Here is a 144,179-nt window from a genome sequence, read left to right as displayed (position 1 = left end):
TCTGCAAAGACCCTACTAACATTTTAGCTGCATTTCTGCTGCATCTTCATGTGATAGATGATAGGAAATTCCTTGCTACTGGAACTTCACGATGTTTCCTTTTACACATCAGATAGAAAGTATAGATAGTAAATCTCAGATTAGTTGCCATCTCGGTCTTGGTAGAGCTGCCACCAACAGCCTCTGTCAGTTACAACAGAGTGTGTCTCCCCAGCAACCAGGCTTAGACTGCAGACCGAGCCAGCCTCACCCAGGATTCAGTGCAACGTCCTCCAAAGCTGTAGCCGCTGCTCTCGGAGGAGACTTGAGGAGCCCTCCCTTTGATGCCTGTGCATGGCTGTTCTCAGATCACAGCAGCTGCAGCTGCAGCAGCATCTCGGAGGATGCCGGCAGGGGTGTCCTGGGTATTGACACCACAGCAGGGGCCTGCAGTGTCTGAATGAAATGGGCCGTGACACTGAGCAGCCTAGAGGAGTCCACAGCCACGTTTCAAAGGTGCAGCGGCCCGAGGTGAACCCCAGAGTACTGAGGAGCCTGGAGTTGACGTGGCACGACTCCATTGAGAGAGCTGGCTGAATTCTGTACCTGTGGCGGCAAAAGATGGCTGTTTGGGCTTGGCCCCTTCCCAGGCCAGGGCTAGGGAGGTTGTCTGCACAGCTAGTGGGAGCTTGACTCTGTTCACACTCGGGGCTGAGTCCCTCACCTTTCTGTGACCCCAGGGAAGATAGACATGCCGAGCTCTCCTGGAAGAGGCCCCTGAAGAGTCGAAGCTGAGCTTCAGGATGGTCAACCTTGTGGTGTGCGGGACAGGTTCAGAGTCGGTGCGTGCTACATAGGGGCCCGGCTGCTGTTGTCACTAATTGGGCTCAGTAGACACTGCCAGTGGTCGTGGCTCCTGTGGTACTTGGTGGTTTTCTCCTCACAGGAGGTACTTGGTGGGTTTCCCGGCGGTGAAGGTGTCGGTCCTGTGACAGGCAGCCTGGCAGGAGGAAGGCGCTGGTAGAGTTGTGCCCCGAGGCCCCCTTCCTCTTGAGGAACAGGAAGGGGATTTGGGATTCTGCTTCCAGCTGCGCTCCCTTGCTATGTTCTTGGCCTCTGGGGCCAGGAGAAGCTGAGTGCCGGCCTGAGGCCTGGACCCGTTCCACAGCCTCCGCAGCGCTTGTGGTGGTATGTGGGATGTGGCCCTTGGAACTCCAAGCCCTACCCTGCCATGCCCGCCTGTTGGGGTGTCTCAGGCACCTGTGTGCCAGGCTCCGTGGAGGTGTGGGCGGTAGCAAGGACTGTGGTGTAGAGGGGACACGGTACGCGGATGAAGATGAGAAGCATCAGGGAGGCACTTGAGGCAGTGACAGCAGAGCTGAGACCTGCAAGGAGGGGACTGGCTGTGGGTGTTGGGGCTCAGGGATCTGCCTCTACCAGAGCCACAGTGGCCAGTGACGGCAGAGTAGAGGACCGAGGCCCGGGGAAACCGTGCGCACGGTTCGCATCAGGTGTGCAGATCTGCCGGGCTGTATTGCCCTTCTCAGTCCTGGCTGGGCCTGGGGTCCCAGAGGGCACTGAGGGTCCTCGCGTCTCCCTCTTCTTGCTTACCTGTTTCTTCCTGGTCAAGGGATGCTTGTTTATTGCAACTCTGGCAGTTATTCTGAATGTTAAGAGGAGTTTCACAAAATTGTAGGGGAGAGGGACCAGGGATTCTTTTTTCTTTTTTTTCTCCCCCCTGATTTTACACGGAGGTTTCTGCTGTCCCTTAGTGTGGAGGCAGAGTGCAGATGCTCTGCAGTTCTGTCCAGGAAGAGAAGAGCTTCTGGAAAGTCACAGATCTGATCATTGCAATAGCACTGACATTTTTAAATGGGAGAATGCTGATGTCTATAATAATCAGAGTAAAACTTTGGTAACTTCAATATAAAGATGCCGAGATGATCTTAGAGCCACTTCGTCCATAAAACCTTCTACAGTGTGGAGTGTGACATCTCTACCAGCCTCTGGTCAGTGGCCGCCTGTGGGTGACAGAATGCTTGAAGTGTAAATGAGAAACTGAACTTCTAATTTTATTCAATTTTAGTCCAATTTAAATAGCTATATGGGCCGGGCACCGTGGCTCATGCCTGTATTCCCAGCAGTTTGGGAGGTTGAGATGGGTGGATCACGTGAGGTCAGGTGTTCGAGACCAGCCTGGCCAACAGGGTGAAATCCCATCTCTACTAAAAATACACAAAATTAGCCGGGCGTGGTGACAGGTGCCTGTATTCCCAGCTACTCAGGAGGCCGAGGCAGGAGAATCACTTGAACTTGAGAGGCAGAGGTTGCAGCGAGCTGAGATTGTGCCACTGCACTCCAGACTGGGGGACAGAGGGAGATTCTGTCTTAAGAAAAAAAAAAAAGATTTAAAAGCCCCTACATGCCCCTAGTTGCTTCTGTGGGAGACGGCATGGTTCCAGAAGGTAGACTTAGTGTTGAGGACTCTGCAGTGTCAGGCTGGAGACAGTCTCCCTTTCTAGTAGCGTGTGCCCCTGGGCTGCCCCTCTACCAGAAGGGATGGTGACATCTCTGGGAGGTATCTGTGGACTCAGATCGGTGTGGATTAGTGACTTGTGTTACTCACAGATACTAAATTTTATGGGTAAATGAATACCTGGACTTGCTGCAACTTCAGGGTGAGATTCGGGAGTAGAGAGTGAAAAGTGACAAGGGGACCCAGGGCTTGTTCTGCCGCCCCCAGGACCTGCTTGAGGCGCCTTCCCGTCTGAAGCCACAGCACCTGCTTGGGACACCCCCCCTCTCTGAAGCCCCAGCACCTAGTCGGGGCTCCCCTCCCTTCTGAAGCCCCCAGCACCTGGTCGGGGCATCCCTCCCCTCTGAAGCCCCCAGCACCTGGTCGGGTCGCCCCTCTCCTCGGAAGCCCCGACACCCTCCTGGCCTGTGGTGCTGCTTCTCCAAATGTTGCCCTTGGCTGTCTCCCAGGAGTCACCAGCACCCGATCAGGCTGCGTGTGTCACTTCTTCACGGATCTGCGGTGTTGGTGAAGTCGGTGAAGCTCATTTGTCTCATCTTCCTCCTCATGTGCCGTATCTCACCTGTTGTCTGTCCGAGTTCGTGTGTGTGCGTGTTGTGCGTTCTCAGGCTGTACTCGGTGCTTAGGTGAGAAGAATGTCAGAGCAACGGACTGTCTGCTCCAAAGGACGCTGTGTGTGAATCGAGACACGGTTTACTTGTGGGGTTTAAATTTCCTTGGTGTTGGAGGCAATTAGGGGGAAACAAGTTCTAAAAAAGCCCCTGTGGCGGAGGAAGACAATAAAGAAAAACATAACTTTATACACACTTAGCAGTTGATTTAATTTGAAGGTAAATTTTGCATTTTGGGGACTCCTAAAGCTACTATTTGTTGGGATTCCTTGATGAGCTTTTCTTGTTTTCTGTCAAGTAGAAAGTAAAGTACATCAGTTTTGCCTTTAGTTTTGTCTGACTAGAATCTAATTCCCTTTTTCCCCCATTCACATTAGGGTGGGGGTTGGACTACAAGAGCTGTAGGATCTCTTTATTTCTGATCTTAAATAAATTTTTTTTTCCTTTTTTTTTTTTTTTTTTTTTTTTTTTGGTGAGTTGCTATTTTTTCCTTCAATGCACTGTTCTTTGGTTTGGGAAATGTGCTATATTTGTACCATGTTTTAAATGTACACAGTGGTTCTAAATTGCTACTTTAAAGTTAGATATAACATCATAATTAAAATGTCATCTATAAATCAGGCACACAGTCTGAGGTCTGGAGACCCCTCTTGTCACTTCCAACCGTTTCTCCTTCCCTGGCCACGTTGCCTCTGGCCACGTCTCCTCCCCCAACCATGCCGTGTCATCCCCCACCACGTCACCTCTGGCCACATCACCTCCCTCCCGGCCACATCACCTCTGGCCTCACTGCCTGACTCCCTCCCTCCCGGTGACCTCCGTGGCTCCTGCTGACTGCCCTCCCGAGTGTCTGGTTGAGGCTCCTTCCCCGTTTTCTGCTCCTGAGTGGGTCTCGGGGCCTGGATGTTTCACAGGATGCAAGTTTCTTCCCTTCCAGCCGTGGGTCTCTGGGTGACAACTCCAGAGAGGGCACTAAGCTCTCCTGACCCACCTGGGGGCCCTGAGCCCTGACCGCCAGGGCTTCACTGCAGGGTGTGGGGCAGACTCATGCATGAATTGGACTACAAAGGTGCTTCCAGGAATCCTTGTTTTAAGTGCATTGGAGCAGAGATGGGGAGAGGGGACCACCTGGTTTGCTCAGAATTTGGTCGTGATCACAGCCAATGAGAAAACATAAGCACCTCCGAAATGAAGCATTCCACAGACTGATTTTACACTTGACAGTTGTGATGGCTGGAAAAGGCTTCACACAATGAGTGAGTTTGTGCTGCATTTGAAGGACGAACAGGTCCCTGCTGGTGGAAATGAAAGATAAGGGTGACCCAAGCCATCAGCAGCAGCGGAGGTGGGGTTGTGCTGACTTCCCATGGATGGTTGGCATGGCTGAAATGCCATGGCAGGAGAAGGTAGGGGCACTAAGGAACAGCAGGGCGGCATTACAATCCCCCTGCAGGAAGGGGACGTGACTGAGGTATTATCACATGTATACAACTGAGAGATGATTTGAGGAGGATTTCTGGGAGCCTGTGGGAAGAGCACATGGTCATCATCAGTTCTCTGGATCTCTTTTCATGAAATGAAAACAGTCATGCCTCTGCCTCTCTTGTGAGCTGTTAAGATCAAATCGGATAATCTACAGCGAGCCTTGTAAATGCTAAAGCTTAAGACAGACTGTTCCAGTCCCCTTGTCTTCACCCTCCTCTCCTCCCCGGTATCGTGAACCCTGCTGTGTACCACACTATCTGCCTGGCTTCCTCCTCCATAACGTGAGCCCTGAGTACTTGCTGGGTACCTCGCTGTCCACCTTTCCTTCTCAGTAATGGGACCCCTGAAGTATTTGCTGGGTACCTCGCTGCCTGCCGTACAGCTGGCTGTAGCCTCGTCAAACGTACTTGGCTGGGGCATAAGCAGAAGTGCTCGCCGGGCCTTGGGAGGGCTTTCTGACATGTGGGTGCCTACTTTTCCCTGTTAGGCTGGAGCTGCAGGAGCCCTCCTAGATCAGACAGAGGACCAAGGCTGTGACCTCGGGGTGGGGGCTGGGGGAGCTCCCTGTGTTTATTGTGTGGGTGAGAGAAAACTTCAGTCCCGCTGCGGCACTGGGATTCAGGGTTCCTTCTGGAATGTTCTGAGTGAGAAAGTGTGCACAGGTGCGTGTTCTGCGGATTTTATGGTTATGTAGGGAGAGCACTGGTGCCTCTGAACTATGAACCTGCAGAACCACTTCTTCCACTAACGGCCGCCTTTATATAAAGAATGACTTACAAACGATGCTACTTCAGACGGAGGCATTTGCAGGTGTGGCCTGAAAAATGAACAAAATGACTCTTTCACGAAAGTACCTTACATTATTCCCAGTGATTAGACATTTGAGATTTCCAGTGAATATTAAACTATAAAAATCTTGTGTCCACCACTTTCTCATGTGATCAGTGGTGATATTGATGTGGTTTTTTTGGACAAAGAATGAAATGTGGAAGCTGCTCATAACTCTGAACCAGTGTTTTCTAACCAATGTGTGATTACAAAATCCTGTGCCTGGTAAAAGCCATTCAAGTACAGGATGGACCAGTGGACTGAGAAGGAATTGGGGCAGAAAGGCCCGTCGACCAGAGCGCAGACTCCGCGTTGCAGACAGCCTGTACGGAAGTGCCGCTTGTTACATTTGGCAGCGGAGAATACCTAAAATTATCTGAAAACACAATGAAAATACTACTTCCTAATTGTATATCAGCATGAGGTCGGACTTTCTTCATAAACTTAAACCACGGCTCTGCAGCCTACTGAACGCAGATGCAGGCATGAGAACCCTGCTGTCTGAGGTGCAGAGATGTTAGGCGTTTTCACAGCAGCACAAACTGGTCACGCTGCTGCTTATTTTGGAAAATGGTTTCTTCTTTAAGACTGTGTTAAGATATAATGACTTTATCATTGTAAAATGAACCAAATTGTTACTTTTATGTATTTATTTTTTTGAAACGGAGTCTTCCTCTGCCACCCAGGCTTGAGTGCAGTGGTGTGACTTCATCTCACTTCAACCTCTGCCTCCTGAGTTCAAGTGATTCTCCTGCCTCAGCCTCCCTAGTAGCTGGGACTACAGGTGTCCACCACCATGCCCGGCTAATTTTTGTCTTTTAGTAGAGACCGGGTTTCACCATGTTGGCCAGGCCAGTCTCGAACTGCTGACCACAAGTGATCCACCTGCTTCTGCCTCCCAAAGTGCTGGGATTACAGGCATGAGCCACCATTCCCAGCCTTATGAGAAAGCATTTTTGTGATCTTTAATAAAGTGCAAAGGGTTCCTGAGACCCAAATTTTGAAAACCACTGGCTTAAACCGACAAAATTGTCCATGATACTTCAGTGTATCCTCTAAACTGTTGATGGAGAAAGGACATAAGGGTTGCTTTACTTTTGTCCTTTCACAACTCAATGGTGCTGGGACAACTGGGTTATCCACATGGAAAAGGATGGACTGGACCCTTCCTCACCCTACACACAAAGCTCAAAATGGATCCAGTGTAAGGAGTCGACTGTGAGACCCATTCTGTCAGTCTTCTGGGTACCGTAAAGGACACCACAGACTGTGCGGCTTAAACAACATCTTATTTCCTTTGTTCTGGAGGCTGGAAGCCTGGGGTCAAGGTGCGGGCAGGGTTGGATTCTCTGGGGCCTCACCCCATGCTGTGTAGACGACGTCTTCTCTGTGTCCTTACAGGTTTCTCTTATGTGTGTGCAGCACTGAGGATTGTGTGTCTAAATTGTCTTATAAGAACACCCGTCATACTGGATCAGGGCCTACTCTTAAGAGCTTATGGGACCTAAATTGTCAAGTTAAAGGCACTGTATCTAAATACAGTGACATTTTGAGTTTCTGGGGTTGTGACTTTAACATGGGAAACTTGATGAGGGGGACAGTTCAGCCCATGACACCTCTAGGGGAGAATCCTGGTGAAACTATTACATTGGATTAGGCAATGTTTCCTTAGATGAGACGCCTAAAGCATAACAAGCAACTGATGCGAAAAAGACGGTATCAAAATGAAAAATGTTCATTTCAGAGGATGCTATTACAGTAAAAAAAACCCCACAGAACAGGATACATTATCCTGATAAGGGCCTGATATGAAGAATATATTTTAAAACTCTTAATAAAAATCCAATTTAAAAATGGACAAAGGATTTGAATAGACATTCTCCAAAGAAAGACATATAAATGCCTTAAAATGCACATGAGATGTTTAACAGAATTCATCATCTTAGAAATGCAAATCAAAACCAGCGTGAGGTACCACTTCACAACCACCGGGATGGGTAAAACCCCAGTATTGGACAGTGACATGTTGGTGAATTTGGGAAAACTGAAATCTTGATATATTGCTAGTGGGAGGGGAAGTAAAATGGTACAGTTGCTTTGGAAAAGTCTGGCAGTTAGTTCCTCAGAAAATTTAGGCATAAAATCACCGTACCACCCAGCAATTTCACTGCTAGGCATATGCCCAAGAAAATTGAAAATATTTTTACCAAAAAATCTTATGTAAGAATCTTCATAGCGGCATTATTCCTAATAGTAGAAACAGCCCAGGTGTCTGTCAACAGATGAATGGATAAAGACAATATGTACACAATGGAATATCACTCAGCCATAAAAAGGAACAAAAGAACGTGTGCTCCAACCCAAACGAGCCTTGGACGTGAAAGACGCCTGCACCAAAGGCCACGCCAAAGGTCACGCACTGTGAGATTCCACTCACCTTGGATGTGAAAGATGCCAGCACCGAAGGTCACGCACTGTACGATTCTCTTCACAATGTCCAGAACGGGCAAATCCAGAGAAACGGAAGTCGGCTGGTGATTGCCTGGGGCTGGCGGAAGGAAGGAGCAGGTGCTGACTGTTGAATGGGTTCGAGGTTTCTTTGGCCGATGGTGAAAAATTTCTGGAATTACCTACTAGTTGTTGGTTGATGTGCAGCTTTGAGAATATGCTCTAAAGACTGAATTGTATCCTTTAATATTGGGGCTTTTATGGTTCGTAAATTGCTTTTCAATTTAACAAGGAACTCAAGAATTTATTTGGTGTTGATACTTAGAATGTGAAAGAGACAGTATCCAAAACATGTTACTATGTAACTCATATTGTAACTCTAATTCAAGCCTACGTTTTCACACTCCTGGTCAGCCTCTACTTACACAACAACACCTAATGACTCACCAATTCCATGCTTATCACATAGTCAAACCTAGCCCCTGGCCACTAACAGGAGCTCTATCAGCCCTCCTAATAACATCCGGCTTGACCATATGATTTCACTTCTACTCGACTACCCTATTAATACTAGGCCTACTAACCACCACACTAACCCTATACCAATGATGACGTGATGTTGTACGAGAAAGCACCTATCAGGGTCACCACACAGTATCCGTCCAAAAAAGCCTTCGATATGGAATAGTGCTATTCATCATCTCAGAAGTCGTCTTCTTCTCCGGCTTCTTCTGAGCATTTTACCATTCAAGCCTCGCCCCAACCCCCTACTTAGGAGGTCACTGACCACCAACAGGCATTACTCCTCTAAACCCCCTAGAAGTACCCCTTCTAAACACCTCTGTATTACTAGCATCAGGAGTCACAATTACCTGAGCTCACCATAGCCTCATAAATAACAACGGAAAACAAACAATCCAAGCTCTACTCATTACAAAGGAAAGTGGCCATTTCCTTCCTCCTGGCAGGCGGAGTGGGCGGCAGGCTTGACCAAGAGAGATAAAGGCCCACTTCTGGGAGGCCCATCCCCTGGGTCCCAGGCGAGGCCCTGAGCTGTGAGCAGCGTCCCTCTGGGCCTGACACCTGGCACTTCCCTGTCTGGCTGGGACTTGGGAGGCCACAGGGACCGCTTCTGAGCACCAGGCTTGAGATAAATTCAGAGTAACGTAGGTGCGTTTGTAAGACGTCAAAGGGACCATCTCTCTGCTGGCGACACATGTTTTCTGGTATTGATTTTCTGAAAAAGGATGACTGGCATTCGGTAGAATCATTGCAAAATTCACCTGAAAGGCATCCACATGGTACCTTGTTTCCTCCTGACATTCTGGGCACCACGGGGAATTATTCTTGTCTTCACCACTAGGGGGGGACTTTTCCTGAACACCTGCTGCTCTTTGGCGTTGTGGGTGTGAAGGGGTCAGAGTGACCTTGTCTTCATGGAGCTTTCAGACATCACGGGGACAGTGTGGCACGAGTGTCAGGCTCGGGTGCGATAGACGCTTTCCCCAGAAAACAGCTGCCAATTCCAGGATGGCTCTCGACCCCTCCTGCCTCTGTTCCTCTGCGTCATGTCTGAATTAAGGCTGTTCTATTGTAGCGGGGGTGTCATGTTAAATGCAAGTGTGCTTTTGTTCTGGGCAGTAAGTAAATTAATGGTACATTTGCCAAGGACAGCGAGGTTTGATTTGATGAATCTAATGGGGGAAAAGGAGAAGGGGCTTGGCCAGGTAGGGACGTGTGTGATGGGAGCAGAAAGGAGTAGCCATGCAGGCTGGTGGGATGGAGGGACCACACCCGCCGTTCCATGGGGTCCGTTGATGTTTGTGCCACTAGACCTGAACCTCTGTCTCTACTTCTAAAACCTGCATAGTGAGGAAACTCCTGATGGGCCTGAGTTGTTACTTCTGGTGGCCATTGCTGGGAAGTGCCCCGGACGCCTCTCCTGGCTGGTGACGGCCCCAGGCCTGGACACTGGGTTAGTCCTGAGCTCTGCGAGGGGCTTGGGCTCCATGCGCAGCAGGCACCTGCGCATCTCTTTGGATGTGAGATGTTGGCACTCGGTTTGGAGGCCACAGCGATCTGGGTGTGGTCAGGACTGGCTCATTCTTTGGGGAGAGAGCACCTGCCCGGGGGCCCTCTGAGGTGCGTAGCCCTGCAGTGCCCTCACAGGATGGCCTGTCCTCCGGGGACTTCCTGACATTCCCCTGGACTCTCAGGTGTGGGAGTCAAGTGTGGTGTGTGTGTCATGGGTGGGGGTGCTGAGGACACCACGTACCCGCTCATTCGAAGACACGAGGTGCTGCGTGGGCTCGTTTCCAGGGGGCCGTTGGCATCTGGGGGCCTGTGGGTGTCTTTCCACTGGCAGAAAATAATGGGTGGCCCGTGTTACCTTTTTTGTGTGTGTGTGTTTTGTTTTTTTTGTTTTTTTTTTTTTTTTTGCCAAAAAGCCATAATGCCAACGGTGCTGTCCCACTGTGATAACTGCCTGTCTCAGGCTCACTGGCCCTCCTGTTTCTGGGTTGTTGTAGTGTTGTTGGGATAACCGTGTTAACTTCATCTGAATTTTCTTCCTGTTCCTTTGGAATAAGTGTTGATAGCTTGTGCTGCTTGTTCACCCCAGAAGCGAGGGTGTCCTTTAGGTCTGGCAGAGCACAGCGGTGCAGGAAGGTGCTGGGCTTCCTCCTCTTGTGCCCTCCACAGCCCTCACAATACATCTGCTCTTCTCTCCTCGTGCACACGGCCGGGGTCACAGGCTGCTCGCTCTGCTGTTTGAGATCCTCGGAAAAGGTGGTGTTTACACTGAAGGGAGAGATTGGGGGTGTGCGGCTGATTTTAAATAGGAGGAAACGACCGTAACAGAATGAGCAATGCCTAGCACTTAGTCTTAGGCTTGAGAAATCGTGTTTTAGAAGCAAGGTATGCCCAACTCCGGTTTTTCTTAATTAAATCTTTTAAAGAGTCCACAAATATAAATAGTTGAAGCCTAAAACTATGTAACAGAGGGCCTAGAGCCCAAGCCACTGCCACCTCTGACTCCAAGACACCTCAGAAACTTGGTGGTCCTCCTCAGAGAACCGGCCTTCTTCTCCTCCCTCCACGCTCCTCTTCCTCCTCCTCCTTTTCCCTGGACAGCCTACCCCTTCCACCCCTTTCCCCCCTTTCCCCCATTCCTCCCTTCCCCCCTTTTCCCCCCCTTCTCCCCCTCCCCCCTTCTCCCCCCTTCTCCCCTCCCCCCTTCTCCCCCCTTCTCCCCTCCCCCCTTCTCCCCCCTTCTCCCCTCCCCCCTTCTCCCCCCTTCTCCCCTCCCCCCTTCTCCCCCCTTCTCCCCTCCCCCATTCTCCCCCCTTCTCCCCTCCCCCCTTCTCCCCCGTTCTCCCCCCTTCTCCCCTCCCCCCTTCTCCCCCCTTCTCCCCTCCCCCCTTCTCCCCCCTTCTCCCCTCCCCCCTTCTCCCCCCTCTCCCCTCCCCCCTTCTCCCCCCCTCTCCCCTCCCCCCTTCTCCCCCCCTCTCCCCTCCCCCCTTCTCCCCCCCTCTCCTGTCCCCCCTACTCCCCCCCTCCCCTCCCCCCTTCTCCCCTCCCCCCCCCTCCCCCCTTCTCCCCTCCCCCTTCTCTCCTCCCCCTTCTCCCCTCCCCCTTCTCCCCCCTTCTCCCCTCCCCCTTCTCCCCCCTTCTCCCCTCCCCCTTCTCCCCCCTTCTCCCCTCCCCCTTCTCCCCCCTTCTCCCCCCTTCTCCCCTCCCCCTTCTCCCCCCCTTCTCCCCTCCCCCTTCTCCCCCCTTCTCCCCCCTTCTCCCCTCCCCCTTCTCCCCCCTTCTCCCCTCCCCCTTCTCCCCCCTTCTCCCCTCCCCCTTCTCCCCCCTTCTCCCCTCCCCCTTCTCCCCCCTTCTCCCCTCCCCTTTTCTCCCCCCTTCTCCCCCCTTCTCCCCTCCCCCCTTCTCCCCCCTTCTCCCCTCCCCCCTTCTCCCCCTTCTCCCCTCCCCCTTCTCCCCCTTCTCCCCTCCCCCTTCTCCCCCTTCTCCCCTCCCCCTTCTCCCCTCCCCCTTTCTCCCCCTTCTCCCCCCTTCTCCCCTCCCCCCTTCTCCCCCTTCTCCCCCCTTCTCCCCTCCCCCCTTCTCCCCCCTTCTCCCCTCCCCCCTTCTCCCCCCTTCTCCCCCTCCCCCCTTTCCCCCCCTTCTCCCTTCCCCCCTTTCCCCCCTTCTCCCCTCCCCCCTTTCCCCCCTTCTCCCCTCCCCCCTTTCCCCCCATCTCCCCCCTCCCCCCCTTTCCCCCCTTCTCCCCTTTCTCCCCGTCCTTCCCTTCCCCCTTTCCCCATTTCTCCCTTCCCCATTTCTCCCTTCCCCATTTCTCCCTTCCCCGCTTTCCCCCATTTCTCCCTTCCCCCCCTTTCCCCCATTTCTCCCTTCCCCCCTTTCCCCCATTTCTCCCTTCCCCCATTCTTCCCTTCCCTCTTCCCCCTTCCCCCATTCTTCCCTTCCCTCTTCCCCCATTCTTCCCTTCCCTCTTCCCCCATTCTTCCCTTCCCTCTTCCCCCATTCTTCCCTTCCCTCTTCCCCCATTCTTCCCTTCCCTCTTCCCCCATTCTTCCCTTCCCTCCTTTCCCCCATTCCTACCTTTCCCCCTAATTTCTCCCATTCCTCCCGTTCCCCCTAATTTCTCCCATTCCTCCCGTTCCCCCTTTCCCCCTTTTCCCCCATTCCTCCTTTCCCCCCTTCTCTCCATTCCTCCCCTTCTCTCCATTCCTCCTTTCCCCCTTCCCCCCCCTTCTCCCCATTCCTCCCTTCCCCCCCTTCTCCCCATTCCTCCCTTCCCCCCCCTTCTCCCCATTCCTCCCTTCCCCCCCCTTCTCCCCATTCCTCCCTTCCCCCCTTCTCCCCATTCCTCCCTTCCCCCCCTTCCCCCCTTCTCCCCATTCCTCCCTTCCCCCCCTTCCCCCCCTTCTCCCCATTCCTCCCTTCCCCCCCTTCCCCCCCTTCTCCCCATTCCTCCCTTCCCCACCTTCTCCCCATTCCTCCCTTCCCCCCCTTCTCCCCATTCCTCCCTTCCCCCCCTTCTCCCCATTCCTCCCTTCCCCCCTTCTCCCCATTCCTCCCTTCCCCCCTTCTCCCCATTCCTCCCTTCCCCCCCTTCTCCCCATTCCTCCCTTCCCCCCCTTCTCCCCATTCCTCCCTTCCCCCCCTTCTCCCCATTGCTCCCTTCCCCCCCTTCTCCCCATTGCTCCCTTCCCCCCCTTCTCCCCATTGCTCCCTTCCCCCCCTTCTCCCCATTGCTCCCTTCCCCCCCTTCTCCCCATTGCTCCCTTCCCCCCCTTCTCCCCATTGCTCCCTTCCCCCCCTTCTCCCCATTGCTCCCTTCCCACCTTCTCCCCATTGCTCCCTTCCCACCTTCTCCCCATTGCTCCCTTCCCACCTTCTCCCCATTGCTCCCTTCCCACCTTCTCCCCATTGCTCCCTTCCCACCTTCTCCCCATTGCTCCCTTCCCACCTTCTCCCCATTGCTCCCTTCCCACCTTCTCCCCATTGCTCCCTTCCCACCTTCTCCCCATTGCTCCCTTCCCACCTTCTCCCCATTGCTCCCTTCCCACCTTCTCCCCATTGCTCCCTTCCCACCTTCTCCCCATTGCTCCCTTCCCACCTTCTCCCCATTGCTCCCTTCCCACCTTCTCCCCATTCCTCCCTTCCCACCTTCTCCCCATTCCTCCCTTCCCACCTTCTCCCCATTCCTCCCTTCCCACCTTCTCCCCATTCCTCCCTTCCCCTCTCTCCCCCTTTCCCCCCCATTCCCCCCATTCCTCCCCCATTCCTCCCACCCTCATCCCTCCTCCTTCCTCCCTTCCTCCCACCTTTCCCCCCACCTTTCGCCCCACTTTTCGTCCCCTTCCTCGACAGCTTTCTTCTTCTTCTTCCTCCTCCCTGTCCTTGGGCAACCTCCTTGAAACTCTGGTTGAAAGTCACTGGTCTGTGGGGCCGTCCATTTGACAGACGAGCACGCTGAGGCCCAGGCACAAGTGACTGACTCAGACCTGCATGGAGGCTGACCCAAGGCGGATGCCATCTCCTGCCTCCCGTACCACCGAGTTGTCCCTAATGGAAGAGAATCAATGATGCTGCTTCCCTGATCTCCAGGGAAACCAGGTTGATAACAGGTTATAAACATGGGAACGTTTTGGAAAATCCGTCGTTCACCTTGTCAGCTCCATCTCTCCTGCCCAGAAGATGTAGAGAGAACCTGCCTTCAGCCCATCCTCATCCCGTAACAGGACAGAGGACAAAGGGGCAGAGACCCAAGTCCTGTCAGTGCCCTCAGGAAACCCCCGTTTCCTCCTCAGGATGGAAGTGGAAACCGTGCTGCTGGATGATCTTCCCGGGAATCCCCTCCACCCTGAAAGCAAGGAATCTGGTTTTGAGCGCACTCACATTCTTGGTATCATCACTTTCTGCAGCTGAACCCTGCGTACCTGGCCCATTAATATTGCTAGTCCGGTGTTACTGGGTCGTGGGAGTTTCTGTGGGCTCATGGCAACTGTTTACTATTGTGTTTAGAGAGGAGAATAGAACTTTATTGTGTCAAAATCAGATGATAACCATTGTCATGTGATTCTTTGGGTTGGTTGGGGCCGGGGATGCTCAAAGCTTTTCCTGAGCGTTAAGTTGTTGTTTGAGACAGTCTCGCTTTGTCGCCCAGGCTGGAGTGCAGTGATGCGATCTTGGCTCACTGCAACCTCTGTTGGAATCTGACATTCTGATATTGAGACTCCTAGGCATCAAGCCCCATGGAAAGGGTGGTGATTACATGAGTGTTGGCGTTGATGTGGGCACTCTCCAAGCTGGACGCAGGGAGCTAGCAAGGGCAGAAAGAACAGGCCCCTCAGGTGCCATGAGAAGACAAAGTGTTGGCAGCAGTGGTGATGAGGGCTGGTGCCAGGGACCAGGAAGACGTGGCAAAGGGAGCATGTGCCTCAAGGCAGCCATGGAACTCGCGGTCCCTGCAGTGAAGTCTGGTTTGCAGAGGACGTGGACGGCCACGCGGCAAGGCCTACAGACAGCTTGGACTTGGTTGTCTCAGAACTCTGGTGGGCGTTGCAAACGGCCCCACAGGGTTGCAGTGCACATTCCACGGACAGAAAGAAGACGCTTGGAACTGTTTCCGGCACGAAACCAGCGCCCTGTGAACACTGGCCGCTGCTGTCGTGACTGAGTGCTGTCCAACTCGTGGCATTTGCTCTGCTCAGTTCACTTAATTGGGCCAGGAATGGGGTTGCCCTGCCTTCAACAAGTTTGACGCATTGAACGAGGACTCAGTGGATAATGTACTCTGTAAACACGCTCTCCAGCCAAGAGTGAGCGAAGCCCAGGGAGAGTGGTTCTTCAGTATTAGACAGGTGTTTGTGGCGGGGCCAGTTGTGCGGCTGCCAGAGCGAGTGTGACCAGGAAGCCTCTATCCCCCCGAGGTGGCCAGCGTTCCTGTTACAAGCGCCGTAAGCAGAAGGTGGGCACTACTGGGGAACTTGCTTATGTTCCTGTTTTCTGATTGGAAATTCAAGGTTTCTGAGCATCCTACGTCAAATTTGTACATTGCTGAGACTGTACACATTTCAACACTTGTTTTTCTCTGCTTTTCGGGTCTATACAGTCTGGCATTTGGCCGTGGCTTCCAGGAGAGACTGGATGCAGAGCGAAGTCCTCTCCTCACTGTCAATGTTTGCCGATGTCTTTTTGTATAAAGTTTGTATTTCTTGAGACTTTCAATTAGGTTTTTACATAACTAGACTTTTAAAATTGCCATGGACGTAATTCTACCAGTTACAATGGTGAGCTGACATGGGTTTTTGGTTTTACTTTGATGAATGTTTCACATTTGCATGCTGGATGTGGGGGCGGAGGTCATTTATCTGCTTTTCATTTCCTTCTTGGTTATACTTAGTGACTTTCAGGTAAGGTGTGGAAGGCGTGGTACAGGGTGAATTGCAGGCCGCACTGTGGTTGGTGGATGAGAGGCGCGGGTTGCAGCGGTGTGCACAGTGGATGACAGAAAAGAGGAGACTTCCATCCTCGAGGGAAACACACAACAATTTAAAAAACTGATCATATAGCTTACATGAAGTCCAACAAATTCAGTTTGCAAAGTTTAACTTCCAAGTTAATTTATTAATTTTTTCCCTAAGTCATTAATTTAGTACTTTATGTTTAAATATATTTCTTTTGTCTAGAGCAAGTCATAAATTCTAAAATGAATGACTAAACATGGAATAATTTAGGCATACAGCACCTGAAGGGAAAGCTGCCAGTATGCTAAAATATTGGTTACAGATGCTTAAAAAATCGAATGTAGCATTCTTACAATGCATGTGCTTTTAGCATGTAACTTGGTGAGTAGTTTTAAGCTCTATTTGTAGGAATGTGTATCTTGAATACTTCAGGGCACCACTGCAGATGTGTGCGTGAGATGTAGAAATACTGAATGTTCTTCTCCCTTCCCTTAAATGAAAAACATTAGCTCCCTTTTTTTTTAATTTTAATTTTAATTTTTTTTGAAGTGGACTCTTGCTCTTGTTGCCCAAGCTGGAGTGCAGTGGCACATTCTCAGCCCACTGCAACTTCTGCTTCCCGGATTGAAGTGATTCTCTTGTCTCAGCCTCCTGAGTAGCTAGGATTACAGGCGCCCGCCACCATGCCCGGCTAATTTTTGTATTTTTATTAGAGATTGGGTTTTGTCATATTGGCCAGGTTGGTCTCAAACTCCTGAGCTCAGGTGATGTGCCCACCCCGACCTCCCAAAGTGCTGGGATTACAGGTGTGTGCCACCATGCCCAGCTAACTCCCTTCTGTACTGATTTATACAGTTGTTTTTGCTTTTTGTTTTTTTGAGGCAGAGTCTCACTCTGTCACCCAAGCTGGAGTGTAGTGACTCAAATCTTGGCTGACTGTAGCCTTCACTTCCTGGGCTAAGGTATCCTCCCATCTCAGCTTCCTAAGTAGCTGGGAATAGACACGCGTCACCAAGCCCAGCTAATTTTTTTTTTTTTTTTTTTTTTGTATTTTTAGTAGAGACAGCGTTTTGCTATGTTTTCCAGGGTGGTCTTGAGCTCCTGGACTGAAGCGATCTGCCCGCCTCAGCCTCCCAAACTGCTGGGATTACAGGTGTGAGCAACACATCTGGCCCATTTTTTTTTCTTTCCAGGATTAGAAGGCGACTTTCAGAAAACTCTTCAACTTTACAAACTTAATTTTCCATAATATGCCTCTAGGATAAAAACAAGACAGAAACAAAGAAGTGTGTGTGGACTGCAGTTAAAAATGTTCAACACAACATAGCTTAGGAGAGTTGACATTGACAAAGAGCAGGAGGCCGGTTCAGTGCCTTCTAGGCATTGGAAATGGCGGTCTGTGGGCGACCCTAACGTGTGTGGCGTCCTGAGACGTGATTGTGGTGCTCACGCTTTTACCGAGGGCTCCCGGGAGTACCCGAGGCTCTTCTGCAGTCGGCCAGCCAGGCAGCAGCTGCTGGAGGAGGAGAAAACAGTAAAAGACAGATGTACACGGTGTTATTGTGGCAGAGAGGTTAAAATCAGGCTCACTCTGTTCTTACTGTTTTAAAAAGCTATTAATGAAGTCCTTAAATATGTATTGCATTTCAGGATTTTAAAACAGTTGTGGGTGTGTCTGTGTCTCTCTCTAGCTCCCGTTCGGGTGCTCCCTGCGAAGAGATCTCAGAGATGCCACCTTTTCTTGTTGAGGTGACAGGGCCTAGAGAGGTGTGAACCCCGTGGTCGGGGGTGACTGACCTGTGGGGAGGCTGGGTCAGCGTGGGGATCCACCCCCACTCCACGTTCCTGTAGGGAATCCACAGTTCTAAGTCTTTATGATACGGGTAAGATGAACCTGGAAGAGGTGTTATTTTTAAAGAATTAAGTGCCATGTTCTTTTTTCCTCATATTTCTCCGTGTTTAAGCAGCATTGGAGGATAAGGCACCAGTAGCATGTTGGTTTGGAAATAACCTTGTTGGTTATTTTACGTTGAATCTGATATTAAGGTTGTCTGGTAACAGAAGTTTTCCTTTAACAACATGGAACTCTGTAGAATCTGTTGCCCCATTGGCTGAGCCGTCTGAAGTCCGTGCGGTGGCAGCTGAAGAGGCGGCTTCCCCATGGAGGAAGCCGCTGGATTGGCAGGAGGCACCGCCCTTGATTGAGGGAGTGAGGCGCCTTTGCAGGGACCACTACACCGCACCTGCGGCTCTCTCCTGCCCCTGCTGGCTGGCCAAGCAGCCTCGCGACAGTGTGCTCAGCGTGAATGTTCACGGCGCAGGCCAAGGCTTTTGTTCCAGAAACACTGACTTCAGAAACGGCCGGTCGTGTGTGTTGAGCATGGCAAGAAAGACTTACGTGTGTTTAAAGCTCTTGAACAGAGCAAGCTGATGTTTCAAAGGGTATTGACTTTGCTATGATCAATATTCAGGAGAAAATAGGGTTTGACGAAATAGAAAGACTGGAGTGGCAAGTGACGTGCTTGTGCCCCGTATGACTAAGCGATGACCTGGCCCTTCCACACCATGGCCTCTGAGCAGCCAGCGTTGCAGATACTGGATCAATTTAGATGGGACTCCTGGAGCTGTCAGCCCCCCAGGGGAAGCACGAGGAGTTCTGTGTGCCCATGATCATGATTCCCGCTAGTGTGTCCAACAATGTGCCGGGTTCCGATTTCAGCATTGGGGCAGACACAGCCCTGAACACTATCACCGACGTAAGTCCGTGTGTGCCTCACCAGGCGGGTGCCGGCCCTTTTTTATCTACCAGTGCGCTAGAAACAGCCTTTTACAAATACCCTGAATGAGAGCTTCTCGTTATTTCCCCACCCCCTAGAAAATTATGTTTTTAGACTCTGAACATTTTTGATCTCCTTCCCAAAAATGTTTTACTGCCTCTTCCTCTGTGTGGTCACCGGCGGGGGATGTAGCTTGGCCAATACCCCGGGAGTGCCCGTGAGTACCTGCAGTGCTGAGGAGGGCTGGGCCGCAGTCTCCTGTGATTGCACCAGCATTAAAATTCGCCTTTTTTTTTTTTTTTTTTTTTGGACATGCTGAGCCTAAATTTTCTTTAAGCCTCCAATACCCGTTATGATGAACCCCTGCCTTGATGCTGAGGGTAGAAATTGAACTGAATATTTTATAAGTGTAGTCATTGTCCTGAGCACACCATTGCATTTGTTATCTCTTTGGTCTTGTCTGTTGACCTCATTTTCCTCTTTGTAAACCGGGGCTGTTAAATTACATCTAAGGCAATATTGGGGCTAGTTTAGGTTTTTGCCAAGAGACAATAATAAAACATAGAAATATATTCTTCTGTTTTTTTGTTTTGTTTTGTTTTCTTTGTGGGACAAGGTCTTACTCTGTCACCCAGGCTTGAGTGCAGTGTTGTGATCTCGGCTCACTGCAGCCTCGACCTCCTGGGCTGAGATGATCCTCCCACCTCAGCCTCCTGAGTACCTGGGACCACAGGCACGTGCCGCCATTCCCGGCTATTCACGTGGGAGCCTGAAATCCATACCTAATGCAGGAAGCATTTCATTTTTTAAAAATTTTGGTGTCTAAAATTTTTCACTAATTCTCAAGTTTTAATTTTTCTTGTGTGACTTAGTTCTCATGAATATTTTTCAGTTTTTCTTTTCCTTTTTTTTTTTTTTTTTTTTGCAAATCCTTGGCATGAAACTTATTTCTAGCACTGGTAAATAAAAAAAAGCATTTACCATACAGCACATATAGTAAGTAACGCTTAGCACTTGATTCTTGCTTTTCTGAGCATCTTAAACTTTCTTCACTTTCTTTGCGAAGGAAACCTGCCCAGGTTTTCCCGTGTTCACTGGCTTTGGGGGCAACTTTCACCTTTTTTTTGGCAGTCACTAATCTCTGACCTAGACGTTGCTTCTCTTCTCCCGGTGATGGGTGTCACGGCTTTGCTGCTGCGGGGCTGGCCCAGCTCTGGGCTGACCTTCACGCTGGGAACATGAACATGAGTGTCAGTTTCACAGAGGGGATGCCAGCATGGCTTTCGCTGCTCTTTCGCTGGCTTTAGCTGGATTTTTGGGTCCGTGAAAGTTGGGTGTGCAATGGGAGGGATTGAAACTTCTTTTTTCCCAAATTGTTACCTAATAGGAACTTGCCCAGAGGGAATGGGTGGAGAATTTGAGAGCAGTCACTGCAGTTAGCTGAGCATCTGAAGATGTGGGACAAAGCTGCTGTTGATCTCCCTGTGACTTTTTTTATTTTCAACTTTCCACACAAAGCAGAGGTCCTTGTGGTATGTGATGTACACTTTCAGGCATAAAAAAATCTCTCTTTAATTCCAGGGTCCTCCGCTATAAATAACTTTTTTGTTGTTGTTTTTCAGATTGTAAATATGTAATAAATGTGTAGGGTCAAAATTTGAAAACCAAAATACGTGAGGCAAACACCCCCCAAATGATCAGTTCTACCCACTTTGACTTCCCTTGGAGGGACTGTGTAATTTATTATGCGATTGTTTTAAATTCAGTTTTTCATTCATTCAAGTTTCTCAAAGCTAGGTTAAACAATTTCGTTTTCTTTCTTTTTTCTTTTGTTTTCTTTTCTTTTTTTTTGAGACAGGTCCTTACTCTGTTTCTCAGGCTGGAATGGAGTGGTGCAATCACGATTCACTGCAGCCTCCACCTCCCAGGCTTAGGAGATCCTCCCACCTCAGCCTCCTGAATAGCTGGGACTACACGTGCATGCCACCGTGAGCAGCTAATTTTTTGTATTTCTATAGAAATGAGGTCTCCCTGTGTTGCCCAGGCTGGTCTCAAACTTCTGGGCTCAAGCAGTCCCCCTGTCTTGGCCTCTCAAAGTGCAGGGGTTACAGGGATGAGCCACCACGCTGGGCCTTAAGTTAACTGATTACAATAGAGAAAGAACTAGAAAGTGTAGTTAGTTGAGGCTCCCGTTGGCCAGGCACAGCCACCTTGGTAAGGGTATGTGTGTGTCCTCATTGCCCTTCTGATCCTGAGCTCCGAGGAATGAGGCTGTCTTGGGAGTGCTGTGCTTCTAGTCTCGTGATGGATGAGTGACACCGGCCGATCAAGGTCACCCCGGCGAATGCAGCAGCTGCTTGGGAGCCAGGACAGGGATGAGAAAGCTGCTGAGGGGTCCCTCTGTGGACGCCTGAAGGGAGAGGGACGGAGATGTGAACATGGCAGCTGTTTTCTCCAGAGTCCTGTTTACTGACGGCAAAACAGGATGAAGCCTGAGAAGGTTTGGATTTGGGTCTGAACTGGGCTTGTCTGGCCGTAGAACAGGAGCTGGTGACGAACTCAGGACATGAGGGTGTGAGGCGACTTGATGTGGATGGCTCCGGGTCGCTCCAGCCACTGTCCTGAAGCCATCGGAGGTTGAGGATGTGTGGGAGTGAGCGTCTCTTCCCTGTCCGGCCACACCCTCTGTGCCCCATGACTCATGGCCTGGTCCTGGGCAGCATTTATGTTTGGGGTCTGTGGATGGCTCCAGTTGTTCAGTATATTTGGTGATTCTCATTGGGATGATTGTGCCCCAGGGGATGTTTGCACCGTCCAGGGAGGTTTCTGGTTAGAACTGAGAGAAGGGATGCTCCCAGCTTCTGGGGCTGGAGACAAGGGACACTGCGGAAAGTCCCTCCAAGCACAGGGCGGGCTCCATAGTAGGAGTCTGGCTCAGGACGTGGCCGTGTTGTGCTTCAGAAGCCTTGGGCGGATCTGATACGGTGAAGTCATCATCTTCTTTGGACACGTGTGTCCTCATCCTCACTCGTGATTTCCTTCTCGCCAGCATTGATGCTTAGCTGATGCCACAGCCCCTCAGAATCTATGCGGTGCTGGTGAGTGGGTCTTCCAGGCAGAACAGAGTGAATGAAATACCTCAGAGCAGGTGTTACACATTCTCAGGATGTGGCTGCAGGGAGTTTCGGTTGGACTCCTTTCATTCCCTAGCGCTGGCTGATGCATTACTCTGTCCTGTAAGCTTGATCAGGTCACATCAGAAACACAGTAGGTGGGTGCCACGCTGCCGTCAGGTGTCGCGAAGGTGGCGGTGACCACAGCATTGAGAGTAATTCCTTGTCATAGTGCCCCCCCCCCCACGTACCCAGGGGCCCGGCTGTGTTCGGTCTTGAGAGTTTTATGCTTTTCTGGGCAGGGTCTCCCCCGTCTTGAAGCTTCCCTCCCCTTTTTTGGAGACTGAAGGAAGGAGAAGAGGAGCGATAGGGAAGGAGGGGAGAGAGGATTTGCAGCAATGGGTCCATTCCCACAGATTTCAATGTGGAGTTAAGGAGCCGAGACCTCCCCCACCTGCCCTCTTGTGTGCCTCAGGCACCAGGTTACACACACCCTCTGGCTTCCAGTGAGGGCTTCTTGGAGAAGCAACCAGCTCCCCGCAGCCAGTCTTGGTCATTCCTGAGCTAGGGCATTCCACAGTAAAGGAGTGACATCACCTGTCTGAAAAGCATAAGGAGCCCCCCACGTGATGGTGCTGACGGGGCCACATCCTGGGCACCAGGCCAGCGAGTATCTCCAGATGAGTGTTTCTGGCTGGCAAGCAGGCTGGCATTTGGATTGAAGTCCTGCACAAACTGCCATGGCCAGAGCCTGCAAGGCAGAGCCTGTACAGAGCAGCCCAAGAGCTGGGCATGTGCTGGGCCTGGGTGGACGTGGAGGCCATGCCATGGGGCGTGGGGGACCCTGCTCACAGCTCACCTCGTGGTCGCCCAGCACTGACCCATCCACCTTACCCTCCTACCCACCACGCTGTGAACTCACCTGCCACAGATCTCCACCCACTGTCGGAAGCCCTTGGCCCACACGGACTCCTGGCCTTGGGATGCTTTGGGTTGCACCAGGGCTGCAGAGCCTGGGTCGCTCACTGTCCAACTCTCCTGGGGCGATGTGGGCCCCGCCCTGCGTCCCAGCAGTAGCATTTCTGCAGCAGATGTGGAGATATTCACAGGAAGAGGGACAAGTCCAAGTCCATAAACAGTTGGTTTTGCCGCCAAGTGGATGACAAAAATACCTTGCTGTGTGGGGCCGCTTGGAGGTGGGAACAGTGAGCGTGTAGACCTGTCCTGCTGTTACCTTGGTTAACACCTTGAGGTGGAGTCTGGGAAACCCCGGTGCACATGGGCTCCAGAACCGCTCCCCTTTCTGACACCAGAGCCCATTTCCCAGTGGAACCCCAGAGCAGCAACTCGGGCTCTTGCTCGCCTGTGTGGCTTTGTGTGCGGCTTCCTGCCGGTGAGCAGAGATGTGGCGTGGGGCTGAGTGTGGCCCACCGGTAATCCAGCTGCCTGCCTCCTTCCCTGCCGGAGCGTGGAGGCTGCCTCTGCACGATGAAGGCTGTCACTTGGTGTGGTCCTTACAGCTGTGTGCCCATCCCACTGATCGTGGCCTGCCTGCAGGAAGCTACAGGAATGGCTTTGCCTTTAAACCTGCTGACCGCCCCGGCCTCCCTTACCCACGATGAGATGCCGAGAGCTGAGCTGTCCCGCTTGTGACTAACTCGCCACTGCCTGCAACCTGCTCTGCTGCCTGCCTCACCCCCACCCTGCTGTGCTGCCTGCAGGCCTCCCCTTTCACGAGGACCTGGGCTGTGCCCAGGCAGTCCCCTGTGTCGCTGAGGCCTGTCCTGCTACCGCACGGCCTCCAGAGCTCCCCTCGGCCCCTTGACCCGCATGAACCGGCTTCCGCTGGTGATTCAGGCCCCTTCTGTCCCTTCCTGGACCTCAGCGCAGGCCCTGGGGCTGGCAGGTGAGCACCCAGCACCCCCCGCTAACTGCTTGGCCCTGCTGCTTCAGGCTTACGAGAGCGCGTGCGACATGGCCGAGGCGTGAGGCCGCCGCCAGGAGCTTTGCATCCACCTGTGTGTGGTGCCGGCCACGATTAGCAACAATGTCCCGGGCACAGAAATAAGCCTGGGCGCTGACACTGGCCTGAATGCTGTTGTCCAGGTAAGAGAACCCCGTTTCCTCCCATTGCTTTCTTTCATTTATTTTAGCAATTTGTTTTTTCTGTGCTAAGAATGAGCCAGATTTATTATTACTCTTCTCCACCCACCCCCACTCTTTATTAGCTTGACTTTATGTCGATCACACTGGCCAGAACAGGGTAAATTTTTTAGCTTCTCTGCCTTAGGGAGAATCTGTCTTTACTGACTAAAAGTGAGATGATATATTCAGTCCTAGGGGTCATGTTTCTATCCCACCTAGACTAGGGGAGCGGTGAGCACCATTTCTCTGGAGCCTGCCTCTCCTGCCTGCATTGACTAGTGAGGCTGCAGGGCCAGCTGTGGGAGCCTGCAGGAAGGGGTTTGAGTGCGTGGTACGTAAGAGCTCTGGGACACAGCCGTGTCCACTGGGGGCTGCTGCCTGGAACCACAGCCTTCCTGGTGAGATGAGAGGTTCTTGAGAGAGCTGAAATCAAGTCCTCCTGGGCAGGCAGCTTCACCAACATGTGCTATAGGAGGAGTGGATCCTGCCGATCATGGGCGTGGTGCTGACAGCCACATGGTGGCCCCTCAGGTCCCTGATAAGCTGACCCACCTCTATGGTCATGAGCTGGACATGAGGACCTGTGGGAGTTTCACAGGCCTTTGCTGCGGAGAGGGTCCTCACTCAGCTGCAGACGGGACGGTGGCCACCTTGGCAAGTAGGGTCACATCAGTGGCTTGTCCGCCTGGTGCCTTCTGAAGAGCAGCCGCTGTCCTTTACCTTAGATCTTCACGTCCAAACCACCTCCGGAGTTTGTGGTGAAAACTCCCAGCCCTGTTGGATACTCCTTAGTTCAGCTTGGCACAGAACCTCGGAAAACAGCAGTTCTGTTCCGGGTTCAGCCTCCTGTGCCTCCCACTCGAGCTGAGGGCCATCTCTCTCCTGGGCTTCTCCTTGTCGTGTTCCCTGGTGCTGTGCTGGCCTTGCAGAGGCTGGCCCAGGCTCGTTCCCTGGACTTTCTTGGGCCCCGTGCTTGTCCCCTGTTCATTGAATGCCGTTAGGTTCGGGCCATCGCTGGCTTAGCTCTCCTTTAGCACCTTGTAGATGTCCACACATGCTTCCACCCTCGCACCCCACACGTGGCGCAGCACAACCCCGGCCAGCGGCTCTGCTTTGCTGCGGGTCCCTTGCTGTAGCAGGGACGGGACCCCCACCCCCTGCCCTGTCTGGCCACCGACTTCAGTAGAGGCTCGGCTGCCGTGAGGGATAGCAGTCATGGGAAAACTGGCCTCCCTGCAGATTCACAGAGCAAAGTGGTTCTCACAGAGAAGTCAGTGGCTTTTTTCTACCTTAACGCTGTAGCAAACGCCACCTTATCTTTCACCACCAATTTATAGTTCTTTACACCCACGGAGCAACGTGCCGGTGATGTTTGAACTGTAGCCTGGGCTCTCGCTCCCATGGGACTCCTTAGGGAATTTCCTAGCAGGATCGTGTGTGTGCCCTTGCAGGGGGTTGTGTCTGCCAGGCACATCCCATTGTGTGGCAAGAATGGCTGAGGTCACAGGCTCTGCCTGACGAGTGCGGCTCACAGCTGCTGTCCACACAGGGCCACGCTTGGGATCGGCTTTTTTCTTGTCAGTGCTACTTTGACTAATTGCCTGAGGCACGGCTGGAGTGACTTGCTATTTTTAGAGGCTAATTCAGGCTTCAGATGCCATCTAGGTAATGAGGAGAGAGTTCAGGAAAGCTGTATCTAAGCTCCAGCAAAGGCGGGTTCTTCCATCCCAGCTTTCACTGCGTTTACAATGAGAGGAGCACACGGTCGGGGGCGTGGCTCAGGTGTCAGGGCTGCGCTGTTCCACGCACCCACAGCAGCGCCTGGCGGGAGCAGAACTCAGACACTCTCGGGCACAAATCAGCCTCTTGGGAGAGCTGTTTTGCCTGCGGAATTCTTTTGCCATTAAGTGGTTGATGTCATTCTTTGAATGAGTGACAGTAATTCCCCACCTCAGGGTGGGCTGCGGGGGAGATTCAGTAGGAAAAATAACCCATGAGGCTTTGTGCCTCTGGGGGTCCTGACGCCCCACCCACATTTTCCTTCCCATGCCCAGGATTCTCTAACACCAAGGGCAAGTCTTAAAGCCTTATGGCATCTTAAGTCTTAGATCGCAATTAGAGAGAGAGCCGGTACAGGTGGAACAGTGACACCCTCAGAATTCTGCACTGGCCCTTCAAGAAGGCAGTTGTGGGCTCTTTGGACCCTTGACGGGCTTCTGTCCTCTGTCCTTCCTAAGCACAAAGACAGGAATTCTTCCCATTGCCTGTTTCTCTCCCCACCTCGGCTTCTACACAATGCAAAGTGGCCCGCTAACTAGAGCCCGTGTTCAGTTTTGAATACATCAACCAATTATTTTGGGAGAAAAAGAATCTGTCAAACGAAGTATAGGTTGGAATGGTTTAATCAAGCCTGTGTTTATTCAACAAAGTGCGCTTTTAAATTTCATCCGAGGCACTCAAGTGAACATTTCCCAGTGGGTGTTAAACTTTCGTGCACAGACTCTCATATGGCTCCCAGTCTCAAGTCCACACCCCCACTTCATGCTTTTACTCTTGGCTGAGTCCCATGGAGGCCGGTTAGGGAATCCTGCAGGATCAGCCCTTGACCTGGACAGACGGATGGACAGACGACTGGCTGGGGAATACTGTGCTTATGTCATTCAGTGACAAGTATTTCTTGAGCGCCTGCTGTTTGGGCTCGGCCGGGTCCTGCTGATGGTGCAGTGGTGTGAGCCCAGCCCACCGTTCCTGCCCTCATGGAATTTGCAGCCTAGTGAGGACTGCAAGTCAAATAACCACGAGGTAACTGCAGGGAGAGACACCGGGGTGATTTCTATGAAGAGAGAACATGAGGTGCCCCGAGAGCCCATGACAGAGGGAACTTTGCGGTCCTAGAAACCAGGTGGTGTTTTCCTGAGGAAATGGCATTTCCCTCTGGGTCAGAGCTGAGGAAGGTGCCTGTGTGTGTCCCGTGGCCGCTGTGACCCTGACCATACACCTGGGGCTGGAAAATAATACTCCCTCTCCCACAGCTCTGGAGGGCAGGAGCCATGGACTGAGACCGGAGTGTTTGCTCCAGGAGAGTCCCTCGTGGCCCATTCAGGTGCCCAGAGCTGCGGGCCTTGCACGCCTTGTTCCCTGGCGCCGCCTCCTCCCATGTGGGTGTGCAGCATCCTGCTCCAGGGCCTTCAGCCTCTGCACCCCTCATCTGCCGATGCAGGTCGTGGCACTTAGGGCCCACCTGGGTAGTCATCAGAATTCACCTTTATCACCACATGAGGGAACAGTCCCAGGTTGCAGGGATTGGAACCGGGATTCCTTTGGGGGTCGCTCTCCCGCCCACCACTGTGCCTGAATGTGACGCACACGGCGGCCAGCATATCCAGAGGCCCCAGGAGGACCTGGGGTGGCTGGAGCTACAGTGGGACCTGGTGTCAGAACCAGGCGAAGCAGGGATTCTCGAGAAAGGCTTGACGTGTACTTGAAGTGAGCAAAGGGTTTTGAATGACTGGATCAGATTTATGTTTTTTATAGATGGGTCTCCAGTCTGTGTGAACAGATTGGAGAGTGCCGGGGTGGGAGCTGAGGCACAGGTAGAGGCCCCGCGAGGTGGGGTCCAATAGCCATCCCCTCTCCCCTCCTTGGCTATTGGGAGCCATGGTGGACTCATAGCCTGTTTAAGATATTGTGAGTAATATTGTCTCCCCCTCTGGAAATAATGAACTCTTTCACAGACGGGTGTACACCTTCAGTGTATTGCTCAGGGAACAGTGATATAATTAATTATTAAACGTCAAGAATCGATTGTAATAATTATCAGTAATACTATCAATTAAAATTTTACCATTAATATGGATAATTATTTTAAATAGATGATGTCAAATTACCGTTTAATAATTATATCATTTATTAATGTTACTAATTTTTAATATTATCGTTTTTTGCCAGCATCACTCAGTATTGATTTAAGATTAATTGTTGATATCTTTATTTTATTAATAGTGTTAATATTAATACTCATCGTTAATATTTTTAATCAGTATTAATATTTAGTATCTTTATTGTCATTATTAATCTCGATGATTAACATTAATTTGTATTATATTTATTAATATTAATAATAGACTTGTTCCTCATATGCGGTGGGTAGAAGATGATATTCCTCCCAATATCGCAGAAAGTGTACATTCCTCTATGATGTTTTTCCTAATAACCAGGGGATAGAAGATGATATTATTGAAACTACCGCAGTGTGTGTACATCCTTTCGATCATCTTGTTCCTTCTATCCAGGGTACGAGAGGATGATATTACTCCCAATATCGCAAGGGACCTGGACCTCCACTGTGATATTTTCCCTCACATCCAACCGGGGAGAGGAAGATATTACCCCTAATATCACAGGGGTGTACATCACCTTGTGATGTTCTGTATATCCTGGGATGGAGAAGATAATACTAATGGCAATATCGCAGGGGTTTTACACACCCACTATGCTATTGTTCCGAACAACATGGTATGACTCCCAGTATCACAGGAGGGGTACATCCTCCTGTGATATTGTTTCTTATATTCAAGGGGAGAGAATGATATTACTCCCAATATCGCAGGGGTTGCACACACCTCCTGCGATATTGTTCCTAATATCCCGAAGAGGAGAGCATAATATTACTCTCAATATCTCAGCGGGTGTACACCTCGTTTGTAATATTTTTCATAATATCCAAGATGGGAGAGGATGATAAGACTCCCAATAGGCCAAGAAGTGTACATCCGCCTGTGATATAGTTCCTAACATCCAGGTGGGGATAGGATGATATTACTGCCCATATCGCACGAGTTATAAAACCCTTTCGATATTTAGCCTACGATCCTGTGGGGAGGGGATGATATTACTCCCAATATCAAAGGAGGTGTACACCCCCTTGAGACACTGCACCCAATATCCACGTTGGGTGACGATGACAATATGCCCAATATCGCAAGGGATGTACACAAACCCTGGGATATTGTTCCTTATATCTAGAGTGGGAGAAGACACTATTACTTCCAATAACACAGGGACTGTGGCTGTACACCCTTCCTGTGATATTATTCTTAATATCCTAGGCAAGAGAGGATGATACTACACCCAATATCGCAGGGGGAGTAAACCCACCCCGTGATGTTGTTCTTAATGTACTCAACCTCCCACCTCCAGGGATATCGTTTCTAATATCCAGGGGAAGAGAGGATAACATTATGCCCAATATTGCAGGGGAGTGTGCACACCCTCTCTGATGTTGTTCCTAGTATCCAAAGGTAGAGACAATGATGTTACTGGCCATATCGCAGGGGGTGTACACCCTTCTGTGATATCATTTTTGACATTCAGTGGGGGAGAGGATAACATGAATCCCAATATCGCTGAAGGTGTACAGACCCCTGTGCTGTAGTTTCTAATGTACAGGGATGAGACAAGAATATTGCTCTCAATATCACCGGGGGGTGTAACCACCCTGCCCCCTGTATGTTGTTCCTGATATGCAGTGGGGTGGAGGCTGATAGTACTCCCAATATCCCAGAAGGTGCACACACACCTGTGATATAGTTCCTAATATTCAGCGAGAAAGAGGCTGATTTTACTTTCTTTTTTTTTTTTTTTTTTTTTTTAAACCTTTTAGCCATTAATGTTTATTAACACATCTAGAATTGCATTCATTCCATTAACATTCTTTGTGTTAGGAACCAGAAAAAGAGTAAAAACAACATATAAAAGCTAACATTGTTGCGGAACTTAGTGCCTCGATTTGGCTTCTATTCTTTCTATTCAGTTTTCTTTTTTTTTTTTTTTTTTTTTTTTTTTAAATTTATTTATTATTATTAAACTTCAAGTTGTAGGGTACATGTGCACAACATGCAGGTTTGCTACATATGTATACTTGTGCCATGTTGGTGTGCTGCACCCATCAACTCGTCATTTACATCAGGTATAACTCCCAATGCAATCCCTCCCCCCTCCCCCCTCCCCATGATAGGCCCCGGTGTGTGATGTTCCCCTTCCCGAGTCCAAGTGATCTCATTGTTCAGTTCCCACCTACGAGTGAGAACATGCGGTGTTTGGTTTTCTGTTCTTGTGATAGTTTGCTAAGAATGATGGTTTCCAGCTGCATCCATGTCCCTACAAAGGACACAAACTCATCCTTTTTTATGGCTGCATAGTATTCCATGGTGTATATGTGCCACATTTTCTTAATCCAATCTGTCACTGATGGACATTTGGGTTGATTCCAAGTCTTTGCTATTGTGAATAGTGCTGCAATAAACATACGTGTGCATGTGTCCTTATAGCAGCATAATTTATAATCCTTTGGGTATATACCCAGTAATGGGATGGCTGGGTCATATGGTACATCTAGTTCTAGATCCTTGAGGAATCGCCATACTGTTTTCCATAATGGTTGAACTAGTTTACAATCCCACCAACAGTGTAAAAGTGTTCCTATTTCTCCACATCCTCTCCAGCACCTGTTGTTTCCTGACTTTTGAATGATCGCCATTCTAACTGGTGTGAGATGGTATCTCATTGTGGTTTTGATTTGCATTTCTCTGATGGCCAGTGATGATGAGCATTTTTTCATGTGTCTGTTGGCTGTATGAATGTCTTCTTTTGAGAAATGTCTGTTCATATCCTTTGCCCACTTTTGGATGGGGTTGTTTGTTTTTTTCTTGTAAATTTGTTTGAGTTCTTTGTAGGTTCTGGATATTAGCCCTTTGTCAGATGAGTAGATTGCAAAAATTTTCTCCCATTCTGTAGGTTGCCTGCTCACTCTGATGGTAGTTTCTTTTGCTGTGCAGAAGCTCTTTAGTTTGATGAGATCCCATTTGTCAATTTTGGCTTTTGCTGCCGTTGCTTTTGGTGTTTTAGACATGAAGTCTTTGCCCATGCCTATGTCCTGAATGGTACTACCTAGGTTTTCCTCTAGGATTTTTATGGTATTAGGTCTAACATTTAAGTCTCTAATCCATCTTGAATTAATTTTCGTATAAGGAGTAAGGAAAGGATCCAGTTTCAGCTTTCTACTTATGGCTAGCCAGTTTTCCCAGCACCATTTATTAAATAGGGAATCCTTTCCCCATTTCTTGTTTCTCTCAGGTTTGTCAAAGATCAGATGGCTGTAGATGTGTGGTATTATTTCTGAGGACTCTGTTCTGTTCCATTGGTCTATATCTCTGTTTTGGTACCAGTACCATGCTGTTTTGGTTACTGTAGCCTTGTAGTATAGTTTGAAGTCAGGTAGCGTGATGCCTCCAGCTTTGTTCTTTTGACTTAGGATTGTCTTGGAGATGCGGGCTCTTTTTTGGTTCCATATGAACTTCAAAGCAGTTTTTTCCAATTCTGTGAAGAAGCTCATTGGTAGCTTGATGGGGATGGCATTGAATCTATAAATTACCTTGGGCAGTATGGCCATTTTCACGATATTGATTCTTCCTATCCATGAGCATGGTATGTTCTTCCATTTGTTTGTGTCCTCTTTGATTTCACTGAGCAGTGGTTTGTAGTTCTCCTTGAAGAGGTCCTTTACATCCCTTGTAAGTTGGATTCCTAGGTATTTTATTCTCTTTGAAGCAATTGTGAATGGAAGTTCATTCCTGATTTGGCTCTCTGTTTGACTGTCACTGGTGTATAAGAATGCTTGCGATTTTTGCACATTAATTTTGTATCCTGAGACTTTGCTGAAGTTGCTGATCAGCTTAAGGAGATTTTGGGCTGAGACAATGGGGTTTTCTAAATATACAATCATGTCGTCTGCAAACAGGGACAATTTGACTTCTTCTTTTCCTAACTGAATCCCCTTGATTTCTTTCTCTTGCCTGATTGCCCTAGCCAGAACTTCCAACACTATGTTGAATAGGAGTGGTGAGAGAGGGCATCCCTGTCTTGTGCCAGTTTTCAAAGGGAATTTTTCCAGTTTTTGCCCATTCAGTATGATATTGGCTGTGGGTTTGTCATAAATAGCTCTTATGATTTTGAGGTACGTTCCATCAATACCGAATTTATTGAGCGTTTTTAGCATGAAGGGCTGTTGAATTTTGTCAAAAGCCTTTTCTGCATCTATTGAGATAATCATGTGGTTCTTGTCTTTGGTTCTGTTTATATGCTGGATTATGTTTATTGATTTGCGAATGTTGAACCAGCCTTGCATCCCAGGGATGAAGCCCACTTGATCATGGTGGATAAGCTTTTTGATGTGCTGCTGAATCCGGTTTGCCAGTATTTTATTGAGGATTTTTGCATCGATGTTCATCAGGGATATTGGTCTAAAATTCTCTTTTTTTGTTGTGTCTCTGCCAGGCTTTGGTATCAGGATGATGTTGGCCTCATAAAATGAGTTAGGGAGGATTCCCTCTTTTTCTATTGATTGGAATAGTTTCAGAAGGAATGGTACCAGCTCCTCCTTGTACCTCTGGTAGAATTCAGCTGTGAATCCATCTGGTCCTGGACTTTTTTTGGTTGGTAGGCTATTAATTATTACCTCAATTTCAGAGCCTACTATTGGTCTATTCAGGGATTCAACTTCTTCCTGGTTTAGTCTTGGAAGAGTGTAAGTGTCCAGGAAATTATCCATTTCTTCTAGATTTTCCAGTTTATTTGCGTAGAGGTGTTTATAGTATTCTCTGATGGTAGTTTGTATTTCTGTGGGGTCGGTGGTGATATCCCCTTTATCATTTTTAATTGCGTCGATTTGATTCTTCTCTCTTTTCTTCTTTATTAGTCTTGCTAGTGGTCTGTCAATTTTGTTGATCTTTTCAAAAAACCAACTCCTGGATTCATTGATTTTTTGGAGGGTTTTTTGTGTCTCTATCTCCTTCAGTTCTGCTCTGATCTTAGTTATTTCTTGCCTTCTGCTAGCTTTCGAATGTGTTTGCTCTTGCTTCTCTAGTTCTTTTAATTGCGATGTTAGAGTGTCAATTTTAGATCTTTCCTGCTTTCTCTTGTGGGCATTTAGTGCTATAAATTTCCCTCTACACACTGCTTTAAATGTGTCCCAGAGATTCTGGTATGTTGTATCTTTGTTCTCATTGGTTTCAAAGAACATCTTTATTTCTGCCTTCATTTCGTTATGTACCCAGTAGTCATTCAGGAGCAGGTTGTTCAGTTTCCATGTAGTTGAGCGGTTTTGATTGAGTTTCTTAGTCCTGAGTTCTAATTTGATTGCACTGTGGTCTGAGAGACAGTTTGTTATAATTTCTGTTCTTGTACATTTGCTGAGGAGTGCTTTACTTCCAATTACGTGGTCAATTTTGGAGTAAGTACGATGTGGTGCTGAGAAGAATGTATATTCTGTTGATTTGGGGTGGAGAGTTCTATAGATGTCTATTAGGTCTGCTTGCTGCAGAGATGAGTTCAATTCCTGGATATCCTTGTTAACTTTCTGTCTCGTTGATCTGTCTAATGTTGACAGTGGAGTGTTGAAGTCTCCCATTATTATTGTATGGGAGTCTAAGTCTCTTTGTAAGTCTCTAAGGACTTGCTTTATGAATCTGGGTGCTCCTGTATTGGGTGCATATATATTTAGGATAGTTAGCTCTTCCTGTTGAATTGATCCCTTTACCATTATGTAATGGCCTTCTTTGTCTCTTTTGATCTTTGATGGTTTAAAGTCTGTTTTATCAGAGACTAGTATTGCAACCCCCGCTTTTTTGTGTTCTCCATTTGCTTGGTAAATCTTCCTCCATCCCTTTATTTTGAGCCTATGTATGTCTCTGCGTGTGAGATGGGTCTCCTGAATACAGCAGACTGATGGGTCTTGACTCTTTATCCAGTTTGCCAGTCTGTGTCTTTTAATTGGAGCATTTAGTCCATTTACATTTAAGGTTAAGATTGTTATGTGTGAACTTGATCCTGCCATTATGATATTAACTGGTTATTTTGCTCGTTAGTTGATGCAGTTTCTTCCTAGCCTTGATGGTCTTTACATTTTGGCATGTTTGTGCAATGGCTGGTACCAGTTGTTCCTTTCCATGTTTAGTGCTTCCTTCAGGGTCTCTTGTAAGGCAGGCCTAGTGGTGACAAAATCTCTAAGCATTTGCTTATCTGTAAAGGATTTTATTTCTCCTTCACTTATGAAACTTAGTTTGGCTGGATATAAAATTCTGGGTTTAAAATTCTTTTCTTTAAGAATGTTGAATATTGGCCCCCACTCTCTTCTGGCTTGAAGAGTTTCTGCCGAGAGATCTGCTGTTAGTCTGATGGGCTTCCCTTTGTGGGTAACCCGACCTTTCTCTCTGGCTGCCCTTAAGATTTTTTCCTTCATTTCAACTTTGGTGAATCTGGCAATTATGTGTCTTGGAGTTGCTCTTCTCGAGGAGTATCTTTGTGGCGTTCTCTGTATTTCCTGGATTTGAATGTTGGCCTGCCCTACTAGGTTGGGGAAGTTCTCCTGGATGATATCCTGAAGAGTGTTTTCCAACTTGGTTCCATTTTCCCCCTCACTTTCAGGCACCCCAATCAGACGTAGATTTGGTCTTTTTACATAATCCCATACTTCTTGCAGGCTTTGTTCATTTCTTTTTCTTCTTTTTTCTTTTGGTTTCTCTTCTCGCTTCATTTCATTCATTTGATCCTCCATCGCTGACATTCTTTCTTCCAGTTGATCGAGACGGTTACTGAAGCTTGTGCATTTGTCACGTATTTCTCGTGCCATGGTTTTCGTCTCTTTCATTTCGTTTGTGAGCTTCTCTGCATTAATTACTCTAGCCATCAATTCTTCCACTTTTTTTTCAAGATTTTTAGTTTCTTTGCGCTGGGTACGTAATTCCTCCTTTAGCTCTGAGAAATTTGATGGACTGAAGCCTTCTTCTCTCATCTCGTCATTCTCCGTCCAGCTTTGATCCGTTGCTGGCGATGAGCTGCGCTCCTTTGCCGGGGGAGATGCGCTCTTATTTTTTGAATTTCCAGCTTTTCTGCCCTGCTTTTTCCCCATCTTTGTGGTTTTATCTGCCTCTGGTCTTTGATGATGGTGATATACTGATGGGGTTTTGGTGTAGGTGTCCTTCCTGTTTGATAGCTTTCCTTCTAACAGTCAGGATCCTCAGCTGTAGGTTGTAGCTGTAGGAGATTGCTTGAGGTCCACTCCAGACCCTGTTTGCCTGGGTATCAGCAGCAGAGGCTGCAGAAGATAGAATATTTCTGAACAGCGAGTGTACCTGTCTGATTCTTGCTTTGGAATCTTCCTCTCAGGGGTGTACTCCACCCTGTGAGGTGTGGGGTGTCAGACTGCCCCTAGTGGGGGATGTCTCCCAGTTAGGCTACTCAGGGGTCAGGGACCCACTTGAGCAGGGAGTCTGTCCCTTCTCAGATCTCAACCTCCGTGTTGGGAGATCCACTGCTCTCTTCAAAGCTGTCAGACAGAGTCGTTTGCGTCTGCAGAGCTGCTGCGTTCGTTATTATTTACTGTGCCCTGTCCCCAGAGGTGGAGTCTACAGAGACAGGCAGGTTTCCTTGAGCTGCTGTGAGCTCCACCCAGTTCGAGCTTCCCAGCAGCTTTGTTTACCTACTTAAGCCTCAGCAATGGCGGGCGCCCCTCCCCCAGCCTCGCTGCTGCCTTGCCGGTAGATCACAGACTGCTGTGCTAGCAATGAGGGAGGCTCCGTGGGTGTGGGACACTCCCGGCCAGGTGTGGGATATGATCTCCTGGTGTGCCTGTCTGCTTAAAGCGCAGTATTGGGGTGGGAGTTACCCGATTTTCCAGGTGTTGTGTGTCTCAGTTCCCCTGGCTAGGAAAAGGGATTCCCTTCCCCCTTGCGCTTTCCAGGTGAGGCAATGCCTCGCCCTGCTTCAGCTCTCGCTGGTCGGGCTGCAGCAGCTGACCAGCACCGATCGTCTGGCACTCCCCAGTGAGATGAACCCAGTACCTCAGTTGAAAATGCAGAAATCACCGGTCTTCTGTGTCGCTCGCGCTGGGAGTTGGAGACTGGAGCTGTTCCTATTCCGCCATCTTGCTCCGCCCCCCGATTTTACTTTCGATATCGCAGTGGGTTTACACCGCCCCCAACCCCGGGGTATCTTTCCTAATATCCAGGAGGGAAGAGGATGACATGGCTGACAATATCGAAGAGGGTGGACACCTCTACTGTGATATGGTTCCTGATATCCGGGGGGTGAATGGATGATATGACTCCCAATAACGTAAGAACCGTACAGCCACCCTGGGATTTTGTTCTTAATAACCACAGCGGAGAGATGATATTACTACCAACATTGCAAGGGGTGTACCCCCCTCCTGTGATACTGTTTCTTATATCCAGGAAAGAAGATGGTATTACTACCAATATTGAAGAGCTATACAACCCCTATGGGATATTGTTCTAAAGATACAGGTTGAAAGAGGATGAGACTCCATCCAATATAACAAGGGGTGTACACACCTCCTGTGATGTGAATCGTAAAACCTAGGAGAGAATGGCATTGCTTCCAAAAACACACGGGGTGTACACCCACCCTGTGACTTCGTTCCTGTCATCTAAAGGAAGAGATGATGATACTAGTCCCACTACCGGAGAAGGTACACACCCCTCTGGGATATTGTTCCTCATAACTTGTGGGGGAGAGCATGATATTATTTCCAGTACGACAGTGGCTTGACACCCAGTCTGTGATATTGGTTCTGCACACCAAATCTGTGCCCCTCATTTCCCATGCATTCTCTCCACACTTTTGGAACCTCAGGGGAGGCTTTGTCTTTGGTTACAGATGAAGAGACGAAGGGTCTGAGAGGTTAAGCAAGTTTGTTACTGGAAAGCAGTTCCGATCCAGACCCCAAGAGAGGTTTCTTGGATCTCACGTAAGAAAGAATTCCGGGCGAGTCCATAAAGTGAAAGCAAGTTTATTAGGAAAGAAAAGGAATAGAAGAATGGCTACTCTGGCCAGGCGCAGTGGCTCACTCCTGTAATCCTATAACTTTGGGATGCCGAGGCAGATGGATCACCTGAGGTGAGAAGTTCGAGACCAGCCTGTTCCAACATGGCAAAACCCTGTCGCCACTAAAATACAAAACATTAACTGGGCGTGGTGGCAGGTGCCTGTAATCCCAGCTACTAGGAAGGCTGAGGCAGGAGAATCACTTGAACCCAGGAGGTGGAGGTTGTAGTGAGCCAAGATCACGCCACTGCATTCCAGTTCAGCCAATAGAGCGGGACTCCATCTCAAAAAAAAAAAAAAAAAAAAAGAAAGAAAGAAAGAAAGAAAGAAAAAAAGAATGACTGCTCCATAGGCAGAGTGGCCCCAAAGGCTGCTGGTTGCCCTTTTTCATGGTTATTTCTTGATCATACGCTAAACAAGGGTTGGACTATTCATGAGTGTTCCAGGAAAGGGGTGGGCAATTCGCAGAACTGAGAATTTCTGCCCTCCCTTCTGAGACCACGTAGGGTAACCTCCAGATGCTGCCATGGCATCTGTAAACTGTCGCAGCGCTGGTGGGAGTGTCTTGTAGCAGCTAATGCATTATAATTAGCATATAATGAGCCGTGAGGAGAACCAGAGGTCACTCTCGTGGCCATCTTGGGTTTGGTGAGCTTTGGCGGACTTTACTGCAACGTGCTTTATCAGCAAGGTCTTTATGACCTGTATCTTGTGCCGACCTCCTATCTCATCCTGTGACTAAGAATACCTAGCCTCCTGGGAATGCGACCCAGCAGGTCTCAGCCTCCCTTTACCCAGCCCCCATTCAAGATGGAGTCGCTCTGGTTCACGTGCCTCTGACAAGTTGGCCTGGGTTGAGTGTTCCCTAGTGTGTGGTGGTTGGAGCTGTTCCTAGGAGTAAGAGGTATTGCCAGTAGGAAACAGGTCTCTGTTAGCCCGGGGGCTGGCACTCTGCACCAGTATGTCGGCCTCATTTTAGTGGTGACAAAACTGGGGCTCAGAGACATCAACTCCCTCATCCCGACCCCCAGACTGTCAGTGGTGGGCTGGGGTTTGAATGTGGGGCTTGAAGACCCATCATCTCCTCTGGTCCCCCAGTCTCTTCTGCCCAAGAGGAACAGGATCCCAGGATCCAGGCCCCTCATGGCACCAGCCAGGGTGGGTGGAGATGGGGAGGCAGAGTTCCAAAGCCCCCCGGACTCTGAGGCAGGTCAGGGACCAAGAGCAACCCGGACCTACGGGCCCCACCCCGAGAAGAATGGCTGCAGGCCCGGCCCAGCGGGCAGGAGGTCTGTGTCCTCACTCAACGTGACGGCGCTTCCGGCTGCTCCAGCCAGGCCGTGCTGTCTTCAAGTTTCCAATCATGCGGCCTCCTCTCCAATTCCCAAACCCAACCCACAGAGACAGCGATCTGGGGTCTTCGTGAGGTTTGTCAGCAGCTCTGACCCGCTGCTGGTTCTGGAAAGCTCTCTGCTGCCCCCTGCTGGGGAGGCTCAGGGTAGGGCTCTGGCTGCAAGCATGGGGTCCCAGAACCTCCTGGCTCTGTCACCTCTGCTGGGTGGAAAACCAACCCAGGATTGAACCAGCAGATGGGTGCCTGATTCCTTATTATCAGAGCTCCGCCTAATGGCAAGTCTCTCTCCGGGCCTCAGTTTCCCCTTCCATTAAACGAGGGGCTTGGGGGATACCAAGGAGGGGTAACTGCTTAGTGAGGATGGGAGGTTTCTTCTGGGGAGATGAATACATTTTGAAACTAGATGGCGTGAGTTGTTGCACAGGACTGTGAATGCACAAATGCCACCACATTATTCGCGTTGAAATAGTTGCATGCGATGTGAAAGTCACCTCATTTAAAGTGTTTAAAAGAGGGGCCTGGGAGAGTGCAGTGTACGTGAGAATCAAGTGAGACACCCATAGTCTCTGAACCTCTGTTTTCTTGTGTAAACTGGCAAAGAGACCGTGTGAACTGTGTTCCCTGGGGCCAAGAGATTCCAAGAAGGAAAACCTGGGATTCCTGGCTCTGGGATGAGGGCTGGGGGCCAGAAGGGGAGGGGCATGTGAGGATGGCTGGGGTCAGCCCAGATAAGGCTTTCAATACTGGGTAGCAGCGTCTACACAGGCGGAAATCCCTGCATCTCACTTCACGCAGGGCTGACCAGTGGCCAGAGGTAGGACTGGCCAGGCTCGGCCCAACCAAGTCTGGGAGCAGAGGACACTAAGTGAGGGATCCCCGTCGCCACCCTCACTGGCCTGTGGCTCTCCTGACACCACAAGAGAGCTCCAGGAGCTGACCTTGGGTCCTAATGGGGGACACCTTCCTGGCTGCAGGCTGGCAGGGTGGTGTGGTGGTCAGTGTACTGGGCTCTTCGTTTCCGCCCCTACCTGCTGTGTGACGGTGGGCCAGACACCTAACCTCTCTGTGCCTCTATTTCTTCAATGGAGCCCCCACATTTGGGCACAGTGGCCTGAAGGTTAAAGGCAAGAGCAGCACGAGACCTGCAGTAAAAGCTCTGAGCAGGGAGAACAGGGACCTGCCCAGGGAGTTCCACCACCATCTCCCCTCTGGCCGCCGAGGAAACCGAGGTTCATGGTGACCTGGCCCAGGTCTGTTGGACTCAGGGTCCTTCTCATCCCCAAGATCAGAGGGCTGCCACCAGGGAAGGAGCTGGCCCCTAGACCCAGCCCAGGAAGCACACAGGGAAGGATGCCCTGGGGACTTCGGTATGTTATTGCAAAAAAAAAATTTATTGCTATATGAACCCTGCTTTCATTCCTCCATTTCCCAGAAAATGAGCCACGGGAGACACCAGGAGAGGCAGGAGACCATCCTCCTTGCACAATACCCACTCCCTTGGATGCTGTCCTCAGCGAGGTTGGCTGGGGTCAACCAAGGGGCCCACCCGCAGGGTGGCAGAGGAGGTAGGTTGACCCTGTGGACGTTGAGCTCGGTGGAAAAGGTCCTGGCCCTCTGGTAGAAGAAGAGCGACTTCTCGCTGTCCAGGAGGAAGTTGTGGGAGATGGTGGCCAGCCGCGTGTAGATCTTCAGCTGTGCCTTCTTGTTGCCCAGGTCCACGGCGGCTGCCAGTGCCAGCTGGTAGTACCTGGCTGCATCAAACGGGTTCTGAAGGAGACAGGCCATGCTCAGCAAAAGGGGGACTCGGAGCCCATCTTCCCAGAGGCCATTCCTGTCTCCAGGTCATTCCACATGTCCAGCCAATGCTGGCTCACCCCATGAACCCCGAAGCCTGTGACACTGCTGTGGTCTCAGCTGCAGGAGGTGGGGACGACCCTGATACCCCTGGAAGACTTCCTGACTGTCCCTACGCCCCACTCACCCCAAGCCTCCTGCCCCAGTGCCACCCTCTCTGCAGGCAGTGGCTGCTTTCCCCATGGGCTGAGGTCAGGGCAGATCCTGCCTGCTCTGAGAGTTCCATGCAGGACCCGTGGCTCCAAGCCACAGCAGGGGCACAGTGTTGAGTGACCCAGGCTCCCCTCTGGCCCCTGTCCATGCTGACCATTTCCAGGCCCTCCACGGGCCAGGCCAGGTAGAAAACCATCTCTAAGGTGTCCTCTTTGGCAATGTTCCCTGAAATATTGACAGAATGTGACTCCCCAGATATCCATTCCCATTGTCAATGCATCTTTGGCTCAAACTCACCATCGCTGGGATGGGATGCCATCTCCCAGACCTCCTCCTTGACCCTCCCATCCCCCACCCGGCTTCTCCCCAGGCTCCTCCTCCACATGGGGGTCACCTAAGGGACCTCTCTAAGACCCATGCCTGGCCTGTCCCTCTTTACCATCTCAAGATGGCTCCCAACGACAAAGTCCAAGATGCAGCAGTCCATTCCCTCACTGTCCCACCCCACACACGGAGCAGGGGCGTGAGAAGGCCCCAAGTCACCGTCACTGCTCATCCAATGCACCCGGCCCAGCCGAACACTGGACTCTGTGCTGGGTGCGTGGCTGAGCCTAATGTCCTTGCTCCCAGTCTGAGGGCCTCAGGAGTGAACACTGACCACACAGGGTGGCCCGGGCTGTGGCAGAGGGAAGCCCAGGAGGTCCCAGACTCAGCCAGGGGTGAAAGGCAAAGGCTTCCTGAAGGGGTGGGGACTTCCCAACTAAACAGGAAGGAGCCAGCCAAAGCATATGTCTCTACATGTGCCTGTGCGTACGTGTCCCTGTGTGTGTGCGCACACCTGTGTGTGCCTGTGCGCATTTTCATCTGCCTGTAGTGTGTACAGCAGCTACTGAGTGGCAGGCTGAGCCAGGACACACCTAATCCACCCTATTCCAGGGCTCACTCTCATGTGTAGACTAAAGGGGACACCATTTTAGAGGCAGTTGGCAAAGATGCCCATTTACCCCTGCTTCTCTGCCAACCTTCCAGGTCCCATCCAGCCCGGCTTTTTCTCCCACTCCTCTGGGCCCTGGGTCCAGAGCCTCCTATACAAGGAGGAGGGTGTAGCCTTGGAAAGACAGCCGCCCTTGGGGAATTCCAAGGGGGCCTCCCTGTGGGAAGCTGGCCTGCGCTGACAGCATAGTCACGATGAGGCCCAGAGGGCTGTGCATGGGAAGGAGGTGAAGGAGGCCACTGTCCCCCGACCCCAACCATGGACTTTGGCCTCTCAGGTACTACTTGGCGCTTTCCTTTCTCCTGGACAGGCGGAATGGGCGGCAGGCTTGACCAAGAGAGAGAAAGGCCTCTTCTGGGAGGCCCGTCCCCCTGGGTCCCAGGCAAGCCCCTGAGCAGTGAGCAGCGTCCCCCTAGGCCTGACACCTGGCACCTCCATGTCTGGCTGGGACTTGGGAGGCCACAGGGACCACATCTGACCACCAGGTGTCGCCGGCACTGGGCTGAGGCATATCGGGCCGCTGTAGGCCTGCAGTGGGGGATACAGGGCAGGGTCTTAGGGCTGCCCCGCTCCTCAAGTTGTTCTAAGGCCTCCAAGATCTCGGCCCCTGGACTGGAGTGCCCGGGCCCCTCAGCCCATAACGAGTACTGACGCGGTGCCGGTGTGATGCTAAGGAAGGGCGGTGCCTGCTGGGCAGAGAGGTAGAGACACCCCAGGTCTGAGTCTGCCAGTCCCAGCTCTCCAGCCCTGCAAGGCTGGGGCAGACAGAGCACAGCACGTCCCCTCCAGACACACCCGACCCAGCAAGGCCTCAGCCTCGCTGGCTGGGGCCCCGCCCCACTGCACCTGCCCTGAGCTGGGGTTTCCCTGTTTGTGAACCCAATGGTAAGATACTGGTCCCACCCCACCCTTCCTGGGTGATGTGAAGATTCAAGGTGTCTCGGGACTCCAGGAAGGAGTTGCTCCGTGCAGGCTGGCACCCTGCGCAGGCTTCCTAGAGGAGGTGCCAGGATTTGGGTTGGATCTTGCAACGTGGATTCAATGTGAGGATGATGCTGTCCTCCGAAATGTCCTTCTCCCGACCCTATTTTCTTTGTTAAATGCACCTTGACACTTGACTGTCAAGACTCAGCTTTGATGTCACCTCCTCCAGGAGGGCCTCCCTGACTACAATCCTCCTTCTTAACCCAGAGGCCACCATTGCCCACTCATGTGTCAGCCTCCCTGGCTGAGACTGAGTTCCTGAGGGTGGGGCCTGGCCATCTTGGGAGCTGAATTGTATCTGCTAACCTTACTGGCTCCTCCAGCCGGGCATAGAGCTCCAGGGCGGCCACTGGGCCATTTCTAAGGAAGGCTGGAACCCAGGCCTCGGGTCTGGGTGGAGATCCCACTCCAAGGGGACTGGGAACACCCCGAGCCCTGCCCCTCCCTCCCACCTTCAGGTCATAGAAGATGATGTCACGGAGCATCAGGTACACCTTCACGTAGTAGAGGGTCTCCTCGTCGAACCCCAGTGGCAAGTTGCAGAGCTACAGGGTCTTGAGGTAGAAGTGCTCCGCCAGCTTGCCGTGGCCCAGCCGGTGGTGCAGGGTGGGCAGCCGGTGGTAGGCCACGCGCTCATTCAGCCGGTCCCCTGGGGTGCAGGCCAAAGGGGCAGGTGTGAGGACGTGGCTCCCTGGGGCAGGCAGGGCACAGGCCCCTCAGGAGCAGGTATACAGACCCCAGGCAGCACTCGTGGCTTGCCTCCAGGCACCTGTGGTCACCTGGGCAGCTCTGGCCATTCCCTTCTGGGTTCCCAGACTCACTTTCCCGTCTGGAAAGCAGAATTAATAAGGCCTGCCCCTGTCTACTGTGAGGCTTTGGCAAAGTCGGACCTGGATGGCCCAGCTCTGTGTCTACACATAGCCACCTGCCTTTGCTCACTGGTTTTAACCAGGGGAGCCCATGCAGTTCAGGTGCTCCTGGGTACCCCAGCTCCAGGCAACCCACAGATGTGACATCTGACTCCTCCTGGGTGTGTCACGATCAGATCCCCCTACCTTGGGAAGTCAGCTGCACACCTACTGTGTACTGGTCCACAGGACACAAGGCACTGGCACATGTGGCCTGCCTAGGGTTCCCTGTCTCTGGAGGGGGACAGACGACCCTGGCACAGCACCAGGGGATGCCCGGCCTTAAGGGGCAGACTGCTGGAAGGGGAACTGGGATTTTATCAGCCAGAGAGCCGTGTGGTTGATGACGGTGGGAAAGGCACAAGACAAAGGGAATGTGCCACTCAGCCTGGCACATACAGGGACCAACGAGATGCCTGGCATGTCTGGAAGGCAGAGGGCACACTGGGCGGCCCTTGTGGTCAGCAGCGGGAACAGGCAGAGGAAGCAGAAATCAGGCAGGCAGGGAGCTCTGCACTGCGTGAGAGACCTCGGGCTGTGCCCCACAGCCGGACGGGGAAGCCAGTTGGGCAGATCTGCCTGCCTGGACAGGAGACCAGGAAAATGCAGCAGCTGTTTCAGCTCCTGGCCTGCAGACCCAGAGGCTGGGCTCTGGCAAAGTGTGGGTCCTGGCAGGGTGGGGGCTCAGGGGACGTACCCAGAGTGATGCTGAGTGCTAGGACCATGTGGGCAACCTCCAAGCCCTCCTGTGGCTTCTCCATTGTGACCAGGAGTGCCACCAGCTTGCTGCACAGCTGTAGTTGCGGCTCTACCCTGCGGTTGTCCGTAGTCACTGCCAGGGGCAGGGCCTGGTCCTACCACACAGGCAGGTGGGGTCAGGTTTCCCACAGCACCCACCTTGCGCAGCGTCCTCGTCAGAGCTCAAACATGTGCTTGGAGCTTCCCACACCCCAGCTACTCCTGCACCTCGACACAGCTCTGTGCTGTGGGATAACACATAGTTCAGACACCCAAGTTGGGGGCTGAAGAGTCACCTGAGGCCCATCCAGCTACTCCCGACAGCCTCAAACCAGCCTCTCCCACCTGAGCACTGGGGGTCTGACTGGGGGGAGCCAACACTCCTCTCTGCTCTAGAAACACCACACTGATCTGTGCCCAGGGCTGAGCCACACTGTGAGCTCAGAGGAAAGGAGAAGTCGTCCCACTTCGGGGTACATGCAGACCTGGGCCTCCCACTGATATGCTGTGTGTCCTTTGACATGTCCCTGTGCCTCTCTGAGCCTCAGTTTCCTCATCTGGAAGATGGGGACAGGACTTCCCACTCATGGTTGCTTGAGGTCATCAGGTACAAGGGTAGAGCAATTGTCACGTCCAGGCTCCGAGCGTTTTTCCCGGGCAGCGGCATGGTCATATGCCTCAGACCACCAGGTGCCCCACTGAGGCCCACCCACATCAGCCCACAGGCCAGCTCACTCGGTAGAAGGGCATGCCTTCCTCCTGCTCCCAGGGCCCATTGAAGAAGATGTCTCCAACTGCCTCCAACAGCTCCAGCCCCAGGTTGGGGTCGCCTGTGTGCACGTCCACATTCTGTGCCACCTGAAAGGAGACAGAAGTTCGCTCCAGACCCACACCTAGCAACGTGGCTACGCGCACCTTTGCCAGCCTCTTTTCTCCCACACACTACAGGTACACCTGAGCATTTTTCAGACCCTGTGCATGGAGGCTGCCCCCACCACTGGCATGAGGACAATGAACTGATGCACCTGAGTGCCAGGAGGTGACTGAGCAGCTGCAGCCCAGGAGCCCGACACCTGTGAATCCTACCACCAGGGGTAGCCCTAGCCCACTCCCCCTGCACTCAAACCAGTCTCCGTGGCCCCTAGATTGCTGGGAGCCCAGCCCCTGTCTCCTTTCTGCGTTGTCACATCCCTGCCACATCAGCAGTGTTTCAGTGTTTGTCGGTGGGCCTGGTCCCCTCTTGGCCATGAGCTCTTGATCCCTCTCCTCAGCTCAAGGAGGTATACAGCAGGTGCTCAATAATGAAAGCTTCACCAGGCTCCTGGGCTTCACAATTTGTACCAGATCACACAGTGTTTCGGAAAGCCTCTGAAAACAGCCACTATGATAGATTCATTTTGTAAGGAGATGTGCCACGTGTCGCTTGGAGCAAGTTCTTCTGTGTGTTAACTGAGTGGTCACATTATTTGAGGATGTGCTGTATACCAGCAAGTGCTGTGCACTGTGAGGGGCCGCGCCTCTGCCCTCAGGGAGAAGATGCTGGCCACCGGAGGAGGATGTGAGGGAACCAGTTGGAGGGAGGGAAAAGGCACACAACAGGTGCTCAGCAGTGGCTTAGGAATGAGTGGATGGATGGATGAATGGATGAGGAGATGAAGACACATGGATGGATGGAAGGGTGTGTGGATAGATGAATGCTTGGATGGATGGATGGATGAATGGATGGATGGGTGGGTGGGTGGAATGATGTGTGTATGTATGGGTGGGTAGATAATGTATGGATGGGTGGAGGGTAGATGATGTATGTACATGTGGATGGATAGATGGTGGACAGACGAATGTATGGATAAACAAATGGACAGATAGATGAATGGAGGGATGCATTAATAGGTAGATTGGTGGGTGGGTGGATGGACGAACGGTGAATGGATGGATGGGTGAGAGGATGGATGAATGGAAAGATCAATTGGTAGGTGGATGGATGATGGATGGATGATGGATGGATGAACAGGTGAATGGATGGATGATGGAAGGATGAACGGACGAACAGATGGACGGATGGTGGCTGAATCAATGGATGATAAAGGGATGGATGGATGAACAGGTGAATGGATGGATGGATGGAAGGATGAGCAAGCGAGTGGATGCATGATGGATGGATGGATGATGGATGGATAGAAGAATGAACAGGTAAATAGGTGATGGAAGGATGAACGGATGGGTGGATGGACAGGTGAATGGATGGATAGACGGGTGAATAGATGGATGATAAAAGGATGGATGAATGATGGATGGATGAAAGGACAGACGGATGGATGATGGATGGATGGATGGAAGGATGAACAGGTAAATAGATGATGGAAGGGTGAATGGATGGGTGGATGGACAGAGAGTGAACAGCACAGGAGTCCTCCTGCATCCCTTGCCACTCACCTGGATGTACAGGTCCACCAGCTCGCTCTGCCGCAGGAGGTAATAGATCTTCCCTGCTTGCAGCCAGGCATGTGCCTCCTCTTTCCTCTGGAGGTCAATGAAAATCCCCAGACTTCGTTTGGTGTAGTCCAGAGAGGATTTGTAGGCCCTGGAATCACTGGAATCAGACACAGGTGTCAGAACAAGGGCTCTCATCCTCCTGGAACCAGTCTGCCTCCTCCCGTGGGTCTGATGACAGATGAATCTGGCATGTGGGGACTGGGAACGGCCCTCTTGTGTGTGCAGTGTTCTGCCCTTCCCAGGCTGCTGAGATGGCCAGAGTGAACACACACGGCATGGAAAAGATGAAGGACATCCTTCTGAGGGAATCGAGCATCATGCTGCCCTGTGGCAGGAGGAGTGTGCTAGTCCATCTCCCCTGCCTCCCAGTCATGGCCTGTGTCTTCTCCAGACGCACCAGGAGCCGTTAGTGTTCAGAGGCTATCTAGGTCGATGGTTCTCAAGGTGTGCAGGCATCACAGTCACCCGGAGGCCTGTCCTTATAGCTTGCTGGCCCTGCCCCCAGAGCTTCCGGCTCCACAGGCCTGGGGCAGGCCCTAGAACTCCCACTTGCCACAAACTCCTAGGTGACATGGATGCTGCTCTACTGGTCCAGGGACTACACTTTGAGAAGCATGGCTCTAGCACACTGTCCCATTTTCCTTCTGTGAACTTGAGGCCAAGACTACAGTCAGTCTCCCAGGTCCCTATGGAATCTGGCTCCTTCTCTGCTCTCTCAGTAAGTCCAACACTCAAGGGGCTGGGACTGCAGCAATGTCACTGGGCCCTATGGGTGGGGTGGCCAGGGCCATGGTTACCCCACCAGGTCAGGATGCTTGGGGGAAGCTGACTAGGCCAAATATGGGATGTGAGACCTTGAAACCCTGCCCCAGGGAAGCAGGTGACACAACTGGCTCTGTCTTCTGTGGGAGAGAAGCCACAGGTGGCTGCTGTGGTCACATTTAAGGGGACAGACGAAGCCCAGGAGTGAAGATTCGGGGCAGGCACAGGTAAGATGACAAAAGCCACCATAGTAGGAAGAACAGCCCAGAGTGCACCTACTGCCTCTGCTGGGGTTGAGGTGACCTTTGCCCCAACAAGGGAGGCTCAAGCTGGGACTCATGGGCCAGCAGCAGCCCTGGGATGACCCCAGGCCGGCCAGCTCAAAGCATCTGATGCCAAAGCACCAAATGATCAAAAGGAGAGGGGCTGCTGGGCCCTGGGCCAGCTTCCCTGTGCCCTTCTCCCTGCCCGCCCCCACCTCCACCACTGCAAAGCCAGCCCTTACCGCTCCGTGCCCAGGGACAGGTAGAGCTGACTGATGGTCTCCAGGAGCTGCCCCTCCAGCACCTTGTCGGCCACCTTGTGGGCCAGGGAGAGCTGGAGATCGTGGTAGATGACATACTGGGCCTCGCTGGGCATGACGGCGCTGTAGAAGTAGCACAGCCACTGGACGGCCCGCAGCTGGTCTGGGCAGAAGACAAAATGGAAGACGTTAGTCTCCCAGCATCGAAGCGAGGCTGGCTGGGCTCAGAGGCCCCTGCTTGCCTCCTTCACACCTCTGTGAGCCTGGGCCCCATAGGCGGGGCGCCTGAGCGCAGACAGGCCATGCACCTGTGCCAGGGCAGACGCCAAGCACACTGTGACATGGGCACATCTTGGTGCAGATGCTCATGGTACAGGCCGGCCTTCTTTACAACTCCCAGGGCCGAGGTTGTGGATGGACACAGAGTGAACAGCAGGGGCTTGGCACCTGCACCAGGCCATCTATTTCTGCTTCACAAAGATCCTCTGGCCAGGATCAGGGCTGCCTTCAGCCTGAGCTGATGAGGCCAGGGGCACAAGTGGCCCCTGTCACAGATGGAACCCTGAGAGAGCAAAGCCAAGCATCACGTCTGCCACACATGGCATCATGTTGGGGGAATGGGATTCAAAGCTGGCCCCTGGCGTTCCCACACATGCTTCTCTCATGCAACCAGGCTCCCTAGCCACAGGCTCACTGGCCTCTCCCAAAGCCTGATTTTCTAGTGTCAGAAACATTCCGGAGATTAACATAGGAAACCAGGTACGCCGAATGGACATCTGTCACACACGCCACCCAACAACAGCCGAATACACAGTCCTCTCGAGCACCCATGGGACATTCCCCATGACAGACCATGTGCCAGGCCACAAAACGAGCCTCAGTGAATGGAGAAGGACTGAGACCAAAGCAGAGGTGTTCTTCAGCTGTACTGGCACAAAACTGGAAATCGACAGTGAAGGAAATGTGGGAAATTCAAAAAATATGTGAAAACTACACACTCCTAAACAACCAGTGAGTCAAAGAGACCAGCAGGGAAACCAAAAACTAATTTGAGAAGAATGCAAACAAACGCACAGCCCCGGCCAGTGCGGTGGCTCACGCCTCTCATCCCAGCACTGTGGGAGGCCGAGGCAGCAGCATCGCTTGAGTCCCGGAGTTTGAGATCAGCCTGGGAAACATGGTGAAATCCCGTCTCTATATTTAAAAAAAATACAAAAATTAGCCGGGTGGAGTGGTGCACATCTGTAATTCCAGCTACTCGGGAGGCTGAGGCATAAGAATGGCTCTAACCTGAGTAGAAGTTGCAGTGAGCCAAGATTGCACCACTGCACCCCAGCCTGGGCAATAGAGCAAAACTCTGTCTTTAAAAATAAAAATAGCACAACGTATCAAAAATTCCAAGATGCAGCTAAGGCAGTGCTGAAAGGGAAATTTATAACTGTAAATGTCTACATTCAAAGAAAGAAGAAAAATCTCAAATCAAAAACCTAACCTTCCACCTTGAGAAACTAGAAAAAGAACTAAACCCAAAGTGAATAAAAGGAAGAAAATAATAAACGTGAGAGTGGAAATGGAAAGTAAAAATACAGAGAATGGAAAAACAAAAGAGATAACAGAACCGAAGGTGGGTTTTTTGAAAATAACACAATTGACAAATTGTTCACTAGACTGACCGAGGAAAGAAAGACGGGACACAAATGACTAAAATCAGAGACTGAGCACCATGGCTGACGCCTGTCATCCCAGCACTTTGTGAGGCTGAGGTGGAAGGATCGTGAGGCCAGCATTCAAGACCAGCCCGGGGGAACATGATGAGACCCCATCTCTAATAAAAATGAAGAAATAAAAAATTACAAACCCAAGTTTCTAAAATCAGAAATGAAAAGGAAACATTATTGCCGACCTGACAGAAATAAAAGGATTCCACGAAAACACTACGAACAATTGTACACCAACAAACCAGACCATCTAGACACAACAGCCAAATTCTTAGAAGGACACAAACTACCGAAAGTGACTCAAAAATGACCCCAAGGAAGCATGTGGGGTATCAGCCCCGCCCTTGGTCTCCTCGATCGTTCAGCGCAGGGTAGGGAGACAGGGAAGCATGATCCCCGTTCCCTGGCCTGCATTTCCAAGTCTGAATCCCCCAGCACCCCGGGGAGGGCCTCGTAGGAGGAGGTACCACAGGCTATTGTGCCAAGAGCCACTGGAGGCTGCAGTGGGGGCTGGGGCACTGGGTTCCTGGAGGGTCTCCTTCCAGTAAGAGAATGTCCCTGGGGAAGAAGCCTGGGTCTGAACCCCCCAACCCTCCTTGGGCAGATGTGTGGGACCGGGGCCCCTTCACACGGTCCTTTCCAAAATCTTATCCCTACTAGGGCCAGGAGTGGGTGCCAGGCCTGTGCTGGAAATGGGCAGGTTTGGTCACAGCCCCTGGGGCTCTGGTCCAGGTCACAGGAGGCACCTCTGAGTGGTCTCACTATGCCATGACAAAGCGCTGCAAGACAGAGGGGACCCACAACAGTATCCCTTGTCTCAGCCATTTCCCTGGACTCAACTTCCTCATCTATTCTCTGTGGCCTAGATTTCGGACAGCCCTGCCCACCTACTGTCCGTTCACTGCTCCGTCTGCAGTGACTGTTCGATAGCACTCCATGGCTCCCCAGTGCTCTTGGGGAAAAGGCCAAGCCACAGCCTGAGGCCCCAGGCCCTGCTTAGCGCTCCAGAAGAGCTTCTCACCATCCAGCACCCAACCCACCCCCTCCCAACTCTGCACCTCCCTGCATAAGCCCTGTTCACTCATCCCCGCTCCCACCCCACTCATCCCCGCTCACACTCCCACTCATCCCCGCTCCCACTCCCACTCAACCCCGCTACCACTCCCGCTCACTCACCCCCACTCACACCCCACTCATCCCCGCTACCCCTCCCACTCACTCACCCCCACTCACACCGCTCACACTCCCGCTCACTCACCCCATCACACCCCACTCATCCCCCCTCACTCTCCCGCTCACTCACCCCATCACACCCCACTCATCCCCGCTACCACTCCCGCTCACTCACCCCTATTCACTCATCCCCGCTCACACCCCACTCATCCCCGCTCACACCCCACTCAACCCCGCTACCACTCCCGCTCACTCACCCCATCACACCCCACTCATCCCCGCTCCCACTCCCGCTCACTCACCCCCACTCACACCCCACTCACACTCCCGCTCACTCACCCCATCACACCCCACTCATCCCCGCTCACTCTCCCGCTCACTCACCCCATCACACCCCACTCATCCCCGCTACCACTCCCGCTCACTCACCCCATCACACCCCACTCATCCCCGCTCCCACTCCCGCTCACTCACCCCCACTCACACCCCACTCACACTCCCGCTCACTCACCCCATCACACCCCACTCATCCCCGCTCACTCTCCCGCTCACTCACCCCATCACACCCCACTCATCCCCGCTACCACTCCCGCTCACTCACCCCTATTCACTCATCCCCGCTCACACCCCACTCATCCCCGCTCACACCCCACTCAACCCCGCTACCACTCCCGCTCACTCACCCCATCACACCCCACTCATCCCCGCTACCACTCCCGCTCACTCACCCCCGCTCACACCCCACTCATCCCCGCTACCACTCCCGCTCACTCACCCCCAGTCACACCCCACTCACCCCGCTCACACTCCCGCTCACTCACCCCCACTCACACCCCACTCACCCCGCTCACTCTCCCGCTCACTCACCCCATCACACCCCACTCATTCCCGCTCACTCACCCCCACTCTCTCACCCCTAGGCCTTCACACAGGCTACACCACCAGCCTCTCCTCCACCAACTATTACTTGACTAAATGCTCTCAACCCTCTGGTTCTAGACTAAAGAGGCTTCCCTAACCCAGGGCCAAGTGCTGCCCCGCCATCACACCACTCACCCTTTTGTGGCTTCTGTGGCCTGAAGCTCACATTCCCACGCTCAGTCTCTGCCACCCGAGGACCCCACAAGCCCCATTTGTGGGTGGGACCTGGCACACTGCACAACGAGCTGCTTTTGCATGAACTGCTCTGCGGCTTTGGGCAATCACCCGCCCCCGTGTCCTCTGTGAAGTGGGATGACAGGTGCGCAGGCTGCCAACATACCAAGCAGATAACACGGACATAAGAACTGGTGTTCAGGGCCTGGCTCATGGTGGGGCCCGAAGTCCCAGCACAGCCGAGCCTGCCTTGATCCCAGGGTTATGTCTAGGAATTCCCAGCATGCAGGACTTTCAGTGCTCAAGGCAGGATAGTCCCTGGGCAAACCAGGAAGAGCTGGCTGCCTCAGTAGGCCACAGAGGGCCTGGCCCTGCATGGGAACCGCCTGTCTCCAGGGCGCTTGCCAACATCTGCTGCTGGACATGGCTCAGCACTTTCGATGGTAGAAAAACCACCACTTGTTTCTGAATCATAAACCCCAGGTGAGCCCTGACCCGAGTGGCCCCAGAAGGCTCACAGGAGGAACTAGGGCACTCACTCTCCACATGGCCTATTTCTACGGTGACCAGAAGGGCCCACTCATAGTAGCCCTTGCCCTGCTGGGCTGGGCCCTGGCGGGTGCAGAGGTGGCCCAGCTGCAGGAGTACGTGGGTGAAGTCTCGGCCACACTCCCTGCAGGGCAGCCTCGAGAACAGCCGCATGGCCCCCAGGAGGTAGTGCTGGGCCAGCCTGCTGGCACTTGCATGCAGGCACAGGGTCCCGAAATTGGCCAGCACCACTGCCTGGTTCCTCCAATGGCCCAGGTCCCAAGCCGCTCATAAGGCGCAGTAGTAACCCTCAGCTGCCTGCCTCGTCCGGCCTGTCCTCTTCACAGCCACGGCCAGCATGTTGGCCATTACACCCTCTGGTCCTCTCTGGCCACCACTGCATCCTGGACAGACTGCAGGATGTTCAGGGTCACCAGGCTCTGTCCATGAAGCACGTGAAGCCAGGCCAGGGCCACCAGGCAGTCCACGATGGCACAGACTCTGGTCATGAAGAGGCCAGCTTTCTTGGCCGCCCCTCGGGCATGTGCCAGGCACTCAGTCAGCTCCTCCTCGTCGCTAAAGCTGCAGAACATGCCGCTCAGCCATGGCAGTGCCACGTCGTACAGGCCACAGAAGCTGGCCTTGTACCCGGGGGCGTTCAGGAACAGCAGCAGTGAGCTCAGGGCCTCTGGGTCCTCCCAGTCGTCCTCAGCTTCCAAGAAGAAGGAGGGGTCCTCGGGGTCCTGCAAGCTCACGTTGCTGGATGCCGCACAGAGACCCCAGGACGCTGGCTCCAGGGGGCAGCCTGGGCAGGTCTTGCATTGTTCCAGAACATTCTTCACCTTCGACAGGGTCTCCTGTGGATCCAGGCCCAGACAAGATGGAGGTATTTCTGCAAGTCACAAAAACACCTAGACATATTAGAGTCCGGCAGTGAGTCCTTGGTCCACTGGGGGCAGGGTCCCCCCATCCCTGCCCTCTGTGTCCCCGGCGCAGCTTGCCATGAGCCCTTAAGAATTATGTGCAACGCAAACTCGGGGCCTGGAGCACGTACGAACTCCGGCACTACGGGGACAGAGAGAACACGCAGGCCCGTGGCCCGACTCTCCTACAAAATCACCCTCCTGTCCTGTTTTGTCGCCCACCTGACAGCAAGGTTTTAGGAGACTGTGTCAGAACAGTGACCCCTCAGAGATGCCTTTCCCTTTAGAAAGAATCAAAGCCTTCTAACTGGACCCATGAATATGCAGCACCACAACTACAAATGTAACTTCTGTCAGCATATTGGGCCCCCCGGTGGGGTACAGGAATCCATGAAATCCTCAACAGCCAATCAGAGCTATGGATCAGCTCAAAAGCTGCTATGCAAAATTGGTAAAGCCACCGACGGCACAGGACAGGGGTGTTGTACCCATGTGCCCAGCTCCGTGCAGGGAAACGGACCATCCCTGCAGGAAGGATGGGAAAGCTTCCAGGCCCCTGTGGCCACCTTCACCGTGGATGGTCTGAAAACCTGAAGCCCACGGTTCCTAAAGGGTTAACAAAGGCCAGACTGCTCCAGCAGCCCACTGGTGTCTGCTGGCTTTGGTGGATTCCTAGCCAAAGCCCCCTCCCAGAGGTGAGCAAACAAGCGCATTTCCTGTTGGAAAACCTGGGATGAAAGGAGGCATTACTGGGAAGGGAAAAACCTAGCTTTAAACCGACCCTCTGTTTCAAGCTCACATGCAAAAAATATGTTCAATACAAACTGCCTCCTTATTCATCTGTAAAGCCTTAGAATTAAAAAAATAAATAAATATGATTTAGAGGCAAATGTCTGACTTGACTACACTAGATTAGCTAAGAAATCGCCCCCACCCAGCAGAGGCACACAGCCCCTCCCAGCCACTACCCTGGCCTCCGGGGCAGCTGGAGAGCCACGTGCCTTTGCTCCAGTGACTTTGGCAGAGGGTGGAACCACCCCCTCCCTGAGGCAAACCTACAACAGCCTTCCCTTCCCCCCTGGCTCCCCTCAGGAAGGAGAAGACCCTTCAGGGACCTCAGTTGAGGCCCCTGCAACCTAAGGCTCTGAATTCTGCTACCCGCTGAGGGCAGTGTGGCCTCCCATCTCTGAGGCAGAGCACAGGGTGAACTGCAGCTTCTCCAGGTCATGAAAAAGGAACCCACAGCTACATGTGGGTCCCAGCAGTGGAAAGGATGCCCCATCTCGGTTGGGGACCAGGCGGGGGTCAGCATGTTCATTGGAAGAAATGTGGGACCTCACGGCCTCCAGTGTCAGAGTAGACGGGAGGTTCAGGCCCACCTCAGGCGATGTCCCTCAAGTCCCCGGCCCACACCACAGAGGGGTGACAGCCGCATCCAATGCCCACCGTACTCACCTCTGTCCCCTCCCCTGCCATTACTCCAAAGCCCAGCTCATAACCAGAGAAGCCTGAGCCACGGGCAAAACCTACCTTGTTCCTGCGGCTGCTCGGTCTCAGCTTCCTCTACTGAGTCTGGCAAGGGAGAACAGAGAAGCAATGAACACCCCCAGCCAGCACCTCTGGTCCCATGTCAGGTTGAGCTGGTGTCGGTGTTGCAGGATGAGAGCATTGCAGGGTGCAAGGGTTGAAAGTCATATCGTCCTCTTCCCTCCTGGATCATGGGAACAACATCACTGTGTGGTGTACACTTTCTGCGATATTGGGAGTAACATTGTCTTCTGTGCCTTGGAATATTAAGGACAATATCACGGGGGGACGTGTACATCTTCTGCAATATTGGGAATAATATTATCCTCTCTCTCCCTGCATACTAAGAAAGATATCACAGAGTACGTGTTCACCTCCTGCGATATGGGGATTAATACCATCTTCTCCCCTTCCAGATATCAGGAAGAGTATCACACGGGGGTGTACGGTGTCTGAGATACTAGGAGTAATATCAACCTCTCAGCCTTGGAATATTAAGAAGAATATCACAGGGTGGATGTACACCCCCTGCCATATTGGGAGTAACATCAGCCTCTCCTCTCCATGGATATTAGGAACAATATCCCAGGCTGGGTGTATGCCTCCTGCTCTATGGGGAATCATATCTTCCTCTCCCAGGATATTAATAACAATATCACAGGGTGGGTGAACACAGCCTGCGATACTGGAATTATTATCATCCTCTCCCCCTCCAGATACTAGGAACCATATCACAGAAGAGCTGTACCCTCCCTGGGATATTGGGAGTAATATCATACGCTTCTTCCATGAATATCAGGAGCAATATCACCGGGTGGCTGTCCATTCATTGCTATGTTGGGAGTCATGTCATATTCTACCCCTCTCAATATTAGGATCAGTGTCACAGGGTGAGTGTATACCTACTGTGGTATTAAAACTAAAATCATGCTCTCTGTCCCTAGATATTAGGAACAACATCACAGGTAGGTGTGAACCCCCTGCAGTATTAGAAGCAATAATATGATTAATTAGCAAACATCAATCATCGATTTTACTAATTATCAGGCTAGTCTCGAACTCTTGACCTCAGGTGATCTGCCCGCCTCAGCCTCCCAAAGTGCTGGAATTACAGGCGTGAGCCACGGCGCCCAGCCAACACTACTTGACATCCCTTTTTGGACCTCAAATTTAGCATGCGGAAAACACACTTTTGATTCCCCCTACTATAACCCACTCCTCCCATAGTCTTCCCGATCCCAATAACAGCATCTCTAGTCTTCCAGTTACTCAGGTCAAAATCCTTGACATCATCCTTAATACTTCTTTTTCTCTCTCTTGTCATCCAACCCATTTAAACTCTCCTTTCAAAATATGTGCCAGACCTAACCACTTCTCACCTTCCTCATCATTTCCAACCAGGTCCAGCCCTCATCATAGCGCTCTGGGTTACGGCAAAAGCCTCCCAATCGCCAGGCACAGTGGCTCACGCCTGTAATCCCAGCACTTTGGTAGGCCAAGGCAGGTGAATCATCAGAGGTCAGGAGTTCAAGACCAGCCTGGCCAACATGGTGAAACCCCTCTACTAAAAATATAAAAAATTAGCCGAGCATGGTGGTGGGCGCCTGTAATCCCAGCTATCCGGGAGACTGAAGCAGGAGAATCACTTGAACTCAGAAGGCAGAGGTTAGAGTGAGCCGAGATTGTGCCATTGCACTCCAGCCTGGGTGACAAGAGCGAAACTCCATCTTAGAAGGTTTAAAAAAAAAAAAAAAAAAAAAGCCTCCCAACCCACCTCTCTCCTTCCACCTTTCACCCTGCCCTGCATTCTACCTTCCTCTCTCAAACATTTCAGAAAAAAAAAAATTATATCCACAGAGAGGGAAAGTACAAATGGGGTGAAATGTTTGGGGAATCTGAGGGAAGAGTATATGGGAATTGTCTGTACTATTTTTGCAACTTTTCCATAAGTCTGAATTATTTCGAATTCAAGAGTTAAACAAAGAAAAAAAAAAAAATTATCTCCCTTTGTGAATCCATCCTGTCTTTCCCCTGGCAACTTAAGGACACTCTCAACTAACACATCTATTTTTTCATGAACACTAAAAGAACCCTTGCCGAGTTTTGACTTTCTGTGCTTGGCAGTAGAAGTGTGTGTGTGTATGTGTGTGGTGTGTATGTATATATAGAGAGGGAGAAATATATATATAAGTATATATATAAATATATACTATATTTACAATGGTAATGTATATATATATAAATATATGTGTGTGTGTAGATATATATAATACGTACCCCATAGCCTGTCCTTAACCAGTTCTAAACTTAGTCCGAAAAACACACATCTAAGCACAGAATTTCAAAATAATACGATGAATATTTTGATAGAGGGATGTGTTGCTATGGAACACGCTGCTAAGACACAAAACCTCCTAGATGGGACAATGAATGAACGAAGTTTGCACCTATAGGCACCCCCTCTGATATCCCCTCAAACGTTTATAGTTATATGCATTTGCTTCCGCCAGGACCCCTATTTCATAAGGGTTAGTTCTAGAGTCTAGCAAGTTCCTACTACAGCTGGCACACATATGCCATTCAAAAATCAGTGGCGGAGTGAATGACGAGTTAAGAACCGTTTGTCAGCCAGTGCTCAGTAATACAACATGCACTGGTATGCAAATGATATTTTTGTTGAAAGCAACAGCAGGATCACAAATTATCTTTCCAGAGAAAGCAAACCTCAAAAGCTTCTTTACCCTACTAAAGCACATTATAAGAAGCTCCCCTTATATAAAAGAAAACCTCCTCATTCGTTATCAATGGCATGTAAACCTAATAAGCCTCCGTCTCTGATGACATCTCTTCCATCCCCAGGGCTAGATAAAGGAAGTTCCGGAAACCCTGGTAGTTGTGAAGGTGGCTCCCAGCTCTGACAGTCTTGAACCCTGCATGCGTGGAGGTCACACAGCAGAAGAACAACAGAGGGAAGCATCATCAGACTTCGAATATGTTTGAACCAGAGATAGCAAATAGGCTGCAGCCAACTGAAAACACCAGAGATTCATGGTGGCCACCTGAGGGGTTGTGCTCTTAAAAAACAAAAATAAAAAATAAAAATTAAAAAATTAAGAAAGGAAGGGGTCAAGAATCCATCAGGTCTGACTGAGACGTGTATCAGTGACTAACACCCCGTATGGCAAAAGTACTCCGGTGCGCTTTGGGTACTTACAGCTTCAGCAGTATTCAAAGGCGTGTGCTCCCCTAAGACTAAGCCATGGGAATACCCCCAGCAACACTGCCAGGAGAAACATCTCCCATGGATTTGGCTAGAAATACAGTTGTCTTTAACAAATTCACACTGAATAAATCCTGACTTATTAGAGCCTGTGAGAATGGCATTCTCAATGATAACAGTTATCACTACAATCTCCAAACATCTGCGATCCTGCAGGGAGGAGCTGTGACAGTGCAGGCCACAGGCCACATGTCCAGAATGTTTCCCAGATTGCCTGTTACAGAATAAAAGAAATGAATCCCCCCCCAAGAATGTCTTCACTCACATTTAGCCAGTTGTTCCTTTGTGTGCATCTCTGTGCTAAAATGGCCATTCTTCCCCACAGCCTGAAGTCATATGCTAAAATAAGAGACTCACATGAAGTCAGAACCATGCAGATGCAAGGAAACCACCACAAAGGAAATGGGCTGGAGAGTGTGGCCAGGAGGATGGTACTTCCCAGGAAGCAATTACTTCATCTCTGCCCATGAAGCAGGCAGCTGTTATTGTCCCCCAGGCCCACGCCAGCCACTCAAAGTAGGTTCTAACCAAACTACCTCCAACAAGCAATATAAATACACCACACAATTGGCTTCTGAAAGGACACCTTGCAACCAACAAGAAACTGTTAGCACAACTTTGACAAACTGTACAACTAAAAACCTTGGAAAGGGATAAACACTGCCACATTTTGACTCAAATACTGCTACGTGGTAGCACCGCAATAATTCACTGAAACAAAAGAATGAATGAGGAATACGTTTATATAGGAATCAGAGGAAGCATGACTAATCATTTAAAGAAATAGGTCAAGAAACTGCTAGGTTCAAATGCTACCGTGAGACACTGTCAGGGCCTTAGGCAAATTCACTTCTCTTGGTCCTGTTTCTAGGTTCATCAAAAACCAGCTTTGGATTAGGGAATCTATTGCTTCCCCAAGTCTTCCTTCTGTGATTCCAGCCCAGATTTTAGGACTGCTCTCCCACTTGGTATATGAAAGCACTTTCTATGTATAAAAGCAAGAGTGCATTTCTGTGTTGAATGCGGTTTGGGACCTACTCTATGAGGCAGAATATCATCATGTAACTTTAAACGTGACGACAAGGCGCACTCTAGATAAGGATAACACATAAGATGTGGCCATACACCTGTGCATGCCTGACAGGGAGATGGGGAAGTCTCATTTAATGAAGCCAGGGTGCCTGTTGCACCTGAACATCCTCAGTCCACGTCAAGTTCACAACGTCCTTCTGACATCAAACCACAGGTATCACATACTTTTCCATACTTTCCACCCAAGATTAAAATATGCAGAGCACCGTGATAAAGACACCTCCATTCCCAGCATGTTGGCTTTCATTCCATAGAATTACATACTTTCGGTGCAAAATGGTGACCAGGTTCCAGCGGCAAGCAAGACTGGGCTCAGTGGGGACAGCAGGCCCTGCAGGAGCCACCACTCCTGTCGCCACAGTCTGATGCAGCTGCAGAGAAGCTGTGGCTGAGGCCATTCACTTTGTGAGAGAACCGCACAGGAGGGAAAAGGTAGGGAAGAGGGCAATGTCATGCTTCTGAGCCCAAGCCAAGGAATCGCATCCCCTGTGACTTGCACTTATATGCCCAGATGACCTGAAGTAACTGAAGAATCATAAAAGAAGTGCAAATGCCCTGTCCCACCTTAACTGATGACATTCTACCACAAAAGAAGTGAAAATGACCGGTCCTTGCCTTAAGCGATTATATTATCTTGTGAAATTCCTTTTCCTGGCTCAAAAAGCTCCCACACTGAGCACCTTGTGACCCCCACTCCTGCCCACCAGAGAACAACCCCCCTTTGACTGTAATTTTCCTTTACCTACCCAAATCCTATAAAACGCCCCCACCCTTATCTCCCTTCGCTGACTCTCTTTTTCAGACTCAGCCCGCCTGCACCCAGGTGATTAAAAAGTTTTATTGCTCAAACAAAGCCTGTTTGGTGGTCTCTTCACAGGGACGCGCATGACAGGCAGGTGCAGAGCCAGGGAAGGACCAGTGATGAGAACAGAAAGGAATGCGTCTCCCTGTACACACACTCGGATTTTATGACAATGTGCGCAGGGGGCTGAACTGGATGCCTGAGAACATTCCTCCAAGTTCTTTTGCTGATTTTCTAAATATTGGTGTAAAATCTGAACTCAGACAAAATTTTTTTAAATCGCTTCAATCAACATCTTTGTCTAGTGCTCAGCATCATATCTACGTGATCATCTAGAAAACCAACTTCTGTTCTAAGGCTCACATCTTCCTATTAAGTCCCAGGGATTTTACAAGGGAATGCACCTCTCATTCGCATCAAGAACACACACAACTACTGTTAAAGAAATGATTAAATTGCTTACATAATTTTTTAAACACCCAGATTTGAAATACAACAGAGACAACTTTTTGATAGCTCTGCTTTCCAACTGCGAACTGCGAGTGGAGAAAATAACCTACCATGATTTCTAACCAGTCAACAACCTGTCTTCCCTGGCTGCAGTAGGAGCAATCTTTCTGAGCTCAGGATGAAAAAGAACCCAGCTGGTTAGGGGACAGACAATCATCAGTTCTCAGTGGACTTCCCGGGTCCCAAATCCCCATGTGACACGTGGAAGTAAACAGCTATCATTGACCAAGCATCTGAATGCTTATCTCACCTCGCCATCTGATTCTCCTGCCATGCAAATTTAAAATTAATAAGCCTGCTATTAGAGAACAGAGTTGGTGCTACATCTGTCTTCCTAAAATTATGGATAATTACCAGCCCACAATGGCTTCTAATCAGATTTGAGTAGTCCCTTAGACAGGAAGCTAAAGTGCCTCAGCCCTAAACTGAGAAGAAAACAGAAACTGGAATGTTCTAGGTTTGATTTTTTCCCCCTTGTTCTAAAGTTGCTGTTCACGAATCTCCTTCTACTGTCTTGTTTATAAAATGTATGAGAAACAGGGAAATTCAAAGACATGATAGAAATGGCCACGTTTTCTAGGTACAAACTTTGTGAACATTATTTTTAGGTGCTGGGCTTTTTCTCCACAAATTGTGAGCCTGGAGTACATTTTCTCCCTCGTGGTTACACATTCAGAGTCAGGGAAAGTGGCTTTAGGAGTAAAGAGGGGAGTGCAGTGAGAAGTGACCGGACACTGAGAAGGACAGACAGGGACTCTACCTTGGTGGCCTACAGCATTCCTGGGCCTCCGACTTTACTTTTCTATCTGTACAAGGGATCTAAAGGCCCGTGATTCTAGGCCATGACAGCTCTTCATACACACATACGCAAACATCACACGCCTGTGTGAAAAGCTGTGACACTTGGCTGATTTCCTGAAGAAGTTATCTTGTATCATTTCTACTCAAGTACTCCACCTCCTTCCAGACAAGTATCTGAGGATGATGGGCTATCCCACAGCCATGTGTGTAACCTCTGCTGCTTATGATCCCTGTTCATATAGCATTTTCCAAAAGCATTTGGTGTGAACTGACAGAAGAAAGAAGAATAAGGTTCTTTCAGCCCATTCATTCATTCATTCATTCATTCATTCAACAAATATTGACTATCTATGTGCCAGGCACTGGTGATATAACAGCGAACATATATTTTTGTAGGTAGCGACAGACAACCAAAAAGTATGTTAAAGAGTGATCAATACTGTAGAGGAAAATACACCAGGAAACAGGAAAGAAGAATACCCCTAGCCACCCTACACTGGGGTGACGCTAGTGTTACAAAATGAAAACAGCGGCCGGGGGCGGTGGCTCACATCTGTACTCTCAGTTCTTTGGGAGACTGAGGCAGGCAGATCACCTGAGTTCAGGAGTTCAAGATCAGCCTGACCAACATGACGAAACCTTGTCTCCACTAAAAACATAAAAATTAGCTGGACGTGGTGGCACACACCTGTAATCTCAGTTACTCAGGAAGCTGAGGCACAAGAATCACTTGAACCTGGGAGGCAGAGGTTGGAGTGAACCGAGATCGTGCCACTGCACTCCAGCCTGGGTGACAGAGCAAGACTCTGTCTCAAAAAATGTAATAAAAAAAAAAAAATGTAAACAGAGAATAAGATACCGAAAGAAAGAACATGAACGATTAATTGTAACAAAAGCCTTTGTAAGCTGATTCTTTCCTTCCTGGATCCTTGTCCCTTACAAATGGAAAAAGAGGGCGAAGAGGGGGTAGCATCCAAATGATGTTGTAAGATGGCTTCGGGTTTCAGATGTCTGACAACCATACTCATGTACTTCAAGGAAAAAGCTCTAGCTCTATAAGCAATCTGGGCAATGGTTTAATGATCCTGTAAGATCAGTACCATATTCTCTCATTTTTCATAGATGAGGAAACTGAGGCATAGAAAGGCTAAGTAAATTGTCCATGGTCACGGGTGATTTAGAAACTTTTCTTCAAACTTTCAAAAGTTAACTACTGCCACTATTACACATGGGTTTTTGTTTGTTTGTTTTTGTCTGTTTTGAGACAAGGTCTTGCTCTGACCAGGCTGGAGTGCAGTGGCGTGATGATGGTTCACTGCAGCCTCGACTTCCCGGGCTCAAGTGATTCTCGCACCTCAGCCTCTCCAGTAGCTGGGATTACAGGCATAAGCCAATACACCTGGCTAATTTTTTAATTTTTATTTTTTGTAGGGATGGGCTTTCACCATGTTGCCCAGACTGATTCCAAACTCTGGGCTCAAGAGATCCTCCCAGGTTGGCCTCCCAAAGTGCTGGGATTCCAGGTGTAAGCCACTGTGCACAGCCCTACACATGTGACTTATACAAAGTCAGAGCAGTGAGCAGGAAGAGAACAGAGACTTCAGCGAGTCTCCTGGCTGTGGCAACGCCGTATCCCTCCTCCATACCGTAATGTGTCTACACCCACCAAGCTCCTAGACGTTGAAGGCAGGCCAGCTCAGAGACGAAACAGCAGTCAAGAAAGAGAAGATGCAGACACGCGTCTTGATTTCAGCTCGAGCGTGCCTCTCTGCCCTGCAGCTGCACAGGCAGAAACCAGGGACCGTGAGTCTGAGGCAGTGTGTTCGGTTCATGGCAGGTAATCTTTTGGGAGACCATTCCATACAATTAGTGTTACACTTCTCAAAAAGGAAGTGTGAGTTTTATAGAAAAATCGATTCCATTTGGGAGAAAGGCCTAATAAAACCACAAAAGGATAACACATTCATACAACAACAAATTCAATTCATCTGTCACAAACTGAAATCCCAAAGCCATCTGGGCACACAGCTGTTTTTTCTGAGCTGAAATTCAACTCCAGTTGAGAAACAGGTCAACTTTTCTAAAAAGATTTCTTTTTCACATGCCTTCAATAAAAATTCCTTTCCCTCACTTGTCATTTTCCAGATTTAATGACTCTGTTGGCCTTTCTCTCATTTAGGCCGTGAACACTGACTGCATGTCTACTATGGCCAGGACTCCAAGGGAGGCACCCTAGGGAACACAGATGACCGCAGCACAGCGACAACCTCAAGGAGCACACACGGGGAAGGCAAGATGATACAATCGAAGACTTCACACAGAAAAGAACTTGGCATCCATACCCCGTCCCATTTCTAGAAAACAACGATGCTCACTTAGGAACATTTACCGAACAGCCTGCAGTGTGGAGGCAGCACGAGGGGGCTCCATGCGGGGAAGAGCACCTTCAGAAGGGGGCGTGCAAGCAACGTGGAGGCAGGAGATGCCCCCACGCACAAGGACCAGCCTGAGGGCCTGCAGAAATGCCCATGCATCTGGGAAGAGGGAGAGAGGACAAGATACTTAAATGCTCCAAAATGAATAAAAGCCTCCCAAGAACCTCCCCCGAAATGGGGCAGGGATTTACAAAAGACCAAACCGAACGTGTGCCGTTACCTGAGCATAGCGCCACCAGAGCGAGCTATCAAGGAAGAAACGGGGTCACTAGAAGCCTGAGCCTCTACTCCCAGCTCTGCGACTCATTCACCCTATGACCTTGGTGAAGGCTCTTAGCTTCTGTGAACCACAAGAGAATGATGGGAAAACAGAAGATATGAAAACTGCTCTGCCTTTTTCACAGAACTGCTGAGGGAATGAAATCAGATAATGGATTTTAAAATTCTCTGTGAATTACAAAGCAAAATGCAAACATACGAAATCATTCCTACCATTAATAACAGCACTATCAAATTAAGAGCAGAGTTAAGACCACTGCATTTTCCACCCCCCGACTCCCAAGAGAAACAGTGAGACCAGCCGATGTATTTGGGCAACCCCAGTATCTAGGCTTTGAGAGCCTCACACCGCTCATGAACTCTGACAGTATCACTCCAGCCCAGTGCTCATTAAGTTCTCCAAGACAGCCAACTGACCTAAAATACTACAGCTTTTTCAGCTGGGCTTGAAGCCCTCCAAGTTCACAGCACAGCTAAACAATGAAGAAGAGGTTTTCTGCCACTAGACTCAAAACCTGGCTTTTATAGATTCCCACAGAAAGAACATTCAAGGCCAGGCGTGGCAGCTCATGCCTGTAATCCCAGCAATTTGGGAAGCCGAGGCAGGAGGATCACCTGAGGTCAGAAGTTCAAGAACAGCCTGGCCAATATGGCAAAGCCCCATGTGTACTAAAACTACAAAAATTAGCCGGGCATGCTGGCGGGCACCTGTAATCCCAGCTACTCGGGAGGCTGAGGCAGGAAACTCGCTTGAACTCAGGAGGCCGAGGTAGCAGTGAGCTGAGGTCACGCCACTGCACTCTAGACTGGATGACAAGAGGGAAACCCCATCTCAAAAAAAAAAAAAAAGAAAAAAAGAGCATTCTTTTTTGCTGATGTTAAATTTCCTGTGCTTAACACAGAGAAATCATACAACACTGAAATCCTGAAAAACATATCATAAAAAGCATTTAGTGACTGAAAAGACATTCAATATAACCTGCAACAGTGAGTTCCCCTCCTCTTTCCAGTCAGCTCCACTAACGCTGTGACCCTTAACAATGCTTCCACTACCACAGAGGAAAATTAATAGAACCGCTTACCCCTCTCAGCTGACAGCTAAACCACTGTTTCTCCCTGGGCTCACTAAAGATGACCTTTACCCAAAACCAGGCTGCAACGACCCTGTAGATGTTGACTAACAATTTCAAAATTCCCATATTCTTTGTCCACTCCTAAGGAAGATGAACTGAAGCCAGGTGTCTCCAAGTCAGAACTAACAGAGGCCTTAAACATCAGATGGCCCATTCCCTTCTTTGACAACCGGGGGATCTAAAGCTGAGCTTATGGAAGAAAACAGCCTGTTTAGTAACAAAGTGAAAACTAAACCCTAGTCACCCAACCTCTGGTCCGGAACTCCTGCGACAATCCACCACCCATACAGGATGAGTCTCCCTAACCAGAAACTCCAAAATCCACAACTTTTGAGTGCCGACGTGACACTCAACGAAATGTTCATTGGAACAGCTCAGACTCTGGATTTTTGAATGCAGGAGGCTCAACCAGCAAGTATAGTACAAATATTCAAAAATCCAAAAATATAAAAAAATCTGAGACACTTCTGGTTCCAAGCAGTTTGGATGAGGGATATTCAACCTGCATTTTTTTTTTCTCTCTAATGAAGGAAATTAAAAACGAGGCCCGAGCAAAGTCATTCAATCCATACTAAAGTCATTCAATAGTTTAATTAGTACCCATTTAAAGTTAAGTGCTACCCGCAGATATTTAAAAGGATGAATACTTACATGCCTATAATCTCAGAACTTTGGAAGGCCGAGGCGGGAGGATCACCTGATGTCAGGAGTCCAAGACCAACCCGGCCAGCATGGTGAAACTCCATCTCTACTATAAATGCAAAAATTAGCCGGGCATGGTGGCGCACACCTGTTATGCCAGCTACTCGGGAGGCTGAGGCACGAGAATCGCTTGAACCTGGGGGGAGCACGTTGCAGTGAGCCGAGATCACACCACTGTACTCCAACCTGGACCACAGAGCAAGACTCTATCTCAAAAAAAAAAAAGAAAGAAAGAAAGAAAATTTAAATTGTGTTTTCACATGGAGCCCATGTTCCCAGAACACAAGCCCTGCTCTATGCTCCAAGGGCACACAGGGTGCCCCTTTATCTTAATGCTCACCATATTCCATGGCAGCCATTGGCATGTGTCTGTCCATCACACTAGACTTCCTGTGCATGAGGCAGGGATCACATATTATTACCTTTCTGTCCCCAATGTCTGGCCTAGAAGACACTCAGTAAATGATTCCTGAACTAAGTCAGTTACTAAGATATGTTAAACTTGTATTAACAAAATTGATTTAATAAGTTTGCCAATGCAGCGCTCATACCACTCAGCTTAAATCTCAACCTGCGGATTTATCTTGTGTTCTGCTAGATTATCACCTATTAACATTCAGGAGGCACCTAGTATATGCTAGGCATTACTAATTGCTGGGGACCTAGTAGTGACAAAACAACATTCCTTGTTCAAAGGCAAGTTCTAGTATAAAGAGGAATAGAAGGAACAGGCTAGATTGATGAGAGAGCTAAGAAAAGGACAGGCTGCCATGGGAAGCACCTGGTCTTGTCTGGATGGTACACAGTTAACAAAGTCTGAGTGCTTCATATAGCATAAGATCATCTCCTCCAAAGAAGCGAATGAAGCTTTGATTCCCCAGTACCAGAAGTCACCATAAAGGTGTGCACAGCCCCAAGCTTAGAGTAGGAAGTGAAACCAAAAAACAAACAAAGCTCCAAGTTCCAGAGGAAACGGTCCAATTATGAAATCCTCTGGCTACGTTCAATTGAAATTCAAGGTATTCAAGAGGCCAATATTTAAGTGATAAATTCACCCAACCGCTTAAAACTAAAGTAGTCTTTGATTCAAGGGGTAAAGGTATAGTACCTTTTACAAATTTATTAGCTCTTAATATTTACATTTAAATATGATGATGATGGTGTAATAATAACTTTACTGAGTAGTTACTATGTGTTAGGCACCAAACTAGGCACTTTACACACACATTTGCACGATCATGTGAGATGATAATTACCCCTTGTCATTCCATTTCATAGATGAAAGTCAGGTTTATATATGCTTAAAAACTTGTCCCAAATGACACAGCTAGTTAGCAAATCCCAGGCAGCCTGACTCCATAGGCCTTGTTTAAAGAAGTAATATTTATAATCTGTCCAGCACAGCGGTGGTACAAACAAGAGTTCAATAAATGCCTAAAAGGTACTTCATACCCAAAATCGTTTCCTGCCAATCAAACTGGACTTACAATGGTTCTGCATAACCAACTGTCAAATCATTGTTCCATGAAGAAAAGGTGGAATGGGTAGAGATCAGAATAGAGTGAATAACTGGTCAATGTACTTCATGACAGGTAGTAACAGGATGTGGCATTTAGGCTATTTCCACACTTGTTTGCATAACACTTTTTCACAGTTCTAAAGCACAAGAACCATTCTAAGCTGGTGAAAGCGTAAGGCATGTCTATGATCCAGGACTCCAATTCACTGTGGATCAGTGGATCTCAACCTTTACTCAACCTTTAGGGTATATCAGAACCACCTGGGGTTTTTTAACAGCATTATAGCTGCCCAGGCTCCATTCCTGCAGATTCTATTTCAACTGGTCTGGAGTAAGCACGCATGTGTTTTTCACAGCGCCCCAGATGCAGCTAGGTTTGCAAACCACTGTCCAAGATGCTCTCACACTTCCACTCCGTTCAACACACACTCACTGAGATTCTAAGTACTATGAATCGGATTAAGTTAACAAGTCAGGCTCCACTCCCTAATAATATTGGCAAAGAAACCAATATCAGAGATTTATTCCAGTCCAAACCAAATAAATTACCGGGTGAAAAAAATGCCCTGGCATAGTTTTTCCTACAAAACAACTTCCTGCGTCTTCCTGGTCCGTAGCCTAGAGACTGACTCTGAGCCATGAGAATTCAGAATCAGGGGAAAATGCCAGTTTGAGGCATCTGCCTGCCAGTTTGAGGCATCTGCCACACTCCTAGCACACCCCCAAAAGCGTCCAGCTACATTTCACATCCACTGTCCTAACAGGGGTCGAAATAGGGAAGAGCAGTGCAATACAGAAAACAGAGCCTGCTCTGCTGGGCATTAAAAGGCTGGAGAATTCCAGTCCTAGCCCTGCTACCAATCGATCTGGTCACTTCTCTCTGGTCCTGGTGTGGCCAACAGTTACGCGAGAGGGTGAGGCATAAAAACACAGATGTCAGGCAAGCTCCAGCATCCAAAATACATAGAAATTAAAAAGCATTAAGGTGATATCAAGGAAAGTATGCCATCAACCAGAAAAGTAACTGAAGTATTCCTTTTCCCATTCTTAAGAAATCAAAAGTGGAAGCAAAAAATTGAACAATCAGCCTACCAAGTAGACTGGGGCAACAGAATACACTCACGGATTCTGTTCACAACAGCGGGGGTGACAGACCAAAAGGAGAACTGCAGAGCGTCCCTCTCCCCTCTGTCCACTCATGCAACCAGCACGTGAGTGCGTCCACATGCAGCGCCCAGTCTCCTGTTCCACTGACGCCAGCGTCCACTCACCGCAAGCCTACTAAGCGCCACATGTGCTATGATGCTCCCTCATCTCATCACCATAGACGTCCCTGCTGGAGGTGAGTATGTGACAGACGAAAATCACGGAGACCTAGGGAGGTTGAGACCCGCATTCCCACTGCGGTGAGGGTGTGCTTGAGAGGGACCCCACGGCTGGGCCCTCCATGCCGCTCTCCTCAGTCATCACTCCCAGACCAGAGCAACGAGGGTGGATTTTCTTCCTCTCACTATTTTCAGCCCCTTGGCTGACCCACCGTTCCCCAGAAAGCTATCGAGTTCTGGCAGCTCTGAGTCCACAAAGCCATAAACGCACGGGACACACAGCCCATCTGTCTCTAACGGGTCTTTTACTTGTCATGCTGGTCATTTCAAAGAGCAGATGAGTTAAGAAAGACTTGGCAAGTTACCACGAAATGACCCCTCCACTCCTTCCTGGGGAAAGGGTGACTAGTTAGCAGTCAGGCCGGCTTTCTTCCCCCACTCCCTGCATTCCTGTCCCCAAGGAGCCACAGACAATCCCACCAAATAGAGGCAGGAGACAGCCGCCTCCTTCCTACAGCTGGAGGGGGGAAGGGTCCTCTCGGGCCTTTCTAACTGCATGAAAACCAAACTGTGAGCTGTACTGACCCGGGCCTCACCCATGTTGCAGTCACGTACAACACAGGTGCCCAGTGGTATCATCAGGCAGAACTACGAATGTGCTTTCCATCGTTTTCATACAATGATTCCAGAACCGTTATCCACACAGTTCCACTTCTCACACATAAGACGTACTTCACGGATTACACAGCATGTTCACCATGCCCCTCATCTGCTCCTCCCAGCAGCCTTGTGTGATCCCTTGAGTATGCTTCCTCATACTGAGGTTTGAAACCAAAACTTTCTCAAGAACATCCAGCTAGTGTTAGAACCAGGATATGAGGGCTTCTGATTCTAGAACCAGTATTTGTGCCACTGTTCCACATGGGCCCCTCCAGGGATTTCTGCCTGATCTTAAAATGCAGACAGCAAATCTGTCTCTCTACAGTCCTCGGGATCCCTATAGGCAAGAAGTCAAACTTCTAACAGAAAGCTTATACTTATTTGGAAGGCTACCTGGGATATTTCTTTTAAGTTAGTTTGTTCATGTTTTGGAAAGATTGTTCCAATGACAATGCGGGACATGAAGTGTAGAAAGGATTCCATGATGAGGCAGATAAACAATTCGGGGGCTCTTACAACGGTTCAAATGAGGCATGAGGTGCAACCAGAAAGGACAGAGGGAAAATGCATTGGAAAGAAATACAAAATGAAGTCCACCAGGATGGAAAAAAGGGGAGTAAGCACGATGGTGGTTTCTAGTTTGAAAGACTGATGAACAAGGATGTCATTAACTACTGCAGAGTGGTATCTGGGGCCTGGGTGCACCAGTTTGTTTAACCATTCACCTGCTGAGCAGTCTCCAGGCTGTTTCCAGTTTCTAGCCTTTATAAATAATGCTGCTATGAACAGATACATATAGGCTTTTGTGTGAACATAAGTCTTCATTTCTCTGGGATAACTGCCCATGAATGTGAGTGCTGCATCCTATGGCAATTGCACATTGAGTTTTTTAAGAAACTGTCAAGCTGTTTTCCAGATTGGCTGTACCATCTTCCATTCCCAGCAGCCAAGTGTGAGTGATCCCGTTTGCCTGCATCCTCACCAGCATTGGTCTTGTTACTACTTTTTATTTTAGGCATTCTGATAGGTGTATAGTGATGTAGCTTTAGTGTGCATTTTTCTGATGGCTCATGATGGTGAACATCTTTTCATGTGCTTATATGTTATCTGAAATGTCTCTTAAGGTCTCTTATTCATTTTCAAAGTAGATGATTTGGTTTCACTGCTGAATTTGGATAGTTCTTTATATATTATAGATATGAGTCCTTTATCAGACATGTAGTTTGCAAATAGTTTCTCCCAGTCTCTAGCTCCTCTTTTCATCTTTATTTTGCATTTTACGTTCTAGTCCATGATCCATTTTGAGTTAATTTTTGTACGAGGTATGAGGTTTAGGTCAGAGTTCAGGTTTTTTCCCTATGAATAATCAGGTAGCCAGTAACTTTTCTTAAGAGACAACGTATCACTCTGTCACCCACGCTGGAATGCAATGACAAGATCAGAGCTCAATGCAGCCTCGACTCCTGGGCTCAAGTTATCCTCCTGCTTCAGCCTCCTGGAGTAGCTGGGACCACAGGCAGGTGCCACCATGACCAGTTAATTTTTTTAGTTTTTGTAGAGACAGGATCTTGTGCCATGTTACCCAGGCTGGTGTGGAACCCCTAGGCTCAAGTCATCATCCCACTTATATGGGGCCAGGCAGTGGCACAGGACGGTAATCACAGCACTTTGGGAGGATGAAGCAGGAGAATCACTTGAACCCAGGAATTCCAGACCAGCCTGAGCAACAGAGGAAGGCCCTGTCTCTGCAAAAAAATTTTAAACATTAGCTGGGCATGGTGTTGTACACCTGTGGTCCCAGCTACTTGGGAGGCTGAGGTGGGAGGATCTCTCGAGCCTATGAGGCTGAAGCTGCAGTGAGCCATGATCGCACCACTACACTCCAGCCTGGGAGAAAGTGAGACCCTGTCTCCAAAAAAAAAAAATGCTAGAGCATCACCCATATTAAAGACAGGTATTGTCTTTTTGAAAATTTAATTACAGTTATAAAATGGACATGCAAAATGTCCACTTTGAAAGCTTGAAAAATATATAACTCTAAGTATTCTTACCTTAAAATTCTGATTCCTACCTAAGATATCGTATACTGTTTACATAAGTATCACAATGCCTGTACAACAGCTGAAAATGTGTACAAGGGAGAAAAATGAGCATGTATGCCTATTAATTAAGGTATATTTCCCCCTTATTACATAAAAAAGTCATCACGGCCAACCCCTGTGACTGTATCTAAAGTAAACTTACAGTTTTACTTCTCTGTATTATAAAATGCAAGGCTAAAATTCAAATACTAAACATTTCCTAAAGCCAACGGTAGTTTACTTAACATAAATGCCTAGGGTCTATACCAAAAATATGAAAAAGCTAGCTACTTCATAGCCATTCCAATCTAAGTTCAGCTTTTTCTTTTTTAATTGACACATAATTGTGTACTGTACATATGTATGGAGCACACAGAGTGATGTTATAATACATGTAATGTATGTGATCAGTGTAATTAGCATATCCACCATCTCAAACATTTATCATTTCTTTGTGTTGGTAACGTTCAATACCCTTCCTCCAATTATCTGAAACTACATTTTTTTTTTTTTTTTTGAGACAAAGTCTTGCTCTGTTGCCCAGGCTAGAGTGCAGTGGTGTGATCTCAGCTCACTGCAACATCTGCTTCCCAGGTTCAAGCTACTCTCCTGCCTCGGCCTCCCTGGTAACTGGGGTTACAGGCACCCACCACTATGCCCGGTTAATTTTTGTATTTTTAGTACAGATGGGGTTTCACCACGTTGGCCAGGCTGGTCTCAAACTCCTGACCTCAGGTGTTTCACCCACCTCAGCCTCCCAAAGTGCTAGAATTACAGGCATGAGCCACCGCGCACAGCCTGAAACTATATATTCTTGTTAACTATAGTCATCCTATGTTATAGAACACTAGAACTTATTCCTATCCAGCTATAATTTTGTATCCTTTAACAAATTTCTCCCTATCTCCCTCTCCCCCCACCCTTCTCACCCTCTAGGATCCTCTGTCTACTTTCAACTTCCATGAGATCCACTCTTTTTTACCTTCCACATAAGAGAACATGTGCTGTGTGACTTTCTGTTCCTGGCTTACTTCGTAATATCTTCCAGTTCCATTCACGTTGCGGAGAATAACAGGACTTCATCCTGTGTTATGGCTGAATAGTACTCCACTGTGTATAAAGACCACATTTTCTCTATCCATCATCTGCTGTTGGACACCGAGGCTGATTCCATATCTTGGCTATGGTGAACAGTGCTGTAGGAAACAGAGGTGTGGATGCCCCTCCGACACTGATTTCCTTTTCTTTGGGTATCTACACTGTAGTGGGACTGCTGGATCACACTGTAATTTCATCTGCAGTTTTCTGAGGAACCTCCATACTGTTTGCCATAGTGGGTGCCCTAGCTTACTCTTACTCTTTCTCTTTTTTCTCTTCGCGACAGAGTCTCACTGTTGCCCAGGGTGGAATACAATGGTGCAATCTCGGCTTGCTCACTGTAGCATCCGCCTCCCGTGTTCCAGTGGTTCTCATGCCTCAGCCTTCTGAGTAGGTGGGATTACGGGCGCCCGCCACTGCACCTGGCAAATTTTTGTATTTTTTAGTAGAGATGGGGTGTCGCCACGTTGGCCAGGCTGGTCTTGAACTCGTGGGCTCAAGTGACCCGCCCACCTCAGCCGCCCAACAGCACCGGGATTACAGGTGTGATCCACCGCTCCCAGCTAATTTTTGTGTTTTTAGTAGAGGCGGGGTTTCACCATGTTGGCCAGACTGGTTTCAAACTCCTGACCTCAGGTGATCTGCCGGCCTCGGCTTCCCAAAGTGCTGGGATGTCAGCGTGCGCCCTGCGCCCAGCCAGCTGCTCTAGTTTACACACCCCTACAGTGTGTAAGAGCTCCCTTGTCTCCATATCCTCGCCAGCACTTGTTATTTTTTGTCTTTTTGATAATACCCATCCTAACCGGTGAGATGATACCTCACTGTGGTTTTGATTTGCATTTCTCTGATTATAAGTGATACTGAGCATTTTTTTCACATATTTTTTCGCCATTTGTAAATCTTCTTTAAAGAAATCTCTGTTCGCTTGGATGTGGTGACACAAACCTGTAAGCCCAGCACTCAGAACGCTAAGGCAGGAGAACAGCTTGAGCCTAGACCAGCCTAGGCAACATAGTGAAAACCTAGCTCAAAAGAAAAAAATGAAGAAGAAGAAGAAGAAGAAGAAGAAGAAGAAGAAGAAGAAGAAGAAGAAGAAAGAAGAAAGAAGAAAGAAGAAAGAAGAAAGAAGAAAGAAGAAAGAAGAAAGAAGAAAGAAGAAAGAAGAAAGAAGAAAGAAGAAAGAAGAAAGAAGAAAGAAGAAAGAAGAAAGAAGAAAGAAGAAAGAAGAAAGAAGAAGGAAGAAGAAGAAGGAGGAGGAGGAGGAGGAGGAGGAGGAGGAGGAGGAGGAGGAAGAAGAAGAAGAAGAAGAAGAAGAAGAAGAAGAAGAAGAAGAAGAAGAAGAAGAAGAAGAAGAAGAAAGAAGAAGAAGAAAGAAGAAGGAGAAGGAGAAGAAAGAAGAAGGAGAAGAAAGAAGGAGAAGAAAGAAGAAGAAAGAAGAAGAAAGAAGAAGTAAGAAGAAGAAAGGAGAAAGGAGAAAGGAGGAGAAGGAGGAGGAGTAGAAGGAGGAGAAGAAGGAGGAGGAGGGGGAGGAGGGGGAGGAGAGGGAGGAGATGGAGGAGAGGAAAAAGAAGAAGAAGAAGAAGAAGAGGAGGAGGAGGAGAAAGAAAATGAAAGAAAGAAAGAAAGACAGACAGAAAGACAGAGAGAAAGAGAGAAAGAGAGAAAGAAAGAAAGAGAGAAAGAAAGAAAGAAAGATAGATCTGTGTCTGTTCAGCTTTTTGACCTCCAAAAAGTAAGAGCCCATTTTGGAATCTGAGGACCTGCCTGATTCAGAGACAATCTGTGTTTGGTTCTACTCTGCTACTTCCTATGTGACTTTGGGAAGTTCCCTTAGCCACTTTGAGCTCAAATTCCTCAACATTAACCAGGAATAAGTATCACCTGCCTCTGCTGGTTAACGCTGAGGACTGAAAGGAGAACCTCCACAATGCCACTTGATAATGCCGCCTGGTGGAAGCCCCTCAATGCTGGGCTGGTAGGATCATCTGAAGCTAAGTACAACTTTCCTTCCCATTGTCCCAGGCTCACTCTGCATAAAATTAGCAAGGAATAGTGAATAAACGAAACCAAAATAATTGCTTAATTTTTTATAAGAAATTTTTAAAAAGTGGGGGTGGTGGAAAAATAGGAGGGAGAGGAGGGGAAGGAAAAGCAGCCGGTGACAAGTTCTAGTCCAGGGCTCATCCCCGGCCTCCTCCCTCAGGCAATCACCAATCCCCACCTCCTGGGGAGGGATACTTTCTCGGCTGGCTTCACCCACATGGAAGGCACTGCCACAGGTGTTCAGAAACCAGGAGCATCTTGAAATGGGCAATGTGCTTTGGGTAGGAGACCTACAATTTCCCCAAAGAAACCACAGCACAAAAGTGACCCACATAGGAGGCACCGATGGCTGTAAATACTTGGTGACAAAAACTGATGTCATACCTTCTGTACAGGAGACACACACCCAAATAAAACTTGCCAAAATAGTAGAGAAAAAATACAGCAGACATCCAGTACCATTCTGTTACAGAAATATTTATATCCCAAAGCCAGGGACCTCTCTGGAACACTATGTTTATTTCCCCGCTTCATGGAAGATGTTTGAGTGCACTCACATGTGTCTCAACAAACTTCCAGTCCCTGCTCTAAACCCTGTGACTCCTCAGCAAAACCCAAAAACAAGTATCCGTTTTCCTTCCAAATGGGAAATTTCCTGACCTAGCGAAACCAGCATCAAATCCACTTATTATGAGATAGCTGATTACAGGCGAAGCCCTCTAGTCCCAGGATGACTCCCCTCCTGCAGGAGCGGGAAGGATGGGCATAGCACTGGCCTTCCAGACCACATCTCCAGGCAGTTTGAAACCATGGCTGCTCAGGTGAACCATGATAAAAATCAAAACCAAGTATCTCTGAAAAGTGTACATGTCAAGAACCAGACCTCGGGCCAGATTCGGCAGAAATGGATGTTGCAAGGTTTGTTCAGAGACCTCCTCTCCATGCCCCCTCTCCCCGGGACCTCCCTCCTTGCACTAGGGTCCCAGGGCCAATGGACCGTTCCCTTACCTCTAGCCCAGTACATTTTCAGGAACAACTCCCAGACTGTACCAGACCCTGAAATCTATTCACTGAATGCACTATTTCTTGAAATGATCGTGAATCACCTGACTATAACAATAATTGTTTTAAAAGTGTTCTCTCTCTCGGGAATCGTGCCATGAGTTTGAGCAAGCAGCTCTGCTTCTCTCTACTGCAATTCTATCATTTGCAAAATGTTAACAATCACTGTGTTCACCCATAGCATTGTTGTAAAAAGCCTTAAGACCCACTTCATGTAGCCTGCCTGGAGCACAGACCCTGCCACATGGTAAATGCCCGCTGAAGGTGAGTTATCTGTTGCTATTATTACCTGTCACTCCAGCGAACAAAAGGAGTCGATCAGGTCTCATCGTATCACCATGAAAGGATGTCCACGTAGACTGCGCAGTGGGAGTAGGGAGACTCAGTGTTTATCAGGTACTATTTTGTTCTTTACAAAGTGTACATACATATTTGTAGGTACACTGGAAAAGATCTGGAAGGAAATACACCCAGTGTTAATAGTGACTACCCCAAAGACACATTCATCCAAACACACAACAGAAAAACATTCACTATCTTTCTGTCTTCTATATCATTTGAACTATTTTCAATAAGCATCTATGGCTTTTGTAAAATTTTTGAAAAGAATTTATTGCAATTTTTTCTGGAGAAACAAGCAGGAGCATGAAAAAGGTGGAAACAGAAGGTAAAATGGAATTGAGTCCCAGCCAGGCTCAGCAGGTACACGAACCACACACCTCTCACTACAACTCAACACCAGCTCTCTCTTCTCTTGGTCCAATGGCCCAAGACTTAGAGATAAAATGTTTATTGTGATCACATCAATCACACCACGGAGCTTGGAACCACCCTTCCAAACTCCTCTGGTTCTGCGTACCTGCCCGGGGCTGTTAGCTTTCCTCCTGTGTCTTTGCTGGACTGTAATCCCCTAGTGGTGGAAATGCACCCTGACACTTAGCCATCATCCCCACAACACTCAGCACCTCAGAGAGACCAGGGCAGTGATGCCCACTCGGACTGTGATTCTACTTATAAAGCAAAGGACCAGGGGCCAGATGCGACTTGTCTTTGGTAACTCACCAGCTGTTGCTTGAACCAGAAAAAAGCCAGGTCTGCTGATGCCCAGAGAAGAGCTAGCACATGTCCCACTAGAAACGTGGTGAAAATGTGTTGCTTGCTGTGAAATGATGCACTACTGGAGAAGATGGGTGCAACTTCTCATGGAGGTACTCAGCCCAGATCACCAGGAAACAGGGCTGCCAGATGAGACACTCGGCCCAGGTCACCAGGAAACAGGGCTGCCAGATGAGACACTCGGCCCAGGTCACCAGGAAACAGGGCCATCGGATGACACACTCGGCCCAGATCACCAGGGCACAGGGCTGCTGGATGAGACACTAAGCCCGTCCACCGGAAGGGAAATCTGGCTGGGCAGTGGAGGGAAATTCACACAGCTCAACGGCTGCAACAGCATGAACGAAACAAAAAACACCTGACTGGAAAGCCATAGCCTGGCTAGCAAATTCGAAACAGAGCCACAATCCTAGCAGCACACATCACTGCAACACAGAGCTTCAGTCAGTGTGCGCACACTGTAAGTAGAAATGTAAAATGTCCATGCTTTTGGAACAAGCGGGCTATCTGTGTGTGTGTGTGTGATGTCAAACAAAAAAGTTGAGAAGAAACTGTTGGCAAGGAAATAGAAATAGGCGCCCTTACACTTTGACAGTGAGATAACGGTATGGCCCTAACGGAAGGGAATCCGGCAACACCCATCAATATTTAAAATGCACAGAACCCTGGATCCCACAATTCCATTTCTAGCAATGCATCCTATGAACATATTCACGCAAATATGCAAGAATTATGTACATCTCAGCATTGATTAATGCAAAAGGTTGGGAACAACCTAAATACTTACCGGTGGACAACCGTGTTTATCTTATGCCAACATCTGTGTTTTTAAAAACAAGACACATAGGCTGGGTGCAGTGGCTCACGTGTGTAATCCCAGCACTTTGAGAGGCTGAGGCAGGTGGATTACGAGGTCAAGATATCCAGACCATCCTGGCCAACATGGCGAAACACCGTCTCTACTCAAAATACAAAACTTATCTGGGCATGGTGGTGCACACCTGTAGTCTCAGCTACTCAGGAGGTTGAGGCAGGAGAACCGCTTGAACCCGGGAGGCGGAGGCTGCAGTGAGCGGAGATCACACCAGCCTGGTGACAGAGCAAGACTCTGCCTTGGAAAAACAAACAAACAAACAAAAACTGGCAAGAGTGATCACAGGGCAGTGATGGGAGTAGAACTGCCTTTCACTCTCCAGAACCTTTTGATTGTTGCTCATATTACCTATTCCAAATATGTGACTACAGCAAATATTTTCAAAGTAACTATGAAAAACTGGGAGAATAATAATATCTAACACACAGGACTGCTGTATAATTAAAGGATGAAAAACATAAAGCACTATCAGAGTTCAAAGGAAGAAAGATTAATTCTAGCTTGGACGTCAGAGCGGGGATCATGTAACAGAAGTATTTCAAGTCTTGAAGGATGGAGAAGATTTAAAGAGGCAGAAGTGTGGAGATGATGTCCCAGATGGAGATAAGAACATAGGCGAAGACGATGAAGAGATGAGAAGGTATAAATTCTAAGTGCAGCTCTCAGTCTGGGCTTCAGAACAGGGCTTAGACAACAAGCTAGAGTGCAAGGCTGATGGTGTGAATGGAAACACGAAACCCAAATTTGCATATCACGCCCCGATCATGAGCCTTGAATGCCAAGCCAGAGAATCTGTCCTCGATCTTAACAATGAAAAATCACTGGGCCGGGTGTGACAGCTCATGCCTGTAATCCAGTGCTTTGAGAGGCTGAGGCGAGAGGACTGCTTGAGGCCAGGAGTTTGAAACCACTCTGGACAACACAGCAAGACTGTCCTTACAAAAAATTTAAAAATTAGCTAGGCAGGATAGCACACCTGTAGTCCCAGCTACTCAGGAGGCTGAGGCGGGAGGATCACTTGAGCCCAGGAATTTAGGGTTACAGTGAGCTGTCATGACACGCCTGCATTCCAGCCTGAGCAACAGAGCAAGGGCATGTCTCAAAAATCAAATCAAATGAAATAAAATCACTACAAGTTTGTATAGACATAAAGTATAAAATCATACCATATATGATTTAATCCAGCGATATAATATAAATTAGAGGGGGAAAAGAGAAATTAGGAAGCTATTATAAGAAAACAAGACTCAACTAAGACATGAGCAAAGGCCCTCGGCTCACAGCGCTATCTTTATATAAAGGAATGAACTACCACATTTATTTTCATGGCATCACCAACTCAGATACAGGCTACAGTATATTCTGGAACCATTTCTGTATCAGTCAAATCAGATGGCCATAATACCATAGGCAAATACCATCAAAAACACCATAGGCTGTGTGGTTTAAGCATTAGTTTATTTCTCACAGCTCTCGAGGCTGGAAGTCCAAGATCAAAGTGTCGGCCGACTCAGTTCCCTGACAGGGACCTCTTCCTGGCTTGCAGACAGCGACCTTTCTTCTTGTTTCCTCACACCAGGACAGTGCGAGCTCTCTGCTTTCTCCTCTTCTTCTTTTTTTTATTTTTTTATTTTTTTGAGACAGACTCTCGCTCTGTCACCAGGCTGGAGTGCAGTGGCAGAATCTCAACTCACTGCAACCTCCGACTCCCTGGTTCAAGCAACTCTCCTGCCTCAGCCTCCCGAGTAGCTGGGATTACAGGCACGTGCCACCACACCCAACTAATTTTCGTATGTTTAGTAGAAACAGGATTTCAGGATGGTCTCAATCTCCTGACCTCGTGATCTGCCCACCTCGGACTCCCAAAGTGCTGGGATTACAGGTGTGAGCCACCACACCTGGCCTAGTTTCTCTTCTTCTAAGGGCACCAATCCTGTCAGACCAGGGCCTATGCTCATGACCTCATCTAACCCTAATCACCTCCCAAAGGTCCTATCCCCTAATACCATCACACTGGCAGTTAGGGCTCCAGTACAAGAATCTGGGGGAGACATAAACATTCAGTTTGTAACAATGTCTTTTCAATCCTTGAAATCCTTGTTGTTGTTGAAAAAAAACCCAAATGAGTAGGTGACAAAGTACCTTGTATGTAAACAAGTCAGGACTTTTCATATTTCTGCTAACACATTTAGGTCAATTTAAAATGTCTGATAACAAGAGTCAGAAGCAGAGATAAATGAAAGTTAGTTACTCTGCATTTTAGGCCCACATTGAGCTGTCTTCCAATGACATTGTGGCACAAAGAACACTGCTTTCTATTCCTGGTTTTGTCACCAAAAAAGCTGGAACATTTCCCTGTATTTCCGTTTATCTCTAAAATCACTGGGTCGACCTAGCAGACCTCCAAGGTCCCTTCCATTCACAAATTCCACAAATAACTTCCTACCAACAGAGGCTACACAAATAAACTACACTGACGAAGGGGAAAGCTAACACTAGCAAACAATGAGTTGCACACAAGACAAGACGTATAGAGAAGTGGATCAACCACAAACTGGTGGACGATGAGCCGGCGGTGGATAAAAACACATTCCCTAACGATGGACAGAGAGGCAATGGCGCCGAGGTAGTATTGTTGAAGATTTCCTATTTTACATCTTCAAGATAAATGGCCCAATTGTTTACATTCATTCTGATTAAATGTGAACGTCAAAACTTCCTCCAGGGGACACAGACATCTAAAATCTTCCCAATGTGTCCAATTTGTCACTTGATATTTTTACTGACAAGAAAAATGAGGGACTGAATATACAAACAGACCATGCCTGATCATATGTAGAAAGACAGAACTCAGATCACAACCTGTAGCTGCCCACCCAGGAAACCAATCCCCTATCTACAGTCAACAGCCAGGAGGCCAGCCAGGCTAGCACATCAGACAGGAAGCCAGACTGCTCTCTCTCCACAACCCAGAGACTAAACCACAACTCTGTCCACGTGGCCAGGACTTGACTCAAAACTGACAGCCACCCTAATTTTGGCCCCTGTTTCCAGTTAGGATCATTCAGAGAAAGCCAAATATGCCCCTAACCAATCACATAGGACACCCCACTTCTGCACAGCCGCCTCCAGCCCCCACAACAGCCTCCACTGGGAGCCATTCTTTCCATCCTGAAGCTTCCCCACTCCTCATCCGCAACTCACTTGCATGTCAGTCCCTGCCACACGCAAGTGATGGTGCTGACTTTCTTGCCACAGCAGCTCTGAGAAAGTCGCCTCTGCCTATCTCATGTGGGCGGCTTTCCTTTATTTCCCCCGAAGAATAAGTCTTAAATGAGGGGCTTCTCTATATGGTCAAGCTATACAATTCAGAAGCCCAGCATGGCAGATTCCAAGCCTGGAAAGACCATACACCCCTCAGGTCCTCTTTCCACAAAACACAGCTTCCTTGAGTTCTTCAGTCACTCCCACCAACCAGGGAAGGAACCATGTGTTATGGAAATATCAAGGGCCTTGAAGTGAAACTTCTGGGTTCATCAAGTACTTCATCTTTGCACTTAAGAAATTACATGGCCTTGGTCAGGCGTGGTGGCTCGCACCTGTAATTCAAGCACTTTGGGAGGCCGAGTTGGGCGGATTAACCGAGGTTGGGAGTTCAAGACCAGCCTAACCAATATAGAAAAACTCCGTCCCTACAAAAAATACAAAATCAGCCTGGCATCGTGGCGTCTGCCTGTCATCTCAGCTACTCGGGAGGCTGAGGCAGGAGAATCACTTGAACCTGGGAAGCAGAGGTTGTGGTGAGCCGAGATTGCACCATTGCACTCCAGCCAGGGCAAGAAGAGCAAAACTCTGTCTCAAAACAAAACAAAACAAAGCAAAACAAAACAAATGACGTGATCTTGAACAATTTTCTCAACTTCTCTAAGCCTCTATCTTCATCTTCAATAACATAATTTTACCTCCAAAATTTCATTAAATGGAATCCCACATGTAAAACAGCTGACAAATATTAGGGGCCCAACAGCTGTGCGCTCCTACTGCTGCCCCACTTTACCCCAAGGGAGAAGCACAGATGTCCTGAAAAAGCCTGTTGATCCCTACACCTCAGCATCCTGGGTTTACACAAGGCACAGTGGCATCCGGAATTACCGGGGTCACCCAAATACAAGACATGTTTTGATTTTTCAACTTAGGTACACGTGGCTTTTAACGTTCACCATATATGATCCATAATTTAGAAGAGATTTTCCTACACTACCCCGTGGTTCTATTTTAGCAGACTTAGATGTGCCATAATAGCTCACTCTTTTAAGCCCTCTTCAGTGTCAAAAACAAAACTTTCATTTGTAACACAGTTATCAGCAGTGAAAGTGGAAAAGGCACCTATGAGTCAAAATGACCCTCTGCCCCACCCCGCCCCACCCTACAAAAAGCTGTTCAGGAGGATTTGGGCTGCTTATGAGAATGCTGTCTGTATTCCCAGGGACAGAAAAATGCCTACCCTGGTTAGAAGCTGCGCTGCTCAGCCTCCAGGGTAGAAAGCTCCCCACACCCTCTACCCAAGGAGAAGAGAAGCAAATGGGGTGGCCAGGCTCCAGGATGTGGACTGTTTAATGTGGTTTCTGCAGTCCAGGTCACCGCCATGGGTGAAGCTCTTCCTTCCTTCCTTCTTTTCCACCCAAGTGGCCAAGGTCCTACGGCTGCTGCAGGGCCTCTTCCCTATGAGTCAGCCCAGCCATTCCCCTTCCCCCTTCTTCTTCTTCTTGTTTTTTGAGACGGAGTCTCGCTCTGTCACCCAAGCTGGAGTGCAGTGGCATAATCTTAGCTCACTGCCACCTCTGCCTCCCGGGTTCAAGCAATTCTCCTGCCTCAGCCTCCCAAGTACCTGGGATTACAGGCACCCGCCAACACGCCCAGCTAATTTTTATATTTTTAGTAGAGACGGAATTTGAACTTCTTGGCCAGGCTGCTCTTGAACTCCCGACCTCAGGTGATCCACCTGCCTCAGCCTCCCAAAGTGCTGGGATTACAGGCATGAGCCACTGCGTCTGGCCAAGTCAGCCCAGCCATCCTGACTTTTTGTTCTGGTAAAATTACTCTCTTCCACGTCTACCTTCCAAGTAGCTAAATCAGAGATCTGGCCCTTGGGGCAGGCTTGAAGAATCCCTGTTTTTGGTCCTCAAGAGGTCCTACCAGGGTCTGCGACAATTCCAAGACTTGTGTTCTTAAAGAGGAAAGAAACCTCACATACACGGCGCTCGCAGAGCTCAGGCGAGCCCGTATCGGAGGCAAGGCTTGGGAGGGCCCTAAGGTTTGGGTGTGCCGTCTATGATAACAGCTAAGAGATCTGAAGCCAGCTGTCTGGGTTCAAACCTCAATTCCAACAGCACCGGCTGTGTGATGTTAGACAACGTCCCCAGCCTCTCTGTGGTACAGTTTCCTCACTGTAAAAGGGCCACAATAATAGAGCTGCTCTAAAAATTAAGTGAATTGGTGCATATAACGTATTCAGAACAATGCTTGGCACATGGGGGAGTTCAATAGCCACGTACTGAACAGAGTAACTTAGCAATTAGTAAATATACTCATGCAGGCCAGGCGCGGTGGCTCATGCCTGTTATTCCAAAACTTTGCGAGGTTGAAGCAAGACGGTCACTTGAGCCCAGGATTTTGAGACTAGCATGGTCAACACAGCAATATTCCATCTCTAAAACTGTGTGTAACATACAGGTCTATATACACTCAAATGTTCACAGTGTATTTATAGTATACAAAATAGCTGGAAAACAGACTTAACTATTCACAATGGTTACTTCTAGAGAAGGGAGAATGCAAATTTCAGCTTTTTACCCCACACATATATTCTTGTATCATCTGAAATATTTAAGCAAATTGTATGTATACATTTGCCCCGAAACACATAGCAGAATAATGTAGTTTTGACTCAAAATCTTCAAATCGTGATGGAATTGTCCTGTGAAAGTAAAGTTATAGAGATGAAAAGCCTCCCTCCAGCCTAAATGCTCGTTCATATGACCTATATTACACAAAACAATGCAGACACCCCAATCCTTTCCGCACTGTCATAAGAATTTTTCAGTGAACTGCATTCCCCTTTACAAACTAGATGATACTTAGAGTTACCAGGCAAGAACGTGGATCCAGTTCTGCTTTTTCAAAGCCCAATGTTCCTCCCATAATAGCAATGCATTCTTCAACCGGTCAACTGCCCCCAACACCTGAGCTCTCTGTTGTACACAACTCAGCGAGGCCTGGGAGAAAACAGGTGCAAATTTCACTTACTCAGTAACAACACATCCCACCTGATTCCTCTGCTGGGCTAGTTCTCAAGTCGTCTTTTTCTAAGCTTTCATTCGGCTCTACCACACATACCTAGGCTGGGTAAAACACTTTACCAAGTTTTTTTTTTCCGAGACGGAGTTTCACTCGGTCGCCCACGCTGGAGTGCAGTGACGCCATCTCGGCTCAGAAGCCAGCGCCCGGGTCCATGCAGTCCCCTCCGCGGCAGACGCGGGGAGCCGGGGAGCAGTGGGGACCGGCCCCCACCCGCAGGGCGACCGGGACCCCCGCGCAGGCCCACGCGGTATCGCAGTAGGCGCGAAGCCCCCGGTGCCACCCGACGCCGAGACAAAGCCCAGGCGCAAGGACCTCGCATCCTGACTTCGGACCCTGCGGAATCCAACTCGGAGCCGCCACGCCCGGGGCAGAGACCCCCGCCCGGTCCGGAGACCCCGTCGCCCGGTCTCACCTCAGGCCACCGGCTCACAGCGCCTGCTCCTCGCCGCGGCGCCTGGGCCGACTGGAGCGCAGCTGAGTAGCCTACAGAGCGGAGGCAGCCTCAACAATGGAGTCCCGGGGCGGGGCCGCCGCTGCCGCTTCAGCGCGTGTTCTCCGCTCACGATCCGGCTCGGAGCAAGGAGCTGCAGCTGGCGCGGGGCTGCGGCCTGGACACACACCGTGCAGGTGCACAGGGCCCCGCCTGCCGCCCGCCGCCCCGCCCGCCGCCCCACTCCCAGCGGAGGCAGGCGCCCAGGGCCCGCCCCCCGGCCAATGGAGAGCGAGCTGCACGGAGAGGGCGGGGCCTGGGGGAACAAATGGAGGTTGGGCGGGAAGGCGCTGGGACTGGGCATACCGAGTCCCTTGGGAGGACTGGACCCAAGAGCTGACCGGATCCTTGCCTTCTAGAAGACCCAGCTCAGCGTCCACCTGCAGTCTGGTCTACAGGACGCGCTCATCTCAAGCCCAGAACTCAGGCTTTTAGGGCAGAGAGCGAGAGACAGGCTTGCTTTACAAAAAGTGAAACAGAGGTCCAAGGAATAGGATTGCCTGCTGCCGGAAGTCACATAGTCCCATTCACTCGTTCACCTTGCCATTCAGCAAACATTTGGAAGCACGTATGGTGGGCGTTAGGACTGAAGAAGGTCCGGGCGCTGTGGCTCGCGCCTGTAATCCCAGTACTTTGTGGGGCGGAGGCAGGTGGATCACTTGAGGCCAGGAGTTCGAAACCAGCCTGGCCAACAAGATGAAACCCCACCTCTGCTAAAAATACAAAAACTTAGCCGATCGTGGTGGCGCGTACCTGTGGTCCCGCTACTGGGAAAGCTGAGGCAGGAGAATCGTTTGAACCCGGGAGGTGGAGGTTGCAGTGAGCTTAGATCGTGCCGCTGCATGTGCTCCAGCCTGGGCCACAGAGTGAGACTCTGTCTCCAAAAAAAAAAAAAAAAAAAAAAAAAAAAAAAAAAAAATTAATAGATGGGAAGTAGAAGTGAACTTAGGCCTTCCCTGAAGGAGCTCGGCTAAGGAGTACCTGAAATGTCTCTGCATCTCTTTAAGGTCTGATAAAGGAACCAGGAGCGAGCACTAATCACTTCCCTTTCCTGCCTCAGAGCTTTCATGTGTTTGCTGTTCCCCAGCCGAAATGCCAAGTACCAATGGTATTTATTTATTTATAGAAATGGGATCTCCCTATGTTGCCCAGGGTGGTCTCAAACTCCTGGCCTCAAGCTATCCTCTCGTCTCAGCCTCCCAAAGTGTTGGGATTACAGGCATGAACCACTGTCCCCAGCCCTGATCGTCTTTAAAACCTCTTTCCTCATATTATTTGAGATTCCTGCTTCATGTGCCCCCACACCGTTGGTTTTTCTGTACTTCCGTAGCTGCTCTGCCCAACTTGTATATGTCTGGGCTCAGGCCAAATGCCCTTCCATTTGCAGTGCGCACTGCCACAGGAAATCTCATGCCCTTCCGGGCTTCACAAACCATCCACATGCTCTGCTGCCAGCCAGAGACATCCATCCCAGTCAGATGCCCAGCCCTGACCTTTCCCAAAGCCCCAGCTGGACAGAGGGAAGCATCTCAAATTTTCCAAAACAGAGTGCTTTATTAGTGCCCTAACCTGCTCATCCACATTCTTGTGATTCTCTGTAAACAGCCCCTCCATCCACCCAGCTGCTCAGGTGAAAATCTCAAATCCTCCTCCAGTCCTTCCTCCCTGAACCTCTCATGCAGCCCTCTGCCTTCCTAGGACACTGAGCACCCCTCACTCCCAGCACCAGCTGGGGTGCTGTCTGAGTCGCTGCCACCCACTTGGCATGGAGTGTGACCTCTCGCCCAGTGTGGTGGCTTACGCGTATAGTCACAGAGCTTTGGGAGGCTGTGGCGGGCAGATCGGGTGAGGCCAGGAGACTGGGACCAGCCTGGTCAATACAGTGAAACTAAAATACAACAATTAGCCAGGAATGGTAATGCGTGCCCATCGTCCCAGCTCCCCTACCCAGGAGGCTGAGGCAGGAAAATTGCTAGAACCTGGGAGGCAGTGGTTGCAGTGAGCCAACATCACACCACTGCATTCCAGGCTGGGCAACAGAGTGAGACTCTGTTGTAAGCTAAAAAAAAAAAAAAAAAAAAAAAGCAAAAAAACAAAAACAAACAAACAAACAAAAATACAAAAAACGAAGAAGAAGGAGAAGTGTGACATCTCTAAGGCAAGGCAGTGTCCCACTCTGATTCACTTCCATGTGCAAAGCAGGACCTTCACCCTGAAGGCACTCACTCAGGGATGCTGCTGGGATGGGTGGATGCACAGTTAAGGTCTTCATGGTGGCTGGGGCTAACCCCATCCCCATCGCTTATTCCCACAGACACCTGTACACTCATCACTCCCACGCTCACACCCACCACTGAAAGCCTGGCCCCTAATCTGATTTGCCTCACAAGCTCCCCAGATGAACAACACAGGCTTCCCTCCCTCTCCCCTGCTAGGGCCCCACCGTGTTCTGGGATATACTCAGGGATCAGGAGAACAAAACCTCAGGGAGTGAAAGGAAATTCCAGAATGCAGGCCTCTGCATCGCCCTCCATGCCCTCACCCCTGCCTGACACACCCTCACCCCTGTACCTGGCCAGCTCCTACCAACCCTTAAATTCTCACCAAGTTCAGTGGTGTCAGCCACACCCTAAAGTGACTGACTTCCCAATAACCTATGCCCTTGCATAGTCTTCCTGACCTTGGGTACGAGCAAACCGGTGACTGGCTTCTAACCCACAGAGCCTGGCAAAAGCAATGGGATGTCACTGTCACAGTGCATCACCTTCGCACACTAGAAAGGAAGGTTCCGCCTGCAGGCGCTCCAGGAAGGAGATGCTGTGCTGAGAAAGGACCTTTGGAGGGGCCCCGTAGGCAAGGAAGCAAAAAGCTGGGCCCTTGCCAAGCGGGTCTGAGGAAATGAATTCTGCCAGTAACCTCAGCGGGCCTGGAAATGGATTCTGCCCTGGTGGAGCATCAGATGAGGATGCAGCCCAGCTGCTTGGCGTGAGATCCCAAACACAGGATCCGCTAAAATATGCTCAACTACTAGCTTGCCAAAATTGGCTTAAAGGTGTGTGTTGTTTTAAGCTTCTCAGTTGTTAGTTTTTGCCTACGAAAGTGTTAAAATGTGAGACAATAACTTAGGTCCCCTCCCCATCACACACATTCTTCTTTCTGGCATTCATCATAATTCTACTTATTGATTGAAAATCTCCCTCTTGACTGGGTGCAGTGGCTCAGGAGTTCCAGACCAGCCGGGCCAACATGGTGAAACCCCATCTCTACTAAAAATACAAAAATTAGCTAGACGTGGTGGTGCAATCCTGTAATCCCAGCTACTCGGAAGGCTGAGGCAGGAGAATTGCTTGAATCCAGAAGGCAGAGGTTGCAGTGAGCCGAGATGACACCATTGCACTCCAGCCTGAGTGACAAGAACAAAACTCTGTCTCAAAAAAAAAAAAAAAAAAAAAAAAAAATTGTCTCTTGCCACTAGCATGAAGGTCCCATGAGAAGAAAAGTGGAAACTCTTGCTCATAACAGTGTCCCAAATGCCCAGCACGGTGTAGTTCTAGGGCAGTGGGTCGATGGTGGAAGCTTCTGGTTGAAGGGCCCAGCTGGCCCTCCCAGCTGCCTTCTCCTTGGTGAGGTTCCGTTATAGAGAACAGAATAGTTTCTTGCCTTTCCAGAGTCCCTCTTAGTGGGGATCGGCCAAGTGACATTGTCTTGCCCCGGGAGACATAATTGGAAGTTGGCTGAAAGGTTTCTAGCCGTGGTGTGCTGGGGCGATTTGAACCAGGACATGAGAGCTGACCATCCATTGTTCAGGAATTCTGCAAGTTGATTGTTCAACACATTCAGTACTTAAAACTATCAAATAATATGAACTCGCAATTTAAAAATGCATTAGACCAGATGCAGTGGCCCACGTCTAACACATTGGAAGCCTGAGGCAGGAAGATCACTTGAGCCCAGGAGTTCAAGCCCAGCTTAGGCAAAAAAGGAAGACCCTGTCTCCACAAAAAATGATAAAATTAGCTAGGCATGGTGGTGTGTGCATCCAATCCTAGCCACTCAGGAGGCTGACGTGGGAGGATCCCTTGAGCCATCTGTTCAAGGCTCCAATGAGCTATGATAGTGCCACTGCACTCCAGCCTGGGTGACAGAGCCAGACCCTATCTCAGAAATAAACATATTTCATATATTAATAAATTTATAATAAATGTATATTTATATACACATTTATGTATTGTAATTATATATTTAGACATAAATACATATTTCTTGCTTTATTTATTTATTTATTTATTTTGAGACGGAGTTTAACCCTTGTCACCCAGGCTGGAGTGCAATGACGCAATCTAGGCTCACTGTAACCTCCACCTCTGGGGTTCAAGTGATTTTCCTGCCTCAGTCTCCTGAGTAGCTGGGATTACAGGCACGCACCACCACACCTGGCTAATTTTTGTATCTTTAGTAGAGATGGGGTTTCTCCATGTTCTCAGGCTAGTCTCAAACTCCTGACCTCAGGTGATCTGCCTATCTCGGCCTCCCAAATTGCTGGAACGACAGGTGTAAGCCACTGTGCTCAGTCTATATGATATATTTATATATTATAATTATGTATATTAATTTTATATAATTATATATAATATAAAAACTTCCTTGCCTTCTCTTGTTTCTACCTACAGTCAGTCCCATGACTTCAAATACTGTCTACATGTAATAATTATAAATGTATATTATATATACACATATATATATATATATTTTTGAGACGGAGTCTCGCCCTGTCGCCAGGCTGGAGTCCAATGGTGCAGTCTCAGATCACTGTAACCTCTGACTCCCGGGTTCAAGCGATTCTCCTGCCTCAGCCTCCCAAGTAGCTGGGCTTATAGGCACCCACTACCACGTCCAGGTAATTTTTGTATTTTTAGTAGAGACAGGGTTTTGCCATGTTGGCTAGGTTGGTTTTGAACTCTTGACCTTAATTGATCTCCCTCCTCGGCCTCCTAAAGTGCTGGGAATACAGGCGTGGGCCACCTTGGCCAAAATATTTTTCTGTTTCCAAGCATTTTACATGAGAGGAAAGTGGAGAATAAATCATCTGACACTCTACTGTAAAAGAAATATTTGTGCCTCCCTTCTTTTCATCTTTCCTAAGTGTACATATTACCAAAATGTCTTTAGGTTGAGGTTCCTCCGTGAAAACTTTACAGGGTGTTGTGTCCTCAGCCACCCTCCTGTCTTTCCCTAGTCCTGGAATTTTAAAACTGTCTGGGGATGACCCAGGATACCCACAGTGGCCATGTCTATTGGAGGGTCTAGTGACTATCAGCCCCGGGGTCATCTCATCGCCAAGGACAGCCTGAGGTAGGGGGTAGAGTCGCTCAGGGGAGCAGCTGGATGCTCTTGGCCTTAGAGGAATCTCTTGGTATAGTTTTCTCTAAAATGGTGACCCCTTAGGATTATTAAAATTTTAGGACATTAAAATGAATGGACAATTCAACGTAATGTCATTAAAGTTAGGTCATTAAAACTGTTCCTCCAGCCAGAGCTTTTATTCCTTGGAGACACAATGATGATCTGCCAATGGGATACTGATATTGAGAGGAAAAGGTAGAAATGATTTCTGCTCTCTAGATTGTCTCAGACTTGTGAAGATAGAAAAACTGTCCCAAAGGACAAGGAAAACCCACCCCAGAGAGGATGTGCAAGAACCTGAACATTAAAATGCACTGAAGGCGCACAGGAGGACAAAGAGCAGTGCCAGTGCCTCCTGGGTGATCACTGAGCACTTTACTGAACAGGATGGGTGTCCCGAGGGACAGAATGGCCTGCCGTGACACTTACAAAGGTCTGTGTTGGAGTCAGCACTGCCTCTCCCTGAGTTTGTTACCTTGAAAAGGCTTGTCTGCTTATTTGTGTTCCAGTTTTTCATTGGCTGTAAGATACATTTTATCAGTACAGCTTGAAAGATAAACATACTATTTCCAAAGAGGCAAGGTAAAATGGTGTATTTTATTTGCTAAAAATTCATATTTATTTCTTCCCCAGAGTGAGTGTAGTAAGTTTTAAAGGTGTGTTCTTTTTAAGGGTAATTTCAAATGGAATTGTAGGACTTAGCTTTATCAACGTTACTGGTGAAATAAAAGTGTGATAGATAAATTGATGATTTACAAAGATTCACCAAAATGTCAGTTTCCTTCTTGTAGCATGGTGAAGAATTTATGACAGTGGACACATCTGTATCCTCTTATCTGGATATTCGAGGGTTTTGTTTTGTTTTGTTTTGTTTTGTTTTGTTTTTGGAGACACTGTCTTGCTCTGTAGCCCGGCTGAAGTGCAGTGGCGCCATCTCTGCTTACTGCAACTGCCGCCTCCCGGGTTCAAGTGATTCTCCTATGTCAGCTTCCCGAGTAACTGGGATTATAGGCACCCACTACCACACCCAGCTAATTTTTGTATTTTTAGTAAACAGGGGGTTTTAGGCCTGACACAGTGGCTCAGGTCTGTAATCCCAGCCCTTTGGGAGACCAAGGTAGGCCGATCATGAGGTCAGGAGTTCCAGAGCAGCCTGACCAACATGGTGAAACCCTGTCTCTACAAAATATACAAAAAAATTAGCTGAGCCTGGTGGCAGGCACCTGTAATCCCAGCTACTTGGGAGGCTGAGGCAAGAGAATTGCTTGAATCCGGGAGGTGGAGGTTGCAGTGAGCCAAGATCTTGCCATTGCACCCCAGCCCAAGCGACAATGGGAGACTCCGTCGCAAAAAACCAAACAAACAAACAAACAAACAAACAACAGAAAGACAGGGTTTTGATAAGTTGGCCAGGCTGATCTCAACCTCCTGACCTCAGGTGATCGCCCTCCTCAGCCTCCCAAGCTGCTGGGATTACAGGCATGAGCCACCATGCCCTGCCCATTGTATTTTCTTTTTATTCCCTAAATTTTAATATGTTTGAGTTTGTCTGTTCCTTCATCACTTTTTTCTTACATAAAAGAAATTCTGCCTAATCCTTCATAAAAAAAATCTTCCTGTAACTTCTGAAAGTGTTCTGGTTTTATCTCTCATATTTGAATGTATAATAAGTTGATTATGGCTCACGGAATAGAGAAGAATGCAATGCATTTTCCCAAGTAGATGCCAGCCTGGTTTGCCTCATATTTTAAAGTGCATGTGATTTCTTTTTCTATTCTACAGTGCCTACTCTATCATTCCTCAACTCTCCATATAAATGCTGGGTCATTAAGACTTTCTTTTCCCTTGGTCTGCTTGCTCATCTCTCTGCTAATACTGTGCTGTCCTGAATATTTTCGTCTGAAAATCTTAGAAGTATGTTAGACAAGCCATCACTCTTTTTTTAGATGACTAAAAATCATTAGACATTTGTCATTTTTACTACGTATGAAAAAGTACTTTTTCTTGCCTAAAAACAACCTGATTTGGGAATTTATGTGATTTCATAGGAATAGCATCTGGAAGTGATGACATTAATGTCATTTTAAAAAACGTGTGTCGTATTTCCTCTTATTCTTTTCTGCCTTCACATTGTGCAATAGAAATTTTTTAAATTGTTCTATTAGTATTGTCAAATATCAATTATTGGTTTTATTTACTACTCAATTAAATTTAATGAGCCTACTCTGTCTTGGTGTAATCACATGGAATGGGCTCAACTCCCCAGTTAACAAGTGACAGCATGTGTAAAATATTGTCTACCAGGGAAACTCATTGAACACTTAGTGTTCAGACAGTGTTTTGGTGTCTGGTTCCCAAAGCACCACTGCAGTGACACAAAATAATAGACGTTCAGCAGAAAAAGTTTTGGCAAATACATTGCATAAGCCATTTACATGCAGTGAGTCATTCTTATTAGGGTTGGTGGAATCCCTTTCAAAATGTAAGTTACTAATACAAAGATGGAACTTTGCGAGCAGACGTTTTTAAGAATAAGTAGTCTCAGGACTGATAATATTAACTCCCTTATGCACATCAGGTAGGACTTTATTATGACAGATACTAGAATTGTACAAAGTGAAGTTAAAAGGTAACTCCTAGCAGCACATCTTACTCCCTGGATTCTCTAATAAGATGGGTGTTTCTACTTTGCTGTTGCCTTTTTGAATAGTTCGATTCTAGCATTCGTACTGCTGTGTGGGAGGGAGTATGTGTGAACAGAGTAAGAGTTCTGACAATCAAGGCACAAAATAAATGCTTGGAAATTTTAGAATCATGTAAACAGCTTATGGATTGAGTACAGATTCCCAGTGCTGTCAGTCTCACCCATCCTTCTATCCACATGTGTGGAATGTTCTAGGACTCCATGGCTTTTGAGGATGTGGCTGTGAACTGTACCCAGGAGGAATGGGCTTTGCTAGATTCTTCTCAGAAGAATCTCTGCAGAGAAGTGATGCAGGAAACCTGCAGGAACCTGGTTTCTGTAGCTGAGAATGACAAAACATTTCACTTAATTACAGAACTATTTCCCTATCATCAGTGCTATTTGTGATTTGGAATGGCGCAAGGGAATGATTTGGTGAAGAAATCAGGCATGGGCACTGTGTACAATGAACATTAAATCTAGTAATGTTTCTATAGTTTGTAAAAATTCATGATAATTTTGTGGGTCTGTATTTTAGGAAACAAACGAAAAGACCAGAATATTGAAGATCACTTCGAAAAACCTTGGAAAGCTATAAGATAATTTGCACGGAGAAGAGGAAATAAAGTCCTCTGAAGGAATCTTAGCTTGTCATGAACTTAAAAGCAAGCGATCAAAACAAATGAGAGTCACTTGAAATTTATTTCTTTTTAGAAAAATTTCACCCAAAATGCAATGTACTTCAGTGTAGCAGTCAGTGTTTGGAAAACAGTTTACTTGAAAATAGTACTACAAAACTGTGTGCATGAATGTTACTAATTTGGACATAGCCATGCAGGTGGTAACTGTGTTTTCAGTAGTAACCCATTTACTTTCCAATAATTCAGTCATGGCAAAAAAAAAAAAAAAAAAAAAAAAAGCATTTTCCTTGGTATTGGTAGCAGTGTAAGTCCAACACCTATTAGTAAGTAGAAAGTTATTAAACCAAGCAATAATTATGTGCTTTACATTTTTTTTACAGAAATCATATGATACAGAGACTGTGTGAAAACAAAGACGGTAGTCAGTATGGACAGTTGTCAGCCAAATTCCAATGCTTGATCTGAATGAGAACATTTCTGCTGGATTAAAACAATGTGAATGAAGTATTTGTGGAAAAGTCTTTGTACGTCATTCCCTCCTTAACAGGCACATCTTAGCTCACTCAGGATACAAACCATATGGAGAGAAGCAATATAAATGTGAACAGTGTGGGAAACTCTTCGTTTCTGTTCCAGGTGTTAGAAGACACAAGATAATGCACAGTGGAAATCTAATTATAAATGTACGATATGTGGGAAAGCTTTTTATTTTCTCAATTCATTTGAAAGACATCAGAGAACTCACACAGGAGAAAAACCCTATAAATGTAAACAATGTGGTAAAGCGTTCACTGTTTCCGGTTCTTGTCTAATACATGAACGAACTCACACTAGAGAGAAACCCTACGAATGTAAGGAATGTGGAAAAACATTCTGATTTTCTTGTTCTTTTAAGACGCGTGAAAGGACTCACACAGGAGAAAGACCCTATAAATGTACCAAATGTGATAAAGCCTTCAGCTGTTCCACTTCCCTTCGTGACCATGGAAGCATTCATACTGGAGAGAGACCTTATGAATGTAAACAATGTGGCAAAGCCTTTAGTCATTTGAGTTCCCTTTGTAACCATAGAAGCACTCATACGGGAGAGAAAGCCTATGAATGTAAACAATGTGACCAAGCCTTCAGTCGTCCCAGTTCCCTTCACCTCCATGAAAGAATTCATACTGGAGAAAAACTCTATGAATGTAAGAGATGCGGTAAAGCCTACATTCGTTCCAGTCAGTTTACTCGCCATGAAAGAAGTCATGATATAGAGGCTGGGTGTAGTGACTCAGCCTATAATCCCAGCACTTTGGGAGGCCAAGGAGTGTGTATTGCTTGAGCCCAGGAGTTCATAACCAGCCCGGATTAAAACAGCGTGAAACAACCTGGGCATCAAGGTGAAACCCTGTCTCTAGAAAAAATAAAATAATGCCGGGCACGGTGGCTAACACCAGTTACTCGGGAGACTGAGGCAGGAGAATGGCGTGAACCTGGGAGGCAGAGCTTGCAGTGAGCCGAGATCGCACCAGTGCACACCAGCTTGGGCGACAGAGCAAGACTCCGTCTCAAAACAAATAAATAAAAATAATTAGCTGGGCATGGTGGCACATTTCAGTTGTCTTAGTTCTTTTTCAAGGACATAAAAAGCAATGGGGGGTTGGGGGAAAGCCCTGTGCATGCGGATCACGAGGTCAGGAGATCGAAACCATCCTGGCCAACATGGTGAAACCTCGTCTCTACTAAAAATACAAAAAGCAGCTGCGTGTGGTAGCATATGGTTGTAATCCCAGCTACTCAGGAGGCTGAGGCAGGAGAATCACTTGAACTCAGGAGGCGGAGGTTTCAGTGAGCCGAGACTGTGCCACTGCACTCCAGCCTGGCGACAGAGTGAGAATCCATCTCAAAATAAACAAACAAATAAATAAAGCCCCTTGAATGTAAGAAATGTGGTAAAACATTTACTCTTTCCCATTCCCTCATAAACATGAAAAGGCTCACACTGCAGAGGAACCTTAAGAATGTAGGAAATGTGGCCAAGCCTTCAGATTTTCCTGTTTTTGAAGATTTGGGAGGCCTCAGACTGGAGAAAAGCCTTTTGAATCTAAATTTGTGGTAAGGCCTTCAGTTGTGTTAGGTCCATATGAAGACATCAGCTCATTCCTGAGAAAAACCCTATGAATGTCCAGAATGTGGGAATGTTTCATTTCTCTCATACCCACTCAAGGACCTATGAAAATGCACACTGTAGCTGGCTGGACCTTGTAAATACAAGAACGTACACAGGATTAAGACTCTAATAGTTTAGAAACTGCAAGAATATTTTCAGTTTTCACATTTAATTGAAACGTCATGTGAAAACTCCCACAGGAAAGAAGTTCTATAAGTGAAGCTTTTCTAATTTGGAAAGCCTGATGCAAATTAGTTATCGAGTAGTGCTTGAAAAAATGTATGAAATGTTACACAAGTTACAAGTATATTGTTTTTCCCGTGGCTCATTCTTAAAGAGTCTTGAGTATGTATTTCACCTTGTTTTGCAGGGAACCCTTGAGGTGAGAGTTCTGTAAATGCTCTTTAAGCAGTAGTACTTGAGTTTCATAGATAATGATATTGTTTGTTGGTAGAATTCTTGTCTATTGATTTGATAATGTGCTGGATTCATGGTTGAATTTTGATGTTTTTCTAACATGGAGGTAAGTTTAATTTTTTTCTTTCATTATTAACTTTTTTTGAGATGGAGTCTCACTCTGTTGCCCAGGTTGGAGTACAGTGGTGCGATCTCAGCTCACTGCAACCTCCACCTCCTGGGTTTAAGCGATTCTCCTGTCTCAGCCTCCTGAGTACCTGGGACTACAAGCGCCCACCACTACGTCCAGCTAATTCTTTGTATTTTTAGTGGAGACAGGGTTTCGCCATGTTGGCTAGGCTTGTCTTGAACTCCTGACCTCATGATTTGCCCTCCTCGGCCACCCAACATGCTGGGATTACAGGCATGAGCCACCACACCTGGCCAGGTAAGTTTCATTTGTATGTATTGCCCTGTGATTAATGGACCAGTGAATAATGATTGGCAATTGTTGGGATAGCCTTACTAGCCTCATTTGGAAAATTTTGATTATCCCTTGTTCATTATACACATTCCACCTTTCCTTGTTAAAGGAAAAACTACTCTTGATGTAAAGATGTTTATTTTTTGCTAATAATGAGTTGGTATTAATTCCTAAGTACATAAAGTTTACCATAGAGTATCATCTCGTGAGTTCTTTGCATCTGTTGCCCTTTATTCTTTATTATTTCTGTCTGTTATTTGGATCGTTCACTTTGAATGAAGGAGAGTGGACTGTCATAGGACGATACATTGTAACCAATCTGAGGGAGGAAGCATTCAGTCTCTCAGTCACATATGATAACATTGGGCTTTTCATCGATGCCTTTGGTATTGTAGTAGATCGTATTACACCATTATGGTATGATGGTTTATATATTGTATTTTAGAGTATTACAGTCTTACCTGTCAGTGTCTCATGATTCAGTTCCCTACCAGCCAACAGACAAACCAATCACATACTCCTGTAGGAACAAAGGAACATCTTCGGCCGGGCGTGGTGGCTCACGGCAGTAATCCCAGCACTTAGGGAGACTGAGGCGAGTGAATCACGAGGTCAGGAGATTGAGACCATCCTGGCTAAAACGGTGAAACCCCGTCGCTACTAAAAATACAAAAAATTAGCCACGTGTGGTGGTGCGTGCCTGTAGTCCCAGTTTCTAGGGAGGCTGAGGCAGGAGAAGGGCAAGAACCCGGGAGACAGAGCTTGCAGTGAGCCGAGATCACACCACTGCACTCCAGCAAGGGTGATAGAGCGAGATTCTGTCTCAAAAAAAAAAAAAAAAAAAAAAGGAAAATCCTCACTTTTTTAATGTGATACCACTCTCTGCTCCCAAGTTAATCCCTGTTTGGGGCTGTGGGAACTTACACCATCCTTCTATATGTAATTAATAACTGATGTCTGGTTTTTCTGTTTAGTAAGAGATGTTATGTGTTTAACGGTGCCAGTAAAAGTAGGGCGCAAATTCCTTCCTCACCAGTGGGGTGCATGAGACGGTATTGAAACAATTGACAACACAAATGGAATGGACCAGCCCTCATGAAGGACACCTGCTCAACTTGACCTACCTGCTGTTGGCTGATGGTTCCATAACACATCAGCAGTCACCTGAGTCAGAACCGTGAGCTGATGATGGGCCTTCCGTTTGGTCTGCACAGCGTTTTGTTTTCTTCAGGTGTTGTCATCTTCTCCCACACTAAAACGCTCTCATCTCCTGGACACGAATGTTTAATTGCACCCCAGCATGACATTTGGCCTGTGCTTAGCAGGCAGTTTTGAGGTCCTGGCTTATTAATGCACAGAAGCACAGCACATAAGCCGACACTTATGTCCTAATTAGCAAGAATCAGGCTGTATCTCTGTAGTCCCTGCATCTACTCTGGTCACCATCTCTGTATGCTAAGAGCAGCCATGTGAACATTATTAATTATTGTACACTCCAAGACAATAGTTATTATGTAGGCAGAAGTAGTGGCCTTGATTGTTTCTTGTGCTGCTTCTCCCCTTGCCGCTGTCCCATACACCCTCCTGATGAGGAGTACATCCATGGTGCCTCATGGTTCAGTCACTGATGAGTAATGAAAATGGGAAGAAAGAGTTTGATATTAGCCCCTATCGAAGCATATGAAGAAGCATCTCAGCTGCTTGCATTGAAAAATTCCTAGCCAATGTGTGGGCTTTTCTTATCACTGCTGCTTATCAGCATGTCAAAAGTCGAATCTTCGGACTGAAAGTCTTGCCGGCCTTAGACATAATGGCCTTACTGCATGTGGAGCTAACCCTAGGAAGATGGAGTGACAGTCTCTGGAGGATTAGGTGGTCTCCTCCAATGTGGCTTGATGGGCTCCTGAACTCTTTCCTGTAACTATACAGAGAGTCTACACTGCCAGCGATCGTGTGCCTCAACTCTGTAGATGTAGAAATTCAAAATATTCAAAATATTCCGAAACAGTTTCCATTGAAAGGAAAGAGAAAAGCAGTCAGGTGCCATGCTCTGGTCAAGAGAACTAGTAGATGACTCACAAGAACACTCTGTTGTTACTGTCTGTGCTTCTTTCACAGCAAATATTCTGATCCTTCAGTTTGAAGGGTGCAGGGCCATTTTGCTCCCTTTCCTACTGGTAATTCTCAAGATAACTGTATGATATGCTGGGAAGGCAATATCCTGATAATCAGGTGACATTAACCAGAACAGCTCAGGCTCTATTAGAGTCCCTGCTCGAAACAGAACGGCCTTTAACGCTTGTGTCCAGCAACCACATCGTGGGAGAAAACCCAAGGTGGGCTGCTTGCTGGGGTCCCTCAGTTGTAGTGCAAGTGAAGGGTTTACAGTCAAAACTCCATCCATCTTCTCTGGGTAGCCTTCCTGATCTTGTGGTAGTGGTTCATATTGAATCCTAGGCTTCTGTTGTCTTTTGTTTGCTATTTGTAAGTAATAAATTCACTTCATGGAATTTATGTATGAATGTGTTTGGTCTCACTGTACTCAGAAAAGTTGGTAGCCATTGCACAGTGAACCCGCTTCATAATTAGTGAAAACACCTATGCCCCCCTTGTGCGACAGGAAGAAGGTTAATTCAGCCAAACATAAACTTCATGTTCATAAAACCCTGTAGCACAATTATTACCATGTGGGAGGCCTTTAACAATGGTGATGCTGATTGGAAGAACTCTGAAGGAAGAAATTTATACAAATGGGTTGGGTACGCAGGAGTCCCTCCTAACTTAAAGCAACCCTTACTCCCCTCCATTTAAAAAGAGTGGAGAGGCCAGGCACAGTGGCTCAGGCCTGTAATCCGATCACTCTGGGAGGCCGAGGTGGGCAGATCACAAGGTCAGGGGTTCAAGACCAGCCTGACCAACATGGGGAAGCCACATCTCTACTAAAAATACAAAAATTAGCCAGGCGTGGTGGTGGTCACCTGTAATCCCAGCTACTTGGGAGGCTGAGGCAGGAGAATTGCTTGAACCTGGGAGGCGGAGATTTAAGTGAGTCAAGACCATGCCACTGCACTCCAGCCTGGGTTACAGGGCAAGACTCCGTCTCAGGAAAAAAAAAAAAAAAAAAAAAAAAAAAAGGGGTGGATAAGAACTGAAACAGGTTTAAAATTTCACCTAATTGGAAATGCAAAGTTTACAAAAATAATATTTAAAGTAAAAGGTTAAGTGAGTGCTCACTGAATTTTATGCCTCCACAAAGTAGGTTGTGAATTAACTTCCACATCTGCTGAAAGCCACCAAAGTTGGGCAGCCTCCGTGTCTGAAATTCACATGTGGCTCAAATAAGAATTATACCTGGGGATACCCCAAAGTTTAAATATGGTATCCCCTGTGATATTATGAAGAATTACTGTGCATAAAACAGGTTGTCTTCCTTTAACTCTGAAAATCATATTATCTTGCCTAAATTATCCAAAACGCATCACTCTGCGGTATCCTATAGTGGACATAGGTTTCCTGACCAGTGAGCACTAAAAGTAAGTGTGTGCAACTCACCTATGTTCTTATCAAAATGGAAATCCCCGAATCCCACCAGTTAGAATAACATGACAGAATATCAGATTTTTGGAATATATAGGTTTTCTGTAAGGTTATTAGGTATTGATTCCATTTTTAAAATAGATATCAATATATTCAGATTACCTATTTCTCCTATGTTTTAGTATTAATAGATTGTGTCTTTTAATTCATCCAGTTGGTCTAAGTTACCAAGTTTGTGACTTATGGAAATTGTAATATTCTTTATTATTTTATCATCCATGGGCTCTCTAATGTAAAGGCCTCTTTTAATTCTTCTATTATTAGGTTGGTGTCAAAGTAATTGTGGTTTTGGACCATGAATTTTAAATTTTTATAACTAGGCTGCAACACATCTTTATTAATCAAAATAGAATCCATTGCAAAGGACTGGGCACAGTGGCTTACGCCTGTAATCCCAGCACTTTGGGAGGCTGCGGCAGGTGAATCAGGATGTCAGGAGTTTGAGACCAGCCTGACCAACATGGTGAAATACCATCTCTACTAAAAGTATAAAAAGTAGCCGGGTGTGGTGGCATGTGCCTGTAATCCCAGCTACTCAAGAGGCTGAGGCAGGAGAATCTCTTGAACCCAGGAGGCGGAGGGTAGAGTGAGCCGAGATTGCACCTTTGCACTCTGGCCTAGGCGACAGAGTGAGACTGTCTTAAAAAAAAAAAAAGAAAAGAAAAGAAACCATTACATTGAACACATTTTTGCCAATAAGAAATAAACTTGTTTATTCCATGCTTTCAGGGTTCGACGAACTCCTGGAAAGCATTTTCCGCATCCTGCTGGATGTGTAAGTGTTTTCCCTGCAAAAAGTTGTCAAGATGCTTAAAGAAGTGGTAGTTGGTTGGCGAGAGTTCAGGTGAATATGGCAGATGAGACAAAACCTCATAGCCCAGTTTATTCAACTTTTGAAGTCCTGGTTGTATGACATGTGGTCAGGCGTTGTGGAGAACTGGGCCCTTCCTGTTGACCAGTGCCAGCTCCAGGTGCTGCAGTTTTCCGTGCATCTCATCGAATGGCGTGGCATACTTCTCAGATGTAATGATTTCACCAGGATTCAAAAAGTGTAGTGGATCAGAAGACCGGCAGCTGACCACCAAACAGTGACCATGACCTTTTTTTTGGTACAAGTTTGACTTTGGGAAGTGGTTTGGAGCTTCTTCTCAGTCCAACCAGTGAGCTGGCTCTTGTATGAAATCCACTTTTTGTGGCATGTCACAATCTGATCAAGAAATGGTTCATTGTTGTTTCATAGAATAAGAGAAGATGACACTTCAAAAAGATGATTTTTAAAATATTTGGTCAGCTCATGAGGCACCCACTTATCAAGATTTTTCAGCTTTCCAATTGGCTTCAAATGCCAGATGACCATAGAATGGTCTACATTCAGTTCTTCACCAACTTCTCGTGTAACTGTAAGAGGATCGAATTCAGTGGTTGCTCTCAATTGGTTGTTATCAAATTCCGGCCCAGAGCCTCGGGCTGAGGCTGCCATGACCACCCTGTTGTCTTCCTTCTGGGGTCCCCAGGAAGCTCCCAGGACTGAATGATCCCCACAAAATACAGTGGCCAGGATGGGAGGGCTGGAGGTCAACTCCCCCCCGCCCCTACCACCACGACCAAGAGGCCCACATGGAGGTTGGCCCTGAGCTGTGGGTTCCTGTGGGACGCAGGCTCCCATGGAAACTTCAGGGGATGAGCATGGGTCCTCCTGGCTGACAGAGCCTAGTGGGCACTGGGTGTGTGGGGCCTGTGTAGGTAGATTGGACAGCACTGGGCCTAGCCAGGGAACCGGGGACTGGTGTGGCCAAAGTGGGCAGCAATATGTTGCCAGAACCAAAACTACAGTGCAACCAGCCCAGCTGGTAGGGAGAAGGAGGCCTGCCTAGCAGGACCATCCACCCCTGTCCTGGCCCCAAGCCCAGTCTGCCTGCCTGTACTGGACATTACCTGATCCAGGAGGCCTGGGCATGATGGTCAGGTGGTGTGTCCCTGGGTTCCAGGCCTTGGTGGTCCCTTGGGAGCTGAGCATCCTCTGGGCAGGAGGAGGGCCCGAGGTCCACTGTTTGCATCTGCCCCTGGGGGTGTGCCCCCACCCCAGCTTCTCAGCGCACACAGGGACATGGCCAGGACTCCTCACCTGCTCTGTGGCTCCAGCTCTGAAGAGCTCACTGGGTGACTCTGACAGCTTCCTCCCTAAAACTTGGGTCCTCATCTGTGGGAATGGGGTGTCCCAGGCTCCCTGCAGGCAGGAACCCACCCCCAGCTCCTCTGGTGGGCCCTCCTGGGCTTTTTTACCTACTGGCTTGTGAGACCCGGTTGGCCAAACTTGGTGTCCTATTTTTATTTTGGCCTTTTTCTTAGTGTGTGTTTTCTGTAACTACTGCTGTGTAGATCTTCTATATGAGTTTTAGGTAGAGAATCTTGCCCACCCAGAGGTTCCGCACCCCAGAGGTTCCGCACCCCAGAGGTTCCGCACCCCAGAGGTTCCACACCCCAGAGGTTCCGCACCCCAGAGAGCCTCCACTTCAACCCCCCGGGCTGGTCCTGCCTGTGCTCCGCTTTGTGTGAATGTTGAGTGTGATGGATCCACACGGCTGCTTGACCCTGCGTCTCCTTCCTTCTTGTTGCCGAGGCCAGTTCTGTTCTCTCTTTCTCCACCTGAGCTGCACTTGAAGCCAAGTTGAAGGATGAGAAGTGGTTGCTAAGAAGGACCCTCCTGCAGTGAATCCGCTGTGAGGAGGCTGCGCTGGCCCAGCCTGTCATTTCCTTCTCTAAGTTCATTCCAGAGGTCGGCCAGGGGCAGCCTATCCCTGCCTGCTCTTGTGGCCTGTGAATCAAGAACGGATTTTACATTTCCAAAAGGTTGAACAAATAAAAAACTAACACTTCATGACACTGAGAAGCTTCTATGTCCATAAGTAAAGTTTGATTGGGGGTGCAGTCATGTCCATCTCTTCACAGGCCACCTGCAGAAGGCTGCTGTCATGCAGCCATGGCAGAGTTGCATCCTAGAGGCAAAGATCAGTTGGCAAAGCTGAAAATACTGACTCCTGGCTCTTTAGGGAAACAGTTTCCAGTCCCTGGTTTAAGGGCTGTGTGGCAGAACCCCAGGATCTTGGTCAGCTTGTTCCTCACTCAGCGCCTGCTGTGGCCTTTGCTAGTATGTCTGTAAAGTTTGCGTACTATGGTGCCTGTCATGGGGCGTTGAGCTCTGTCGTGCTAGATTTCAGGGTATCTGACTCATGGTCATCTGTCTCACCAACAGAGACCCTGTGGCCAGATTCAAACTAGCAGGAACAGTTGGTCTTTGGCAGCAGGGATACCTTCGAGCTGAGCTGCCACCCACCCTGAGGTGGTCCCATGACACCCACTGTCTCAGTCAAGGTTGGGGCAGAACTGGTGTCCTGAAGTGCCCTGCGATGTGGATCATAATAGCCAGGGGGTAGAGGGGGTTGCTATTACTCCCCATATCGCGGGGAGTGTCTCACGCCCTGCGATGTGGATCGTAATAGCCAATTACTCCCCCCTGCAATGTGTGTCCATTATTAGCAGTGTCTTTTGTTCAGGATATTAGGAGCAATCTCCCATGTTGTGTGTAAACAGCCTGCGATCGGAGAACGAATACCATCCTCTGCACCTCCGGATATTAGGAACCATATCACACAATGGGTGTACACTTTTTGGGACATTTGGGTTAATTTCATCCTGTGTTTCCCTGAATACTCGGAGAAATATCACAGGGTGGCTGTACACCCACTACTCTCTTGGCAGGAACATCATATTTTACCTACTGGAAATTAGGAGCAATATCACAGACTGGGTGTCAAGCCACTGTCATATTGGAAGTAATATGCTCTCCTCCACAAGTTATGAGGAACAATATCACAGGGGGATGTGTACCTTCTCCAGTAGTGGGAGTAGTATCATCATCTCTTCCTTTAGATGACAAGAACAATATCACAGGGTGGGTGTACAATCCGTGTGTTTTTGGAAGCAATGTCATTCTCTCTTCTCCTAGGTTTTACGACTCATATCACAGGTGGGGTGTACACCTCTTGTTATATTGGATGGAATCTCACCCTCTTTCCACATGTATCTTTAGAACAATATCCCATGGGGGCTGTCCATCCCTTCAATATTGGTACTAATACCATCTTCTCCTTTCCTGGATATGAGAAGCAATATCACAGGAGGGGTGTACACCCCTTGCAATATTGGTAGTAATGTCACCAATCCCCTGTGGTTATTAAGGAAAAAATCCCAGGGTGGCTGTACGGTTCCTACTTCATTGGGAGTAATATCACCCTCTCACCCCCTGGATAAGAGGAACCATATCACTGAAGAGGTGTCCACCCCCTTCGATATTGTCAGCCATGTCATCTTCTTCCCGCCTGGATATTAGGAATGATACCCTGGGGTTGGGGGCGGTGTACACCCACTGCAATATCGAAAGTAAAATCAGCCTCTTTCCCGCTAGATATTAGGAACTACATCACAGGTGTGTGTGCACCTTCTGGGATATTGGGAGTACTATCAGCCTCCATGCCACTGCGTATTAGGAGCAATATACAGGGGACAGGGTGGTTTCACCCCCTGCGATATTGAGAGCAATATTCTTCTCTTTCCCCTGTACATTAGGAACTACATCACAGGGGTCTGTACGCCTTCTGTGATATTGGGATTAATGTTATCCTCTCCCCCACTGAATGTCAAAAACAGTATCACAGAAGGGTGTACACCGCTGCGATATGGCCAGTAACATCATCGTCTCTATCTTTGGATACTAGGAACAACATCTAAGAGGGTGTGTATACTCCCCTGCGATATTGGGCATAATGTTATCCTCTCTTCCCCTGGATATTAGAAACGATATCCCTGGCGGACAGAGGTGGAGTACATTAAGAACAATATCACCGGGTGAATGTACACCCCCTGCGATGTTGGGTGTAGTGTCATCCTCTCTTGCCTAGGATATTAAAAACAATTACACAGGAGGGGTGTACAGCCACAGCCCCTGCGTTATTGGGAGTAATAACATCTTCTCCCCCTCTCGATATAAGGAACAATATCCCAAGGTGGATGTACATCCCCTGCGATATTGGGTGTAATGTCATCGTCTCCCAAAGTGGATATTGAACATAGTGTCACAGGGGGTTGTACATCTTCTTCGATATTGGGAGTAATATCATCTTCTCCCCTCAGGATCGTAAGCAAAATATCGAAGGGGTTTTACAACTCGTGCGATATGGGCAGTAATATCATCCTCTCCCCACCTAGATGTTAGGAACTATATTACAGGCGGTAGTACACTTCTTGTGATATTGGGAGTCATATCAACCTCTCCCACTCAGGATACAAGGAACAAAATGACCGAAGGGATGGACACCCACTGCGATAGTTTCAATAATGTCATCCTCTACCCCCTGACTATTAGAAATAATATCATAGAGAGATGTACATTTTCTTCGATATTGGGAGTAATATCATCCTCTCCCCGTCGGATATCAGGAACAAGTCTGTTAATTATTAATATTAATAAATATAATAAAAATTGATAGCAATCATCAATATTAATAATCACAATAAAGATAGTATAAATTAATACTGGTAAAAAATGTTAACGATTAGTATAACAATTAATCATAATATCACTATTAATAAAATAATGATATCAGCAATTAATGTTACTTAAATCAATACTAAGTGATGTTGGTAATAAAATAATTATTAATATTAAGAACTAATAATATTGTTAAATGACATTAATATTACTAATTATTTTCAAGAGTACATAATCATATATTTAAAATAATTATCCATAGTTAATAATGGTATCCTATTAATTGTGTCATTGATAATTATCAAAATCGACCATAGATGTTTAATAATTAATCCTATTATTACTCCTAATACCGCAGGGGGTGTACACCTACCTGTGATGTGTTCCTAATATCCAGGGACGGAGAGCATGATTTTAATTTTAATATCGCAGTAGGTGTGCACTCACCCTGTGCAGTGATGCTAATATCTAGGGGGTAGAGTATGACATGACTCCCAACATAGCAATGAATAGACAGCCACCCAGTGATATGGCTCCTAATATTCACGGAAGAAGCGTATAATATCTCTCCCAATATCGCAGGGAGGGTACAACTCATCTGTGATATGGTTCCTAGTATCCAGAGGGGGAGAGGATGATAATAATTCCAGTATCGCAGGCTGTGTTCACCTGCCCTGTGATATTGTTATTTATATCATAGAAGGGAGAGGATGATATTACTCCCCGTAGAGCAGGAGGCATACACCCAGTCTGGGATATTGTTCCTAATATCCATCGGGGGGAGAGGCTAATATTACTTCCAATATGACAGGGGGTATACATCCACCCTGTGATACTCTTCTTAATATTCCTAGGCCGAGAGGTTGATATTACTCCCAGTATCACAGACACTGTACATCCCCGTGTGATATTCCTCCTGATATCCGGAACAGGAGAAGATGGTTTTAATCCCCATATCGAAGGAGGTGAACACCCACTCTGTGATATCTTTCCTAATATGCAGGGGGAGAGAGGATAATATTATTCCCAATATTGCAGAAGATGTGCACATGCCCCCGTGATATTGTCCTTAATAATCCAAGGCACAGAAGATAATGTTACTCCCAATATTGCAGAAAGTGTACACCCCCACAGTGATGTTGTTTCCATGATCCAGGAGGGAAGAGGATGATATTACTTTCAATATCGCAGGGTGTGTACACGCCCCCGGTGATACTGTTCCCAATTTCCACCCAGGAGAGGATGATACTACTCCGAATATCGCAGGGATTAAAAACACGGGGGTGTACAGTGTCTGTGATACTAGGAGTAATATCAACCTCTCAGCCTTGGAATATAAACAATATCACAGGGTGGATGTACACCCCCTGCCACGTTGGGAGTAATATCCTCTCCCTTTGAAGACATTAATAACAATGTCACAGGGCCGGTGAACACAGCCTATGACACTGGAATTATTATCATCCTCTCCTCCTCTGGATATTAGAAATCATAACACAGAAGACCTGTACCCTCCCTGCGATATTGGGACTAATATCATACTCATCTTCCGTGAATATAAGGAGCCATATCACCGGGTGGCTGTCTATTCATTGCTATGTTGGGAGTCATGTCATACTCTACCACACTGGATATTAGGATTTGTGTCACAGGGTGAGTGTGCGCTTATTGCGATATTAAAACTAAAACCATGCTCTCCCTCCCTGGATATTAGGAATGACATCACAGGTAGGTGTACACACCCTGCGGTATTAGGAGTAATAATATGATTAATTATTAAACACTAATGACCAATTTTAATAATTATCGATGACACTATTAATCTGGGAAGTAAACTCCCAGATTTGGGATGTACTTCAGAGGTAGAATATTCATCCCGTCTTCTTTCCAGATGCCTGAGCACAGGGCCTTTCCGTGCTTCTCCCCCGATCCTAAGAGTAGCTGAGGTCGAGACTCACTGAAAGCTCTAGGTAAAGATATCCCACCATGCACAGGCTATCTCCGTTCTCTGACCTGGGAACAACTCTGACCAGGATTGCACATCTAGAAGGCCTGGGAACTGAGTGGGATTTTCTGAGCAACGCCAAATGGCTGCTCCCTTTCCACCGCCGTTGAGGGTCGTTACCTTGGTTATCCAGATCACCTAGAAACTATCAGTATCCAGAATCAACAAGATCAACTCTCTGCTCCTCTGACAGCAGAAGGAGCATGACCAAAATGAACCAAAGAGCATGGCAGGAAACGATGTGACCGGAAAGCTCAGAGAATGGCCACAGGGGGATGTAAGCAGGCGTTCCCACCTGAATCATGAATAATTAATGAAGCGCAAATCCAGGGGAAATCGAGTTTCAGCAGGTGCAACTCATCCAACAGGAGATGGCCAGAGGGCCAACAAGATTCAGCAACTGACAGTCGGGTGTAGTGTCAAGTGGGACGCGACTGGTTCCAAAGCTCTAGAAGACCATGGGGCCACTTGGACCAAGTGAGAAAATGCCCCCAGTGTGCTGGTTCACCATTCCGACTCCTGCCTGTCTCTTCCCGTCCAGGGAACTTGGACCCTAACTCGTGCAGGTGCAGATGACGAAGGGCAGAATGAGGGGACATGGCACCCAAGTTCCCCGACAAGAGAGTTCCACAGAAAGTCCGCTGGATCTTCGCAAATCCAGAGAAATGGCAACAGGACCCAAGGAAATAGAGCCCCACCGGTGTCCTGGAGACTCTTCAGGCATAATGCCTGGAGCCGCAGGATGAGCTGAAAAAGGAGCCAGGCACCGAAGGACAAAGAGGTGTTGACTTTCTTCATCTGGGTTTCCCAGTGCAGTCCAATTCACGGTGGTTTCCAAGGGCTTCCTGGAGGAGAAAACACGTGAGGGTGTGGTCAGGGTTTTCTGATGACGCACTTACTGTGGGGAAGAAGGAGAAGCTCTGAAGATGGATAACGACCGAGATTGCATGTCAAGGTGCACCTCCTTGATGACACTGAGGTCTACGTTGAAATAGAGTAAATATGGTCCAATTACACTGTGTCTATTTTAGCACCTTGTTTAAAAAAAAAAAAAGAGATGTAAAACCAGACAGGGGTACATGCACCAGTGCTACATACCTGACGGGAAACATCTATTCTTCAAAGCTTGCAGCTGTACAGGTAGGTTTTAGAATGTCTGTCCATAGTGAACATCGTCTTAGAGTGGGCTGGGCAAATAGACCTTTCCAGGTCATGTAATTGGATTAAGTTGATTAGGTTAGGGTCCGTTTCGCGTCAGGGGTCCAGAGGCACTATAAAAGGCAACCTGGAAAGCAAAGGTCCCTCTCTGCCCCTTCCTCCGGCTTCCTGAAGGCTGCACCGCTTCCAGCAGGGCTGCTCCAGCACCTGCCCATCTGAGCGCCAGTGCACCTGTCCATCTGAGCGCCAGCCGAGGAAAGAAAGTAGACCTGTAATTTCAGGTTAGTTTCCCTGAACGACTGGTTGTTTCACGTAATCCCTGAGGGGTTGGGGGAAAAGAGACAAAGGAAAGTGAAAGAAACAGATCACACTGGGGCTCGCTGATGCGGTAGGATGTGTTCTCCTTACCCGTAATTCTTGGAACAGAAAGCGAGAAAACATTTCCATCTCCGTGCCTGGGAGAAGAGCCAGATGGAAATGCAAAAAGAAATTTACTCCAGCATGCTGAATTGGTGGGTAAATGGAAAAAGAGCTTTGGAAAAGGGGTGGTTTGCCCTTTAGCCATGTAAGAAATTCATATGCCACTTGTTCAGCGTTTGTTTAGATGAATTCGTATGGCGTGTGTAAAATACCAGAAAAATAAATAAAGAGGGGCTGGAGCTAAAGCCAAAAAGACAGAGCAGGAAAGACCATCACCTGCTAGTGTGGTAGAGAGGGAGATAACTTCTCTCGATGAATTTGTGTTTGGAAGTTGCCTAATGAAACGGCAAGAGTAGCCATTTGAGTTCTGATAGGAAGCATCCCTTATCCCTGACTTCAAGCAGACCTGCCAAGGGGTGACATCGGCCATGCCCTGTAGCTTCTATTCTTTTGTCCCTCAGGGGAGAGAGAATCATTGTGTCTTCTACTGGAGTGAGTGGTGATAGACCTAAGTCCAGTCTCCAGAATCAGTTGTTTGGTTGGGATTGAAATCTCAACTCCAACTCCGCATACCTAGGCCGTGGGCCATGTGGCAGGTGAAGTTTACTCTTGGACCAGGTAGTCACAGCAGAGGAACACACAATATCTGAGGATGCACACACCACATTGTGATCCACAGATTTGACCGACGGGTGGTGAGGTCTCCTCATGACCACACCGTCATGGAATTAGCTGAGGGTTTCTTGTGGGTGTGTGAATATCCAATGTGCCTAACCATCGCTTTGTGTGTGTTTGTGCGTGATTCAGGTGATCCAACCATCAACCCCTGAAAAAGGCGGCCATAAAACGCCCAGGAGATGAAGATGATGGCACGTCATGACCCCAAAAGTGGGGTAAACAGACTCGTGAGAGCCCAGACACTCCAGAAGCAGCAGAGGGCCCCAGTTGGGCCAAGGGCTCCCCCACCCGATGAAGAAGATCCCAGGGTATGTCTAGCCCTGGAATCTTTTGGGTATCGAGGGGGGAGGAGGGGGCGAGTGTCACACGGTCCTCAGAGACTGGGTTGGTTTCCAAAGAGTTCTGCCAGCACCACCCGGGTTGCTTTTCCCATCCAAGGTGGGCCTGGCTTGGGACCTCCTCCGCGGTCCGACAGGTCCCTGGAGAGACTCTTGGGAGCAACTTCCCTTTCCACTCAGAATCTTGTGTAGCCAGGTTGGGCTGTGTTGTGGACATCGGGTTCACGATCATCCCCGCTGGAACCCTGAGTCCTTCCTTTGAGAGTTCCTCCCTCACATGGGCTTTGGGAGGGAACATCATAACCGAACCCTCCCGCCACTTAAGGGCCCCCATGCCGGTGTCCCCGCTTTGGAATCCTCACTCAGTTCTGAATTCACAATCCGTCTCAATGTTGACATTGGATCACTGCCTGTGGCTTCAGCTCATTCACTGACATCACTTCCTTTCCACCCACAGGTCAAGTGCAAAAACTGCGGGGTCTTTGGCCACACGGCCAGAAGTACCAGGTGCCCCATGAAGTGCTGGAACGGAGCCCTGGTTCCCCAGACCTTTGGGAGAAAGGAAGGGAAGGAAAACCGGAAACCATGGAAGCCCCAGGTTCGAAGGAACCCTGGGCCCTTGAACAAGGAAAAGGGAGAGAAGGAAGCCAGACCAAGGTGAGCAGTGGGAGGGGTTTTCACCACCCTTAGGGTACTGCCACCTAAGGACACAGTGTCTCTGCACCCGCACACCGTGTGCCTTTCCGTCTCTGGGACAGGGAAGGAACGCTGCAGAGAAACAGACCGGGTTCCCCATCCGGGAGCTCCTTTGGCTCTGGGAGATTCATGGACGGTGGAGAGGCGGGGGCGCTTCGTGCAGGTTCTCCATGACAGGGGGAAAAGCAACGGAATGCAAATGACAGTCCTTACTTGGGAAGCCTAGAGGGCCACCAGCAGGATGGGAAGGTTGGCACATGAGGGAAGGTGCAGAGGCGGAAAGGGCACAAAAGTTCCATTTATGTATCACAAAACACAGAACGGGACTGGGCCCCAGACAGGCTTCTCCCTGTCTCCTGGGGAGAACCAGGGGGCAGGGCCTGAACTTTTTCTCTTCTGCAGGCAACAAGACCTGTAGAGGAAGGCTCTCCTCCAGATCTTTTCCGGGACACCTCCGGAGAAGCTGCCGCCAAATCGAAAAGAATCCATGGAATCTTGTGATTATCTGAGGGTGAGTGTCACCCTGGGCCGCTGGTCTTTTTCTCCTCTAGGTCACCCTGGTTGATTTCCTTTCAGGTTCCCGTGTGTGTGAGGGGATCGGGGAACCCTTCTTCCCTGCCTTCTTGGGGTCAGGGACTCCACGATCCTTCCAGGTCCATTTGATTCCAGATGAAGGCATCTGAAGATGCCGTATTTCCTGCTGCTTTCTTTCTGTGCAATGATGGCAAGCCTGCCAACAACATCTTCCTAGCGGCGTGAGGAAATTAGTCCCTCTGGGGCGCCAAACATGGAAGAGGCTCACCCCAGGAACATGCATGTTTTCAGAAAAGACGTCCTGGGAACCCTTGAGCCACCGACCTGCCTTCAGATGGACATTAGTCCGTCCCACTTCATGGAAGGCTGAGTGGAGGCGCTTTGATCCAGTGAATGCCCAAGACACAGTCTTTAGAAAAATGGTATTCTCAGATCATAGCTCGAGAGTGCATTTTTCATGGGTCTTGTCCCGATCAGCACTCACCTTGAGGATCTGTCCCTACTTCCAAGGACCGCCTGTCCATACCGTATTAAGAATTTCCTGCTGTGTGCACCTTGTCTTTGAATGTGATTGATTTCCATGTTGGCTCGATGCCGAGGAACCTCTAACGTGTGTGGTCTCCTTTCTTTCAGGTTGCAAGCAGGCCAATTCCGGTCCACACAATTAATAAGAGGCCACGCGTGGACACTGCCCTCACTGATGGCTCAGCTACCAAAATGTCTGACACGGTATCCGTCTTGGCTTCACTGTCTCCCCTCAGAAAAGCCAGTCCGAGCTCCTCGTCAAGTCTCCGACCAAAGGAACGACAGACAGGGGCTGTGGCCGACATCCCTCAGCCTGGAGTCAGGCAGCAGGGCCCGGAGCCTCTCGTCGTGGTGAAGCCGACACACAGCAGGCCTCAGGGTGGCAGTCGAGAAGTTCCCCAGGCTGCCTCCAAGCCCCACGGCCTGATCCGGGTCATCAGCCCCCAGGCACAAGACAATCGTGCTGCGGTGACCTCACAGCCCTGCCCACCAGCCGACACACACAGCTTGGGCCTCGGCTCCAATCTCAGTTTCAGGCCAGGAGCCAAGAGAGCTGCCCAGGCTCTGACTCAGGCTTGCCTGAACTTCCCCAAGAAACCGAGAATGGGTTCTTTCCAGATGCCCGAAAATGCCATCCAGGGAGGTGAGCTGGGGGCCCCGGAGACTCTCCAACCTCTGCCAGCTGCAACCGAACTCAGACCAAGTCCGTCGCCCCAGATGAGCAGGGGGACACCCGCCCAGGTGCCCAGCAGCGACCGGCAGCCTCCGCACAGCAGACCTTGCCTGCCTACTGCCCAGGCCTGCACCATGTCCCATCACCCAGCGGCCAGCCACGATGGGGCCCAGCCTCTCAGAATGCTCTTCCGGAGACTGGAAAACGGATGGTGGAGCTCCAGCCTCCTGACAGCTCCCTCGTTTCTCTCTCCTGAGAAGCCGGGAGCCTTCCTCGTTCACAGCCGTCATGTCTCAGAGAAGTCTGAGGCTCCCTGTGTTCCTGTCCCCCTGAGTGTCCTCTATGAGGACCTTCAGGTTTCCTCCTCCTCAGAGGACAGCGATTCTGACCTGGAGTGAGACTACAGATGGCCGGGGCTCCATTGCATCCAGTTCCCGTGATTTGGAGGGGTCTGTGGGACTGAGGAGCACAGAGCAGAGAGCAGACTGTGTGTGGTGATTCCCAAGCTCCCCAGCTGTGGTGCTTCTGGGGATGTTGGAGCCCAGGCCAGGCAGGGACCACATGCAGAGACTCTGCCTCATCGAATTCTTGTGAGGGACATTGTAGTTCACAGGGCGCTCCGGAAACCCACCACCAGAAGCTTCTGTGCCAGTGATTCGTTGCCTCAGAAACTGGTTGATGGTGACGCGTGGGAGTCAGACTTCCGCTGTGATGTCAGTAGGAAACTGGGGAATGACTGTGCATTTGCTCTCTAGATGACTGAATCAGGGAACAGTTAGGGAACCCTGAGAGATGCAGGCCTTCAGCTGCGCCCCGCCCTGACAGCAGTGTTTTGGACGCTGTGAAGCGTTCTGCGCAAAGCGTTCTTGGGGTGTTTCCCCAGCCTCGAAAATTGGGCTCTGGAATGCCATTGGAAATAGGTGTGTTTAATTTGTTTTGAAGTGAATAAAATTCTCAAAAAGATGACGTACTCTCTTTTGACTTTCATTCCGTGTTTGTGTGTAACTGATTTTCCAAGGGCTTGAAAATTTCTTGACTGGTCAGCAATCCAAGTCATTTTGTCTCTGAAACAGAGTTGATTGAGGGGACCGCAGGTCTTCGCAGGACCTGTGACTTCTTAAGCATCCACAGGCGCAAGAGAACCTCAGCCCCACTCTACCAACACGCACCTAGTCAAATTCCGCCAAGTGAATCTCACGCACGCTAACACGTGGGGAGTGTTGCTTACACCACGAGTCCCCATTTGGCTCACGGTGATGCCACATATGGGGTTTCACACGTATGTGTTGCACCGTAGTCCACTTTACAGTGGTAGAATAAATGTATTGGCTTTCTGTCGGTTTGTTGGAGGCAAAAACCTGTGATGTTGTTGGTTTTTGGTGGGAGAGTTTCACTTTCGAAAAGAAAATACTCTGAAAATGGAGGTTGTCCTAGACTGTATTTCAAGGTGAGTCTACTTGATGCCAGTGAAGCATATTTTGGCATATAATACATATGGTTATATTATATTTTGTCTATATTACCTCATTTAAAAAAACCATTTTGTGAAAAATGTCAGAGTTAGATATACCAATGTTCAATTTCTGATCACGTGTCCAGAAGCACTGTAAAATGCAGCCTAGAATGCAAAATTCCCAGCCACTTCTTTGTTGAACTCTCTGCAGAGCGGCATTGCATTCAGGAGTTTTCAAGGTGCACTAGTGTGGCATGAGCTGGTCTCTGGCTTCCTGTGGAAGTTAGAATCCTGCAGATTGTTTAGGGGTGGTATCTGCTTGTCCCATCTTTCCAGGTCATCATTAACCTTTCCTTGGCACCCACGTGGACTCAGAACTTACCTAGAGTCACAGGCAGGTCTGGGAAGCTGGCCTTGAGCCTTTGTGCAGTCCATGATGGTTCCATGCCTCTGATCTGCTGGGGCACATTCTGCAGAGGGATGGGCTGGCATAAGCTGTCCCTGCCTTTCTGAAAATCACGGAGATTCCTGGTACCTGAAGCCACACAGAAATATCTGTGGAGTTTCAGGCAGGACAAGGATGCCATTCACAGGCTCCTGTTCTTCCACTTAATGGCAGCAAGAGTGATTCCTGGGTTTCCTAATTGACTTCAAAACAATTTTGGTGACTTTGTTTTGTCAATGACCACTCCTGTTTCTGTGGCATCCAGTTCTCCTGTAAGGTTTTTGGGGATTATGTGGAAACTCGTGCATTTTTCCAGAGCCTTACTTCATCCTGGATGCTCTCAGGCATGCACAAGCACATCCCTGCCTTGGTGGCATCTTGGAGCATTGCAGGAGACCCCTTAGGTCTAGGAGGCACTAGGAGGTCCATCAGGAATTGGGAGGGCATGTGTCTGCCCATCTGTAGCATGAAATTCTATTCACCTTCAGAATGCAGATTCTTCCTGAACTAATAAATTATCTTCATCTTGGTGTAAGTAGCCACAAAAGAAAAATTCATATTAACTCCATGAATAAAAATAACTGAAAATCAACAATGAAGTTAATAACGACAATGTTAATTATTATAATATTGATAGTAATAATAAAACAAAGGCATTAGAGATTAGAGATTCCCTTAAGTGAAGGACAATGTGAAGATATAGGGATACATGAGTTGTTTGGACTCAGAGTCCAATGAAACATGTTCCTCAAAGGCAAAGACAAGAAACATAAGGAAAATACAAAGTTCATGGATGACCTCCTGGGCTACCTTGGAACTCATGTGGGAACACTGCAGGCAAAGTGTACCTCGTCTTGGGACTGCCCACCACCCAGCCCCCACTCACCTTCATGAGGTAGGACAGCAGGATAACGGGGAAGGAGTTCATGCAAGGGATGCAAGACTTGTGTCACACCTGATTCAAAGAAGCACTGCTTATGACAGATGTTTATCTCCTAACACTGTGGCACCTCTAACTGCCTGGCTGCATGTCTGCCACCTGTTCTTCTTAGGTCACAGAAGGGACAGACATTACTGTCCACCCATCTGCATACAGAGCCATTGGAGGACGTTATCCTTCTTGCTTCCTCTTTGAAAAAGGGCAACATACATGGCAGATGCCATTCTCTGTCTCTTTGGAAAACTTTACCAGCACATTTAAGGTTTTCTTCAGCCACAGAAAGCCACCTGCTTCAAAGTCTCACCCTCCACAAGTGGCAAGCACACAATTATTAATGGAGGCAAGGGATGCATAGACTTTGCCATTTGATTCAATTGGGACAAATAGGGGAGGCCTTCTTAGCTGAACAGCTCTGTCTGTGCGGCCAGTTGACAAAGTCAGGCTGCGTTGCCATTAGACTTGTCCCTTTGCACATAAGGCTTCACTCTAATCCTTTCCACAGATGTGGATCCTCACATTACTTCCTAATAAACATCCTGCACACTAAACTTCATCTATATCCAGCTCCCTGGGAACAAAACCTGTGACAAAAGTGAAAAGTTTCTAGGGAAAATATGGTTTCCTTATCAGACAGGGATCAAATTCTGCTGAGCTAGAACATAAGGTAAAGTCTGATGCCATCTCATGATTTTTTTTATTAGAACATTACCACTGCCAGCAAAAATTATGTGCATCAATTCATGGGGACAAAAATCATATTGGAGTGGGATGAGGTTGTTGTGAGTTGAGGAGAAATTTTGATGAATGAACTTTACCCTCAGTTGAGTTCAGGAGAGGAGATGAAGATGAAAACAGCTGGAAATAAAAGATGTCCAAAAACATTTTTCTGGTTTTTTAAAAATCAAATTTCAGGTTGGGAGACACTATGTTTAAATTCTAAAAGAATGTAGCATACTGAGAGGAAATAACTATAGATAAATTGTCCTTTTTGTAAATAATACACTTTATGGTATGACAGGAGACCAAGGGACACAACACAAATTTGGAGTTAAAGAAACTAACAGACATTCTCGATACTCAGCTGTTATGGCAGAGATGCCGGAATGATGGATGTCCATGTAGCAGTATTTTTTTTTTTGTTTTAGACATAATCTTGATCTATAACCAGGCTGGGGGGCAATAGTGTGATCTCAGCTCACTGCAACCTCCGCCTCCTTGGTTCAAGAAATCGTCCTGCCTCAGCCTCCCAAGTAGCTGGGACTACTTGCGCACCACCACACTCAGCTAATTTTTGTATTTTTAGTAGAGATGTGGTTTCACCACGTTGGCTAGGATGGTCTCGATCTCTTGATCTTGTGATCTGCACCCCTTGGCCTCTCAAAGGGTTGGGATTAGAGGTATGAGCCACTATGCCCAGCCCATGTTGCAGTACTTTTGAACTTAATGGCTGAAAGCATCCACCTCCAAACTTATGTATTATATTCACAAAAGAGTACAAACCATGTAATGAATTTTAAGGGGAAGACAAGCCTGTGGGAATTCAACAGCCATGGCAACATTTTGAACTTCTTTTTATTAAACATATAAGAAGTAAGTGAAGTTCAAGACCTAACAGAATTGCCAGGAATTATTTGAAGAATTACCAAGATGACTTAGACACTATGAAATCCTTACGATGCCCTCTGGTGGAGTTTCCTCCTGGAGCCAGTGATTTTAAGCCAGAGGCAAATGTCTCTGCAGGCATAAGAATTCGACTCAAATGTACTCTTCAATTTTAAATGAGATGACAATAAAATTGTCTCCTATATAGTAACAACTTTTTTTTTCTTTCAGACAGGGTCTTTTTCTGTTGCCTAGGCTGGAGTGGAATGGGGCACTCTTGGCTCACTGCAATCTCTGCCTCCTGGGTTCAAGTGATTTTCCCACCTCATCCTCCTAAGTAGCTGGGTTTATAAGCATGTGCCACCGTGTCTGACTGATTTTTGTATCAGCAAAATTATTTCTGGGGTGGAGAGTTAGGGACCTTTATTCTCCCATATCCAAAAACGTATTCTCCAAATGATCTGTCAATACAAATAACTGATACCTATATTTGCTAACCTATCTTTTTCTGTCTTTAAATTCAGAACTAGAGTGTGGAAAAGTTATATTAAGATGGTTTTCTCAATTTTCAACACAAGTGATGGGCTAGGCACTATTCTAGGTGCTACAGATACACATTCACATACCCACAATAGTTTTGCCTTATTACCTCCTACATTCTAATAATGCACCAAAAGAAAAGTATAGATTAGCTTTTTGTTTTTTTGAGATGAAGGTTAATTCTATCACCCAGGGTGGAATGCAGAGGCGCAATCTCAGCTCACTGCAACCTCTGCCTCCTGGGTTCAAGCGATTCTCCTGCCTCAGCCTCCTGAGTATCTGGGATTACAGGCATGTGCCACCACGCCCAGAAAATTTTTGTATTTTTCAGAAAGACGGCTTTCATTATTTTGGCCAGGCTCGTCTCAAACCCTTGGTCTCAAGTGATCCCTGCACCTCGACCTTCCAAAGTGCTGGGATTATAAGCATGAGCCATAGTGCCCAGCCAAAGAGAATAGCTTTAAATAGAAAGCATGAAAACAAAAGAAACGTATGCCCATCAATTTTATACTGTATTTGGCCAGGTGCAGAAGACCGACTTGTAGTATTGTAAGGGAATAAGGTCAGTTCACATCTAATTGTTTGGACAAGTCACCAGAAACCAAAAGTTGGAGGAGTTGTATTTTTTGAGGTGGGTTGCACAGGCAAGCAGCAAGTTGCTATCTCTCCAAAGTCCAAAACTGTTCTATGTCTCCTACTGTGGAAAAATGCATCTTCTACTTCATTTCAATTTATATAGGAAAATGCTTAATAAAACTAAAAAGGGCTACATTCTAGGGACACAGCTAGACCATACATATACTGAATCTTGATTCTGGAAACACATCTTGTTCAATGTAATTGGATTTTCATGACAACAAAAATGTAACCCTGACACAATATTGGAGAGTCAAAAGGAAAGGACATTTTGGATTGAATTTTTTTATTTTAAAAAATGTCCTTGAGTTCTATTAACAATAGCTAAAACCTGGGAACAACTCAAATGTCTATCGAGAGGAAATCGATAAACAAATTATACGCATATTATAGAGTAATATTGGGCAATAAAGGCGGATGATCAACTCTATTAATCAACATCTTGGAACAATATAATCTTTCTCACCCTGAGTGGGGAAAGCTAAGCTAAAAAGTGTCCTATAATATAAATAAATGTGCACAAAATTCTAGAACAGACAAACCTAATATAAGCTTAAAAAAATTCAGAAAAGCCAGGTACAGTGGCTCATGCCTGTTATGCCAGCACTTTGAGAGGTGGGTGGATCACATGAGCTCAGGATTTTGAGACCAGACTGGCCAACATGCTGAAGCTACTCCATCTTTACCAAAAATACAAAAATTAGCCCAGTGTGGTATTGTGTGCAGGAACAGAAAACCAAATACTACATATTCACCGTTATAAGTGAGAGCTAAACATTGGGTTATACATTGCTTAGCTCTCACTTATATGGAAACAATAGACACCGGAGATTCTTAGAGGGAGGAGGGAGGGTTGGGTACAAGACCTTAAAAACTGTCTATTGAGTATTATGTTCACTATGTGTGTGATGAGATCATTCATACTCTAAACCTCAGCGTCACACAAGACATCCATGGAACAAACCTGCACATGTATCCTCTGTGTATAAAATTAAAATTAAAAAACTAAAATGAACAAACAGATATGAGTAGGAATTTCTCAAAAGAGGAGATACAAATGGACGATATATATATAAACAATTCTTACCCTCTCTAGTCATCACGGGAATGCAAATGAAAACTACCATGAAATATCACCTCACACCTGTTAGAATAACTATTATCAAAAAGATGGATGATAACAAGTGTTGGTAAGGATGTGGAGAAAAGGGAGCCTTTGTATACTGGTGGTGGGAATGTAAATTAGTATGGCCATCTTGGAAAATAGTATGGAGGTTTCTCAAAAAATTAACAATAAAAATACCATTTTGTTCCAGCAATCCCACTTATTTTATATATATATATATATACACACACACACATATATATATAAAACATATAATATATATATGAAGTCATTGAAATAATTATGTGAAAGAGATATCTGCACTCATATGTTCCTTTCAGCTCTATTCACAATAATCAAGATATATGAAGAAGACACACATGTTATCATTCATTCACGGACGGATGAATTAACGTTATATATATATATGTATGCACAATGGAATATTATTCAGTATTATATAATAATGAAACCCTGTCATTTGTGACAGCATCGGTGGATCTGAAGGGCATAAAGTCATGTGAAATAAACCAAACACAGAATGACAAATATTGTATGATTTCACTTGTATTTGAAATCTCAAATAAACTCAGAAGCAGAGAGTAGACTGGAGGTTGCCAGGAGCTGTGGTGCAGGTAAATGAGTAGGTGTGATTATAGTGCAAAGTTTTAGATATACAAACATAAATAAGTTCAGGAGGTCTAATCTACAGCATAGTGCTTATAGTTATGAATGCTGTATTGCATACTTAAAATATAATAGGAGGGTGAATTTTATGTTAATTGTTCTTACTAATAGAAATAATAATTAGAATGGGAGGGAGAACTTCAGGAGGTGATGATTATGTTTATAATCTTGATGGTAGTGATGCTTTCACAATGTATCCTTATCTTCAAACTCACTGAGATATACACATTAAATAGGTACAGCTTTTTTAATGTAATCATATCTCAACAAAGTGTTTTTAAGGGAGGTTGGTTAAAAAATTTAAAAAGGAAGGGTAGATGTTCCTTTGCCCTTCTCTCACACCTTTTTTCTTCCTGTTGTCTAGAATTCAGAAATAATAGGTGGGAATTTAGCAGCCAATCTAGGGTATTTTCTAAAGTATAGCAGAGCAGATACCTGGAAGGGACCTGTATCCCTAATGATATTAGAAAGTATCTGTACTAGCCCTGAATGGTGTAACTACAGGTGAATTTTAAGTGACAAAGAAATCAACCTCTGTCTTGTTTAAGCAACTTCATTCAGGCATTAATTTTATAAACAGGTAGAGAATACATACTCCTTATGAGCAGAAACAATGTTTATAAATAAAACAATAGTGATAAATAAAAGAAAATAAAAAGCAGTGAAACAAAGTGGTTTAATAGCTATACATAGTTATTTTGTTGAAAGATTCTGCTGCTAATATTATGCAATATTTTTGTATGCTGGTGCAAGTAAGGAAATTTATATTGTCTAATAAAAATTATTTATCAATTTATAAAACAGTAAACATTTCATAGAATGGGGCTAAGAATCTGCATTGCAAAATAACTTTCAGTTGATTTTATGCACAATAATTATTGAGAATCCCAACAGATCTGGACCTACATAGGTGCTATCAAGACTTAAGGAAGAAAATTTCCCTGACTCTATCCCTACCTACAGTTATTAACAGATCTAGAGATTCAGAACTCAAATCCAGACCTCCTGCTTCCATGTGCAGTGGCCTTTCACTGTCCTGTTTCGCTTCACTTGTTGAAGAGGATTTGAGAACAAATGACCACATGATTCAACTCTCTCCTCAGCTCTGAGGAATATAGCCCTGTCCTGGCAAACAAGAAGCTCACACAGTAGTAGAGGAGGCAAATAGACATTCACTAATCTAGCATACAAGCAGTAGGCACTGTACCATAAACAAGGTACTGTGGGGGTTCAGACCAGGAGCAAAGCAGGGATTAGCAGGGCTAGTAAAGTCTGGGAAGTGTTAACAAAATGTCTAATCATTAACTAAACCAAATGGTTTCTCAACATGGCCTAATTAATTGTAACTTAATATAAATGGTTGGTTGTTCATAAGCCTTAACCTTTTGCCAAAATATTTGTAGCTTATGTTCCCATTTAACAAGGTTTTCTGGTCAAAACGGTGCACCCACATCTTTCTGATGAACTTAGTGTCCAATAAAACGTGGACTTTCAGTCATCCCATGAAGGTGATTTTGCATGCATAGTACATCTCTGTCTGCGAATATGCCTAATGAGGTATGGAAGAACACTTATTATCCAAACAAAGACATTCCACTGGTGCTAGAGAGCTACAGACAGAAGTTTTTTCTGCCTACTGGAAATAAAGCCAAGCTTTCTTCTTCCTTCAGCAGTGAGGATTGCTGTCCTCCTCTTTATCTTTCTCTCTCTCTCTCTTTTTTTTAATGGGTAAAACTCTACCAAATAACAAGATAAACTTTGTGTAAGCCTTGGTAAGAGCAGAGTGTCTGACACCATATGGTGCTATAATACTCAAAGCAAAAGCAAAATCATCTATGACCAGAAAAGGGAGTCACAGGACATCTAGAAGACTTATTGGCCAAGAGACCTGTAGCCTTGTAGTTCATTAGCTCTCCATAAGAACTCTCACGTGAAATGAAGTCAGTGGTGGTTCAAGTGCTTGAAACCCTCATTACTCTACCTCTAAATGTGAATTAATTAGGCAAGTTTACTAGCAGTTACTAGACCTCAAAAGCAAGAGAATCAGGCATTACTCTACTAAATATTGTTCTCCATAACTCCTCTATTTTCTTTAGGAAAAGCTAGTTAGCCTAAGACATTTGGCATAAGGGCTATGCCAAAGCTATGTTGGAGTCAGCCAGGAAGGATTCATGGGGGTCTCCTTGAAAATATTACAATAATCGAAGAAATCTTCAACCTATTGCCCCTCAGTACTGTTGGTCCCTTGTACTTGATTTTTCCCCTTAAGTTTTATTCCAATTTCTAATATTATCATTCCCTCTTCTTTCTCAGCAACTAGTCCTCCAAAGTAGAACTTAAACAATGACCAGACATGGCCCTGCAACAGAGCATATCCTTCTACATTTAGCATGCAATCATGAATCACAGGTATAAGACCCCTTGAACAGACATGGTTTTGGTGACTACATGTAGGACTTATTGCTTTTACCCAAGAAGAGGATCAGACATCCTAAGTAGCTCAGAAATTTTTCTGGAGCTCTTGAATGTGTAGAGGCAAGAAAGATTAAGCAACCTGTTGCCTCACATGAGGCATACTATCTTCTTATGTTTTCTTTTGAATTCAGGATTTCAAGGTTGGGGAAGGAGTGGGAAAGTAGCCATGGACATGTGAGAATGTAGATGATCCTTTTACATTGTCAGGAACGGTCAAATTCTATGCTTTATGTTGTTTGCTAAAAGACACTTTCCAAAGCTTTCAACAGAAAATGTAATGGCACACATGCCTATTCTTGGTGAACCCAGACTTTTTATCTAGTCTGTGATAGTCAATTTTGAAGGACTGCTTAGGGTAATGAATCCTTCAAGTTGTAAAGATGAAGGGCAGTTTTTGGACAATTCCCATTTTGCTGTAGGAAAACTAATCTGGAAGAAGTAAAAGGGAGAGATTGAAGTGGGAGAGAATGGAGGTGGAAAATGAGTTCAGTTGATCAAATATTTGTTAAGCACCCACTGTATGTCGGGCTCTTACAAGGAAGCAAGCAAAGAACAAAAGCATGTGATGGTCTTCCTCCTAAGAAGCTAGAGACCAGTAACCTGGATTGCTATAGAGCAGAAAAATGTCCACAAGCCCCTACAATACAGCACTGGCATAGGATGAAGAAGAAGTTTCTTTCTATGAGATCAATAGCATACAACCAAATAAGAAAGTCAAAAGTTACACAAAGTTCAAAAACCTAAGGCACCAACCTTTAAGAGATCTGACTGTTGGTGGTGACTTTGGAAGGAAAGTTATTATTAGGATTATTTTAGTACTAAGAGTTTTGAGCTGTCTATCCAATATTTTCATCTGCACCTCTGCTTTGGTAATACTGTGTGTGTGCGTGCGTGCGTGTGTGTGCGTGTGTGCACATGCGCCTTTTCATGTGTATGAAATATATTATCTATACCACACTCCACATAGGTTTGGGGGTTAATTACATACAGGCTGATCTGAATCTATACTCTTAGGGACGGGGTTAAGCTACTCTACCACATTGTGAAGAGTTGATATGTAAGAGACTCTGAACATCTTATAAATTATCTTTAAAATGTTTCCTTTTTTGGGAAGGGAGGAATAAGTATTTGTAAACAAATTCAGAAATATCTTTACCTAAACAAAAGAACAGTTAGTTAACCTTGTTGTGATTAGCAGAGAGGATAGCTGCAGACACTATAAAATCACTCAGCAACAAGATTTGACAAAACGTTAAAGATGGCTCTATTTTTCCTGTTTTATACAGGAAAATATTAAGGCCCTGGGAATTGAAGTACTTTTCCCAGCAGTGGAGTAAATGTCAGAGTCAAGGCTGTGTTTTACATCTCGGTTTCCCCACACATCCCACCCTATGGTTCTGTTGTGCTGTTCTTTTGTGTGACTCCTCAAAGCCTGGTTAAAGGTGGTACCGTATCAAATTGTATTAACTCAGTAGCACAAAACACCAGGGAATTGATTTATAAGTGTATTAACCTTGTGGCATTACTGAAGACCTATCTGATTAGTAGTTATCAAGTAGTCACCCTGGCTAAATATATAGGTTTGATTTTTAATTTTGAAAATGAAAAATATTTTAAAATATATGTCTTACATCCATATGTCCAGGAAATTTTAATCAATTTTTAAAACTTTCAAATTTAGATAAACTCATGTTTTTTGTTGTTTTAATTTTCACTCAATGAAAATAGAAAAAAACTAATTGGATAGAACAGCACAGCAGAAGCATTACTTATCGCCAAAAATGGGATGCAACAAGACTGAAGAAGAAAATGCAGGACAGTGCTTTAAAAAGCAGTCTAATGAAAAGTGGGGTCTCCTCAGGATGTCCTTAGGTAGACATTGCAGCAGAACTGCAAAGTTTTCTTTAGAAGGCTGGGGAAGAGAGGAGGAAACAGAGAAGGGGCAAGAGTGGAAAACAGAATGAGGCTCAGAATACCAAGCGTTAGTGCTGTCCCTATCACCTTCCTCACTTGATCACTGGGTGATCTTGGGCAAGTTTCTTCCTTTCCCTCAGCTCATTTCCTCATCTGGAAGGTAAGTCACTAGACAAGATAGCCTTTGATGTTCATTGTAACTCTCACTGATCTTCCCCAAGCAAATAGCTGGGAAAGACACTGTGCCCACAATATGCAAGACACAAGGTTTACAAGCAAAGAACAAATCAAAACAAAAGATGTTTTAAAACCCCTAATGTCACTTGAATTCTTACAACTAAGCAATGGTACATCATACTTTTACAAAGCCCTTCTGTGATTTCATTTTTAAAATCATTTCAAGTTTTATTTTACTTCATATTAAGATAATGGGAGATAAAGTGTTAAATGGGTTCATGCAGGAATATATGTAAGAGACACAAAAATCCAAAATAGGTAATTGTTATGTTAGTAGTTCCCTTTACTGAGGGGGAGCAGACAAAAGAATGTTAGAAAAAGCTTCATAAAGTGGATTATATAGAATGTGCTTTAAAAGAGTTTTGTATTTTATTGAGTGGAAAAGAGCAATATGGGAAGTTATTGTTCAAGGGTTAAAGCTATGCAAAATGAGTCAATTACAGAGATAGGCTCTAAAACATAGTACGTATAGTTATTACTGAGGTATTTTGTATTTAACAATTTGTTAAGAGGGTCGAACTTAGGGGTTCTGACAACAACAACAACAATAAAGGGACATAGGAAACATTTGGAGGTGATGGATATATTATTACCTGGATATTTGTTGCGGTAACAAGAGTAATATCTATGTGCAAATTTGCCAAACTATATACATTAATTACCTACAGTTTTTGTATAACAATTTTACTTCAGTTCCTACTATATTGCCTGGCAAACAATACTTTATACTTAAAGTAAGAGCAATGATTATTGCATGTGTATGTTGAAAATAATAAAGAAAGCAGGTGACAATAAGACATCCTGAGGCTTTTGGAAATAAATAGCATTCACCTGCTTTCTCATCCATTGAGATATCACCACATTTATGTACTTGTGTGTCCCTGGAAGTTTCTTGTGGGAGATTTAGTTATTCTCTTTTCGTTAGGCTCTACTAACCAAGAACAAATCACAGACTCAGACAGCGTCATAAAAAGGCCCAGACCCACGATGTCCAGAGACTCCAGGCTCAACCCACATTGATGCTGGCCCTTCAGCCATGAGATTCCATTTGCTTCTTCTTATTCTCCTTCTTTTTTCAATTCTTTTATCCCCAGGTAAGTTGGTAGCTGATTACTCTAAGGTTCTGCAGATTAGAAGGCTATATCCCTGGCCAGACAAGATCCTAGAATCAGTCCTGTGGGTTCAAGAACCTAATATTTACAGCTTCACTAGGATTATAATAGGGAAAAATAGAAAAGAGACTCATTTAGCAGTAGCTCCTGTTGATAAGATTCCATCCATGTTTTTTGATCTAGTGAGTGGATATAATAATGGATGCTGCTGAAATTCAATGCTGTCAGATCAAACTGCCTACATATAAATTTCCATGCCCCACCAAGGCATCTCAAGATACAAAGTAAGGATACAACAGAATGTGACCTCAATGAGATGCCTTTGTGGGACCTGGAAATTTATATGCAGGCAGTTAGATCTGACAGGATTGAATTTCAGCAGCATTTATTATTATATTTGCTCACTAGGTCAAAGGAGATGGATGGAATTCTATCAACAGGAGCTACTGCTAAATGAATGCTGACAAATCTGAAAGTTTTATTCAAAGAGACAAACAGAAAAATCATAATCCTAGAATAAGTGAAAATTATATCAGAGACTTCAAAGTAAATTCTATTTTACGTGTCTATGAATAAAAAATGATTCACAAAGTGAAACTTAGGACTAGAAAGGAGAGTTAAAGGAACTTCAGACAAGTGAATTAATAATAAGTAAAGACACCAAGAAGTGCCGCTCATGGTATATTACAGGTAACCACACAGAAATGGGTAACATCACTTTCAATACTAAACGGGCTAAAATTTAATGGTCTAAGCATGCATTTTGAGGGCTTTGGGGGAAAAAAAACAGCATAATACACCTAAAGAAGATAAAGGGAAAGTTATAAATACAAAATATAAATTAATGAAACAAATGAGAAAAAAACTAATATTTTAAAAAATGTTTTTCATAAAGTCTAATATACTTTATAATAACCTGGCAACACTGGACAAACGAGAACATGCTTAAAATAACTATTGCAGGAATGAAAGGTTAATGTCAAAACAGATGTTTCAGAGATTCAAATAATTTTTTAAAAAATATATTTGTATATTATCTTCCCTCTTTGTTGTGTACTTGGGGATTTTCCTGTTGCAGTTCACTATATCATGTGTCATCAATTGTGACTGTGTCATCAATTTTTATGCTAGTAAATTATTACCATCAGCATACAAATATGCTGTTAAGTATGTCCTTGCTTTTCTTCTGATGCCAGCTGTCATCCTATTTTTTGCTCCAGTTTTCAGCAAAACATCTTAAAATCGTTGTCCATACTCTCTGCCTTCAATTCCTCTCCTCTCATTGTCTCTTAAATATATCCCAGTTGGGCTCTCTCGCCTTTTTTCGATCATGTTATTGACACCACTCTTGTCAAAGTTACCAATAATCTCCATCTTGCTAGATCCAATGATCATTTTTTACTACAACTTTAATTGGCCTATTAGCCGCATTTGACACAAATAATCACTTCCTTCTTCATAGTATACTTTCTTCACTTGGCTTCCAGGACAGCACATTCACTTGATTCTCAGCCTATCTCACTGGAGCTACCACTTCAGCTTCCTTTGTTTCTTCCTCATCTTTTCCCATCACACTTCCTATTGGAGAGCTCCGGAGCTCAGTTCCTGATTCTCTTCTCTTCTCCCTCACCACACACTCTGGAGGGGCTCAGCAAGTCTCATCCTTTTCAATTCTCCTTTTGGACCTCCTTTTGAACTGCAGGCTTATAATAAATTATCCAACTGCATAACTGGTATATCTACTTGACACTTAATTTCAAAAGTCATAGATATCCAAAACTGAACTCATGATTTTCCCTCATAAACCACTACCTACAGATTTTCTCTTCTTGCTGAATGCCATGGTCAGCACTGGAGCCTCTCTTAGCTCTCCTGTACACTTTCATCCTCAGCAAGCCTCTATCTCTGCACCTCAAGAATCTCTCAGGGCTCCTATCCCTTGCCCAGCCTTGGGCAGTAGCTGCCTCACACTCAGTGAAAGACCAAGAATCTGCTTCTCTCATCTACCTGCCCTGCCCTGCCTTCAGACCTCATCAGGCCCCTCTGCTTATGCACCTGTGAGAGAAGAGAGTGAAGGGGGCATTGTCTCTGCTCCCCCACCCACCCCCAGTAACAGAGGATTTTACCCGATTCTCACAGTAAGACCTTTACCTTACTCTCACTTCAAATTGCAGCAGTTCCTACATGCCTGTCCCTCAAAAGTGTCTCAGGTAATTCTGCTCTCCATCCGATCTTACCTAGGAGCACACAAGATAGGTCATGAAAAAACCATTAGTGGGGGCGGGCGCTGTGGCTCACGCTTGTAATTCCAGCACTTTGGGAGGCTGAGGTGGGCAGATCACGAGGTCAGTGGCTAACACGGTGAAACCCCGTCCCTACTAAATACAAAAAATTAGCCGGGCATGGTGGCATGAACCTGTAGTCCCAGCTACTCGGGAGGCTGAGTCAGGAGAATCGCTTGAACCCTGGAGGCGGAGGTTGCAGTGGAGGCGGAGGTTGCAGTGAGACAATATCACGCCATTGCACTCCAGCCTGGGCAACAGAGTGAGACTCCAAAGAAATAAAGAGAGAGAGAAAGAGAGAGAGAGAGAGACAGAGAGAGAGAGAGAGAGAAAGGAAGGAAGGAAGGAAGGAAGGAAGGAAGGAAGGAAGGAAGGAAGGAAGGAAGGAAGGAAGGAAGGAAGGGAGGGAGGGAGGGAGGGAGGGAGGGAGGGAGGAAGGAAGGAAGGAAGGAAGGAGAGAAAAAGAAAGAAAGAAAATAAAGAAAGAAAGAAAGAAAGAAAGAAAGAAAGAAAGAAAGAAAGAAGGAAAGAAAGAAAGAAAGAAAGAGAAAAGGAAAGGAAGAGAAAGAAGAGAGAAAGAAAGAAAGAGAAAGAAAGGAAGGAAGGAAGGAAGGAAGGAAGGAAGGAAGGAAGGAAGAAAGGAAGGAAGGAAGGAAGAAAGAAAGAAAGAAAGAAAGAAAGAAAGAAAGAAAGAAAGAAAGAAAGAAAGAAAGAAAGAAAGAAAGAAGCAATCGTGAGTGAGAGTGAGTGAGAGTGAGTGTGTTTGGGTCCCTACTGATGATGCTAAACTATCACAAGCCCACACTCAGCCTTTCAACATTTGTTGGAGATTCACTTGTTTCCTTGTTATCTCCATCAAGGGCAGCTTCCTCCTGCTTCTGCTGCTGCAACTCAGCTAGGCACAAAGCATCTGTGGATCTGTTCTTTTTTCAGCAGGGCTTCATCACTCTGAATTTAAGTTAATTAGCTTTTTTTGAGACCTCAGTTCTGTGTTTTAAAATGAAATCTAGGATCTATAGATTATCCAGCTTATTCTCTTTGTCAGGGCAAGAGCATTTTTCTATAACTTTCTAAATTCTAAACAAAAGTAAAAGTTCACTTCTTTTCAGAATCCCCACGTGTCAGAAAGTGTTACTATTATCATCAGTTCAGTGATATTTATGGAATTCCAAGTTGACTCTAATATCAGCTTTTGGTATAAATTCTTTCTTTCTGATATGTAGCCTTTGAAATTTTATTTGCTGCAGATCTCTTGGTAGTGAACAATTTTCATTTTTATCTGTCAATTTCATATTGTGATTTTTGATCTTGAAAGGCAGCATTACTGAGTACCCAATTCTATATTAACAGTTATTTGCTCTCGACATTTGTTGATACTAGTTTACTCATTTTTAGTTTTTGCTTTACTATAATAATCAGATAAATATTCTTTCATTATAAATTATCCTTTTTTTCAATGTTTGTATGGTCTGGTGTTTGGTTTTAATGTTTTATAATTTAACTAAAGTGAGTTTATTTTTATATCATCTGTTAGAAATATATTCTTTGAATCAATGGATTTATACCTTTTCTTAATTTCTTTTTGAGAATCTCTTGAAATGGTGAATCATTTTACACTTCTCTCCCCCCATATTCGAATTAAATAAATGTTAGACCTTGTGTTTCCATGCTACATTCTGGGTATATCATTTAAACATTTTTTCTTCACTAGTTATCCTCTTACCTGTGTCTAATATATCATTAATAACTTGCATTTATTTTAAAATTATTTTTTGTTTCAGACCTGCCTTTTTTTTTTTTTTTTTTTTTTTTTTGGAGATGGAGTCTCACTCTGTTGCCCAGGCTGGAGTGCAGTGGTGTAATCTTGGCTCACTGCAACCTCCACCTCCCGGGTTCAAGCTATTCTTCTATCTCAGCCGCCTGAGTAGCTGGGACTACAGGCACCCACCACCATGCTCGGCTAATTTTTATATATATATATTTTTAGTAGCCACAAGGTTTCACCATCTTGGACCTGCTGGTCTTGAACTCCTGACCTCATGATCCACCCATCTTGGCCTCCCAACGTGCTGGGATTACAGGTATGAGCCACCATGCCCAGCCAGATCTGCCCATTTTTTCTATCAACTATATTGTTTTACTATTGTTTTTACATCTTTGTAATAGTAGATTGCTTCTTTAAACAATTGATACATACCTGCTTAATTATTTCTTCACATTGACGATTTCAATATATTTAGTTTTAAAGGGTCTAGATATGCTATTCATTTCATTAACTTTTATTCATGGTATCTTGCTTACCTGATCATTTTTAATACTGAACTCATTGTTCATCCTTAACCTGACATCATTTTATGGTCTGAAATGAGAATGCTATTATCCAGACTTCCTCCGTGAAGCTGACTCAATGCTTTAACTCAATATAGAAGTTTCAGCATTAACAAACTGGAATTCCTGATGGCCCAAGAGTCAGTAGTACCATCATTGGCATTACTGATCATAGCAGATCTTCCCAGAAGATCTGGGAAACCCTCACCCCCCTCCATCAGCTATCCAATACAAAGTGCCCACTGCTCAAGCTCCAGTTCACAGACTATTTTTGTGTTTGAAAGAGGAGATATTTTAAGAACTTGCCTAATCATTTTCAGGGATAGAAATATTTCAAAGAGATCCTCTACTATACATATGTTCTATAGCAGCAGTCACTTGAGAGCAGCTCACTTGCAGTCATGGCCAAAAGCCTAAATCTTTCTTTCATTCTAGTCACACACCTATTTTGTATCTTTTGGGGATATCTCAGATTCAGATGCATTCATAGTATTCTATGATTTGCGACACTACTATAGATTCTTCAAAATGTTACAACATTCCAATGGTATCTTGGGAGGTATAGAAGGAGAGGAAAAACAATGGGCTCAAATCTCCTCTGACTTCTCTTCTTACAATATGTTTCATTGTTCAAAACTTTTAGAACTACATTAATACAGCATTGACAGTGGGCATTCTTCTTTTCCTTCTGACTTTAATAGGATTGAAGGAAGTGTTTTGCTATGAAATTGCTATATGGGTGTGTATTCAGATAAATTTTGACTTTATAAAGCCAATATTCTCCTCATTATTTTTAAATGCTTACCAGGATTCACAGTATTATTTTCAGTTCTCCCTGTTTAAAGCCATATTTAAATAACTTGATGACTTGGATATACTATATATGTTACTCTGCTACAGAAACAGAAAAAACCACCACCAAATTATATTCTAAGATACTTGGTACACCAATTGCACCATCGTTTTTTATCTAAGACATTCAATTCTTCCACAGGTGGGAGCACATGAATTAGCATCATTTACTACTTGTAGCTTTCACTACAGACTTTCAGACTTATGGTGCCTAAAAGAAATAGAATACTTCTAGCTGGGTTTAAAAGCTACAAATAAACAGAGGAAATATACACTATTTTGAAAGTACCACTTGAGTGTTATGCATGTATTTCAATATTATGTTGCTAATTTTAATTGTTCAAAGTTAAAGAGCTTAAACCTCCCCCTCATGCATTCCTGAATCACCCATTACTCCCACACATATGTTGTTCGATACAGCATAAACCTAAGTAAATAAAGATGTGGCAAAATGAAAAAAGTAAAATAACGTTATACCATTCTCATCTGTGAATGGCATCAGTAGACAGATGTGAATAAAAGTAATGTGATTATAATTTTAAAAATCATATTTAATAGGATCCATTTATTATTAAATGAACATTAGGCTACTTAATGAATAATAAATCTTTGACACAATGAAAACTCTTAATGCAGAGTGAGACCAAAATGAAAGTAATAACTGTTTTTCTCTTAACCCTTGCTTTAGTTGGTCTTTCCACCAGACTGTCACTTTAAGGATATTCTAATAGCACAAAGCCACCAGCTTTACCATTAGAGAGATCTTCATTAAATTATCTTTGTTGTAATAAAGGTCATCTGGAGGAAATACTGGTCTGGACACAATAATAAATGTCAAGCTTTCTAATATTTTCCAGTTTTAGACACAAATTGAAAGGATCATTTATAATGTCAAAAATATACTTTTTTCTAACTAATCTATCCTATGACTAAGACACTATTAGCAATTAAAGTAGATAGAGCAAATATAAATGTGGAGAGAAAAAGTAATTTCCACTTGTTTGAACAGATGAAAGCACGAATAAATTGAAAGTCTGAAATATTAGCTTGGGGGAATAAAATCACTCGGGGGAGCAAGAGCAGGATATACCAGCCTTTAACTCTACACTTCCCCCAAGAAAAAAATTTATAGATAGCTATGTACAAACCAAAATAGCGCTGGGAGGGTTCAAGGGACCACTTAAGAAACTACAGCAACACAGTGAAGCCAAAAAAGAAAAAAAAAAAAAGAGAGAGAGAGAGAGAGAGTGAAAGAAAAAAAAAAAACAAAAAAACAAAAACGAATAGCCATATAGAAAAAACAACTCCTGAAATCAGCATACCTGAGACAGCAGAAACATCTTTTTTGGCTAGGAACGAAAAAAGCTGAAAGGGAGTATCAGTATCAGCCACAAGGTGGAACCACTATGGCCCTCAGTAACCCACTCTGGCAGAAGACACTGGCATTTTTGCCCTGCAGTAAGCAACAGCCATTTCTGAGAGAAAACCCAGAGGAAAAGATGAAGATGTACCATCCCCTTCCACATCCCTTTTCCCCCACCAAAAATACCGTGACTGTGGTGCCAAACCAGGATCGGAACTACTACCTTTCTTAATCTGCATGTGTCTCTGACATATGAGCAGCAACCATTTCAAAAGCTCCCACATAGAAATGCTCATACTCAATTTATTCTGTTACTTAAGAGTGTTTAAGGATTTACATTCCATTTGTGGACTATCTCACTGGATCTTCTTTCCTGCAGTAAGAGGTGGTTTGGGTGCTGCTGAAGGTCATTGTCTCAATTTGTCTGGTGTTTGCAGAAGAGATGTCTGCAAAGTAGTAGAAGATCAAATTGGTGCCTGCCGAAGAAGGATGAAGTGCTGTAGAGCATGGTGGATTTTAACGCCAATTCCAACACCACTTATCATGTCAGATTATCAAGAACCCCTTAAACCTAAGTTGAAATGAAACTGATGTAAAATAAAAATACATCAAAAGTGAAGTTATTTGCATCTAAGAATGTAGAAATATACATATTAAGTACTTCCATCTTGATAACCATCTTGTGTTTTCACTTATCAACATAAATGAATAAATACTAATTTCAAATATACCCAATACTATTTCTTTGTGAGTCATTAACAGATCTTAACAAAACCTTTAAAAATGAGAAATCTGTTACTTTTGTTTTCCAAGATGGTGGATTGAAGGCATTGTTAGCCTGCCTCTTGCACTTGGAAAGACAAAATGGTGTGTAGAGATTCACACTGAACTTTCTTTCAAGGAGCAACACAGGAACTTAACAGGAAAATTGAAATAAGCCACAGACCATTTGAAAGAAGCAGCAGGATGCAGCTTACACCATAAGCTAGGCAGAAAATTTTGAGTTTCCAGGGTGTGAGATGGGGATAAACTGACTGTAAAATATACACTTCCATTGGGAAATCTATCAATCTAGGCCATAGGGGAAGGCCTTAATCGTACTCAGGGCTGGAGTTGATTCAGTGAAGAGTGACGACTATATGAGGAGTGGCATTGGGATGTGCTTTGAGTCTCCAGCACGTTCCCAGTTTCTGGCAGGATGGAGGGAAGCCATTTCTGATTCTACCTCACAGAGGACCTCCCAGAAGTCTGCCAGCTAACTCAAATGGTGGTCACAGGTTGAGAGAACCTCCCAACTGAAATGTTTGATAATAATTTCCTGTGGGGACAAACTCCCCCAGGCCAGAACTGAGAGGTGAGTGGGACGTGTGATGCAGCAGCAAGCACAGGAGCTGGATGCCCCTGTTCTGCAGGTGGATCAGGAGGGGTGTGGCCTGAAGGCTGCAGTTACTGTCTCAATAGGAGAGGCTTATGGTATGGGTCAGTTTTGAGCTCTGAGTTCAGACTTCTTGAAACTTAGCTAACTACTCCCAGTGGAACACTGTGGGTGTGAGACCTGCCTTGCCAAGCGTGTGGGAGCTGGATGGGGCTTACCGCCAAGCTGCTACTCTCCCCATTCTTCATATGGACTCTCCTTGTACAGAGGCAGAGGCAGCTTCACTTCTCTCTGGAAAATTACCCCAGTGGCCCAAGAACTGCCTTCCAATTCCCACTGGAGCCACTGCTTGTCCCACACGTAGAGAGCCAGAGCATCACTTTACCTGACCTAGTTCCCACCTGGTTTTGCTCAACCACCTACCCTGGTAGATTAACACAAATAACAGAAGAAACTTTTAGAAGCCCTTTCGCTCTACCCGTTCCCTGAGACACCAGAGTACCTCCCATGGGTAACATTAAGGCAAGTCCAAATCTCACCACTACCACCACAGCTGGCAGTCTTTTGCAAGCACCACCTCCTGGCTGAAGGCCAACTGACACAGTCCATTAGAGCATCTTGAATTCAGAACATTCAATGTCATGACAGGCCAGGGAGCCTCCTCTGCCTTAATTTGGCTCTCTATCACACATTCACACACACACACACACGCGCGAGCGCGCGTCACACACACACACATCAACCTACTGGCAAACCGAGGAAAACACACACACACACACACACACACACACACCTGCTCAATTCAGGCCATTATCCCTGATGAACATCGATGCAAAAATTCTCAGTAAAATACTGGCAAAACCGAATCCAGCAGCACATCAAAAAGCTTATCCACCACGATCAAGTGGGCTGCATCTTTGGGGTGAAAGGCTGAGTCAACATACACAAATCAATAAATGTAATTGATCACTTAAACAGAACCAAAGACAAACACCAGACAATTATTTTGATACACGCAAAAATGCCTCTGATAAAATTCAACATCCCTTCCTGTTAAAAACTCTCAATAAACTAGGTATTGATGGAACTAAGAGCTATTTCATACAGCCAATATCATAAAGAATAGGCAAAAGCTGGAAGCATTTCAATTGAAAACTGGTACAAGACAAGGAAGCCCTCTGTAACCACTTCTATTCAACATAGTATTGGAAGTTCTCGCCAGGGCAATCAGGCAATAGAAAGAAATAAAGGGTATTCAAATAGGAAGAGAGAAAGTCAACTTGTCTCTGTTTGCAAATGACACGACTTCATATTTAGAAAACCCATCATCTCAACTGAAAAACTTCTTGAACTGATAAGCAACTTCACCAAGGTCTCAAGATACAAAATCATTGTGCAAAAATCACAAGCATTCCATTACACCAACAATAGTCAAGCAGAGAGCCAAATCAAGAGTGAACTCCCATTCACAATTACTACAAAGAAAGTAAAATAGCTAGGAATACAACTAGGAGTACAAGGGATGTGAAGGACCTCTTCAAGGACAACTGCAAACCACTGCTCAAGGTAATAAGAGAGGACACAGACAAATGGAAAAAATTCCATCTTCATGAATAGGAAGAATCAATATTGTAAAAATGGCCATACTGCCCAAACATTATAGATTCAATGCTATATCCATCAAAATACCATTGACATTTTTCACAGAATTAGAAAGAACTATTTTAAATGTCATATGGAATCAAAGAATACCCCATATACCCAAGAAAATCATAAGCAAAAATAACAAAGCTGGAGGCATTACGCTTACTTCAAACTGTACTAGAAGGCTACGGTACCAAAACAGCAGGCTACTGCTGCCAAAACAGACATATAGACCAATGGAGAAGAGCAAAGACCTCAGAAATAACACCACACATCTATGACCACCTGATGTTTGACAAACCTGACAAAAACAAGCAAGGGAGAAAGGATCTCCTATTCAGTAAATGATGCTGGGAAAACTGGCTTGCCATATACAGAAAACCAAAACTTGACCCCTTCCTTATACCTTATACAATAATTAACTCAAGCTGGATTAAAGATTTAAATGTAAAATCCAAAACCATAAAAACCCTAGAAGAAAACCTAGGCAATATCATTCAGGACACAGGCAAGGACAAAGATTTCATGACAAAAATGTCAAAAGCAATTGTAACAAAAGCCAAAATTGACAAATCGGATCTAATTAAACTAAAGACCTTCTGCACAGCAAAGAAACTATCATCAGCATGAGCAACCAACCTACAGGATGGGAGAAAATTATCGCAACCTACCCATCTGACAAAGGTCTAATAACAAAAATTGACAAGGAACTTAAACATATTTACAAGCAAAAAAACAAACAACCCCATCAAAAGTGAGCAAAGGATATGAACAGAAACTTATCAAAAGAAGACATTGATCTAACCAACAAATATATTTTTTAAAAGCTCAACAATATGATCATCAGAGAAGTGAAAATCAAAACTACAATGAGATACCATCTCACACCCATCAGAATGGTGATTATTAAAAAGTTAAGAAACAATAGATGCTGGTGAGGCTGAGAAGAAAGAGGGACGCTTTTACACTGTTGGGGAAATTGTAAATTAGTTCAACCATTGTGGAAGACAGTATGGTGATTCCTCAAGGATCTAGAACCAGAAACACCATTTGATCCAGTAATCCCATTACTGGCTATATACCCAAAGGAATATAAATCATTCCACTATAAAGACACATGCACATGTAAGTTTATTGCAGCACTATATACAACAGCAAAGACATGAAACCAACCGAAATGCGCTTCAGTGCTAGACTGGATAAAGAAAATGTGGTACCTATACACCATAAAATACTATGCAGTCATAAAAAGGAATGAGATCATGTCTTTTGCAGGCACATGGATGAAGCCATCATACTGAGCAAACTAACACAGTAACAAAAAAATCAAACACCGCATGTTCTCACTAATAAGTGAAAGTTGAACTTTGAGAAAACAAGGACACAGTGAGGGGAACAACGCACAACACGGTCCGCTGGGGACTGGGGGTGAGGGAAGAGAACTTAGAGGATGAGTCAATAGGTGCAGCAAACCATGATGGCAAAGGATACCCATACAACAAACCTGTACGTTCTGCACATGTATCCCGTATTTTTTAAATTTAAAAACAGGAAATACTTATGGACACACGTACATACATACATACACACATACATTCTTCCCGGATCTTCATTCCTGGCAAGCCAAGGAACCTGGAGAAACACCAGAATTCTGTCCCTCTGAAAATGCAGGACAGGTCTACCTTCATCAGCATAAAATTTTGGACCAAATGTGGTAACTGCAGGTCCACCCCACAATGAGTAACTGAAAATTGAGGCAGTATTTCAGATCCAAAAAACCTGATGAAGCAATTCGTGACACATTTGGGTTGTTTTTGCCTTTTCCTACTATGAAGAGTGCCAGTAGGAAGAAGGAAGAACGGTGTACAAATATCTGTTTGATTCTCTGTTTTCAGAATCCTTTGCTTGTTTGTGTGTGTGTTTGTTCTTTCTTGAGACAGGACATCACTCCAGTCAGCCAGGCTTTTCCAGTCTGTAAATTTTGTTCTTTCCTTTTGTCAAGTTTTAGAAGATTTTATTTACTTTCTATTGAATTTTAAGGCATTTTTAGATGTGTATTAAAACATTATCTGACATGCTGTGTGTTACATTTCATTTATTTTCATCGTCCCTTTTTTATTTTATTATTTTATTTTATTATAGTTTATATTCTAGGGAATATATGCACAAAGTGCAGGTTTGTTACATATGTATACATGTGCCATGTTGGTGTGCTGCACCCATTAACTCGTCAAGTACATTAGGCGTATCTCCTAATGCTATCCTTCTCTCCTCCCCCCACCCCACAACAGGCCCTGGTGTGTGATATTCCCCTTCCTGTGTCCAGGTGTTCTCATTGTTCAATTCCCATCCATGAGTGAAAACATGTGGTGTTTGGTTTTCTGTTCTTGCAGTAGTTTGCTGAGAATATGGTTTCCAGCTGCATCCATGTCCCTACAAAGGACATGAACTCATCCTCTTTTATGGCTACATAGTATTCCATGGTGTATATGTGCCACATTTTCTTAATCCAGTCTATCATTGATGAACATTTGGGTTGGTTCCAAGTCTTTACTGTTGTGAATAGTGATGCAATAAACATATGTGTGCATGTCTTTATAGCAGCATGATTTCTAATCCTTTGGGGATATAGCCAGTAATGGGATGTCTGGGTCAAATGGTATTTCTAGTTCTAGATCCTTAAGGAATCGCCATGCTGTTTTCCACAATGGTTGAACTAGTTGACAGTTCCACCAACAGTGTAAAAGTGTTCCTATTTCTCCACATCCTCTCCAGCACCTGTTGTTTCCTGACTTTTTAATGATCACCATTCTAACTGGTGTGAGACGGTATCTCATTGTGGTCTTGATTTGCCTTTCTTTGATGGCTAGTGATGATGAGCATTTTTTCATGTGTCTGTTGACTCCATAAATGTCTTCTTTTGAGAAGTGTCTGTTCATATCCTTTGCCCACTTTTTGATGGGATTGTTTTTTTTTTGTTTTTGTTTTTTTCTTGTAAATTTCTTTGAGTTCTTTGTAGGTTCTGGATATTAGCCCTTTGTCAGATGAGTAGATTGCAAAAATTTTCTCCCATTCTGTAGGTTGCCTGTTTATTCTGATGGTAGTTTCTTCTGCTGTGCAGAAGCTCTTTAGTTTAATTAGATCCCATTTGTCAATTTTGGCTTTTGTTGCCATTGCTTTTGTTGTTTCAGACAAGAAGTCCTTGCCCACTCTTGTGTCCTGAATGGTATCGCCTAGGTTTTCTTCTAGGGTTTTTATGGTTTTAGGTCTAACATTTAAGTCTCTAATGCATCTTGAATTAATTTTTGTATAAGGTGTAAGGAAAGGATACAGTTTCAGCTTTCTACTTATGGCTAGCCACTTTTCCCAGCAGTATTTATTGAATAGGGAATCCTTTCTCCATTTCTTGTTTTTGTCAGGTTTGTCAAAGATCAGATAGTTGTAGAAGTGTGGTATTATTTCTGAGGGCTCTGTTCTGTTCCATTGGTCTATAGCTCTGTTTTGGTGCCAGTACCATGCTGTTTTGGTTACTGTAGCCTTGTAGTATAGTTTGAAGTCAGGTAGTGTGATGACTCCAGCTTTGTTCTTTTGACTTAGGATTGTCTTGGCAATGCGGGCTCTTTTTTGGTTCCATATGAACTTTAAAGTAGTTTTTTCCAATTCTGTGAAGAAAGTCACTGGTAGCTTAATGGGGATGGCATTGAATCTATAAATTACCTTGCACAGTATGGCCATTTTCACTATATTGATTCTTGATTCTTCCTATCCATGAGCATGGAAAGTACGGAATGTTCTCCCATTTGTTTCTGTCCTCTTTTATTTCATTGAGCAGTGGTTTGTAGTTCTCCTTGAAGAGGTCCTTCACATCCCTTGTAAGTTAAATTCCTAGATATTTTATTCTCTTTGAAGCAATTGTGAATGGGAGTTCACTTATGATTTGGTTCTCTGTTTGTCTGTCATTGGTGTATAAGAATGCTTGTGATTTTTGCAAATTGATTTTGTATCCTGAGACTTTGCTGAAGTTGCTTATCAGCTTAAGGAGATCTTGGGCTGAGAGGATGAGGTTTTCTAAATATACAATCATGTCATCTGCAAACAGGGACAATTTGACTTCCTCTTTTCCTATTTGAATACCCTTTATTTCTTTCTCTTGCCTGGTTGCCCTGGCCAGAAGTTCAATACTATGTTGAATAGGAGTGGTGAAAGAGGGCATCCCTGTCTTGTGCTAGCTTTCAAGGGGAATGCTTCCAGTTTTTGCCTATTCAATATGATATAGGCTGTGGGTTTGTCATAAATAACTCTTATTATTTTGAGATATGTTCCATCATTTCTGAATTTATTAAGTTTTTAGCATGAAGAGCTGTTGAATTTTGTCAAAGGCCTTTTCTGCATCTATTGAGATAATCATGTGGTTTTTGTCTTTGGTTCTGTTTATATGCTGGATTACGTTTCTTGATTTGTGTATGTTGAACCAGTCTTGCATCCCAGGGATGAAGCCCACTTGATCATGGTGGATAAGCTTTTTGAAGTGCTGTGGATTTGGTTTACCAGTATTTTATTGAGGATTTTTGCGTGGATGTTCATCAGGGATATTGGTCTAAAATTCTCTTTTTTTTGTTGTGTCTCTGTCAGGCTTTGGTATCAGGATGGTGTTGGCCTTATAAAATGAGTTATGGAGGATTCCCTCTTTTTCTATTGATTAGAATAGTTTCAGAAGGAATGGTACCAGCTCCTCCTTGTACCTCTGGTAGAATTCGGCTATGAATCTTTCTGGTCCTGGACTTTTTTGGTTGATAGGCTATTAATTATTGCCTCAATTTCAGAGCCTGTTATTGGTCTATTCAGGGATTCAACTTCTTCCTGGTTTAGTCTTGGGAGAATGTATGTGTCCAGGAATTTATCCATTTACTGTAGGTTTTCTAGCTTATTTATGTAGAGGTGTTTTTAGTATTCTCTGATGGTACTTTGTATTTCTGTGGGGTCAGTAGTGATATCCCCTTTATCATTTTTTATTGCATCTATTTGATTCTTCTCTCTTTTCTTCTTTATTAGTCTTGCTAGCTGCCTATCAATTTTGTTAATCTTTTCAAGAAATCAGCTTCTGGATTCATTGACTTTTTTAAGGGTTTTTTGTGTCTCTGTCTCCTTCAGTTCTGCTCTGATCTTAGTTATTTCTTACCTTCTGCTAGCTTTTGAATGTGTTTGCTCTTGCTTCTCTAGTTCTTTTAGTTGTGATATTAGGATGTCAATTTTAGATCTTTCCTGCTTTCACTTGTGAGAATTTAGTGCTATAAATTTCCCTCTACACACTGCTTTAAATGTGTCCAGAGATTCTGGTATGATGTATCTTTATTCTCATTGGTTTCAAAGAACATCTTTATTTCTGCCTTCATTTCGTTATGTAACCAGTAGTCATTCAGGAGCAGGTTGTTTAGTTTCCATTTAATTGAGCAGTTTTGATTGAGTTTCTTAATGCTGAGTTCTTGTTTGATTGCACTGTGGTCTGAGAGACAGTTTGTTATAGTTTCTGTTCTTTTATATTTCCTGAGGAGTGCTTTACTTCCAACTATGTGGTCAATTTTGGAATAAGTGCGATATGGTGTTGAGAAGAATGTATATTCTGTTGGTTTGGGGTGGAGAGTTCTGTAGATGTCTATTAGGTCTGCTTGGTGCAGAGTTGGGTTCAATTCCTGTATATCCTTAACTTTCTGTCTCATTGATCTAATGTTGACGGTGGGGTGTTAAAGTCTCCCATTATCATTGTGTGGGAGTCTAAGTCTCTTTGTAAGTCTCTAAGGACTTGCTTTATGAATCTGGGTGCTCCTGAATTGGGTGTATATATATTTTGGATAGTTAGTTCTTCCTGTTGAATTGATCCCTTTACGATTGTGTAATGGCCTTCTTTGTCTCTTTTGATCTTTCTTGGTTTAAACTCTGTTTTATCAGCGACTAGGATTGCAACCCCTGCCATTTTTTGTTTTCCATTTGCTTGGTAGATCTTCCTCCATCCCTTTATTTTAAGCCTATGTGTGTCTCTGCACGTGAGATGGGTCTGCTGAATACAGCAAACTGCTGGGTCTTGTCACCACCAGGCCTGCCCTATAAGAGCTCCTGACTCTTTATCCAACTTGCCAGTCTGTGTCTTTTAATTGGAACATTTAGCCCATTTACATTTAGGTTAATATTGTCACATGTGAACTTGATCCTGTCATTATGATGTTGGCTGGTTATTTTGCTCATTAGTTGATGCAGTTTCTTCCTAGCATCGATGGTCTTTACATTTTGGCATGTTTTGGCAGTGGCTGGTACCGGTTGTTCATTTCCATGTTTAGTGCTTCCTTCAGGAGCTCTTGTAGGGCAGGCCTGGTGGTGACAAAATCTCTCAGCGCTTGCTTGTCTGTAAGGATTTTATTTCTCCCTCACTTATGAAACTTAATTTGGCTGGATATGAAATTCTGGGTTGAAAATTCTTTTCTTTAAGAATGTTGAATATTGCCCCACCCCTCCCTTCTGGCTTGTAGAGTTTCTGCCGAGAAATCCACTGTTAGCCTAATGGGCTTCCCTTTGTGGGTAACCCGACCTTTCTTTCTGGCTGCCCTTAACATTTTTTCCTTCATTTCAACTTTGGTGAATCTGACAATTATGTGTCTTGGAGTTGCTCTTCTAGAGGAGTATCTTTGTGGCATTCTCTGTATTTGCTGAATTTGAATGTCAGCCTGCCTTGCTAGGTTGGGGGAGTTCTCCTGGATGATATCCTGCAGAATGTTTTCCAACTTGGTTCCATTCTCCCCCTCACTTTCAGGTACACAAATCAGACGTAGATTTTGCCTTTTCCCATATTCCCATATTTCTTGGAGGCTTTGTTCATTTCTTTTTACTCTTTTTTCTCTAAACTTCTCTTCTCACTTCATTTTATTCATTTGATCTTCAATCACTGACGCCCTTTCTTCCAGTTGACCGAGTCGGTTACTGAAGCTTGTGCATTTGTCATGTAGTTCTTGTGTCATGGTTTTCAGCTCTCTCAGGTCATTTAAGGACTTCTTTGGTTATTCTAGTTAGCCATTCAGGAAATCTTTTTCCAAGGTTTTTAGCTTCTTTGCTATGGGTTCGAACTTCCTCCTTTAGCTCGGAGAAGTTTGATCGTCTGAAACCTTCTTCTCTCAACTCGTCAAAGTCATTCTCTGTTCAGCTTTGTTCCATTGCTGGAGAGGAGCTGCATTCCTTTGGAGGGGGAGTGTTGCTCAGATTTTTAGAATTTTCAGTTTTTCTGCACTTCTTTCTCCCCATCTTTGTGGTTTTATCTACCTTTGGTCTTTAATGATGTTGATGTACAGATGGGGTTTTGGTGTGGATGTCCTTTCTGTTTGTTTGTTAGCTTTCTTTCTAATAGTCATGACCCTCAGTTTCAGGTCTGTTGGAGTTTGCTCAAGGTCCACTCCAGACCCTGTTTGCCTAGGTGGCAGCAGTGGAGGCTGCAGAAGAGTAAATATTGCTGAACAGCAAATGTTTCTGCCTGATTATTCCTCTGGAAGCTTCGTCTCAGAGGGGTACCCGGTTGTGTGAGATGTGAGGTGTCAATCTGACCCTAGTGGGGGTGTTTCCCAGTTAGGCTACTCCAGGGTCAGGGACCCACTTGAGCAGGCAGTCTGTCTGTTCTCAGATCTCAAACACCATGCTGGGAGAACCACTACTCTCTTCAAAGCTGTCAGACAGGGACATTTAAATCTGCAGAGGTTTCTGCTGTCTTTTGTTTGGCTATGCCCTCTCCCCAGAGGTGGAGTCTACAGAGGCAGGCAGGCTTCTTTGAGCTGTGGCGGGCTCCACCCAGTTCGAGCTTCCCCACTACTTTGTTTACCTACTCAAGCCTCAGCAATGGCGAGCGCCCCTCCCCCAGCCTTGCAGCCTCCTTGCAGTTAGATCTTGGACTACTGGGCTAGCAATGAGGGAGGCTCTGTGGGCGTGGGACTCTCCAAGCCAGATGCGGGATATAATCTCCTGGTGTGACGTTTGCTGAGACCCTTGATAAAGGACAGTGTTAGGGTGGGAGTAACCCAATTTTCCAGGTGCTGTGTATCACGGTTTCCCTTGGCTAGGAAAGGGAATTCCCTTCCTCCTTGCACTTTCTGGGTAAGGTGATGGCTCACCCTGCTTCGGTTGCTCTGTGTGCTGCATTCACTGTCCTGCCCCCACTGTCCAACAAGCCCCAGTGAGATGAGCCCGGTACCTCAGTTGGAAATGCAGAAATCACCCGTCTCCTGTGTCACGCTGGGAGCTGGAGGCTGGATCTGTTCCTATTCGGCCATCTTGGAACTGCCTCTCATCGCTCCTTTAATGAACAAAAGGTTTTAGCTTAGATATCTTCCTATTTGTCAAGTTTTTCTGATTTTGACTTTTCAAAATATGCTGTCATATACAAGAAACGCTTGGATATAAAATTCCATGAATATTTCTCTTTTCTTGCACTCATCACTTCGGTGGATGTCATCAATTAATCTCTGGGTTATAGCATGTTTTCTTGAAAGTGTTCTGTAGTCTATTTTGGGCATTGAGAATTTCATCAAACTTAAGTGAATATTTCTGCAAATTGAAGGCATAGTCCTTTTTGATGCTTTATTATTTGCATATATTGCTTCCACAAGACCATTTCATGCAAAGACTTGTCTTGTCCTCACAGCCAGATCATTACAACGTGATATAGAATCAATTGGTCAAAAATGGTAAGGTTATCTCTGGAATGTCAATTTGACTCCATTGATCTCTCCATGTTAATTAAGACACAATATGCTGTGTTAATTACATAACATCGCTACACATTCTCAAATCAGAAAATGTAGTTCCAACTTCTTGTCGTTCAATCGTGGAAAGAATGATCTTATCTCCCAGATGCACATGCTTGGAAGTACTTCTCAACACACACACACACACACAGTCACATCCAGACACAAAGATACAAATACACACACAGACACAAACTGTTTAATATGTACACAATTGTTAACTGGCATTGTTTTACATGAAATAAGGCAAATGTGTAGCCACTGTCCTAACCCAGTTCCACTCCT

At 46.6% G+C, this 144,179-nt stretch overlaps 2 protein-coding genes and 1 pseudogene across 2 annotated transcripts; 2 read left to right on the top strand and 1 right to left on the bottom strand.

Annotated features, from left to right (window-relative positions):
- Nucleotides 1–24,923: 24,923 nt before the first annotated feature.
- LOC140711144 (SH3 domain and tetratricopeptide repeat-containing protein 1-like) lies at nucleotides 24,924–81,768 on the bottom strand. The gene is given in 12 exon segments (XM_073014053.1): nucleotides 24,924–25,137; nucleotides 39,651–39,928; nucleotides 42,599–42,795; nucleotides 43,752–43,908; nucleotides 44,528–44,650; nucleotides 46,226–46,382; nucleotides 47,553–47,733; nucleotides 52,096–52,464; nucleotides 52,467–52,976; nucleotides 54,538–54,579; nucleotides 75,646–75,810; nucleotides 77,260–81,768. Coding segments are annotated over 11 exon segments (2,268 nt in total). The 5' UTR covers nucleotides 75,686–75,810; nucleotides 77,260–81,768.
- Nucleotides 81,769–89,483: 7,715 nt separating this feature from the next.
- On the top strand, nucleotides 89,484–96,808 carry LOC140711143 (uncharacterized; annotated as a pseudogene).
- An 11,395-nt stretch (nucleotides 96,809–108,203) lies between these two features.
- LOC103215310 (protein FAM90A5) lies at nucleotides 108,204–113,413 on the top strand. The gene is given in 4 exon segments (XM_037987087.2): nucleotides 108,204–109,669; nucleotides 110,157–110,356; nucleotides 110,798–110,906; nucleotides 111,563–113,413. Coding segments are annotated over 4 exon segments (1,401 nt in total). The 5' UTR covers nucleotides 108,204–109,540; the 3' UTR covers nucleotides 112,526–113,413.
- The last annotated feature ends 30,766 nt before the right edge of the window (nucleotides 113,414–144,179 follow it).

Source organism: Chlorocebus sabaeus, unplaced genomic scaffold (genome assembly GCF_047675955.1).
Source record: "Chlorocebus sabaeus isolate Y175 unplaced genomic scaffold, mChlSab1.0.hap1 unalloc_scaffold_219, whole genome shotgun sequence".
NCBI lineage: Eukaryota > Metazoa > Chordata > Mammalia > Primates > Cercopithecidae > Chlorocebus > Chlorocebus sabaeus.
This window is presented reverse-complemented; position numbering and strand designations above follow the sequence as displayed.